The sequence below is a fragment of the Scyliorhinus torazame genome, chromosome 21, assembly GCF_047496885.1.
Source record: "Scyliorhinus torazame isolate Kashiwa2021f chromosome 21, sScyTor2.1, whole genome shotgun sequence".
In the NCBI taxonomy this organism is placed as follows: Eukaryota; Metazoa; Chordata; class Chondrichthyes; order Carcharhiniformes; family Scyliorhinidae; genus Scyliorhinus; species Scyliorhinus torazame.
The window spans coordinates 106,143,622-106,280,893 of NC_092727.1; the positions used below are offsets into that span (position 1 = coordinate 106,143,622).

At 44.6% G+C, this 137,272-nt stretch overlaps 2 protein-coding genes across 2 annotated transcripts; both read left to right on the forward strand.

The window, feature by feature from the left end:
- Positions 1 to 20,677: 20,677 nt before the first annotated feature.
- lsm12b (LSM12 homolog b) lies at positions 20,678 to 83,166 on the forward strand. The gene is made up of 5 exons (XM_072487177.1): positions 20,678 to 20,840; positions 31,627 to 31,760; positions 56,527 to 56,636; positions 59,109 to 59,235; positions 82,091 to 83,166. Exons 1-5 carry the CDS (start codon positions 20,720 to 20,722, stop codon positions 82,184 to 82,186), a joined length of 588 nt encoding a protein of 195 aa, XP_072343278.1. The 5' UTR covers positions 20,678 to 20,719; the 3' UTR covers positions 82,187 to 83,166.
- Positions 83,167 to 118,809: 35,643 nt separating this feature from the next.
- LOC140398468 (uncharacterized) lies at positions 118,810 to 122,596 on the forward strand. Its single transcript, XM_072487178.1, has one exon. The coding sequence runs from the start codon at positions 119,121 to 119,123 to the stop codon at positions 120,306 to 120,308; it is 1,188 nt and encodes a 395-aa protein (XP_072343279.1). The 5' UTR covers positions 118,810 to 119,120; the 3' UTR covers positions 120,309 to 122,596.
- Positions 122,597 to 137,272: the final 14,676 nt, after the last annotated feature.

A 137,272-nucleotide genomic window follows, 5' to 3' on the forward strand; every position in this document is an offset into this window, starting at 1 on the left:
GGGGCAATTTAGCGTGGCCAATCCACCTAGCCTGCACATCTTTGGGTTGTGGGGGCGAAACCCACGCAAACACGGGGAGATTGTGCAAACTCCACACGGTCAGTGACCCAGAGCCGGGATCGAACCTGGGACCTCGGTGCCGTGAGGCATCAGTCAAAACACTGCGCCACCATGCTGCCCTAGGAATTCCATTTTAAGAGCATATAATTCAGCCCATCATTTTGTGTCAAAAGATGCTTGTGTAGTTTGTCTGTACACTAGCTACCTGTGTTCACATTGCGATATTCATCTCTCTTAAATCCATAATCACAGACTTGTGTAAAGGTTTCACTAGCTAACGACAACCTGGTTTATTGCTTCACAAACCTTCTCAACTTCAATTTGTCATTATGCAGTCCGGCTGCCTGGCCAACCATAAGTTATGAATGAGCTTCTCCTAGCAAATCTGAAGCCTTTCTGTGCCATTTCCATGAGTCACTCTAAGATGAATTCCATCCCCCTTCCCAATGTGGCTGGTCAGCATGCAACTTGGTATGCTTTAGATTCTAAACTGAAATTCAAATCTTATTCAATAGCAAGACCACTATTTTCACCACTGTGACATCGCACCTTCAGAAAACAATTTTGTAAGAGAGATATGGAGTGGAGCAATAAAATCAAATAGACTAGTTATAAACAGGTGGGGGAGAACTAAAGTGAAGTTGGGGGTAGCTCAGTCACAAATATCATGGGAAATGGATTAGCATTTTATTTTAAAGTTAAAATGCTTGTAGTGCAATGTATGGAATGTGGAAATACACTGGGGAGCTGGAAGTATCAATTTCATTGGAACATCTAGTCAGAGTTGCATGAACAGAGACCTTTTCAACTTCATAGGAAAATAAACAAATTGCAATACAAGAAGGAATATATTCTATAGAGGGGTGTAGATAAGGGAGGAGTTTAGCCAGAGCCCTATATTTGGACTTTAAAGCTTAAAGGGACTTGTTACATTAATAAGAACGTATTACAAAACTCAAAACTGGAGAGGGGGGAATAGAAGTTGAAGCCTGAAGTCCAATTAGAAAGATGAATAAAATAACAGGTAAAATGCTAATCCCTTTCCCATGATATTTGTGACTGAATAAAATAACAAGATTATTTTTCTGGATGAATCAATGATCAAGATACAGAATACACCTTCCTCAATTAAATAAAGAAAATGACTTTTAGTTTCAGGATGTTATGCATCCTGTAAAATCAGTAAAAAGAGAATCCTATCAACAAAAGAAGAATTGTCGAAAACAAAGTGGGACACTTGAGAGAAACGTATTGTCAAGTTGTAATTGATAATGAAGAGGGGTGTCGGTTATCTCAGTTCGCTGGACGGCTGTTTCGTGATGCAGAGCGATGCTAACAGCGTGGGTTCATTTCCTGTACCGGCGAAGGTTTTTGATGAAGGCCCCGCCTTCTCAACCTTGACCCAAGCCTGAGGTGTGGTGACAAATTACCACCAGTCAGCTCTCAAAGGGGAGAGCAGCTTCTGGGACTGTGACAACATTTTACGATAATGAAGATATGGCAGAGGGAAATACTTCAGAATGGTCTTATTGAAAGGCAACCCTGAAAGTTCAGAGAGCAAGGTTTTTTTTAAAATATTTTATTGAAAATTTTTGGTCAACCATCACAGTACATTGTGTATCCTTTACACAATAATATAACCGTATAAATAACAATGACCTGTTTTATAAACAAAGAATAAATAATATATAACAAAAACGAAAACTAAAACTAAATGGCAACTGCCTTGTCTCAGATAAACACTCTCCAAAAATATGATTTAACAGTCCAATATACAATTATTTATAGCAACGACCTATACATATTATACATATATATTAACAACCCTGAGAGTCCTTCTGGTTCCTCCCCCCCCCCCCCCCTCCCCCCCCGGGCTGCTGCTGCTGCCTTCTTCTTTTCCATTCCCTCTATCTTTCTGTGAGGGGTTCGACGAACGGTTGCCACCGCCTGGTGAACCCTTGAGCCGATCCCCTTAGGACGAACTTAATCCGTTCCAGCTTTATAAACCCTGCCATGTCATTTATCCAGGTCTCCACCCCCGGGGGCTTGGCTTCCTTCCACATCAACAGTATCCTGCGCCGGGCTACTAGGGACGCAAAGGCCAAAACATCGGCCTCTCTCGCCTCCTGCACTCCCGGCTCTTGTGCAACCCCAAATATAGCCAACCCCCAGCTTGGTTCGACCTGGACCCCCACTACTTTCAAAAGCACCTTTGTCACCCCCACCCAGAACCCCTGTAGTGCCGGACATGACCAAAACATGTGGGTGTGATTCGCTGGGCTTCTCGAGCATCTCGCACACCTATCCTCTACCCCCAAAAATTTACTGAGCCGTGCTCCAGTCATATGCGCCTGTGTAACACCTTAAATTGAATCAGGCTTAGCCTGGCACACGAGGACGATGAGTTTACCCTACTTAGAGCATCCGCCCACAGCCCCTCCTCAATCTCCTCCCCCAGCTCTTCTTCCCATTTCCCTTTCAGCTCATCTACCATAATCTCCCCCTCGTCCCTCATTTCCCTATATATATCTGATACCTTACCGTCCCCCACCCATGTCTTTGAGATCACTCTGTCCTGCACCTCATGCGTCGGGAGCTGCGGGAATTCCCTCACCTGTTGCCTCGCAAAAGCCCTCAGTTGCATATACCGGAATGCATTCCCTTGGGGCAACCCATATTTCTCGGTCAGCGCTCCCAGACTTGCGAACTTCCCATCCACAAACAGATCTTTCAGTTGCGTTACTCCTGCTCTTTGCCATATTCCAAATCCCCCATCCATTCTCCCCGGGGCAAACCTATGGTTATTTCTTATCGGGGACCCCACCAAGGCTCCCGTCTTTCCCCTATGCCGTCTCCACTGTCCCCAAATTTTCAAAGTCGCCACCACCACCGGGCTTGTGGTGTATTTCTTCGGTGAGAACGGCAATGGGGCCGTCACCATAGCTTGTAGGCTAGTCTCCCTACAGGACGCCCTCTCCAATCTCTTCCACGCCGCTCCCTCCTCTTCTCCCATCCACTTACTCACCATTGAGATATTGGCGGCCCAGTAGTACTCACTTAGGCTCGGTAGTGCCAGCCCCCCCCTATCCCTACTACGCTGTAAGAATCCCTTCCTCACTCTCGGGGTCTTCCCGGCCCACACAAAACTCATGATACTCTTTTCGATCCTTTTGAAAAAAGCCTTCGTGATCACCACCGGGAAGCACTGAAACACAAAGAGGAATCTCGGGAGGACTACCATTTTAACCGCCTGCACCCTCCCTGCCAGTGACAGGGATAGCATGTCCCATCTCTTGAAGTCCTCCTCCATTTGTTCCACCAATCGCGTTAAATTTAACCTATGCAATGTACCCCAATTCTTGGCTATCTGGATCCCCAAGTAACGAAAGTCCCTTGTTACCTTCCTCAGCGGAAAGTCCTCTATTTCTCTGCTCTGCTCCCCTGGATGCACCACAAACAACTCACTTTTCCCCATGTTCAGTTTATATCCTGAGAATTCTCCAAACTCCCGAAGTGTCCGCATTATCTCTGGCATCCCCTCCGCCGGGTCTGCTACATACAACAACAAATCATCCGCATACAGAGATACCCGGTGTTCTTCTCCTCCTCTAAGTACTCCCCTCCACTTCTTGGAACCCCTCAATGCTATTGCCAGGGGCTCAATCGCCAGTGCAAACAATAATGGGGACAGAGGGCATCCCTGCCTTGTCCCTCTATGGAGCCGAAAGTATGCAGATCCCCGTCCATTCGTGACCACACTCGCCACTGGGGCCCTATACAACAGCTGCACCCATCCAACATACTCATCTCCAAAACCAAATCTCCTCAGCACCTCCCACAGATAATCCCACTCCACTCTATCAAATGCTTTCTCGGCATCCATCGCCACCACTATCTCCGCTTCCCCCTCTGGTGGGGGCATCATCATTACCCCTAGCAGCCTCCGTATATTCGTATCCAGCTGTCTCCCCTTCACAAACCCAGTTTGGTCCTCATGGACCACCCTCGGGACACAATCCTCTATCCTCATTGCCATTACCTTGGCCAGAATCTTAGCGTCTACATTTAGGAGGGAAATAGGTCTATAGGACCCGCATTGCAGCGGGTCCTTTTCCTTCTTTAGGAGAAGCGATATCGTTGCCTCAGACATAGTCGGGGGCAGCTGTCCCCTTTCCTTTGCCTCATTAAAGGTCCTCATCAGTAGCGGGGCGAGCAAGTCCACATATTTCCTGTAAAATTCAACTGGGAATCCATCCGGTCCCGGAGCCTTCCCTGCCTGCATGCTCCTAATTCCTTTCACTACTTCCTCTATTTCAATCTGTGCTCCCAGTCCCACCCTTTCCTGCTCCTCCACCTTGGGAAATTCCAGCCGGTCCAGAAAGCCCATCATTCTCTCCCTCCCATCCGGGGGTTGAGCTTCGTATAATTTTTTATAAAATGCCTTGAACACTCCATTCACTCTCTCCACTCCCCGCTCCATCTCTCCTTCCTCGTCCCTCACTCCCCCTATTTCCCTCGCTGCTCCCCTTTTCCTCAATTGGTGGGCCAGCAACCTGCTCGCCTTCTCCCCATATTCGTACTGTACACCCTGTGCCTTCCTCCACTGTGCCTCTGCAGTACCCGTTGTCAGCAAGTCAAATTCTACGTGTAGCCTTTGCCTTTCCCTGTACAGTCCCTCCTCTGGTGCCTCCGCATATTGCCTGTCCACCCTCAGAAGTTCTTGCAGCAACCGCTCCCGTTCCCTACTCTCCTGCTTTCCTTTATGTGCCCTTATTGATATCAGCTCCCCTCTAACCACTGCCTTCAGTGCCTCCCAGACCACTCCCACCTGGACCTCCCCATTATCATTGAGTTCCAAGTACTTTTCAATGCACCCCCTCACCCTTAGACACCCCCCCTCATCTGCCATTAGTCCCATGTCCATTCTCCAGGGTGGGCGCCCTTCTGTTTCCTCCCCTATCTCCAAGTCCACCCAATGTGGAGCGTGATCCGAAATGGCTACAGCCGTATACTCCGTTCCCCTCACCTTCGGGATCAACGCCCTTCCCAAAACAAAAAAGTCTATTCGCGAATAGACTTTGTGGACATAGGAGAAAAACGAAAACTCCTTACTCCTAGGTCTGCTAAATCTCCACGGGTCTACTCCTCCCATCTGCTCCATAAAATCTTTAAGCACCTTGGCTGCTGCCGGCCTCCTTCCAGTCCTGGACTTCGACCTATCCAGCCCTGGTTCCAACACCGTATTGAAATCTCCCCCCATTACCAACTTTCCCACCTCTAGGTCCGGGATGCGTCCTAGCATACGCCTCATAAAATTGGCATCATCCCAGTTCGGGGCATATACGTTTACCAAAACCACCGTCTCCCCCTGTAGTTTGCCACTCACCATCACGTAGCTGCCCCCGCTATCTGCCACTATAGTCTTTGCCTCAAACATTACCCGCTTCCCCACTAATATAGCCACCCCCCTGTTTTTCGCATCTAGCCCCGAATGGAACACCTGCCCCACCCAACCTTTGCGTAGTCTCACCTGGTCTATCAGTTTCAAGTGCGTTTCCTGTAACATAACTCAGAGAACAAGGTTGATGATGAATAAAAGAAAATTTAGATTTTAGTTACCCTAAAAGAAGACAAGGTGTCAAGGCCCAGTGAGATGCATCCCAATAGGTAAGGTCTTAGAAATGTTATTTCAGGCGAACCGCACACATATGTTTTGGTCGTGTCCGGCACTGGAGGTGGTGAAGGTCCGGGTCAAGCCAAGCTGGGGGTTAGCTATATTTGGGGTAGCGGATGAGCCGGGAGTGCAGGAGGCGAAAGAGGCCGATATTGTGGCCTTTGCGTCCCTAGTAGCCCGGCGTAGGATTTTACTCATGTGGAAGGAAGCGAAACCCCCCCGGCGTGGAGGCCTGGATAAACGATATGGCAGCGTTCATAAAACTGGAGCGGATGAAGTTTGCGCTGAGAGGATCGGCTCAGGGGTTCACCAGGCGGTGGCAACCATTCCTCGACTATCTAGCGGAACGTTAGGGGGAAAATAGATAGCCAGCAGCAGCAGCCCAGAAGGGGGGGGGGGGGGGCGTGAGGGGGGGGGGGGGGTAAATTGTTTGTGTTCTAGATGGGGTGAGGGGGCGGGGGGGGGAGCACTATTTTGTGTTATTTTGTTAGTTCACTATTTTAATTTAACAATGTTTTTAAAAAATATATTTTTATTCTCCTTTTTCACATTTTCTCCCACATTTACACCCATCAACAATAAACAATAATCAGCAAGATATGTCAATCCCCATATTTATTTTAACAATGTTATCTATCAGTTATCATGTTACCGTTTTTGTTGATTTGTAAGGGGGAAAAATTGTGTTCGAAAACTTTAATAAAATATATTTATTTTTTAAAGAAATGTTATTTCAGGGCTATACTGAATGTGGATCAATACAGCTAAAATGTGGCAGATGGAATTGTCATGATAGAGAGATATTAGGAACTTGGGTCAAGAAATTGGGTCCAAGGTGTAGCAGGCAATATAGGGGTTAAAAGGACTACTAGCAGCAGAGTTAGAGGGATACGCCTACAGACTGAGTTATCTTGTCCCATTCAAACGTAACCTCGTTATTTGGAATACACAGAATGCGTCCAGCCAGGATTAATTATCATTTGGGACAACCTTCTTCGACCAGCCATCAGCCCATCACAGAGTCTGATGACCTATTTGTGCATCAATGGAAGGTTAGTTGCATATAAATGGCATGGCTCTGTTTTTTTTATAAATGGGAGTGGGCAATCAACCAGAATAATGAGGATAGATTCAAGTCAGACCACCTCAGGGGAGAATCTTTGTTTGAGGAGCTGGGCAAAACTTAGAGAGAGAGAGAGACAAGAAATGCTGTTTTGGACAGTCACAAGCAGAATGCTGTGGAGGTCACCCAGAGAGGTCATGAAGGAAGCTGCTCTCAATACAGACTTTTGAAAAGGGTTCTGAGGGAACTTGACTTACAGCAGAGAATTGCTTCATAAATACAAGTCTCATCTTTGCTTGTCTATATAAGTGGAATGAGAGCTATATGTTTATTGGACATGTTGTCTTATGGGAACTTGTGTGTTAAGGTTAAGAAACTGCATGTAAAGGGAAGCATGGTGGTGCAGTGGGTAGCACTCCTGCCTCATGGCGCCGAGATCCCACATTCGATCCCGGCTCTGGGTCACTGTCCATGTGGGGTTTGCACATTCTCCCCGTGTTTGCTTGGGTTTCGCCCCCACAACCCAAAAAGGGTAGGTGGATTGGCCACGCTAAATTGCCCCTTAATTGGAAAAATGAATTGGGTATTCTAAATTTATTTAAAAAAAGAAACTGCATGTAATCTGTTAGTGTTAGAATTGAAGTAAAAGTTTAAATATTGTTTACTTTTCTTTTGTTTTAATAGAATTTGTTTATAAAATAACCAAGCCCTATTTCTTATTTTATCACTCCCAGAATGAATTAATCTTTATGCACAGTCTTAAAACTTAAAAACGTTATGCGCCTCGTTCAGTATCTTAGCCTTTGTTGAGGGCTAACCAGGCGTCCGTAACTATTTGGGGGCTTGTGGCCGGAATTCTTACATGTAATTCCTTGTTTGGCTTGGGGTTATTGAACTAAAAGACAGTGAGTGTGTATGGATCGATTGCATTATTTCCGGGTTTGAAATATTGAATAGGAAATGGTCCTTACAGTTGAATAAAATGTCCTGGGAGTGGAGGAAATCACTCGAGAGGATTTATCAGGGGAATCAAAAGCAAAGCTGTTGCATTTGGCAGAGAAACTGCAGTTAGCATTACCAGAAGGGTCAAAGAAGGCAGAGATAATACTCAATATTTAAACTTACCAGTAACACAGTATAACACATGAGAATTAGCTCCAATTCAATTAAAAATAAAAGAATTAGAAATGCAGCAAAACTTTTGAGAGAAATGGAGATGGCAAATTAAGCCAAAGAAAAAGAAAGGGTTTTTCAAAGGGAAATGTAAAGGGAAAAATTAGGAGGAGAAGAGAAAGAGAGATTAACATTGGCAGAAGCAAAGGAAAGAGAGTGAGGATTTGAATTTCGGAAATTGGCCCTGCAAGGAGAGCAACAACTTAAAATGTTGGAGGCAAAGGCAGGAGCTGAGGAAGTTTTAGGGAAAGAAGAAATATCCCCTAGTCAAAGGTTTAGTAGCACATATTTAAATATATGCAAGCCTTGCCAAATATTGCTGAGAGTGGTGTCGAAGTGTACTTCATATCCTTTGAGAATGTAGCAAAACAATTGAATTGGCCAAAGGCCATGTGGGTGGTGTTGGTTCAAACAAAGCTGGTCGGTTCCTAAAGTGTCGGTGATGTGTTGCCTCACTATCAGAGGAGAGATCTGGGGATTATGATGTGCTGAAGAAAGCGATATTAAGTGCCTATGAATTAGTGACAGAAGCTTACAGACAGAAGTTTAGAAATCTATGAAAAGAACCAGGTCAGACCTGTGCAGAATTCAAAAAAATGAAACAAGCTAACTTTAATAGGTGGACTAGGGCACTAAAAATAAACCAAATGTATGAACGTGACTGGTTCAGTATCTTAGCCATTGTTGAGGGCTGACCAGGCATCTGTAACTGAATTCAATGCCAAAATGCGTGAGGCAACAATGCATGTTATAAGGTGATATGCAATTGTGAAATGATGGGGCAGGGGGATAGAACAAATCTATTGAGTGGTCTAGAATGAAGAGTCATACATGCAAGATCAAATGTAAGAAATTCAGGACAGATGTTAAGGGAAACCTCTTTTTACAGAGAGTTGAGGCTGCAGAATTTAAACAGGTGGATGACGTGGGGCTATGGAAATAAGATCATTAAATGTGATTTGGACTGTTTGTTTGCATGGAGGGTAAATGCTACAATGGACTGGCTGGCTTATTAGCCTGTTTTTATGTTTATAAATGTACTTTGCTGTATCATTTGTCCCCATTTCATACCTTACCCATATCATCACTGATGTTCTCAGTCATTTATGCTTTTCTGTTAGGCTCAACATCTGCAAGTTTCCTTGCCAACATTCTTTGCCTCGTCTTGCATAAAAGCCATCTCATTTAAACCTTTTCCACCTACATTCTATTCCATACTAAGTCCTGTTTGTAAATCTTGGTGTCATTGAGCCTCCACTTACTTCTTTCCTCCAATGTAGTGTTTTTAAATAACTTTATCATTTATAATTCCCTCCATGTCCTTGACCGACGCTACCTCTGCTACATATGGACTGAGGCCATATCAGTCAGATCCTCACTCCTGCACTCCACTATTCTCTCTCCATCATCGAAACCTGTCTTTTTAACTATACCTTTGGTTACATCTTCTAATTCTTCTCTTAACTCCTACTTGATGTCCATTCCCACTTTTTCACCCCATCACAGATCAAAATTTCCACCATAAGTTGTGCTTAGTAGAATCTGTGAATTCTTGCTATTTGGGTTATTTTATTATGACACATTTCTGCCAAATGGCTTTAGCAATATTTTAACGTTCACTTTTCATGTAAATACTTCCCTTGATTTTGAAATTATTCATTTTCTTTCAACTGTCATTGGATAGGAGGAGGCTTGTGCAGAGTTAAGTAATGCTTCGACCAGTTGGGTTGAATGGCCTGTATTCATGCTGTACTTTTTTTTGTAATTCTCCTATACCACATAACTGCTCAGCAACTACCTTCCAAGCTTTAGTTGTGGTACGCTCAAGGAATTCCAACAAAAAGTCTCAAACCAGAGCTAGTACCTCACGTTGGGAACTGTGCTGGGGCTGTAATGTGTCAGATGTATTAAGATTTGTTTTTACCTGGAATACCTTTTCCGCAAAAGTTCTGTTCCTCCAACTATGGCTCAATGTTGGACTCTGGCTTTCCTGTCCTGCTTGTGGCTAATGTGCTGCTACATGAGAGGGCCATGGAAAGTCAGAGCTGCACATCTTTGCTCTTTCCTGGGACTGCAGTCTCTCCTACCTTCTTCAGGCCATCTTCAAGTCACTCACAGTCACCTGGTTCTACTTAGCCAGATACCAGAACAAGCACACCCCATCAGGTGAGCAGGCACCCAAATGCCAGGTGAATGCTCAAGTGTCAGAATCCAGTTTCAGAGAACGGGAGACTGCGAGGATCCGCCCCCTATTCCAAGACACCCGAGAGACTGATAAGTTAGTGGAATGTGACTTAATGGCTCCATGCCTGACAAGATGTCTCTTGGTGGAGCATCAGACTGATGAGGTATTATGAGATTCTTGAAAATAATTGCTCAAATTTCTAATCGGAGTTTAACATAGAACATAGATCTGTACAGCACAGTACAGGCCCTTCGGCCCACGATGTTGTGCCGAACTAGTCTGAAACTAAGATCAAATCAACCTACTCCCAATCATTCTAGTGCACTCCATATGCCTATCCAATAACCGCTTGAAAGTTCCTAAAGTGTCCGACTCCACTACCATAGCTGGGAGTGCGTTCCACGCCCCAACCACTCTCTGAGTAAAGAACCTACCTCTGACATCCCTCCTATATCTTCCACCATGAACCTTATAGTTATGCCCCCTTGTAACAGCTACATCCACCCGAAGAAAAAGTCGCTGAACGTCCACTCTATCTATCCCTCTCATCATCTTAAACACCTCAATTAAGTCACCTCTCATCCTCCTTCACTCCAATGAGAAAAGCCCTAGCTTCCTCAACCTTTCCTCATAAGACCTACCCGCCTATCCAGGCAGCATCCTGGTAAATCTCCTTTGCACCCTTTCCAATGCTTCCACATCCTTCCTATAATGAGGTGACCAGAACTGCACACAATACTCCAAATGTGGTCTAACCAAGGTCTTGTACAGTTGCAGCATAACCTCATGGCTCTTAAACTCAATCTCCCTGTTAATAAATGCTAACACACTATAGGCTTTCTTCACGGCTCTATCCACTTGGGTGGCAACTTTCAGAGATCTATGGACATGAACTCCAAGATCTCTCTGCTCCTCCACATTATTCAGAACCTTGCTGGTAACCCTGTAATCCGCATTCAAATTTTTCCTACCAAAATGAATCACCTCACACTTATCAGGGCTAAACTCCATCTGTCACTTTTCAGCCCAGCTCTGCATCCTATCAATGTCTCTTTGCAGCCTACAATAGCCCTCCACATTATCCACTACTCCACCAATCTTGGTGTCATCAGCAAATTTACTAACCCAACCATCAACTCCATCATCCAAGTACGAAGTCTTACAACACCAGGTTAAAGTCCAACAGACTTTAACCTGGTGTTGTAAGACTTCGTACTGTGCTCACCCCAGTCCAACGCCGGCATCTCCACATCATGTCCATCATCCAAGTCATTGATAAAAATTACAAATAGCAGAGGACTGATCCTTGTGGTACACCATTGGTGATTGGGCTCCAGGATGAAAATTTACCAACTACCACCACCCTCTGTCTTCTATGTGATAGCCAGTTACTGATCCAATTGCCCAAATTTCCCTCTATGCCATGCCTCCTTACTTTCTGCATGAGCCGACCATGGGGCACTAACTTATCAAATGCCTTACTAAAATCCAGGTGTACAACATCAACTGCTCTACCTGCATCTACGTACTTAGTTACCTCCTCAAAGAATACAATCAAACTTGTAAGGCAAGACTTATCCCTCACAAATCCGTGCTGACTATCCTGGATTAAGCTGTATCTTTCCAAATGATCATGAATCCTATCCCTCAGGACCCTTTCCAATAATTTATCTATGACCAAAGTGAGACTAACCGGCCTATATTTCCCAGGGTTATACCTATTCCCTTTCTTGAACAAGGGGCCAACATTCGCCTCTCTCCAGTCTTCTGGTACTATTCCTGTAGACAGTGAGGACATAAAGATCAAAGCCAAAGGCTCTGCATTCTCATTCCTCGCCTCCCACAGAATCCTAGGATATATCCCATCAGGCCCAGGGGACTTATCTATCCTCAGGCTTCTCAAAATTTCTAACACATCTTCCTTCCGAATATCTACCTGCTCCAGCCTACGAGCCTGTATCGCACTATCCTCCTCAACAACATGGCCCCTCTCCTTTGTGAACACTGAAGAAAAATATTCATTTAGGGCCTCTCCTATATCTTCAGACTCCATGCACACGTTCCCACTACTGTCCTTGACCAGCCCTAACTTCACCTTGGTCATTCTTTTATTCCTCACATAAGTGTAAAAAGCCTTGGGGTTTTCCTTGATCCTACCCGCCAAGGACTTCTCATGCTCCCTCCTAGCTCTCCTAAGCCCTTTCTTGAGCTCCTTCCTAGGTATCTTATAAGACCATAAGACATAGGAGCGGAAGTAAGGCCATTCGGCCCATCGAGTCCACTCCACCATTCAATCATGGCTGATTTCAACTCCATTTACCCGCTCACTCTCCATAATTCCTCGAGAAATCAAGAATTTATCAACTTCTGTCTTAAAGACACTCAACGCCCGGCCTCCACCGCCCTCTGTGGCAATGAATTCCACAGACCCACCACTCTCTGGCTGAAGAAATTTCTCCTCATCTCTGTTCTAAAGTGACTCCCTTTTATTCTAAGGCTGTGCCCCCGGGTCCTAGTCTCCCCTGCTAATGGAAACAACTTCCCTACATCCACCCTATCTAAGCCATTCATTATCTTGTAATTTCTATTAGATCTCCCCTCAACCTCCTAAACTCCAATGAATATAACCCCAGGATCCTCAGACGTTCATCGTATGTTAGGCCTACCATTCCTGGGATCATCCGTGTGAATCTCCGCTGGACCCGCTCCAGTGCCAGTATGTTCTTCCTGAGGTGTGGGGCCCAAAATTGCTCACAGTATTCTAAATGGGGCCTAACTAATGCTTTAGAAAGCTTCAGAAGTACATCCCTGCTTTTATATTCCAAGCCTCTTGAGATGAATGAAAACATTGCATTTGCTTTCTTAATTACGGACTCGACCTGCAAGTTTACCTTTAGAGAATCCTGGACTAGGACTCCCAAGTCCCTTTGCACTTCAGCATTATGAATTTTGTCACCGTTTAGAAAATAGTCCACTCCTCTATTCTTTTTTCCAAGGTGCAAGACCTCGCACTTGCCCACGTTGAATTTCATCAGCCATTTCTTGGACCACTCTCCTAAACTGTCTAAATCTTTCTGCAGCCCTCTTGTATCCCTCAAGTGCCCTAACTGAACCTTGTTTTCTCATCCTTACATAAGCCCCCTTCTTCCTTTTGACAAGACATTCAACCTCTTTTGTAAACCATGGTTCCCTCACTCGACCATTTCCTCCCTGCCTGACAGGGACATACATATCAAGGACACGCAGTATTTACTCCTTGAACAAACTCCACATCTCAATTGTGCCTATCCCTGACAGTTCCTATTTCCATCTTATGCTCCCCAATTCTTGCCTAATCGCATCGTAATTATCCTTCCGCCAGTTATAAACCTTGCCCTGCCATATGTTCCTATCCCTCTCCATTGCTATAGTGAAAGTCACCGAATTGTGGTCACTATCTCCAAAGTGCTCTCCCACAACCAAATCTAACACTTGGCCCGGTTCATTACCCAGTACCAAATCCAATGTGGCCCCGCCTCTTGTCAGTCTATCCACATATTGTGTGAGGAAACCCTCCTGTACACACTGGATAAAAACAGCCCCATCCAAACTATTCGAATTATAGTGGTTCCAATCAATATTTGGAATGTTAAAGTCACCCATGACAACTACCCTATGACTACCGCACTTATCAAAAATCTGCATTGCAATCTTTTGCTCCACATCTCTGTTACTGTTTGGAGGCCTATGGAAAACTCCTAACAAAGTGACCGTTTTCCTATTTCTAACTTCAGCCCACACTACTGCCTTTCTGCAGCCATTATACTATCCTTGATTAACAATGTTACTCCTCCACCTCTTTTACCACCTTCCCTAATCTTACAGAAACATTTAAACCCCGGAACCTCCAACAACCATTCCTGCCCCTGTTCTATCCACGTCTCCGTAATGGCCACAACATCGTAGTCCCAGGTACCAATCCATGCTTCAAGCTCACCAATCTTATTCCTGATGCTCCTCGCATTGAAGCAGACACACTTCAAACCATCTTCATGCCTGCAGGTCACTCTTGTGACCTTGGTACCTTCCTCAGTACTGCACTACCCTCAACTTCCTGAACTCCAGCAACGCTAGCTCCTGGACTACAAATCAGTTTCCCTTCCCCCTGCCAAATTAGTTTAAATCCCCCCTCCCCCCCGAAGAGCTGTAGCAAATTTCCCTCCCAGGATATTGGTGCCCCTCTGGTTCAGGTGTAACCCGTCCTGTTTGTACAGGTCCCACCTTCCCCAGAATGTGCTCCAATTATCCAAGTAACTGAAGCCCTCCCTCCTACACCATCCCTGTAGCCACGCGTTTAACTGCACTCTCTCCCTGTTCCAATAAACTCTTGTAATTGAAATGTTTCTCCCATTAAGCAAAACTAAGTGTAGTTTAATATTTTCAATCAACATTTGTATTTATTTGTAACAACTTCCACTTAAAAGTTTTGAAAAATGTTTGCAATAAAACACTCTTTGATATTAAGGGAGCTGTGTCTGAGTCTTCTGGTTGTGATATCTAATGTGGCACTCGTTGGATGAAAGCCCTGCCCTGGAAACAGCAGCTCTCTTGTTTCCCACTCCAACAGGGTCTGCTTCCATTGTCTTCTTTACTAGTCTGTTAAGATCCAGCGATTCTGTAATGGATTATGTTTGCAGGACACACCAGTCTATGACAAATCTCAAAATCCACTAAGGGAAATGTTGGAGGATATTCCCAGGTCTAACTAAGCATCTGAAGTGGCTTCTCAGCATCTCAACAGCATTCTGTCAATTGCACCCAGCAGTCTAGGGAAACCAGCCATTCTGGAGACACTTGGTGCGCCTCTGCCTTTGCTCGAATGAGAACATTACAAATTTATTGAAACTCGGATTCATGCCCTATGGAACAGGATGTCAGATACCTGCTAAATGTAAGCGCTTTGTGCCTGCTGACTAATCCTGCGAGGATCTCTCAGGGAATCCTTGAAGGATCCTGACTTCAAATCCTTGAGAGCTGTACTTATGTTTATTTCCACAGTTAGGGCTCTGCTGCATATGGACTGGGGCCATATTAGTCAGTTCCTCAGACATCTCCTGTAATGTCAGTCATATACTTACACATAGGATACTGTCTCTGCTTCTGTTGCTTCGTCATCAGGTGTCTTGTTTCTGGGGGGTTTCTTTCTGTTCCTCCATTATAGTAAGGTAGGATCAGGCTCATGGGCAAAGCCCAGATAAGTTAGGAAAGTGCCAGCAAAGAGCCATTTTTATTTCTAGATTTCAAATATAGAATGGCTATCTGGAGATAAAAATATATAAAAATACTTTCAATGTTTCTTGGATCAGCTGATTTGAATCATAGAATCCCTACAATGCAGAAGGAGGCTATTCAGCCCATCAGGTTAGCACCGCCCCTCCGAAAGAGCATTAAACCTAGGTCCATTGCCCTGCCCTATCCCTGTAACCCCACATAACCTTTGGATACTAAGGGGCAATTTAGCATGGCCAATCCACCTAACTTGCACATTTCCCAGGGTGGAAGATTCAATTACTAGGGGACATAGGTTTAAGGTGTGAGGGGCAAAGTGCGATGAGTGAGGGAAGTTTTTTTACACAGAGGGTAGTGGGTGCGTGGAACCCGCTGCTGGAGGAGGTGGTGGAAGTAGGTACAATAGTGACGTTAAAGGGGCATCTTGACAAATACGTCAATAGGATGGGAATAGAGGGATACGGACCCAGGAAGTTTTTAGGTTAGATGGGCAGCATGGTCAGCACCGGCTTGGAGGGCTGAAGGGACTGTTCCTGTGCTGTACTTTTCTTTGTTCTGTTTTGTTCTTTTTGGACTGTAGAAGGAAACCGGAGAAAACCCATGAAGACACAGGGAGAGTGTGCAAACTCCACGCAGTCACCCAAGGTCAGAATCGAACCCGGGTCCCAGGCACTGTGAGGCAACAATGCTAACCACTGTGCCACCGTGCTGCCCATTCTGCAAGTTTTTTTTCTGTTTTTGAAATTTGGTTAGAATTTTTTGTTTTCTGAATGTATATATTTTACATTCTTCATGAAAAATATTTACTCTGTCATTGAATTATGTCATAAATGAATATTGAAAATTAATAGATCTCCCATGGCAATGCACGTGGGGTGTCAGAACCATATAACATTTGGGTCAAACATAGAATCAGGCACTGGGGTACGATTAAAGTGATGGGTGTTCATCAATAGACAAAGTAAGTGATGGAAGTCATTTGTACACACTTAGTTAAGATCATGATTCCACAATTGTTAAGGCTGCATATTTGATTTGCACCCTGATTGTGCATATCTTTGCATGAGTATGGAGGAAATTGTCTCAACACTTTTACAATAATGCACATAGGAAATCTTTCGGAGTATGCATACTTTTTCATTCCATTTCTTTACTATGTGTAGTAATGTGTTTTAATAATTTATGTTAGACCTACAAAGAGAATTGGTCAGCTAAAAAAACATGTCAGAGACTGATTAACATGATTTCTCTGAGTCAGTAACTGAAAGAATTTAACATCCCATGATATAAACAAGATTACCAGGCATTACTTTGGCTTAATTTCCTCTGCTATTTCTAGGAAATAGAAGACCTTTTGTTCTTGTTACTGAATAAAAATGTATACTGGTGTGGTGAACCTCCAGCTAAAGTAACTGTTTTTGCAATAAATGTAAAGGAGGCTGCCTGGTTAAGTCACAAGAGGATGTTACGGTGTCTGTTAATTCATGTGCTGACATAAGGGAAAATTCGTTAAAAAAACCTACATTTCGTTCATACTTAGACAAAGCTCTTGTTCATATTACCGGAACTATACAGTGTACAACTTAAACTGAACGTTTTAAAATCATATTTGTTGGTTGGATTTCCCACTGTTCACAAAACCTATTCATCCAGAGTTGCTCTAGAATGTATAATATTAATTATGGTGCGTATAGCACTGGATAGCACTGCTGCCTCATGGCGCCGAGATCCCAGGTTTGATCCCGGCTCTGGGTAACTATCCGTGTGGAGTTTGCACATTCTTCCCGTGTTTGCATGGGTTTCGCTCCCACAACCCAAAGATGTGCTAGGTAGGTGGATTGGCCACACTAAATTGCCCCTTGATTGGAAAAATGAATTGGGTACTCTAAATTTAAAAAATAAATAAATAAATATATATATTATATAGATTGTTTGTCAAACATGATAATATATGTGCACTACCCCTATCGCATAATTGTTAAGGTTTGCAAACAACAGGATATTAATTTTTTAAATTTAAAGTACCCAATTCTTTTTTTTCAATTAAGGGGCAATTTAGCTTGGTCCTGCACATCTTTGGCTTGTGGGATTGAGACATGGGGAGAATGTGCAAACTCTACACGGCAGTGACTCGGGGCCAGGATCGAAACTGGGTCCCCAGAGCTGCCCTAAACAACAGCTATTCAACCGAGAAATGACAATATATGATAAATAAATAGTTCTGTTTTTGTTGTACAATATTTTAGGTACCGTAAAAGTGTTTGGATTAAATAACAGCACAATGAAAATTGGAGGGAGGGATCAGCCATGGCTCACTTGGGAACACTCACCTGTGTCTCAAGTTTCTTCAAATTCCATTTGAGATTTGAGCACATATTTTAGGCTGACACTACAATGCAATACTGTGTACTGCTCTATCAGCATGTTGTCTTTAGGAAGCTGTTAAACCAAGGCCCTGTCAGTTGGTAGTTGACGCCCTTTGGCACTATTTTGAAGAAGGGCAACACGGCAGCACAGTGGTTAGCACAGTTGCTTCACAGCTCCAGGGACCCAGGTTCGATTCCGTGCTTGGGTCACTGTCTGTGCAGAGTCTGCAAGTTCTCCCCATGTCTGCGTGGCTTTCCTCCGGGAGCTCCGCTTTCCTCCCTGATGCACGATCAATAACTCCAGAAGCGAGATTGGAGACAATTGAAGGCTTTAATACGCTAGATGTTTCCCCCAGCAGCGCAGGTACAGAAGAAAGCTGCTGGGGCAGCACGGGCTCTTATACCCCGCCTTGCAGGGCAGAACTAACATACAGGCTTAACCAATGGGAACAAGTACATTCTCCACCAATGGTATTCCGGCATTACCAGGTACCATAATCCTTCTAACACAGACTACCACATTCACCCCAGGTTAAAAAAAAAGAGTCCGGCGGGGGTGGTGGCTTCGTATTACAACGTGGTAAAGTGGTAGAAGTTACAGTTATGAAGGTACCGTAATACATCTGTACAGCGTTTTGCCTTATTACAACTTAACTATTTACAACAGTAATGTACATTTCAAAATGAAGCAATTAGTCGATCGGGGGCCCTGGTCGTCCTCTGCGATCATCGTAGCTTTGGTGGTGATGCCAGTGGAGGTTCGGGCGTCTGTGACTCCGGGAGCGTGGTTTTGGCTTCTGTGGCAGCTTCATCACACCTAGACGGGGCCGGTGGAAGAACCGATCCACCTGGGAAGGGGGCGGCTGTGGGGTGCGCTGGTGGGAGGGAGGGTGGGACTGGTGGCGGGGGTGTGTGTGGGGATCCATCCTTTGGGAGACCGTATCCTGTCGGCCGTCGGGGTTAGCGTGGAGAAGATGGAACCTCTCAGCCAATGGGTCCGATTTGTGCGCCCGCACGTGTTTTCGGAGCAGGATGGGTCCGGGAACTGCCAGCCAGGTCGGGAGTGAGGTCCCAGAGGAGAACTTCCATGTCGGGGTGTATGAAGCTCTCCGTGCTGCCAGAGTTGATTAGGCAGGACGTTTCATGCCCATTGATAAGCACCGTCGTTGTAGCAGTAGAGAGTGTTCAGGGCCGAGACTGGTCCAGGGTCACCAAGGCTAATTGTGGCAGCAGTTGAATGTTCTCTTCGGGAGGTGTGTGGTCAGCCGAACTGGGAACCTGGGAGTCCATCCAAAATGGCGGCGCCCACTGGTCGCATATGGCTGGGGGTGCACAAAATGGCGGCGCCCATCCATCGCATGTGGCGTCCGTGGGCCAAGATGGCGGCACCCGGAGGCCACACGTGGCCTTGGAGGAGGAAGATGGCGGCGCCCGCTGGCCGCACGGGGTCCGTGGAGAGGGTTGTGGCGGCGGTTCGTATTCGCCTCCGGAGACTGCAGCGACCGCCCGAGCCTGGCATACTGCCACAAAGTGGCCCTTTTTGCCGCGTCCCTTGCAGATGGATGAACAGGCCGGACAGCTCTGTCGGGGGTGCTTGGCTTGCCGCCAAAAATAGCTAGTAGATGTCGGGCGTAGACCTGGTTTACAGGGTGAATATAATGTCCTTTCAGCAGCTCCATTGCAGCATCGAAATCGTCCGCGACCTCGATGAGGGTGTAGATTTCTGGGCTCACCCTCGAGTGCAGAATTTGTAGTTTCTGTTCTCCCGTGGGTGTGTTTTCGGCTGTCCCGAGATATCCGTTGAAGCATGCCAGACAGTGCTTGAAGGTTGCCGCTGAGTTTGCCGAGTGGGGGCTGAGTTGCAGACACTCCGGCTTGATTTGGAGCTCCATTCTTTAAAACTAGCGTATTAAATTGATGCACGATCAATAACTCCAGAAGCGAGATTGGAAACAATTGAAGGCTTGAATACGCTAGATGTTTCCCCCAGCAGCGCAGGTACAGAAGAAAGCTGCTGGGGCGGCACGGGCTCTTATACCCTGCCTTGCTGGGCGGAGCTAACATACAGGCTTAACCAATGGGAACAAGTACATTCTCCACCAATGGTATTTCGGCATTACCAGGTGCCGTAATCCTTCTAACACAGACTACCGCACTTCCATAGTCCAAAGATTTGGTGGATTGACCATGCTAAATTGCCCTTAGTGTCCATAAAGGTTAGGTGGGGTTATGCGGATAGGGTGGAGGTGTGGGGATAAGGTGGAGGTATGTGCTTAGGTAGGGTTCTCTTTCCAAGGGCCGTTGCTAACTCGATGGGCCGAATGGCCTCCTTCTGCACTGTATATTCTATGAATGGAGTTCTGCCCGGCGTCCTGGCCAAAATTTATCTTACAACCAACATGACTAAAAATAGATGGTCTGGCCCTTTGTACAGTGCTGTGAGTGGGAGCTTGCTGTGTGCAAATACAAACATAGAAATACACAGAAGCAGGCTGGCTGAAAGAGAGCGATCCAGCCTCATTTGCCGCTGTGACAACTAAATTGCAACAGTGCCGACGCTGCAGAAGCACTTCGATACCTGTGGGACATGCTGACGAAAAGTGCTACATGAATGCTTGCAAACCTTTCTCTCCAGCAATGCAGTTGCCATTGTGGAGTTTCAGGCTTAATTCAACTTCGGGTGTTAGGGGAGTGCGCGTGTGGAAGATATCTCCACTGTGTGCGCCTGGCCAAGCATGCTTTCCGACACAGAAATTACTCTGTGACTTATTCTCGCGGTGTTTTTTCTTTCTCTGTCTCTCTTCCCCTTGCAGACCTTCAGCTCCTGGCTGGCCACGCCTCCCCCATATTGATTGACAGCTGTGGCCCGCGCATGCTCAGCTCCGCACCAAGGCTGCTGGGTAAAGTGCTGCTGGCCCGGCAGTAACAAGATGGCTGCTCCGGGAGAATACTTCACTGTCGGCAGCCAGATATCCTGCTTGACGTGCCTGGGCCAGCGGCTGCACGGAGAGGTGGTCGCCTTCGATTACCAATCCAAGATGTTAACTTTAAGTATCCTTTGCGGGGCGGGCGCTGCGCTGGTGGCGACGCGCGCCGGCGGGTGTGTGAAGAAGTCGGTCAAGGCCTAGCTGGGGTCGGGATCAGGCAGCCTTTCGCCGGTGTCCTGCCAGATAGTGGATACGCGCACGCGCACACCGCGCTGGTGCCCCTTTTTGTCAAAAAGTGGTTAAGTGTACAAACTGGGAATAAATTGCTCGGCAGCGCGTCCGTGCAATTCATCCGGTCAATATAAACTTGCAATTGCGGATTACGGTTGATCAGCAGCCGAATCCGGATGCCGGCTTTCATTTTCCAGTCCTTAGTTATATCATTTGGCACAAGGTGAGGCTGAATGAACACTATTTGGCAGTCCGCTGGTTGCATCATGGCCTTGCTGGATGCTCATTGAATGGAGAAAACAAAATCCTTTATGTGACACTGAATTCTAACAACCGATTCTTAACAACCGGGCTGCGTCAAGGGTAACCCTCAAGTTATTAAATATTCGGGTAATTGAGGCGCCTTTAGACAGTGAGGCTGAACCTGAACAAGTGTGGCTCCTAGCTGCTTATGCAGTTACCATGGGTAGGGCAAAAGCTTGAGTCTTCCGTTTGGGTTTCAGTTGGCTATTAAGTTCTGCCAAATGGAGAACACACTGTTGGAGATGCAACAGCATAAACCTTGCTCCCCTGAAGAAAATTGAAACTAGTTGAAGATGAACTGACTTACACTTAATTTGCTTTTTCGGTTGGGGTGGTGGAGATTTTTCAGCAAAATTTACTTTGAAAGTCAGCAAAACTGATTTCTGTTAATATGTGTGCGTCAATTTAATGTCATTGAAAAGGCAGATTTGAAACAATATTAAGATTTAATTAAATTTGATATTTTGCTACACTGAGTTTGTCTTTATATGTATTACTATGCTTGGAATGTAGATATTGAAGTAAGGAGTTTCAAAAAGGCCTTTTTGATTTCTCTAACATTACTGGTATTAACATTTTCAAAATATTTGTATTAATATAGCATCTTTAACATCGCAAAATGTCCCAAGGAACTTATGCTGACCAAAAAATACATCGCGCTCAAGGTGGAGATATTAAGACTGAATGGCTAAAATCTTAGTCAAAAAGGTAGATTTTAATGAGTATCTTAAAAGTGGAGAGAGAGGCAGAGAAGTTATGGAGGGAATTCCAGAGCTTGGCTCCTAGACGGTTGAAAGTATCAAGTGCTGTTGTTGGGATGAAGGAAGTGAGGAGCGCACGAGTGGTCAGAGTTTTTGGAGTACACATTGCTCAGGGCTGAAGGGTGTCAGTTTTGATATAAAGTTTTAGATGTATAAGATTATGGAAGGCAGGCAAGGAGAATGTCAGAATGGTCAAGTCTAGAGGTATCAAATGAGTGGGTGAGTGCTTCTGCACACAATAGGCTGAGGTGAGGTTGTGCACAGGAAATCTTTAGCAGATGGATGTGATCGAGAGGAATGGGGGGGGGGGTGGGGGGGGGGAGGTTGGAAGTGTAGCTCAGGGTCTCATAGGATGTTGAGGTTGTGAATGGTCTGGTTCAGCTTGAGACGGTGACTGGGCAGCGGCTAGAATCAGTAATTAGGAAATGCAGTTTATAACCAATCTAGTAAGATTGGCGGAAGTGACTGTATTCACTTATTCAACTTGCCAGTTAAGTTTTATTACTTTGATTGCAATTAAAGGTGAAGATGATTGCAGCTATCCAAAAGACTATCCTTGGGCTTGCATTTTCAACTGGGACTTTGAGCCATTGCAACTGACCCCATCTTGAATGCTGCGTCCAATCTTGAGCACCTTAGGAAGGATATATTGGCCAATGAAAAGATGCAGCACAGATTCATCAGAATGATACCAGAGCTTAATGGATTATCTGCATTTGAGCAAGGAAGCACTTTTTGCAAAGTTTTGATGTTGTAAAAGGGCTATGTAAATCTTTATTTCTTTATAAATATAATTGTGCTCCCTGGATTTTAAGAACTTGTGGGATGATCTGATTGTGGTTTTTAAAGTGATAATAGGATTCAATAAGATATTTTCAGAGAATCTATTTCATGTGGTGGGAACATCTAGAATAGGGTGCACAAGTTTAAAATTGGAGCTAAACATTTCACGCATTAAATCAGGAAGTTTTTCTTATGGATGCATAATGGAAGCCTGGAGCTCTTCCCCTAAATCAAGTGCATGCGAGGTCAGTGGAAATTTTAATAACTTAAGGGTGTCAGGTATATGGAGAAAAGTTTGCAAAATAGAATTGAGGTATAGATCAACCGTAGGTGAAGAATAGGGGTCGAATGGCCGACTACTGTTCCTATGGCTTGGTTAGCTTTTTCAAAAATTGTATTCCCTTAAACGTCTGTGAAGAAGTTATTTTCCTGTTTATATATACTTAGGCATTGATTGGGCTGTGAGCATATGTTATAATATGGTCAATCAGATTGTAATAGCATTTAATTTTGTTGGAGTAATTATTGCTTTCAAGAAAATTATTGTTGGTGATATGAATAACCTTTCAGTCCTAACTAAGATAATTGGATCCTAAATTTGGAAATTATATATGGTTGCCTTTGGTAAATTGAGTGATTGTATTCTGTACAATATTAGTCCAATATCAACTCCAACGTGTCCGCTGTAATTAAATATAGTTGTATGAAGTGTTGGTACTGCAATAGGAGCTTTTTAAAATTTATATGGGATGGAAGAAATGCTTTTTGAATTACTTGGTCAAGCTAAGTCCACAAATTAGAATTCACCTCTATTCATTCACAGTGCTGTATGACCTTGCAAGGTTAGATTTAATTTTTAAAATAGTTAGCCTTTTTGCATACTAATTTTCAGGTTAAACAACCAGTCAGTTACAAAGAAAAATAGGGGGATGGCTACATTGCTGAAGTCCTGTACACTTGACCAGAGAATTGGGTTTGAATGCCACTTCTGATTAACTGTGAGCTTCTAGTCCAGGTGCGCTTTAACTGCCCTTGTGTGATTAGGTGCTGGGAGTGCTATCTATATCTACTTCAAGGCTGGTTGATATAACAACATAGTTTACCAACTTGTAGGCTGAACACATGCAGCTGTGCATTCCATAGGCTTTTCCAGGGCATGCAATGGGTGTTTAAAGGGTTTCTTGGAGCCTCAGGTTTTTTTCAAACAAATAATGTTGGGAACGTATGGACAATGTTGTCTGGACTACTTATTTTTAGTTGCCGATTTGGAATTTAACTATCAGAATTGTGATAATGCCTTTAATATAAGATATCTGCTGCTGGTTTAGCACAGTGGGCTAAACAGCTGGCTTGTAATGCAGAACAAGGCCAGCAGCGGCCTCCCCGAACAGGCGCCGGAATGTGGCGACTATGGGTTTTTCACAGTAACTTTGTTGAAGCCTACTTGTGACAATAAGCGATTATTTTATCCCAAGGTGTTTCAAAGGGGGCATTGTGAAGCAAATTTGACATTGAGCTGCATAAGGAGATATTTGGGCAAATGACCGGAAGCTTGACCAATGTGAAGGATTAAAGAAGTGACATCGAGGGGTAGCGAGACGGAGATTTAGGGATGGTATTCCAGAGTTTGATACCTTGGTAGATGATGCCTGGCGCCACCAATAGTGGAGCAATTAATAACAGGTATGCAAAAGAGGTAAGAATTAGACAGATGCAGATACCTTGTGTGTTCGTGTCACACTACTGTCCATCTTTTTGTGGGTCAGTGGACTCCATGCAACTTCAATTATTTACAACTTAAGCAACCGAAGAGGCTATAGTTTTAGCAAACTTAAAATATGAATATCTACTCCCTAGTTTTCTGGCTTTGTGCTTGGTTTGATGTTCTTGGTGTATTTATGGTTTGGTCTGTAAAAGATTTTATGGCATACTTTCATGTGCCGAGGCATAGTGTCACAGTGCCAAGCCTCCAGCTGGATGGAAACAGCCTATTTATTTAGGTAATAGGAGGTTGAGCATGTACAAGAGAAATTGCTCTCTATATACTATATCCAGTGAACCAAAATGATTTTGTCTTGAAAAAGAGGTAGGAAATGTCAAGAGCTGGGACAGAGTGACACAGTGAGCTAGTTGTAGAGTGTGCAAAACTGTGCCTGTAAGAGTAATACTGGTGTTGGTGCTCTCATGCCTTTAGCATTTTATCATCTTGGCAATGGCTAGGATATGAATTTGGGCATCCACCTGTGTGTAGACAGATATAAAGGATTTGTAATTCTAGCAGCTTTTTTAGCTAAGCTTATGGCCAAGCTGATGTTCAGTTGAATCCTGCAGTGTTATGCCAAGAATTACATTGTCCTGAATGCTCAGGTTTAAAGACACTGGCTAGAAATTCTCTTTGCTCTTGCACTCCTCCATTGTAACTGTGTTGGAAGATCTATTTGCATGTGGCTGGGCAATATAATTTCAGAAATTGCCATTTTAAATATTTACAGTGCTTGGATAATAAATTACATTTCATATATTCAGTATAAAAGATTACAGGATGTACTGCGCCCCACCACATTTACCTTGGCCATGGGAAGACAATAAGTAGATTCCAGGAACTTCTTGGCAACAATAACATCGGAGTACAGATTGGTCTAGTCGAGCTGTGCTGTCAGAGTCAAATAGATATTGACTTCTGCATTCCGTGGGTGACTCACTAAAAATTCTAGTGAGTAAGGTGAAGAACCTTTTAGCCAGTATGCAGAAAATCCAACCAGTGGTGGGGCGGTTAGGGACTTCATTTTAGGGAATGAGGCTACAAGTGGAAGGTAATAAAATTTTGGTGATAGTGATCATAATTAGTTAGATTTAGCATAGCTGGGGAAAGCTAGATCAAGAGCAAAAATTGTAAATTGGGGAATGGCCAGTTCCACTAAATTGGGACTTGATTTAGCAAAAATGGACTGGAAACAGGTACATGAAGCTAAATCAACATCAGAGCAGTGGGAGGCATTTAAGGAGGCGCTAGAAAGGATTCAGAATAAATATTTCAGAATTATATTTCCAACAAAACAAAGGCGTGAAAGTCCCAATCTGGACCCCTCACCCAGCCCCTGGATATTAAAGAAGTTACAGGGTAGGTTAAAGCAGAAGGAGCAGTTTACGTCCAATAGTGCAGAAAGCCTAGAGAACCTGGAAGTGCAGGGGTGAAGTTAAAAACCAAATTAGAAAAGCAAAGTGAAAGCATGAAGAAATATTGGCAGCACGGTGGCGCAGTGGTAGCACTGCTGCCTCGCCACCGAGGTCCCAGGTTCGGTTCTGGCTCTGGGTCACTGTCCGTGTGGAGTTTGCACATTTTCCCTGTGTTTGCATGAGTTTCGCCCCCACAACCCAAAGATGTGCAGGGTAGGTGAATTGGCCACACTAAATTGCCCCTTAATTGGAAAAAATGAATTGGGTACTCTAAATTTTTTTTTTTTAAAAAGAAAAAATATTGGCAAGTAAAATCAAGGAAATCCAGAAATGTTTTATGAAGATGAAGAGCAAGTGATAACTAATGAAAGAGTAGGGCCTATTAGAAAGGAAAAGAGGAACGTGTATTTGGAAGTGAGTTAAGCATGTTCTGAGTGAATGCCTTGCACCTGTCTCCACAAAAGACGAAGCGATGCACTCATTGTAGTTGATCAGGAATATGCAACAATGGATGGAATAAGCATGGTGAGTGAGGAAATATTCAGGGATTTGTTTAGCCTCTTTGAAAGTAAGTTAATCATGTACAGATAAAATATATCCCAGATAGCTAAGAGATGTAAGGAAGAAATCAGCAGAGGTTCTGACCATTTTCCAATTAACACTGACTGCCAGTTACTGGAGGACTGATGTGCCGTTGTTTAAAAAGAGATAGACAAGTAAATACAGGCCAGTCAGCCACCTTGGTGCTGGGGCAAATAATTGGGAAAAATATCTAAGGGACAGTATTGATCACCATTTAGAAGGGCACCGATTAATCAAAGGCAGTCAATGTGGATTTAAGGGAATGTTGTGCCAGACAAATTTGTTGGAACTTTTTGAGCTAACAAGGATGGTCGATGAGGGTAGGATGTTTGATCTAGTAGTCTACGTTGAATTTAGTGAGGTTATTGATAAGGTACCACATGGCAGATTACAGATTGGTCTGAAAAGTAAGAGCCTTTTCGGATCCAAGGGAAAGTGGATCCAATAATGGCTAAGTAGCAGAAAGCAATGAGTACTTTGATTTGTATGCCATTTCAGTGAGGTGATCAGTACCAGCTCCCTTGCTATTCTAATATGTATCAATGTTTTTTTAAAGAAAATATTTATTGAGGTATTTATTATTTTTCTTGAAGTTGATGAACGGCTGCCACCTCCGGGCAAACCCCTGCAGCACCACCCTCACCTTTAAAACTTCTGACATGACGTCAGCAAACCCCTGCCAGAAACCCCTCTGCCTCGGACATGCCGAAAACATATGGACATGGTTAGCAGGACCCCCTGCACAGCGCCCATACTTATCCTCCACTCTCTCGAAGAACTTGTTCATCCGGGCCACCGTCGTGTGCCCTGTGGACCACCTTAAATTGTATCAGGCTGAGCCTGGCACACGATGAGGATACATTGGACTCGCCTCAGGGCCTCCTCCCATAATCTGGCTTCCAACTCCCCACCCTGCTCGTCTTCCCACTTTCTCTTCACTTCCCCTATCGGGGCTCCCTCCCACTCCCATGAGTTCCCTGTAGATATCTGAAACCTTCCCCTCTTGTACTCCTGTTCTCGACACCACCTTATCCTATAGCCCCTGGTGCGGCAGGTGCGCGAAGGTCGAAACCTGCCTCTGCACAAAATTTCTCGCTTGCGGATACCGGAACCCATTCCTATCTGGCAACTCAAGCTCCTCCTCCAACTCCTCCTAGCTCTGGAAATCCTCATCAATTAAAACATTTCATCTCTCGACCCCTGCCCGCTGCCACTTCCGAAACTCCCCCCATCCAGCCCCTGAGGACCGAACCGGTGATTATCACATAAATCGGTGCCCACATCGATCCTCAAACCCCATATGCTGCCTCCACTGTCCTCGCACCCTCAGGGCTCCCACTACTACTGGTCTTGTGGAGTACCTGGCTGGCGAGAGCGGCAGAGGTGCCGTTAACAGTGCCCCCAAACTCTTGTCCTTACACCTGGCCGCCTCCAGCAGCTCCCACACCGACCCCTTCCCCACTACTCACTTTCTGATCATCGCAATATTTGCCGCCCAATAATAATTGATAAAATTTGGAAGAGCCAGTCCCCCTCCCCGCTCTAGCAGCTCCTTCTTCACGTGCGGGGTTTTACCCACCCAGTCAAATTCCGTGATCACCACATTCACTTTTTTAAAGAACGCCTTGGGGATAAAAATTGAAAGGTTCTGAACAACAAACAAAAACCTTGGGAGGACCGTCATTTTCACTGTCTGTACCCGCCCCGCCAATGACAACAGGAGCACATCTCCCCTCCGAAAGTCCCCCCTCATCTGTTCTACCAACCGACCCAGCTTTAGCTTGTGCAGCTGTACTCATTCCCGCGCCACCTGGATACCCAAATACCAAAAGCTCCCTCTCATCACCTTGAGCGGCATCTCGCCCAATCTCTTCTCCTGCCCCCTCGCTTGAATCACAAAGACCTCACTCTAACCCATATTGAGTTTATACCCTGTAAACACACCAAATTCCTCTAATATCCCCATAATCCCTACAATCCCCCCCAGCGGGTCTGAAATGTATAACAGCAAATCGTCCGCGTAAAGCGAGACAATATGCTCCCCTACCCCGTACTATCCCCTTCCAGACCTTCCACATTCTCAGTGCCATTGCCAACACCTCTATAGCCAGGGCAAATAGCAGTGGGGAAAGTGGGCACCCCTGCCTCGCCCCCTATTGTAACCTAAAATAATGTGATCTGGTTCGTCCGCACACTCGCCACCGGTGCAGACATAACAACCGGAATCAGTCCACAAAACCTTCCCAAACCGCCCCACGACCTCCCATTAGTATTCCCACTCCACTCGATCAAATCCTTCTTTGTGTCCATGGCCACGGGCCTTCTCTGCATCCATGGCCACCACCACCTCTACTTGGGACCCCCCCCCCCCCTTTGTTCTCTTGTAGATCCAACCAGTGCGGGACATGGTCTGATACCACTATTGCCGAATACTCAATAGCCACCACCCCTGCCAACAACGTCTTGTCAAACACAAAAAAGTATATTTGGGAGTCCACCTTGTTCATATGGGAGTAAAATGAAAATTCTTTTGTCCTCAACCTCCAAAATCTCCATGGATCCACCCTGTATCAATGGTTTTGACGTAAATGTAGGGTGCACAATTAAGTTTGCAGGTGATACAAAAGTTGAGCTTATGGTTGATGGTGAGGAAGAAATCTTCCTGCAACCTACAGCAATAAATGGGACTGCTTAAATGGGCAGAAGAGTGCCAAATAATAATCTTTATTATTGTCACAAGTAGGCTTACATTAACACTGCAATGAAGTTACTGTGAAAATCCCCAAGACACCAAATGGAATTAATCCTAGTGAAGAGTGAGGCAATGCATTTGGAGAAGCCAAACAAGGCAAGACAAATACTAAATACTGGTATGTTGAGAAATATAGAGAAGCAGAGGAACCTTGAAATACGTGTCCACCGATCCTTGAAGGTGGCAGGTCAAAGTTGATAAGGTGGCATACGGGATACTTTTTATTTGCTGAGGTGTTGAATTAAAAAAATACTGCTGACTCGGAACTTTGAGTGACCATCTTCAAGTGCTTCTCTCAATTTTTGGGCGTGTCTTAAATGCACCACCAGCAACACAGTCTCTTCCCCAAAGTCTCTTCCTGTGTCCTTTCTCCTCTCTGGCTGCGCCAAGACGAATATGGAATTGTTAGAAGGCTGGATGTTATGTCTCTTTGTCTAGCAACCAGCTTCCTGCGTTTGTTTGTGGTACCTTGCAAAGCCAAGCAGCCTTTTGGCTGAGCAAACAAACCGTTGTGGGTTTGCGATTTATAGGGAAGCCTGTAACCTGATTTCAAAAATAACTGCTTTTTTCAGTGGCAACCTGGAACACATCAACCATTCATCCAGGTTGCTGACTCGGTATTCTTAACTCCAACTCACTTTTAATCTTGGAAGTAACAGCTCAATTGTTTATGACCAAATACCTGCAAAACCTTTGAAACTTTGTGAGCCTTATAGTCTACATTATAAACTCAGCGACTACAACCATTGTCTCCAAAAATCCCCCCCACCTCAGTAAAATAATCTAAACCTTCTTTTCATCTATAACAATCAAACCCAGGCTTACTGTCAAGCTGAACAGGTCACATGACCCCTTCAGTTACCCTAAGTTTAAAGCTACAGTCCCAAAGCATAATCTTTTAAAACTCACAATTGTAACAGCATTTAAGAAAATACTCCATATGTTTTGGTCATGCCCGGCACTGGAGGGGTTCTGGAGAGGAGTGGCGGGAGCAATATCTCAGGTGGTGAAAGTCCGGGTCAAGCCAAGCTGGGGGCTAGCAATATTTGGAGTAGTGGACGAGCCGGGAGTGCAGGAGGCGAAAGAGGCCGGCATTCTGGCCTTTGCGTCCCTAGTAGTCCGGCGAAGGATCTTGCTAATGTGGAAGGAGGCGAAGCCCCCTAGCGTGGAGGCCTGGATAAACGACATGGCTGGGTTCATAAAGCTGGAGAGGATTAAGTTTGCCTTAAGGGGGTCTGCGCAGGGGTTCTACAGGTGGTGGCAGCCGTTCCTAGACTATCTCGCGGAACGTTAGAGGAAGTTCGGTCAGCAGCAGCAGCAACCCTGGGGGAGGGGGGGAATGGGGGATTGCTTGGGGGGGGATGGAGGAGCAGGAGATAACATGAAGGGTGGGGGAAACTGGCACGTGCGGGAGAGAGCCAGTGTATAAAGCTATGTAAATATACCATTTTGCCATGTATATATCTTGCTCAGTGCGATTTCGTGTTATTTTGTTACGGGGGGGGGGGGGGGGGGGGGGGTTATTGTTTGTAAGGGGAAAAAATTGTGTTGGTAAAAAAACTTTAATAAATATATTTAAAAAAAAAAAAGAAAATACTTGGATATGTACGTGAAGTGCTGTAACATGCAGATCTATGGACCAAGAACTTGGATGTGAGATTCAGCTGGATAGTTCTTTCATGCCAGTGCAGCTGCCATTGGACATATTTTCTATCCATGAACCTTTGACTCCTGACATCAATTTATATACCTAACATGTTTGTATCTTATTGAGAGATATTCCAGTGTCACTAATGTACTAAAAATGCATTAAATATTTAAATGTATTCAGAAATGTTAAGTAATACTACTTTAAAATTGTGTTTATTTGAAGATTTAGCAGTTATGAATGATGTATCTGTACATAATGGGTACATCTCATATCATAGATTTGGTGATTAATGTTTAAGGGATGATGCTGCAAAAGCAAATCATGAAAATCTTGAATGCAAAGTTGATCTTGGATGTTTGCAATATGAAATTAACTTATCTAACTGGCAAATCATATAAATGCTGTGTATTATTATTTTTTTGTACAGTAACCAAGCTTTAAGTAGTAGTGAGGCACTAGGTGTGAATTGCAGTTGAAAGATTAATGAATGGGTTTGAAGAATATATGTCTTGTATTACAATGTTGACTACTGCCTCATGGAACTATATATTTCAATTAGTGCCTCTTTTTATAGGCTTTTCAATATTGAAATCTGGCAAGGGAAATGCAATTCATATAATCAGAGGATTTACCTTTCATTCGGTATGTTCCTTAACCATTTTCTTTAAAGAATGTCCCTCATCCAGTGGGAAGCCCAACCACAATGATGTTCTACTGATTAATTTAGCTTATGTTTCGGATGTTAAAACAATTAACGATCGGACAGAAACTCCACCACCCTTAGCTTCACTGAATGTTAACAAGGTAAGAATCTTAACCTGAGAGAAAATATTTCTGCTGAAAGGTTTGAATAAATGTCATTTTTGTTTTGAGGGGAAAAATGGGTGGCGGGGGAGAGGTTGCTAAATGGAAGAATTAGGACTTTGTTCATACTGCACATTTTAAAAAAAAAATACAATTCAAACCCATGACAGTACTTTTTCATATTATATCCTGGAGAGAATATGTCTATGTGGATGGGCTTCAAATTTGACTTTGCAATTTTCTTTAAATTTGATTGTGTAATTTACATGGCTTTTGTTACCTGCAGTTACAGAACATGTTTATAAGCTGACATTTTTTTGATTATACCCTTTAATTTATCTGTCATTCTTGGGTGTATCGTACAAAAACTTGCATTTCAGTCTTGCTTAGTTAGAACTTTATTATCACTTACTTGATAGATTTCTTTAGAACCTATCTGTATGTAACTAAATTTTTATCCGCGTTCCATTTGTAAAGATAATTCAAATATTTACAGTACTTTTCAGGAGTATATGTGTACCTGCAGCAGTGATATTTGCTAAATGGTGATCAGGATAGGGACCCTAGCTAGCTGATTTTCATAATTTCAATGTAGAGCCCCAACTGACATTTTGCTGAATTAGCAATTTTCTATCTCAGATCCTGAACTGAACTGGAGCCATCCTGGTTCAACTACTTGCTGGATATTAAGATCATTTTCAAAAATTGTACTTCTGCAGCTTTGGCCGCAATTTATGCTGATGGAAATTTAAGTAAATCAGGCCTTCATGCTGAAAAATATTTTGGAATATAATTTAATGTGCATGAAAGCTGTCGGTAGAATGTCACATTGGGGGGGAAAAATCTGCCTGCTGGATGATTAGTAAAAACAAGCATCTGTTTTGCAATATTATTTTAGTTTAAATGATTGCCTTATGGCATGGGTGACATCATGGTTTACACCCCAAATAGTGGTACTGATGTTGACATTTAGCTGCGTTTTGTTCTGTGATGTATGCTATTCATTTTCTATCAAGCAAGGAAGATGGCAGTTTTACTGGATGCTAGCAGAGCAAATACATTTAGTATATTTCCTGTGAATTTCTATCATTATCGATTGCAAGGTCAATACAATTCTTAAATTCCAGTAATGCAGCCTTGCTTTCTGTGTTGAATCCAATTATTTTGCTTGAATTTGGTGATTCCGTCCTTCCGTAGATTACTCTTGACAAATTTATTATGTACTACGGCCCTGAGAGTACAGATCAGGAAGATCTTGTAGAAAATTCAGCATTGACGTTCATTTAGCCCATTCTGCCAGCTCTAGGTCCTGCTCTCGATTGAAATTCCATTTCCCCCTGTTTTAAAAAAAAAAAAAAAAAAAAATGTTTTTCAATCATTTAGTCGGGGGTGCGATAGGGTAGGGTAGAGAACTCCAAAGCTTTACGTAAAACAATTTCTCTTTGTCTCAGTCGTGAGACTTATTGTGAGCCTGTGAACCCAATTCTACACTCCCAGATGGGAGAAATGGCATCAACCCATCAAGCCCCCTAAAAACTTTGTCGGGGAAAGTGGTGCTGTGTGGATTCATATGAATTCCTTGGGGGCAGAAGCGGCCTATGCTCGTTCCTCATTGATGCCATTGAAGAGCACCACTTGGCTATTAGCAGTGCGTTGCAAGCAATTTTCTCAATCTATATGTTTCAATGAGATCACATTCTTATAAATTCGAGGAAGTGTAGGCCTTCTCTACTTTTATCTCTCCTCGACAGTCCCATCATCCTAGATATCAGTCTAGTGAACTGTCGCTGCACTCTCTCCAAGGCAATCATTTTTTTCTTTAGGGAAGGAACACAGTTCTCCAGGTGTGATCTGAACAAGCTCTGTACAATTGCATCTCTTCACTCTTGTGCTCCAATCTCTTTGTAATAAAGGCAAATATGCCATTCATTTTCTTAATTGCTTGCTGTACCTGTATGTTAACGGTGATTTGTATATAATGACACCAAGGTCCTTCTGAATACAAACATTTTCCAGTCTCATTATTTAAAAAAAATTGTCTTCTATTTTCTCTTCCAAGTTGGATAACTTATTTATTTCTATATTATATTTCATCTGCCGTGTTCCTGGCCACTCACATAACGTGTCCATATCTCTTTGTGTCCTTCTTGCAACTTGCCTAACTTTTATATCATCAGCAAACTTGGAAACATTATACTTGGTCCCCTCACCTAAGTCATTGATATAGACTTTAACTAGCTGAGGCCACAAGCTCTAATCCATGTGGTACCCCTGAACATGGCCTGTTTATTCCTACTTTTTTGTCTTGTCTGTTAACCAATCCTGAAACCGTGCTAATATATATATGCTGTCAATACTTGACCTCTCCTCATAGGCCAGACCCATCATCTCATATTAAAAAAATCAACTTTGGGAACAAAGTCAAAGATATCAGTGGAAATACAATGCCAGTTATGTATTGAAGAGGGAGAACATTGGACAAAGGGGCCAACCTTCAAATTCTTGCCATTCTGTATGGCAGAGGAGCCATTCATTCGATTTGTGACATTTTAATTAAAAACTGAAAGGGAACCCAAACTGCTTTTATTTCTCACAACATTTTCTCCTATGCCTTCAAGTGTATAATTTTAGATACATGACTAGTGTTTAAGGTGATGTTCCAACAACATTGAATTAACATTAAAATTTTTGATAACAATAAGCATAAGAATTCCTGAGATTGTTTCATTTGTATAGTGGTGTAGCCAACCATTAACTGATTTAAGCTTGCGGTGGTTTTATAAACACTTTTCATCTGTAATTTTTAAAATAAGCTGTGATATTGTTTCCTGTGAATTAACAATGTTTTTGTGGTGGAATGGCCCTTGCTGTGATTTGAATATACTTACCATTTTAGGTGTAAAAGAGTATGTTGTCATAGGCATTGTTTCATCCTCCAGTTCTTCGTGAGTGGGATGTGCAAGAAATCTGGTTGGATTTCCCTAAATTAGCTATTCTATTTCTCTGCAAATGTCTTGACAAAGTCTTAGTAACAGATTCAATGTTTATAAATACAGACTTTGTTTTGTTTTATAAATTTAGAGTACCCAATTATTTTTTTCCAATTAAAGGGCAATTTAGCGTGACCAATCCACCTAACCTGCACATCTTTGGGTTGTGGGGGTGAAACCCACGCAGGCATGGGGAGAATGTGCAAACTCCAAAATACAAACTTTGTTTTGGTTTAAGTTGTATAATTGGTTTTGCCAGCATAATGTACATGATTTGGGCTTGTATACTTGAGTGGTGGCTATAATATCACATTTGTGTTCAGAGTTATATTCATTTTTTTGTACTGCAGGAATATTGGTACCATGTAAAAAGGCACAAATTTGAAACTACTGGAATATATGGGTCAGTATGAACTTGGATAAAACTTGGCTTAAGGGCAAAGAGCGAATTGTGGTACAGGCAATCCTCTGCTTTATGATGTCCCAGTTAGGATGAACGGCCCTTGCGACGTTTGTAAATTGACACCCCATTTTTGACTTTAAAATGTCAGTGATGCCATACCAGCATGTTCATACGTGCACATTGACGTTCTGGGCCGCCTGTCTGTATAACGGAAGAGGCTGAACTGTCTTTATTAAGTTGGAAACCCGTGTTAAATGTTTTTGGCTCAAACATCACAATTGTCACGCATATATACACTTATGTAATTGTCACGCATATATACACTTATGTTCTATTTAATGTGTTCAGACTCTTGGAATTTAAGGCTAAACAGACAGATGACAGTAATTGGTGGCTTCCTTATGTCCCCCACATTAACTGAGGAACTTGTGCTAAGGCGTGCATGTATCAATAGTCGCCTCAGTTGCAAGAGTTGAGATCATTTAACATCGCTGGGCACCCCATGAGTGATCTCCGGCCATGGTTTAGGAATAATTCCCCATTTATAACATTTTTACTAGAGAAAATCCGTTCTGACTTATGGATATAGAGTAAAATTTTAAAATTTGCTGTGGCAAATGGTGAGCCCAATACAGATCAACTGTAATTGGACACGGGTAGCAGAATTGGCAGATGGAATTTATATAGAACAATGTGAGATATTGCATTTTGATACAAGGGAATGGAACTATAAACCTAATGGCATAGTTCTAAAGATTGTGCAGGGACATAAGGATCTGTGGATTCATGGCATACAACTTTAAGGTGGGAGGACATATTTAGAGTGGTTAGCAAAACATATAGGATTTTGGCTTCATAAATTGAGACGTTGAGTACAAAAACAAGGAAGTTAAGCTGAAATTTATAAATCTCTGGTTAGGCCACAACTAGTATCGCATCCAGTTCTGGTCACAACATTTTAGGAAGGGTAAGACCATAAGACATAGGAGTGGAAGTAAGGCCATTCGGCCCATCGAGTCCACTCCACCATTCAATCATGGCTGATTTCAACTCCATTTACCCGCTCTCTCTCCATAGCCCTTAATTCCTCGAGAAATCAAGAATTTATCAACTTCTGTCTTAAAGACACTCAACGTCCCGGCCTCCACCGCCCTCTGTGGCAATGAATTCCACAGACCCACCACTGTCTGGCTGAAGAAATTTCTCCTCCTCTCTGTTCTAAAGTGACTCCCTTTTATTCTAAGGCTGTGCCCCCGGGTCCTAGTCTCCCCTGCTAATGGAAACAACTTCCCTACATCCACCCTATCTAAGCCATTCATTATCTTGTAAGTTTCTATTAGATCTCCCCTCAACCTCCTAAACTCCAATGAATATAATCCCAGGATCCTCAGACGTTCATCGTATGTTAGGCCTACCATTCCTGGGATCATCCGTGTGAATCTCCGCTGGACCCGCTCCAGTGCCAGTATGTCCTTCCAGAGGGGTGGGGCCCAAAATTGCTCACAGTATTCTAAATGGGGCCTAACTAATGCTTTATAAAGCTTCAGAAGTACATCCCTGCTTTTATATTCCAAGCCTCTTGAGATGGATGACAACATTGCATTTGCTTTCTTAATTACGGACTCAACCTGCAAGTTTACCTTTAGAGAATCCTGGACTAGGACTCCCAAGTCCCTTTGCACTTCAGCATTATGAATTTTGTCACCGTTTAGAAAATAGTCCACGCCTCTATTCCTTTTTCCAAAGTGCAAGACCTCGCACTTGCCCACATTGAATTTCATCAGCCATTTCTTGGACCACTCTACTAAACTGTCTAAATCTTTCTGCCGCCTCCCCACCTCCTCCATACTACCTGCCCCTCCACCTATCTTTGTATCACGGCAAACTTAGCCAGAATGCCCTCAGTCCCGTCATCTAGATCGTTAATATATAAAGAGAACAGCTGTGGCCCCAACACTGAACCCTGCGGGACACCACTTGTCACCGGTTGCCATTCCGAAAAAGAAGTTAACCCAACTCTCTGCCTTCTGCCTGACAGCCAATCGTCAATCCATGTTAGTACCTTGCCTCGAATACCATGGGCCCTTATTTTACTCTGCAGTCTCCCGTGAGGCACCTTATCAAAGGCCTTTTGGAAGTCAAGATAGATAACATCCATTGGCTCTCCTTGGTCTAACCTATTTGTTATCTCTTCAAAGAACTCTTAACAGGTTTGTCAGGCACGACCTCCCCTTACTAAATCCATGCTGACTTGTCCTAATCCGACCCTGCACTTTCAAGAATTTAGAAATCTCATCCTTAACAATGGATTCTAGAATCTTGCCAACAACCGAGGGACACCAAAAGCAATAAGAAGATATTTTATAGTTGTATAAAGGGAAAGTGAGGACGGCGCAGTGGTTAGTACTGCTGCCTCAAGGCACCGAGGACCCAGGTTCAGCCTGGCCCCAGGTTACTGTTCGTGTGGAGTTTGCACATTCTCCCCGTGTCTGCATGGGTATCACCCCCACAACCCAAACAAAAAAGATGTACAGGGTAGGTGAATTAGCCATGCTAAATTGCCCCTTAAGTGGGAAAAAAAGAAATGGGTACTTTAAATGTATTTATAAAACGGGAAAGTGGACTGTCAAGAGCAATGTAGCCCACTAAAAGCTAAAAATTGAGATATTGTTAATGATAATGGGAAAATGGCAAACATGTTGAACATGTTTGCCTCAGTATTTACAGAAAAGGAGGATAACTTGCCGGAAGTTCCTCCCAAAACAATTATAGTCGGTAGAAGACAGGGACTTAATTGACGTAAGTACAGCAATACTTTTTAAAAACAATTTAGAGTACCCAATTATTTTTTTATAATTTAGTGTGGCCAATCCACCTACCCTGCACAACATTTTGGGCTGTGGGGGTGAGATCTGTGCAGACACGAGGAGAATGTGCAAACTCCACGAACAATGACCTGGGGCCACAATCAAACCTGGGCCCTCGGTGCTGTGAGGCAGCAGTGCTAACCACTGCACCACGGTCCCGCCCCAGTGTAACACTGTTAACTAGGAAATTAATTTTGATTTAAAAAAAATTAATTTGGATTAAAGAATGACAAATCTCCAGGACCTGCCGGTTTCCAGTCAACGGGTGTTGGAGGAAGTAAATGCCGTAATTCTAAGCTTCCAGAGTTCCTTAGATTCAGGAGTAGTCCCTCTGGTTTGGAAAATTGCCCATGTCACTCCACTGTTTGTTTAAGAAGGGGAAAGCAGGGAATTACAGACCAGTTAGCCTAACATCTCTGATGGGAAAATTGCTGAAGTCTATAATTGGGGATGGGGTAACTAAACAGCTTGAATAATTTTGGTCGATCAGGGAGAACCAGCATAGATTTGTGAAGGGAAGGCCATACCTGACTAATCCTATTGAATTTTTTGAAGAGGTGACTAAGGTAGTGGACAGGGGAATGTCTGATGTTATTTATATGGACTTTCGGAAGGCATTTGATAAAGTCCCACACAAGAGTCTGTTAACTACGTTAACTGAGTTGAGGGAAAAATATTGACATAGTTAGGAAATTGGTTGAGTGGAAGGTGACAGAGTGGGGATAATGGGTAATTACTCCAATTGGCAGGAGGCAACTAGTGGTGTACTACAGGGATCTGTGTTGGGGCCTCAATTATTCACACTATTCATTAATGACTTGGATGATGACATAAAAAGTCATAACATCCAAATTTGCGGATGATACAAAGTTAGATGGCATTATAGACGGCACAGATGATAGCATAAAATTGCTAGGAGATATTGACAGACCAGTTGAATGGGCAAAAGTGTGACAGATGGAATTTAATGTAAACAAGTGTGAGGTTATCCATTTTGGACCAAAAGGATAAGCAGTGTTCTTTCTAAATGGAAGAGGTTGTGTGCAGTGGATATCCAAAGAGGCTTGGAGGTTCAGGTGCATAGGTCCTTAAAATGCCAGTAGCAAGGGGCTGAATGGCTTACTCCTGTTCCAATGTAGGGTTGCCAAAGGGGATGGGGACCCAATGCCTACAGAGTACTTCTCGGGCATGTTTGGCAAGATGGTGGGTGGATTCACATCCTCTCCTGAATTGGACCGAGTTCATTGTACACCTCGACCGAGGCCTCGTCCTGAAGATCCACTGCGTGCGGTGATAGTGAGGTTCTGTGACTTCAAGGAAAAGGAGAGGGCTTTGCGATGAGCAAAGAAGCACCATGATTTCAAGTGGAAAGGCCACTCCCATCAGGTTGAAGACATGGGTGTGGAGCTAGCAAAGAAGAGGGCCATGTTCAATGGAGTCAAGGCCACCCTGTGTAAGAGTGGAGTCCAGTTGGTTTGGGCGACTCAGCTTGGTTACGTTCGAGAGAAAAGACGATTGTTTCCGGACCCTTTTGTTAAAAGACACCAGTTGGGCGCTTGTAATTGGGTTTTCGGTTCTGTTGACTGGCATGTTAAATTGTTACATTGTCGGTGTTTCTTGTTTTTTTTAAAAAAAAAACTTTATTCTCCTTTTTCACATTTTCTTCAGAATTTACACTCTCCAACAATCAACGGTAACAAATACAATGTCAATCCCCTTATCAACAACGACAATCTCATCCTCCTACCAACCCCCAAACAACAACCCACATGTCAACACAAACATCAAGTAAGAAAGGAATCGGGAATCACCCATAGTTGCCATCAACATACACAGCCCCACCCCCCCTTCCCTAATGTTGGATGTCATCCAATTCTTGAAAGTGCATAATGAATAACGCACATGAATTGTAGAACCCCTCCATCCTTCCCCTCCGTTCAAAGTTCACCTTCTCGAGTTAAGAATTCCAACAGGTCCCCCCCGCTACACCAGTGCACAGGGTGGAGAGGTTGACCTCCACCCCAATCGGATCCGCCTTCGGGCGATCAACGAGACAAAGGCTACAATATCTGCCTCCGCACCCGCTTCCAACCCTGGCTGGTCTGGCACCCTGAATATGGCCCCCAGAGGGTCCGGGTCAAGTTTCACGTGCACCACTGTAAGAGATTACCCTAAACCTCCCACTGCAACGTTCACATCTTCTACCCCTTCAAAGAGCTGGCTCATCCTTGCCTTTGTGAGGGTGTGCTCTATATACCACCTTCAGCTGTATCAGCCCCAACCTTGCGCACGAGGTGGAGGTATTCACACTCCGGAGCACCTCACATCAGAACCCCTCCTCCATACCCTCTCCCAACTCTTCCTCCCACTTTGCTTTGATCCCTTCCAGCGGTGCCTTCTCTTCCAAAATAACCCCGTAAACACATTGTTGGGGTTTATGTTTGTTCTGGGTTTTTTAAAATAAATGTTATATTAAAGCTTTTCCAACTAACGTTTTCACATAGCAAAGATAGAAGTACAAATAATAAAAAATAAACAAGAATTATTAAACAAAACAAGGTGGGTGTTGTCTTCCTATAAAATGTACATTATTTCAACAGTTCCCCCCCCCCCCCCCCCCCCCCCCCCACTTGAGCTCCTGCCCTCCCCCCAGGATGCTGCTGCTGCTGCTGACAATTACTGCTCCCCTAGAAAGTCAAGGAAAGGTTGCCACCGCCGGGAGAACCCCATCAAGGACCCTCTCAAGGCGAACTTCTTTCGCTCCAGGCTGAGGAACCCTGCCATATCACTAACCCAGGTCTCCACACTTGGGGGTTTCGAGTCCCTCCACATTAACAAGATCCGTCTCCGGGCTACCAGGAAGGCAAAGGCCAGTACCTCTGCCTCTTTCGCTTCCTGCACTCCCGGATCCTCCGACTCCCTAAATATCGTTACTGTTGGACTCGCCTTCACCCGAGTGCCCAAAATCCTAGACATCACCCTCGCAAACCCCTGCTAGAATTCTTTAAGCGGGAGCATATCCCACCTTTTATACTCTCCCTCCATCTGCTCCACGAGCCAGGTTAAGTTGAGCCTGTGCAGGGCATACCAGTTCCTGGCCACTTGTGTCCCCAGGTACCAAAAGCTCCTCTCCACTATCTTGAGAGGGAGCTCCATCAGTCTCTCCTCCTGGCCCCTAGCGTGGACCATGAACAGCTCACTCTTCCCCACGTTCAATTTATACCCCAAGAAGCTCCCAAAGTCCCTCCGGATCCGCATGACCTCCCCCATCCCCTCTAGCGGGTCCGAAATGTACAACAACAGGTCATCCGCGTAGAGGGAGACCCGGTGTCCCGCCCCCCCCAATCCCTTGAAGTTCTGAGCGCAATGGCCAACGGCTCAATTGCCAAGGCAAACAGCAACGGGGACAGGGGACACCCCTGCCTCGTCCCCCGGTGCAACCTGAAATACTCCGACCGTAGCCGGTTCATGGACACACTCGCTAATGGGGCCTGATACAGCAGCTTGACGCACCCTATGAATCCCTCCCCGAATCCAAACCTGCCTAACGCCTCCCACAAATACTCCCACTCCACCCTGTCAAAGGCTTTCTCCGCGTCCATTGCAGCCACCACTTCTGCATCCCCCCCCCCTCCCGAGTACATCATGATAATATTCAGGAGCCTCCTCACATTCGTGTTCAGCTGCCTGCCCTTAACGAAACCCGTCTGGTCCTCCCCAATCACTCCCGGGACACAGTCCTCTATTCTGGTGGCCAGAATTTTTGCCAACAGTTTGGCGTCTACATTCAGGAGCGATATCGGCCTGAAGGACCCACATTGAAGCGGGTCCTTCTTCTTCAAGATGAGCAAAATCAATGCCTGCCACATCGTCCCTCTCTCCTTTGCCTCATTGAAGGTTCTTAGCAGGAGCGGGCTCAGTAGCTCCGAGAACTTCTTATAAAACTCTACAGAGAAGCCATCCGGACCTGAGGCCTTGCCCGACTGCATGCTTGCCAGCCCCCTGACGACCTCCTACAACTCAATTGGGGCCCCCAATCCCTCCACCCGCTCCACTTCCACTCTGGAACCTCAACCGGTCCATAAACTACCTCATCCCTTCCCCCTCCCCAGGGGGTTCCGACTCGTATAACTTCCCGTAGAACTCCCTGTAGACTTCATTGACCCTCTCTGGGCTCAGCACCATGTTGCCCTCCTTATCCCGCACTCCCCCAATCTCTCTAGCCGCCTCCCTCTCGCCCAGTTGGTGCGCCAGCATCCTACTTGCCTTCTCCCCATACTAGTAGACTTGTTCTGTTTTTTTTATTGGGGTTGCGTTCTTATTGTGTTTAGATTTAGGGTTTTACACTTGTACTTTGTTATGATAATATATAACTTCCTTTCGGTATGCAAGGTATATGAAGTTTTGGTATTTTGCTGTTTACATATCTAGATTTATCTCTAGCCGGGGGCCTCCCTGCTAATTAAAGAGTTAGTTAGCAGGAGCAGTTTTGAAGGGTTTGCTGCAGCTCACTAGTTTTAATATAATAAACTTTGAGTTTTTGTTTTGTTTGCGTTTGTTAGACGTAGACTTTAGTAGTTTTTGTTTGCCTCGCTTCTATTTGTACTTGGGTGTGGTTGTATTCAAGGGGGAGGGGTTGTTTGCTGATGGTGTCTGTAGATTTTTCTTTGTCCAGTTTTTTGACTTGGTTTGGTGGCCATCTTGGGTGAATTTGCTTGCTGTACCTTTTAAATATTCCTTGGGTAATCTCTCTTTTGGAAATGGCTGACTCCGGATTGAGGATGGGTAGGAGGCCTCCAATTTGTATGGTCACCTGGAACGAGCCAGGTTAGAAATAGGAAGATAGCACAGCTCAACACGTAGCTAAACAGCTGGTGTAGGAGGGAGGGTTTCAGATATCTGGACCATTGGGATCTCTTCCGGGGCAGGTGGGACCTGTACGAGAAGGATGGGTTGCATCTAAACTGGGGAGGCCTAAATATTCTGGCCGGGAGGTTTGCTAGTGTCACACAGGAGGATTTAAACTAGTTTGGCAAGGGGACCAAAGCAAAGGTGAATTAACTGAAGTTTCTTTCTACTTTCCTTGCATTCCACGCTTGCTTTGTGTGTTCCGAGCCTCCTAGCCTTGACAAATGCAAATGAAGGGGAACTAGAGAGTAGGGCTCGTAAGATTCAGAGAAAGAGCAAGCAGTGTGTGGTTGCTGATCAAAGACGATCTGGTGGACTGAAGTGAATTTGTTGCAATGCAAGAAGTGTAACTGATGAGGCAGATGAACTTAAAGAGCTTGGATTAGTACTTGGTACTATGATGTTGTTGCCATTGCAGAGACTTGGTTAAGGGACAGACAGATTGACAGCTTAACATTCCAGGATACAGATGTCTCAGGCGGGATAGAGGGCGATGTAAAAGGGGTGGGGGAGAATATCACAGCTATATTATGGGAGGACACTTCGGAGGGCTCATACAGTGAGGCAATATGGGTAGAGCTCAGGAATACGAAGGGTGTAGTCACAATGTTGGAGATTTACTACAGGTCTCCCAACAGCCAGCGGGAAATAGCGGAACAGATATGTAGCCAGATTTTGGCATGGTGTAAAAGTAACAGGGTTGTTGTGGTGGGTGATTTTAACTTCCCCTATATTGACTGGGATTCACTCAGTGCTAGGGGTGTAGCTGGAGCAGAGTTTGTAAGGAGCGTCCAGGAGGGCTTCTTGAAATAGTATGTAGATAGTCCAACTAGGGAAGGGGCTGTACTGGATTGGGGAATGAGCCCGCCAGGTGGTTGATGTTTCAGTTGGGGAGCAGTTCGGGAACAGTGACCACAATTCAGTAAACAGTAAGGTACTGATGTGCAAAGATAAGTGTAGTCAGGTGAAGGTGCTAAATTGGGGGAAAGCTAATTACAACAACATTAGGCAGGAACTGAAGAAAGTAGATTGGGGGCAGATGCTTGAGGGCAAATCAACGTCTGGCATGTGGGAGGCCTTCCAAGTGTAAGTCTGATTCAGGACTGGCACGTTCCTGTAAGGGTGAAGGATAAGTATGGCAAGTTTCGGGAACCTTGGATAACAAGAGGTGTTGTGAGCCTTGTCAAAAAGGAAGCATTGTCAAAGCAAGGAGACTCCGAATACACAAAGCAAGTGTGGAATACAAGGAAAGTAGAAAGAAACTTAAGCAAGGAGTCAGGAGGGCTAAAAGGGGTCACGAAAAGTCATCAAAAGCAGGATGCAGGATTAAGGAAAATCCCAAGGCTTTTTATACATGTATAAAGAGCAAGAAGGTAGACTGGGGAGGGTTGGCCCACTCAAACCAGGGGAGGAAATCTGTGCGTGGAGCCAGAGGAAATGGGTGAGGTATTAATGTGTACTTTAGGTCAGTGTTCACCAAAGAGAAGAACTTGGTGATTGAGTCTGGGGAAGGGAGTATAGATTGTTTGGGTCATGTTGAGATAAAAAAGGAGGATGTATTGGGGGAGTCTTGAAAAACATTTAAGGTAGACCAGTCCCCAGGGCCTGCTGGTGGATATACCCCAGAATACTGAGGCAAGTGAGGAAATTGCTGGGCCTTGAGAGAAAATTTTGTATCCTCACTGGCTACAGGGGAGGTCCCAGAGGATTGGAGAATAGCCAATGTTGTTCCTTTTTATGAAGGGTAGCAAGGATCATCCAGGTAATTACAGGCCAGTGAGCCTTATGTCAGTGGTAGGGAAATTATTGGAGAGGATCCTTCGTGACATGATTTACTCCCACTTGGAAATAAGTGGACGTATTAGCGAGAGGCAACATTGTTTTGTGAAGGGGAGGTTGTGTCTCACTAACTTGATCGAGTATTTTGAGGAAATGACGAAGATGATTGAGGGTAGGGCAGGGGATGTTGTCTATATGGACTTTGGTAAGGCCTTTGACAAGATCCCTCATGGTAGACTGGTACAGAAAGTGAAGTCGTATGGGATCAGAGGTGAGCTTGCAAGATGGATACAGAATTGGCTCGGACATCGAAGACAGAGGGTAACGGGAAGGGAGCGTTTCTGAATAGAGGGCTGAGACTAGTGGCGTTCCTCAGGGATCACTGCTGGGACCGTTGCTGTTTGTAATATATATATATATATATAGGGATTTGGAGGAAAATGTAACTGGTTTGATTAGTAAGTTTACGGACAAACCAAAGGTTGGTGGAATTGCAGATAGCGATGAGGACCGTCAAGAGGATATAGATCTGTTGGAGACTTGGGCGGAGAGATGGTAGATGGAGTTTAATCTGGACAAATGTGAGGTAATGCATTTTGGACGGTCTAATACAGATGGTCTAAATACATAAATAGAGGGATATGGTCCCCGGAAGAGTAGCGGGTTTTAGTTCAGATAGGCAGCATGGTCGGTGAAGGCATGGAGGGCCAAAGAGCCTGTTCCTGTGCTGTAATTTTCTTTGTTCTTTGTTAGGAATTTGAATGGCCCAGTGAAAAACTCCAATGTGGTGTTTTTGCAAGAGACCCATTTGCGGGTCAGAGACCAACTAGGTTGTGCAACGGGTGGGTAGGATAGGTCTTTCATTCTGGTTTTGATGGTAGGGCCAGGGGTGCAGCGATTTTAATTAATAAAATAGTTCAGTTTTTGGCCTCTTAAGATTATAGTCGAGCCAGTGGTCGATACATTATTTTCTGTGGTCTCCTGGTGAGCACCCCGGTGGTCATGATTATCATTTCTGGGCCCAGCACGCTTCCGCTGCGCCACTCTGCTCCCTTATGATTATCATTTAGGCCCGCAACTGGGATGAAGCAAAATTTATTCCCCTGCTGGCCTCACTCCCCAACTTAGATTTGCATCAACTTATTTAAGATGGGGACCTGAAGTATGTCTTGGACTCTAGATTGGACCTTCCCAAGCTTAAATATTTTGCTCCATTGAGGGTGCCCAGGGCTTTGCCATCTCTCATAACACAGATTAGGCGGGTAGATCCTTGGTGCTTCTTGAACCCAAGCGATAAAGATTTTTCCTTTTTTTTTTTTTGCATGTCCATCAAGTATATTCGCGGATTGAATTTTTTTTTGTTCTAGATAGGTGTCTCCTCCCTTCAGTGGTGATGTCTGAGTATTCAGCAATTGTTATTTCGGACCATGCCTCTCAGATTTGTCACTAGAGTCTGGTCCCACCCAATGTCAACCATGGAGGTTCAACACATAATTAGGGGATTAAACAAATTGTGAGCGTATGTCCACTGCTATGGAGGACTATATAAGATTTAACAAAACCAAATCAGTCTCACCTTCCACGCTGTGGGAAGCCCTTAAGGTGATCCATAGGGGTAGGTTATCTCCGACAGAGCGCATTTGGTAAGTACAGTGAGGGTGAAGGAGCAGAGGCTGGTGTACTCCGTTCTTGAGATGGACCACCAGTACTCACATGATCCTACACTGGAGTTGCTGGCGAGTAGGAAAAAAACTACAAACACAGTTTGAACTATTGTCGACTTACAGGCTAACAGGGCGGTAAACTAATTGTGACATTCAAAAGGTACATTTTCTGACTATTGGGGGGAAGCCAATCGTTTTTTGGCTCACCAGCTTAAACGGCAGCCTCCCTAGATAAGCAACTTGAACTGTAACCTAATTTCTGCACATCCTTGTGTTAATGTGACTTTTGGATTTTTTATCGCAATCTATAGATCGGAGCCTCCTGTGGATGGATTGCTCATGTCTGACTTTTTGTGCCTCATGGCGCCGAGGACACGGGTTTGGTCCCGGTCCCGGGTCACTGTCCGTGTGGAGTTTGCATATTCTCCCCGTGTCTGCGTGCGTCTCACTCCCACAACCCAAAGATGTGCAGGATAGGTCAATTGGCCACTCTAAATTGCCCCTTAATTGGGGAAAAAAGAATTGAGTACTCTAAATTTATTTTTTTTAAACACCTGAGTTTTTAGACGGTCTACCCACCCTAACTTGAGGTGAAGAGGTGCGGTGAGTTGGAATTCCCCTTACAACCTGATGAAATTTTAAAATGTATTGGATTGATGCAATCTGGCTTAGACCCTTGTCCGGATTGCTTTCCGATTGAATTCTACAAAAGGTTCTCTGAGCAGTTTGTGCCTTTAATTTGTTACCTGCCGGTCTTGGCCTACAGTTGGGCCTCACTAAATTTAATTATTCCAGTCCGGTTAGTGGTATTGAGGTAGACCTGCAGAGGTGGAACAACCTCTCTGTGTCCTTGGTGGGTAGAGTTCAGACTACTAAAATGAACATGCTCCCGGGATTTTTATTTCTCTTTTCCCCTGTTGTTTTCCCTAAATTCTTTTTTTTTTTTAAGTTAAGTTTGGACAGGGTGAATAGGAAGCAGCTGTTCTTGGTTAAGTGGTCAGTCACCAAGTGGGCATAGTTTCAGGGTGAGGGGCAGGAGATTCTGAGAGGATTTGAGAAAAAAAACAGAGAATGGTGAGAATCTGGAATGCAATATCCTGGGAAGGTAGTGGAGGCTGGAAACCTTATAACCTTTAAAAAGCACTTGAAATACCATCACGCTCAAGGATATGGTACAAGTTCTGCTAAATGGGATTAGCATGCGATTTGGGGTAATTCTTGCCGTAGACTTGATGGACCAAAGGGCCTTTTCTGCATGGTAAGATTCTATGACTCAACAAATTGATATCATTGCTTATTTGGCCGGATAGGACTCCCAGAATCTGTAGGATTCTGCTCCAAAGGGATAGAATGGGGGGCCTAGCCCTTTACAATTTTTTGTTTTATTATTGGCCAGTCAATATCCAGAAAATATTTTTGTGGTTTAGCGATCCTGGATTCATATGGGGTCAAATCCGGCAGTACCTCTAGTTTTCGTGTAGTTACTGCACCGTTGCCTTTTTCTCCTGTTAGATTTTCCTTGAATCCAGTGGTGGTTTCCTCCCTGAGAATTTGGAAGCAGTTTCGGAAGCATTTGAAGCTCCTTTCCCTGTCTTTGCTAGCCCCCTTATTTAATATCACCGTTTCCTACCAGCTCAAGTTGCTTATCGGTGATGGTATTTCAAGTGCTTTTGAAGGTTATGAGGTTTCCAGCCTCCACTACCTTCCCAGGCAGTGCATCTCTAGGGAGGCTGCCGTTTAAGCTGGTGAGCCAAAAAACGACTGGCTTTCCCCCCATATTCATAAAACGCAGGTTTAGACTTGACATTTAAATTTTGGGAAGGGAAGTGTCTGGAGTGGTTTGGAGGGGTGGAGTTCAGCTCCATTGAGCAGTGTGAGGGTGAATTGCATGAGGTGTGGAGTGAGGCCCTTCCCAGGGGCAACTCCACATCTTCATGTGCTCGGCTGAGTCTGAATCTGTTTAAGGTTTTTCATAGGACACACTTGGCCTGGGCTAGGATGAGCGGATTCTTCCCTGAGGTTGAGGATAAGTGTGAGGGCTGTTCCCGTGGGCCAGCTAACCATACACTTGTTCTGGTTCTGTCCCAAATTTATGGGGCTTTTTTTAACACTATGGTTCTGTCCCAAATTGATGGGGCTTTTTTTAACATTATGTCGGAGATACTCTGTATAGATTTGGACCCGTGTCCGCTGGTGGCGGTGTTGGACTCGCCGGTAATGCAGGTTGGGGTGAAGACCGATGTCCTTGCTTTGCCTCATTGATAGCCCGGAGGTGAATTTTGCTTGGGTTGAGATCTCCCACTCTGCCTCATGCCTCTGCTTGGCTGGGTGACCTAATATCTTTTCTGCATTTGGAGAAGGTCAAGTTCACCATTGGGATGGGGGTGGTGGGGTCAGGTTGCTGGAGAGGTTCTACCTAAGATGGCAACCATTTATTTCCTTTCTTAAGGAGTTAGTCACCATCAGCTGTTAGGGGGTTTAGGTTAGCTTTATATTTAAGTTGATTAGGTGTGGGTGTTTTTTGCCTTTAAAAAAAATAATTTTCTGTTCTATTATATTTTTGTGTTTCGATTGTTTGGGGTTGTTCTGATTACATAGAACATACAGTGCAGAAGGAGGCCATTCAGCCCATCGAGTCTGCACCGACCCACTTAAGCCCTCACTTCCACCCTATCCCCGTAACCCAATAACCCCTCCTAACCTTTTTGGACACTAAGGGCAATTTAGCATGGCCAGTCGACCTACCCTGCGCGTCTTTGAACTGTGGGAGAAACAGGAGCACCTGGAGGAAACCCACGCAGACACGGGGAGAACGTGCAGACTCCGCACAGACAGTGACCTAACAGGGAATCGAACCTGGGACCCTGGCGCTGTGAAACCACAGTGCTAGCCACTTGTGCTACCGTGCTGCCCGATTATTATGGGAAAATCTTTAATAAACATATTTTTAAAAAACAAACCAATAAAAAATGCTAGAAACACTCAGGCCATGTAGACCACATGAAAATCTGACATTCAGCGACGTCTCCAGCATTTACTGTTTTTATTTTGGTTTCTGAGCACCCAGAGTATTTTAATTTGCTTTTCTAACCGTGATCATATGTGCTTGTTTCTGGGCAGTCAAAATTGATAGCAGACTAACTAGTAACAATTATGAAGTGGTGATAACTGCAATTCGAAAACAATCCCACATTGATGATATTAACTTGAAATTTGATAGTCATTGGCTGCTGTTTAAGCTGGCGAGCCAAAAAACGACTGGCTTTCCCCCATATTCATAGGCAGGCCGGTTCAACACACATCCCTGGAAAGTTCCAATGGACTCCTCTGTCGCATACAAATTACTTTTTGAAAATGTAGTCTGTTTTCTTTTATTCAAACACTGTTGCCAAACTGTGTATGGCAAGGTCTCAAACTTCAGTGACTTGAATATTTAATCTGTATTTGGTGGCATTGGTTGGCCAAGACCGAGAAAGATCTCCTGTTTTTCCATGAATGTCCAGAGATCGTTATCTCCAGCCAAGTCTGTAAGTGTGCAGACAGGGCCTCACTAATGTCTAAATTATTGGAGAGGATTCTTCGAGACAGGATTTGCTCCCACTTGGAAATCAGTGGACGTATTAGCGAGAGGCAACATGGTTTTGTGAAGGAGAGATCGTGACTTACTAACTTGATCCAGTTTTTTTGAGGAAATGACGAAAATGATTGATGAGGGTAGGGCACTGGATGTTGTCTACATGGACTTCAGTAAGACCTTTGACAAGGTCCCTCATGGCAGACTAGTACAGAAGGTGAAGTTGCACGGGATCAGAGATGAGCTGGCAATATTGGATTCAGAACCGGCTTGGTCATAGAAAACAGAGGGTAGCAGTGGAAGTGTGTATTTCTGGATGGAGGGCTGTGACGAGTGGCGATCAGTGCTGGGACTTCGCTGTTTGTAATATATATATATAAATATAAATATATATAAATATAAATATATATATATATATTTTATATATATATTTTATTTATATATATATATATATATATATATATATATATATATATATATATATATATATAAATAAATAAAAATGATTTGGAAGAAAATGTAACTAGTTTGATTAAGTTTATGGACGACACAAAGGTTGGTGGAATTGCAGATAGCGATGAGGCTCATCAGCGGATACAGCGGGGTATGATCTGTTGGAGACTTGGGTGGAGAGATGGTAGATGGAGTTTAATCCAGACAAATGTGAGGTAATGCATTTTGGACGGTCTAATACAGATGGGAAATATACAGTAAATGACAGAACCCTGAAGAGTATTGATGGGCAGAGAGATCTGGGTGTACAGGTACACGGGTCACTGAAAGTCACAACGCAGGTGGAGAAGGTAGTCAAGAAGGCATATGGCGTGCTTGCCTTCATTGGCTGGGGCATTGAGTATAAGAATTGGCAAGTCATGTTGCAGCTGTATAGAACCTTAGTTAGGCCACACTTGGAGTATAGTGTTCAATTCTGGTCGCCACACTACCAGAAGAATGTGGAGACTTTGGAGAGGGTGCAGAAAAGATTTACCAGGATGTTGCCTGGTATGGAGGGCATTGGCTATGAAGAGAGGTTGGAGAAACCTGGTTTGTTCTCATTGGAACAACCTGATAGAAGTCTACAAGATTATGAAAGGCACAAACAGAGTGGGCAGTCCAAAGCTTTTTCCTAGGGTGGAAGAGTCAATTACACGAGGGACAAAGTTTTAAGGAGATGTACAAGAGACTTTTTTTTTTTTTTTACAGAGAGGGTGGTGGGAGCCTGGAACTCTCTACCGGGGGAGGTAGTGGAAGCAGATATGATAGTGTCTTTTAAGGGATGACTTGAAAAATATATGAATAGGATGGGAATAGAGGGATATGGTCCTTGGAAGGGTAGGGTTTTTTAGTTAAGCCGGGCAGCATGGTTGGTGCAAGCTTGGAGGGCTGAAGGGCCTGTTCCTGTGCTGTAATTTTCTTTGTCTCACCTGAAAAACAGCACCTTTGACATTGCAGCACCCCCACTGTTCCATTGAAGTGTTAACATAGGTCATGCAATGAGTCCTAGAACAGCGGCTTGAACCAACAATCTGCTGACCTGAGACCAGAACGGTCCCACCTTAAGCAGAAGCTGTCACTAAAATAATATATGGCCCCTATTACCTTCTGTGTTTGAGTTGCTTTGTGCCCTGGCATGTAACCTGTTCCCGATCTCTTTAATCTAGCAATATCGGGTGCTCGGCATTAAGGGGAAAGTAGCCATTGGGTTTTTTGGTTTTCTCAGTTTGGAAGGATTTTGATGCTATAGTTCCCATAACATGGCAAACTGCAAGTAATCAAATTATGCATAATAGGTGTGACCTGTATCTGATCTTTTTGTAGGATGTCTATGTAAGTTTAAGTTTAAAATGTCAGAACTATTGGTGTCCAAATGGAAAGAATTGATGCACAGTTACCTGCAAAGGAAAAATGATGTTTCTCCACTCTCCCCTGAAGTTAGTATCATTCTGTGATACAAGGGTACACTGGTACATACTTTGCAGCACCAATGGGCCATTTGGCCCTATCGTGGCTGATCTGATTGTGGTCTCAACTCCACCTTCATGTCTAGCCCCCAATAACCCTTCAGTCCCTTGTCTATCAAAAATCTATTTAACTCAACCTTGAATAAATTCAATGATTTATCCTCCACTATATGTTAGCAACCCTCAAATAATAAATGTTTCCTAATCTCTGTCTTAAAAGCAAGATCTCATATTTTTAAACTGTGTGCCCTAATTCTTGTGACTTCCATAAGAGGAAACATCCGCCCATTATCCACCCTATCGGGTCCCCTCCGGACCCTGTTTGTTTCAATAATATCACCTCTCATTCGTCTAAATTTTGAATCAGCATAAGTGCAACCTGCTCACTTTTCTTAAGGTATCAGGAATGAGTGCAATTATATCCTTTTTCAAATAAGGGGACCAAAATTGTATCTGTATTCCAAATGTGGCCGCACCAAGGCCCTGTTCAGCTGCAGTAAAGCTTCCCTATTTTTCTCTTCCTTTCCCCTTGAAATAAATGGCAACATTCTACTTGCCTTTCTAATCGCTTGCTGTAACTGAATACTAACTTTTGTGTTTCATATTTTCCCAAATTATACTTCATCTGCAAACCTTTTCCCACTCACTTAACCTATCTATATCCCTTTGTGGAAACTTTACCTCCACTTGACAACTTACTGCCCTGCCTATCTTTGTGTCATCGGCAAATTTAGTTACCATATATCCGGTCCCTTCATCCAAATCATTGATCTAGATTGGGTTTGGATTGGATTTTGTTTATTGTCACGTGTACCGAGGTACAGTGAAAAGTATTTTTCGGTGAGCAGCTCAACAGATCATTAAGTACATGAAAAGAAAATACATAATAGGGCAACACAAGGTACACAATGTAACTACATAAACACCGGCATCGGGTGAAGCATACAGGGGTGTAGTGTTAATGAGGTCAGTACATAAGGGGGTAGTTTAGGAGGCTGGTAACAGCGGGGAAGAAGCTGTTTTTGATTGTAAATAGTTGAAGCCCCAACAATAATCCCTGTGGCACTCCTTTAGTGATAGCTTGTCAACCTAAAAAAGACCCATTTTTTCATTCTTTCTGCTTCCTGTTAGTTAATCAATCCTCCATACATGCTAATATGTTGCATCAACAGTGATGTTAGGGAGGGAGTTTTCCAGGATTTTACACAGTGACATTGAAGGAACGGCAATATATTTCCAAAACAGCTTTGTATCTGCTGCCCTTGTCCTTCTAGATAATAGTGCTCCCGGGTTTGGAAGCTGCTGTCTAAGTCAACTTGGTGAGTTCCTGCTTGTAGATGGTACACACTGCTGCTATGTGCATCGATGGTGGAGGGAGTGAATGTGGTGGAGGGAGTGAATGTTTGTGGATGAGATGCCAATCAAATGGGCTGCTTTATCCTGGGTGGTGTGAAGCTTTTTGTATTGTTGGAGCTGCAATTACCCAGGCAGGTGAAGAGTATTCCAACATACTCCTGACTTGTATGTTGCAGGTGATGGACAGGATTTGGGGAGTCAGAAGGTGAGGAATCCTAGCCTCTGACCCGTTCTTGTAGCCACAGTATATGGCTAGTCCAGCTCAAATTCTGGTCAACGGTAACCCCCAGGCTATTTATAGTGAGGGATTAAACAATGGTAATGCCATTAAATGTCAAGAGGCAAGGTTTAAAAAATAAATAAATTTAGAGTCCACAATCCATTTTTTCCAATTAAGGGGCAATTTAGCGTGGTCAATCTACCTACCCTGCACATCTTTGGGTTGTGGGGGCGAAACCCTCGCAAACACGGGAAGAATGTGCAAACCCCACACAGGCAGTGACCCAGAGCTGGGATCGAACCTGGGACCTCGGCGCCGTGAGGCAGCAGTGCTACTCGCTGCGCCACCGTGCTGCCCTGCAAGGGTTGGATTCTCCCTTGTTGGAGATGGTCATTGCTATGCATTGTGTGTGGTGCAAATGTTACTTGCCACTTGTCAGCCCAAACCTGAATATTGCCGCGGTCTCGCTGCATTTTGACATGGATTTACTGAGGTTACTGATTAATCCTGTCCCATTGCATATTACATTGTCTAGACGAGCCTTCTCTCTTGTTGATGCTAGAATGTACTGCCCAAAGAAAATGCCCTGAATACACTCTTATGAACTCATTTTCCAGGCAACTTTGCCGATCTGATGCACACAATCTGTGTAGATTAAAGTCATTCATGGCTATTGCAGTACTCTCACACTCTAATTATTTCCATCTGTCTACTCTGTCTCTTGCAGTACAGCTACTGTTAGGGGGCCTATAAACTATTCTTACCTTTCCCATTTTAATCTTCCCCCCCCCCCCCCCAAAATCTTGCATCTTGCTCTTTCGAGCTACGCTCATCTCCCACTTCTGTACTAGTGTCATCCTTAAGTAACAGAGCTACCCACCATCTTTTCCTAGCTTTCTGGTTTATTTGAAATGCCAAATGCCTTGGTCACCTTGGTATGGGCCAGGGTTTAGAGAACCCCAAAGTGTATCATGGAGTTCACCTGACCCACAACTTTTAATAGATTGTGGTATGGGGAGCACATGGCCCACACCACAGATGTGGTAGAACAGAAACGGAAAAGTATTTTAAAAAACAAAACCATGTTTATTCTATGAACTCAAGTTAACCTTTTTAAAACATACAGTGAACATCTTAGCAACCATCAATTCAAAAACAACCCCCAAAGAATACACCATATAATCCTTAATAACTTCCCAAACAACATCCAGAAGACAAAAGAAACACCTTTTAACCGAAGCACATTAGGTTTACATTCACGACTGAGAACATTTATAATTTTGAATTCACCAAATGACCAAGAGATAGTCTTTTCATGGCAGAGAGATCAACAGTACACCTGCTCTGTCTGGCTTCAGCTCCAACACTGAAAACGAAACTAAAACACACCCTGCAGCAAATAGCTTAACATGAAAGCAAAAAGCTGACAGACAGCCCAGCTCCACCCACACTCTGACATCACTGCAATAATATGAGCAGCCAAACATTTCTTAAAGCGACATTCTGATGACAACCTGCAACCAGGTCTCTAATGGCTGAATGATGTGTGCATTTAGATATCCTGAACTTTTGTTTTACTGATTTTGCAATATGTTGCCTTATCTGCTGGTAAACCCCTAGGATTGTACGTTCTGTCCTTTCCTACCACACTGGTTATCATTACCCAAATCACTACCCTGCTCAATTACCTTGTTGTTTCCCTTAAATTTACTACATCGCCCCTCTCCAGACTATTTATTTTAAAGCCCTCTCCACTGTCCCAGTTATATTATTTGCCAGAACATTGATCCCAATATAGTTCAAGTGAAGACCGACCCAACGGTCCAGTTCCCACTTTCCCCAGTACTTGTGCCAGTGTTCCAAGAATCAAAACCCCTTTTTGTCCCTCACTAGCCTTTGAGCCACCTGCTCCTCCCCAGCCCCTTCCAACAACAAGAAACTCTTCTAATTTCCGAAGTTCCAAAGAGTCATATTCAACCAGAAACATCAACTCTGTTTCTCTCTCCACACATGCTGCCAGATCTGCTGAGCTTTTCCAGCAATTTGTTCTTATTTTAGGTTTTCAGCATCTGCCGAATTTTGCTTTTATTATTGTTAGCTGCCTGTTTTGCTGTGATCTGGCAACCGCATCTATCTTTATCTGGTTAGTTTAGTTGCCTTTCCTCAAAGCTCATTTACAATTGGAAATTCTCAAGACTAATGCTAATCTTTGAGCTGAATCCCACAGTTAAATTAAGTTTAAATGTGTTATGACCGCAGGATACATTGGTTGAGAACTGTCAAGTTTTGCCATCCAAAAGCTCATTCTCTGTATGACTTTATTAAAGTTGCATTATTTAAATTTAATAAAAATAACTTCACCTCCTCTCTTGAAGTTGATAGGTTATACATTCCACAGGTGCCATTTGCCTGCTAATATTTTGTTAAACATGTGTGAGTTTGACAGTCTATGGAAGATGTTGAAACCGAGTCTAGACGTTTTCTCACCTGGCAACCTTTTCTGAATTACATGAAGCTTGACTTCTTCCCACCAGGCCTCCTGACGTTCTTTGAGTCCAGGGACACTAGGGCTAATTGTGGCATGTCTGCTGCCACTTCACTGGATGTTCAGACTTAGTGTTGGTACGTTAAGCTACTGCGGGACATAAAATTCACTTTTATGTAAACTTCATTTTTATAAATCTCAAGCAAGAGTCATATCTGGGGTTCCGTATTAAGAATGTGACGATACCTAAAACGTGGTGCCATTCTAGTTTCACAGACACAGTAAAACAGTAAAAGGAAAGACCCGAGTCAAAAGCCTTTAAAAAATCTTTTTTGATGAGCTTTATACTAATGCTGACCTGAAGAATGATTAAATGTTCTTGATACACTTTACCTGCTTGAGATCTATACTGTTTACCAGCCTTAAATTGTAAAATGAAGTTGGTGGTAACATTTTAGGTTAGCATTGCAACAGTTGGACTGTTCCAGTCAATTATAAAAGCAGCTTTTGGTTGTGACACCAGAAGTGTCTGATATTTAAACTGTCACTTTATTACCAGCTTGCCAACCGAGCACGGACAGAGAAGGAAGAGAAATTAAGCCAAGCATATGCAATTAGTGCTGGAGTCTCTCCAGAAGGGCAGCAGCTTTTTCAGACTATCCATAAGACGTAAGTTAAGTATTTTCTTTCCTGTCTTTTTCAATGCCTTCTTTCATCAAAGACAGATTATCAAAAGTAAATGGCAACTTTTATTAAAACAGAGAATAGAAAAGGTGGTGATACAAGATGACAGTTGATTTAATTTAAAAACATGCAGCCTTCATAATCTGCATCATAATAACGCCAGTAATATTTTCCCTGTGAAGACCAGTGTGAATACAAAACTATTTCAATGATTAAAATTGTGGTTACTATTCATTCTTTAGACCAGTTGTTAATACTTGGGAAAGATGTAAAGGTGTAGCCTGTTCAATTGCTTATATTAATTGACATGATATAGTTTGTATAAATATGTGGATAATTTTAATAAGAAATCCTTTTGTGTGATTCTGATCTTAATTAATAACAAAGCTCTTGAGTTTCATTAATATCAGTAGAAACTGCATGAAAATATATTGCTCGGTATCAACTGTTTGTGATAAATATTCAACAAAAAAAAAATCATAATTTTAAACCCTACTCATGAGATGAATTGAAAATAATAAAGATACATGATTAATACCAATATTGTCATCTTGACTACTGCAGTAATACTATCTCTCTCTCTCTCTCTCTCTCTCTCTCTCTCTCTCTCTCTCTCTCTCTCTCTCTCTCTCTCTCTCTCTCTCTCTCTCCCTCCCTGCCCCCGGATAGGATGTAAGTTGTGCCTTTGCCCAGAATAAATTCCAGTTTTCTTTTTCAGCAATATGTAGCCATTTGCCTTGACTATTTTTTCTCCGCGTTCATTCTCCTTCCTCCCACCAGCCCCCCTAACCCAACCCTATCTCTGGTCTAAAAGGTGTTGAATGTTTATTGGTGTGCATTTTCACAGTTGCCCTTTGGGCACCTTGCCCAAGTGACTTTCATGTGAGAGACTCGACAGTGAGATCCATCACAGCTGAGTTTGAAGCTAATTCTGATGCACCCTTGGGTGGCAACGATATGTGTTGTCAGGCAAGGCTTGCTGGATAGCAATTGTGATTGAAATTCTGTCCATCTCCTTTTATTTTTACCTCCTCCTCCAACAAACCCGAGGGTACTGTTGCCAGTTGCAGCTTTGGAGTGACAAATATTTCTGGTCTATCTGAGTTACTTGCTGCATAAACTGTTAATTAGAAAGCTTTGAACTCCAAATGTGGTTCAACATTTTCAAAAAGTAAGTTTGTGTGGTGATTGGTGTAATTAGAATTGCAATCACTTTACTGTTTATGAAGTTAGATACTGGAATGTATCCAATACCCTCTATTCCCTTTCTATCTGGGCACAGTTAGTGAAGAAGCTGGAATGATGAACACAAAGCCATCTTTTACTCCCACTACATAGTCGATGTAAAACTGGCAACAACTATCACAACAAAACATCTTTTTTACTTTGAATGTTATTAGTAGTCACTCCACTTAGAGAATGTGAATTAAAAAGAAAACTATTTGAAACATATGTTCTTGGGGAAAAAGCTTTGAATTACTTGATTTAAAAATGCTCTTCACTTGCTGAACCCTTCAATTCAGCAGTCTTAAGGTGGCGAAGTTGTTTAGTGATTTATAATTCAGCCAACTTTATTTTTAAAAGCTATTTAAAATTTTAGTTTTGACTTTAAGCAAGTGTTAAGATTTTTGATCTACCTACCAAAAAATTGTGATAGTAGCTTGGAGTGACTTCTGCACTGATTTGCTTCCTCCAGACAACTGTTCAGCATTTGTCAAGAGAATAGAACTTTGGTCCTCATAGCAATGTATATCTGTTGTTTCAAGTTTGCAATTGTACCTCAATTTCTAAAACTAAAATTATAAAGGTCACATTGTGTGGTATTGAACCGACAAACCAGGAAACTTGGATTTGAGCACAAATCTGTGTTAAGTTTGCTGTTGCATTAAGGTGTGGGCGTGAGCACCACAGTAATGACATAGTAACTGCATGTTTAAAAAATGTGAAACCCTTCATAGATATTCGTTTGGACCTGGTACGTGGAACAGTACCCCTTAAAATAATAACTGATGACTTCCTGTCACATTGATAATTTTCACTTGGATTAAATTGCACAGGGCTACTGTGAAATTCTCCTGCTGTGAGCAGAGAAGAATGGAGAGAGCAATGTTCCAATAAAACTGCTGGCTAATCTGTCAGGTTTTTTTCCCCCTCAGTTTTCTTTTACTTTCTTGGGTTAGTGTCTCTGCAACAGTGACAGTGTCTGGGCAAAAGTAACTTTCCTCCTGATTTGGGTAAATATTTTCCCTCCCAAATAGTGCCTATGCATCGTCAATCTGTTTATTTTGTATGTGAATAAACAGGAGTGTAAGTGCTATGTTGCAACAAGTGTTCAATACTAAACCATCACAATGTTTATGATAAATGAAAGTTTCAGTTATAATTTTGATGTAGCTTAATGGATTGGAAATCTGTAATTGCCTCTTATCCAACAAACTCACATAACACCTTTTTTAGCATCAAGGATTGTAAATGGCAAGAGAAGAACATAATCGTCATGGAAGAAGTTGTAATTGTACCACCTTACCAGGTTGAGAACTGTAAAGGCAAAGAGGGAAGCGCATTAAGTCACGTACGCAAAATAGTAAGTAAAATATGCACCTTTTGTAAAACCCATTTAGAACATTTACTCCCTCTCTTTAGGTTCTCCCCCCAGACGTGTTGGGCTGAAGGGCCTTTTCTGTGCTGTAGACCTCTGACATTCATTGGCATACAGGATAGACCGATGACTTATTTTTATACCTCAAACAGAATATCCCATATTTTGTGGCGTAGTACCCCTGTTAAGCCTGCTTCCTCAGATCAGGAGCATGCAGTGTGGAGATTCGTATTGCCAAATAGAGTGGATGATCTGTGCAGGAATACTGTTGGAACTTGAGCATACTCTCGCTTCCCCAAAAAATGCTTGAAGAAACCGTCTTTTTGGTTGAGCACACATCATTTCTTGTATTTCTCCTGTAAAGATTACTTTTGAGCAATTGTGTAGAATTTCAGGACACATGCTTTTTTAATGGTTTGCAAGTTGATTTTTACCACATGGTTTCACCACTCCAGCAAGCAATTAATGGAGTCTTAAGGCAATGGTTAGAATTAGTGAAGTTAAAAGAATGATGCCAAAAATAAATAGTTTGAAGTTCCTGATAGCTATGCAGCTTCATGATATGAAATTTCTGCACTGGGGGTCAGATACTTTCCCCAGGAGAGGTAATTTGAACTATTTTTTGCCCTAGTTATCAACTTAAACTGCCCTATGGATGAGCTTGGCGAAAGATTGGGCAGACGGTAGCTGCCACCTACTTGGACAAAAAGGGCAGGTGGGTGGGGTCAGTACAGATATTAAATTTATATTGGAAATGATTAACCTTCCCTTAAATGTTATTTATGTGCCTTGATATATTCGGTGGTACAGATGGTTTCATTTTTTGGGGGGTTTCTGACATTGAATGTCCTCCCTTGAAGTCATGGTCTTCAGCTGTTGCTTCATTTATATATTGCCAAAGGAGACTTTGGGCCTGAACTTCAAACAACTGCACTACTCGGTGATGGAATATAGACTATCTCAGTTCTTCCCTGCCTTCCAAACATAGTGAACTTCTGATTGTTCAACACCATGGCTTTGCAGTAGACTTTGTTTGGATGTGTAACTGCTTGAGTGGCATTAGTAGCTTGATGGTATTTATGAATCCATGCGGAAATCTGGGGATCCACCTTGTCCTCAGTCAGCATAGGTGCGTGCATGGTCAGGGAGATATTTGGGGAAAATGCTCTTTACAAAAAAGATCCTACAAAAGGTATTCCAAATTTGCTTTTCCCCTCGATCTAGCTTTCCATGTAAATAAATGCAGTATTGTGGATGTGAATTCCATTTAGGTTTTGTAAATCCGGGTGTCATGGTGGTGCAGTGGTTAGCACTGCTTCCTTGGGTGCTGAGACCCGGGTTCGATCCCAGCCCTGGGTCACTGTCTGTGTGGAGTTTCCACATTCTCCCTGTGTTTGCGTGGGTTTCACCCCCACAGTGAAAGATGTGCAGGATGGGCAGATTGGCCATGCTAAATTGCCCCTTATTTGGAATAAAAAGTAATTGGGTACTCTAAATTTATTTTAAAATGTTGTAAATCCATATTTTGGAGATATGCTAAAACGAATTTCTAGAAATGTATTCATTTTTAACATCTATACGTGTAATTATTTGAATTGTTTTGCATGTGGTGGATGGCTGACAAAATCATAGAATGGTTACAGCACATAAGGATACTGTCATGATATGCAAACATGCAACCAATGAACACTCAGAATAGGACACAATCAATGGGCAGTCAGGACACTCAGAGGTGGCGTCACCACAAGGGGGCATGACATAAACACTATAAAAGGGATGAGGCACTCACACCCTGCCTCTTTCCACAGACAGACCTCTAGAGTGTTAGACAGGGTTTATCAGCAGCATCACACCCCAGCACGTGGCTTAGAGCAAGCTGGTACAGTTAGACTGAGTTACTACAGTTAGATTAGCAGAGAGTCTAACTCATTTGAGAACTGTGTTAATAGTTCAATAACCACGTTGAACTCATTTCCGAGTCTGGAGCATCCTTTAGTTAAGACTGCATCAAGTAGCAGCCTGTGTTATCTGAAGCAGCATAACAACATGATACCAGAAGTGACTGTTCAATCTATTTAGTTCAGCTCAGCAAGATCCGTGACAACCAGCTACTGAATACAGGCACAATGGACAAGATTCAGGCTCCTCATCAGCTCAGGACCACCGGCAATCTTAGTGCCAACTGGCGATCATTCAAGCAGAAATTTCAACTATACGTGGAAGCATCCGACCTCAATGGTGCGACCGATGCTCGGAAGATAGCTCTTCTACTCACCACTGCGGGTGACCAGGCGATAGAGATCATCATCTCTTTTTACTTTTCCGAAGGGCAGGACACAAAGTACCAAACCATCCTGGACAAATTCGACAGCCACTGCGAGGTGGACACCAACAAAATCTTCGAGCGCCACATCTTCAAGCAGAGGATGCAAGGTAAAGACGAATCCTTTAACTCCTATCTAACTAACCTTCGACTTCTAGTGCAATCATGCAACTTTGGTGATATCACTGACTGCATGATCCGAGACCAAATCATTTTTGGAGTCCACTCTGATCCTCTGCGAGAGCAATTGTTGAAAATCAAGCACATGACCCTGCCAGTCGCGATTGAAACGTGTACTGTGCATGAGCACTCTAAAAATCGCTATTCACAGTACAAAAGGGCAGAAAGTGAAAAACAAGCCTCCCACGTGGTGGAGTGTGTTCAGGCCATCTACCAGATGCAGCTCCTCCACATTGACGAAAGCGACCATTTTGCACGCTCTTCCCGGGGCCCGACGCATGCGCAATGCGATCAGGAACACAAAGCGGCTGAAAACTGCACTGCGCGGGTGCAGACGTCCGACATGCGCAACGACGCACTGAGCGTCATGACGTCAGCGTCATGACGTGTGCGAACTGCGTGGCACCGCCCATTTAACTGCCCTGCAAGAGGCAAACGCTGTTTAAACTGTGGGAAACCAAACCACTATGTAGCCCTGTGCAGATCTGCACCACCAGTCAGGAGCCAGCGCTCCCAATTCCGACAGCGGCGCATCAGAAGTGTGCAACACCGAATGCATGACTCTGATCCAGGCAGTGCGATGGCTCCAGATGATGAATACCTGGGCAACACTTACCGAATGGGCATTATTACGAAGTGTGAATACGCCTCAGCGGACACATCGCAAGTCCAATCCATCCTGGCCGTGGATTCCGAGGACGAATGGCATGCAGTGATGAAGGTCAACCACTGCCCCATCCAGTTCAAACTGGACACGGGTGCCTCCACCAACCTGATTTCGCAGGTGGACTTCAAGAGAATCAAGAGGCCCCCCACAATCCTTCCAGCTGCCTGCAAACTCCTGGACTACAATGGAAACGCAATCAAGGCACTGGGGTCCTGCCATCTGCAGGTGTCCAGCCGACACACACAAGCAAGCTTGCGCTTCGAGATTGTTAAACCAGACATGGCGTCCCTGCTAGGTGCGCACGCCTGCAAGCAACTGAACCTCATTCAAAGGGTCTACACCACGCGCCGTCCCATTCAGATCTTTAGGCCAGCATCGATGACATCCTAACCCAGTACCCAGATGTATTTAGCGGGATGGGCACGCTGCCGTACGAGTACAAGATTCTACTGCGGCCTGATGCCAAACCAGTGGTCCACGCACCACAACGTGTCCCTGCTCCACTGAGAGAGCGCCTGAAGGCAGAGCTCACGAGTCTGCAACAAAAAGGCATCTCAAAGGTCACTGAACCAACCGACTGGGTCAGTTCGATGGTGTGTGTAAAGAAGCCTCAGGGGACCTGTGCATCTGCATTGACCCCAAGGATCTAAACAAAAACATTATGCGGGAACATTACCTCCTCCCGAAGAGGGAAGAAATACGAGTGAGATGGCACACGTGCACTACTTCACAAAATTGGACGCATCCCAAGGATTTTGGCAAATCCAACTTGAAGAATCTAGCAGAAGGCTCTACCTTCAACATGCCTTTGGCAGATTCTGCTGCAACTGAATGCCATTTGGCATCATCTCTGCATCAGAGATTTTCCATCGCATCATGGAACAGATGATGGAGGGAATAGAACATGTCTACGTTGACGATATCATCATCTGGTCCACAACCCCAGAGGAACATGTGTCGCGACTAAAGAAAGTATTCCGCGCATACATGAACATGGCCTCAAGCTAAACAGGTCATGAACATGGCCTCAAGCTAAACAGGTCCAATTGCTGTTTTGGGACATCCAAGCTGAAGTTACTTGGGCGATCAGATTTCGCAACACGGTGTGCGCCCGGACACAGACAAAATTAAAGCCATCGAGGCAATGAAAGTCCCCGAGGACAAGAAGGCAGTACTGCGCTTCCTGGGAATGGTCAATTTCCTTGGCAAGTTCATCCCGAATTTGGCCACACACCACGGCCCTATGCAACCTGGTGGAAAAAGTGTAACAGGGGAAGGCGGTGCACTGAACATGTGGCTGGAGCTGAAAGCCAAGCTCACCACTGCACCGTCCTTGCATTCTTTGACCCAGATCGAGAGACCAGATATCCATCGATGCGAGTCAGGATGGCATTGGGGCGGTGTTGCTTCAAAGAGACGCCATGTCATCCTGGGTACCAGTAGCATACGTGTCACGGGCAATGACGCCCACTGAGACCAGATATGCGCCAATAGAGAAGGAGTGTTTAGGTCTTTTCACCGGCATCCTCAAATTTCATGATTATGTCTACGGCTTGCCAACATTTACTGCTGAGACGGATCATAGGCCTCTGGTCCACAACATCCAAAAGGATCTGAACGACATGACGCCTCGTTTGCAGAGAATTCTGCTCAAACTCCGGAGGAATGATTTCAATTTGGTGCACACACCTGGCAAGGGGCTCATCATCACCGATGCATTGTCCCGCTCCGTCAACTCACCCAGTGAACCACTGGAGATCATCCAGCACATTGAATTGCAGGTACAACTGTGTGCAAGCACTCTCCCGGCAACAGATGAGAAGATTGTTCTCATCCGAGAAGAGCCGGCCAAAGACCCCCTGTTACAGCGAGTCATCCACAACCTCAGCAATGGCTGGCAGAAAGGGCAATGCCCTCCATTTTACAACGTCAAGGACAACCTGACTCTGATCGGCATCCTGCTCAAGCTGGACAGGATAGTCATCCTGCTACGTCTCCAGAGCATGGTGCTGCAGCAGATTCATGAGGGACACCTGGTTGTAGAAAAGTGCAGACGCAGGGCCCGGCAAGCTGTCTCCTGGCCTGGCATCAACCTGGACATCATGGACATGGTCCTGAACTGCGAAACCTGTCAAGAGGTTCCAACCAGCGCAGAGCAAGGAGACGCTCCAACCACATGACGTAGAGACCGCCCCGTGGTCCACGGTTGGCATTGACCTATTCCACGCGAATGGTTGTGACTATATCTTAATCATCGACTACTGTTCGAACTATCCTGAGGTGCAAAAGCTGCCAGACCTCACCTTTCGGACGGTCATCAAAGCGTGTAAAGAGACATTCTCACGGCAAGGCATCCCGAACACCGTCATGAACGAGACTGACCCATGCTTCCACAGTCGAATGGTCCATGTTTGCCAAGAGCTACAATTTCAGGCATGTCGCTTCCAGTCCGCACTATCCGCAGTCCAACGGTAAAGTCGCAAAAGGGGTACACATTGTTAAGCAGCTCATCCGCAAGGCCGCTGACTCCGCTTCCGACATACACCTTGCACTACTTGTGTACCGGGCGACTCCTTTGTCCACTGGCATGTCGCCAGCTCAACTGCTGATGAACAGGGACCTGCGGACGACGCTTCCAGCCATACACCTGCCCAACCTTGATCACCTCCCGGTGCTGCAGGAGATGCAGCAGCTTCGCGACAGCCAGAAGCAGGGCTATGACGCGCATGCCACCGATCTGGACGTGCTATCCCCGGCAGACACGGTCAGGATCAAGATACCGGATGGTGGGTGATCTGCTCCGGCTGTCGTTGTTCGACAGGCCGCGCCCAGATCCTATATTATACGTATGGCTGATGACTCCATTGTGCGACGGAATCGAAGGGCACTGCGAAAAGTTGCTTGGCCCCAACCACTTTCCCCTCCATTTCCACATGTCAAATTGCCACCTCCAGACACCTCGAACCACGAGGCCACCAGTCGTGCCTCCCACTGGCCTTTCAAGACACCGTCATCCCCTCCACCACCTCTCCGGCGGTCGACCAGGATCAGACGTAAGCCTCGGAGACTGGACTTATGAGCATTTGCTTTGTTTGTTCTGTTCTGTATTCCTGTGAGTCACATTAGACCGACACATTCACATGTATAATAATTTTTCCGACCGAAGCGATAATTTTAAGACCATTGCCTCCGTTATGGAGGATTTGAATTTGCATGGTGAATTTTATGAACCTTTACCTGGTGTACATTTATTTATATGTTATTTAAAACATTTTTTAGAGTACCCAATTACCTTTCTTTTCCAATTAAGGGATAATTTAGCACGGCCAATCCACCTAACCAGCACATCTTTGGGTTGTGGGGGTGAACCCTACGCAGACATGGGAAGAATGTGCAAACTCCACATAGACAGTGACCTAGAGCCGGGATTCGAACCAGAGTCCTCAGCGCCACAGTCCCAGTGCTAACCACTATGACACGTGCCTCCTCTTGTGTACATTTATAAGAAGTCTTACAACACCAGGTTAAAGTCCAACAGGTTTGTTTCAAACACTAGCTTTCGGAGCACTGCTCCTTCTTCAGGTGAATGAAGAGGTATGTTCCAGAAACATAAATATAGATAAATTCAAAGATGTAAGACAATGCTTAGAATGCGAGCATTTGCAGGTAATTAAGTCTTTACAGATCCAGAGATAGGGGTAACCCCAGGTTAAAGAGGCGTGAATTGTCTCAAGCCAGGACAGTTGGTAGGATTTCGCAAGCCCAGGCCAGATGGTGGGGGATGAATGTAATGCAACAAGAATCCCAGGTCCCGGTTGAGGCCGCACTCTTGTGTGCGGAACTTGGCTATAAGTTTCTGCTCGGCGATTCTGCGTTGTTGCGCGTCCTGAAGGCCGCCTTGGAGAACGCTTACCCGGAGATCAGAGGCTGAATGCCCTTGACTGCTGAAGTGTTCCCCGACTGGAAGGGAACATTCCTGCCTGGTGATTGTCGCGCGATGTCCGTTCATTCGTTGTCGCTGCGTCTGCATGGTCTCGCCAATGTACCATGCTTCGGGACATCCTTTCCTGCAGCGCATGAGGTAGACAACGTTGGCCGAGTCGCACAAGTATGTACCGCGTACCTGGTGGGTGGTGTTCTCGCGTGTAATGGTGGTATCCATGTCGATAATCTGGCACGTCTTGCAGAGATTGCCATGGCAGGGTTGTGTGGTCGCTGTTCTGAAGGCTGGGTAGTTTGCTGCAAACAATGGTTTGTTTGAGGTTGCACGGTTGTTGAAGGCAAGTAGTGGGGGTGTGGGGATGACCGTGGCAAGATGTTAACCGCACCGACCTCCTCAGAAGACAAACACAGGACACAACTGACAGAGCACCCTTCGTCGCCCAGTATTTTCCCGGAGCGGAGAATCTACAACATCATCTTCGCAGCCTTCAACACATTATCGATGAAGATGAACATCTTGCCAAGGTCATCCCCACACCACCACTACTTGCCTTCAAACAACCGCGCAACCTCAAACAAACCATTGTTTGCAGCAAACTACCCAGTCTTCAGAACAACGACCACGACACCACACAACCCTGCCATGGCAATCTCTGCAAGACGTGCCAGATCATCAACATGGATACCACCATTACACGTGAGAACACCACCCACCAGGTACGCGGTACATACTAGTGCTACTCGGCCAACGTTGTCTACCTCATACGCTGCAGGAAAGGATGTCCCGAAGCGTGGTACATTGGCGAGACCATGCAGACGCTGCGATAACGAATGAACAGACATCGCGCGACAATCACCAGGTCGCGCGACAATCACCAGGTCGCGCGACAATCACCAGGCAGGAATGTTCCTTTCCAGTCGGGGAACACTTGAGCAGTCAAGGGCATTCAGCCTCTGATCTCCGGGTAAGTGTTCTCCAAGGCGGCCTTCAGGACGCGTGACAACGCAGAATCGCCGAGCAGAAACTTATAGCCAAGTTCCGCACACAAGTGCGGCCTCAACCAGGACCTGGGATTCATGTCGCATTACATTCATCCCCCACCATCTGGCCTGCGAAATCCTACCAACTGTCCTGGCTTGACACAATTCACACCTCTTTAACCTGGGGTTACCCCATCTCTGGATCTGTAAAGATTTAATCACCTGCTAATGCTCGCATTCCATGCATTGGCTGGCATCTTTGAATTTGTCGATATATATGTTTCTGGAACATACCTCTTCATTCATCTGAGGAAGGAGCAGTGCTCCGAAAGCTAGTGTTTGAAACAAACCTGTTGGACGTTAACTTGGTGTTGTAAGACTTCTTACTGTGATATATATATATATATATATATATATATATATATATATATATATATATATATATATATATATATATATATATATATATATATATATATATATATATATATAATATATATATATATACATACAAATATATCCTGACACTTATTAATGTTGCCCATACTTCCAACAGTATGGAGGTCAAGATTTACAAACAGAAGGCTGCTCATCATAAAATAAAACACTGACATTATCCAGTCCGCAATTAATGCATTCACTCAATTAATACATTCACTATGTTGGATGACTTCTAATTGAAGTCATAAAACTTAGAATACTGCTAAATTGGGTCCATTAGTTTCTTGAAATTGTATGAAAACAAACTTTCCTTGTTTTAAAAAAAAAAAAAAAAAAAATTTCTTTCTTCTCCTTTTTCGCATTTTCTCCCAAATTTCCACCCACCAACAATAATCAGTAATAAACAATCAGTAACAAATATGTTGATCCCCATATCGATAACAACGATCCCATCCTCCCACCAAACCCAAAACATTCGCACACATGTTCACATAAACAACTGACAAAAAGGAATCAGGAATCACCCATGGCCACCATTAACACCCTCCCCCCACACACTAATGTTCGATGTATCTAGTCCTTGAAAGTGCATAATGAATAATGCCCATGAATTGTAGAACCCCTCCATCCTTCCCCTCAGTTCAAACTTAACCTTCTCCAGAGTCACGAATTCCAACAGACCCCCCCCCCCCCCCCCCCCCGCCAACCCATCAGGATCCGCCTTCGGGCGATCAACGAGGTGAAGGCTACAACATCTGCCTCCACATCCGTTTCCAACCCTGGCTGGTCCGACACCCCGAATATGGCCTCCCTGGGGCCCGGGTCCAGTTTCACGTGCACCACTTTAGAAATTATCCTTAAAAGCTCCTTCCAGTAATCCTCTAGCTTTGGGCAGGACCAAATCATATGAACGTGGTTAGCAGGATCCCCCCCCCCCCCCCCCCCCCCCCCCGCAACGTTCACACACACCTTCTACTCCTTCAAAGAATCGGCTCATCCTCGCCCTCGTGAGGTGTGCTCTGTATACCACCTTCAGCTGTATCAGCCCCAACCTCGCGCACGAGGTGGAGGCATTCACTCTCCGGAGCACCTCACGCCAGAACCCCCCCTCCATTTCCTCTCCCACCTCTTCCTCCCACTTTGCTTTGATCCCTTCCAGCGGTGCCTTCTCCTCCTCCAAAATAGCTCCGTAGACCGCTGACACTACTCCCTTCTCCAGTGCCCCTGTCATCAGCACCTCCTCCAGCAATGTGGCGGCTGGCTCTTCCGGGAAGTTCTATATCTCCTTTCTGGCAAAATCTCGAACCTGCATGTATCTAAACATTTCCCCCTGCTCCAGCCCATACTTCGCTTCCAGCTCCTTCAATCCTGCAAACCGACCCCCAAGAAATACATCCTTCAGTGTCTTAATCCCCTTCTCCTCCCATTTCCGAAAATTTCCATCCCACCTCCCTGGCTCAAATCTGTGGTTGCCCCGAATTGGCATTTCCCTTGACCTTGCCCCTAACCCGACGTGTTGGTGAAGCTATTATTACCGGACATTGAGAAATTCTCAATGAAGCTATTATTACCGGACTCCGTGTGCTTCCCCGGGGCTATTGGGAGCGGCGCTGTTGCCAGTGCTTTCAATCCCGACCCCCTGCACAAACTCTCCTCCATTCTGACCCACTGGGAATCTACCCCTCTTACCCTGCTCCGCACCTTCTCCACATTCGCCGCCCAGTAGTAATACATCAGGTTTGGAGGACCCAAACCCCCTGCTTACCTTCCCTTCTGTAGTAGCACCTTTCTAACTCTGGCCACCTTCCCTCCCCATATGAATGACTTAATCCTTCCCTCAAAAAGCTGAAAAAAGCATTTGGCAGGAAAATCGGCATGCATTCAAAAATGAACAGAAATTGTGGCAACACGTTCATTTTAATCGCCTGTACCTAACCCGCCAGTGACAGAGGGAGACCATCCCACCTTGCCAGATCAGCTTTCACTCTCTCTACCAAACTAGAAATGTTGTACGTGCGGAGCCCCCCCAACTCCCAGGCAACCTGCACCCCCAGGTACCTAAAGTGAGTCCCTGCCCTACGGAATGGCAGCCCCCCCACCCCCCCCCACTCCTGCCCCCACACCCGGCCGAGATACCACAAAATACTCACTCTTGTCTAGATTTAGCTGGTACCCCGAGAAAGAGCCAAACACTCTAAGCAGCTCCAATATTCCCCCTGTCGACACACTCTGTTCCGACACGTACAACAGCAAGTCATCAGCATATAAGGACACCCTATGCTCTATTCCCCCCCGCACTATTCGTTTCCATACCCCCGAACTTCTTAATGCGATGGCCAACGGCTCAATCGCGAGTGCAAACTGCAGGGGGACATAGGACAGCCCTATCTAGTCCCACGGTGGAGAGAAAAGAATCTCGAGCTGATGTTGTTTGTGCGGACACTCTCCCTCGGCGCCTTGTATAGTAGCTTTTCCCAATTCACAAATCTTGGTCCAATCCCAAACCGCTCCAGAACTGCCATCATGTACCCCCATTCTACCTGGTCGAACGCCTTCTCAGCATCCAATGCCACAACCACTTCGGTTAAACTTTCCTTGTTCTAAGCAACTTCAGGTTTTTATTGCAGCCAATAGTTAATGCCACGTAAGTAAAACTGATTGAATAATTTTAATAATCTGTAAGTGGCAGGACTAAATTCAAGTGGACATTGTATTTCTGGCCTCGAGCCATTCAGTTTCTGTTAACGATTGCTAAAAGATAAACCTTTTAATTATACAAATTAGTAATTATTTTCAATCATTTTAGCTGATAGCTATAAATTGCTCAGACTGTTAACACCCTTTTATCGGGTAATGTCAGTAGGCTACATGCGGTTGATTTAAGATGCATTGGTGAGAAATGGGACTGCTGCTTAAATTTTGTGATTGAAGTATTTTGGGCACTGAACACTTTGTTGCTTTAATAAATCAAAGAAAATAAAGCAGTAAGTTTCTAGTTTTGCATTTCCATTTTCATGGGACTATCCCCTGATGAGGCAGTTTGACTCTCCATACAAATAATGGCTGCTGTTAAAAAACTACTTGGTTTCTCCATGTAGGTGAAAAACTAGATATTGCAGTGTTAATAGTTCACCAGAAAGTTTCCTTCAATATAGCCATTTGTCTTTATTTTTATTGCAAAGTGCATATACCTAAATCAAGTTAGCCACAAATTATACTTCCCCTTTTCTCATGCTGAAGCTTACAAATAATCACTTTCCATTGAAAAATACTTTGGATATACCTTCAAACTCATATCACTTCCATTGCGGTAGAGTTACGAATGGAGATTTTGACATTTTGTGTTTTCAAACACTCAGCCATTTTTCGAATACAATTTTGTGTGTGATTACAATACATACTTGGAATACTAATATGTTTTTGTTATAGCGTGATGATGAGAAGTTCTGGTTTGATTTTCTGAACTGTGATGAAGCTCAAGCTATTTTTATAGATATCCTCCAAACCGAAAATTGCTACTTTAAATCAGGTGTTCAAATTATTTAAAACACACAAAACAAGTGTAGAAGAAAAAGGAACAGAATCAGAAACTAATACCATACAGCCCAAATAAATTGATATCCTTAATAACATTGACGAAAATGATACTGCAATATTTGACTAAGCACTAGAAAATGCTGCTTTTCTGTTATAAGTGAATCTTTGTGTGCATTAAAGTGTTTTGCTTTCACATGTGCCAGCCAGATAGATTAAATTTAACTTGTACAAATATGCAAAAATCCAATTTGTGTTAAGGTAATTTGCAAATTGTAGCCATCCTCCATTAGCTTGATTAATTTCCTGACGTCAAAGAACAATCTTTCAGTTCCTAAGCAGTTCATTATTTCATCTGCACAGGAAAAAATAAACTTTAAAGTGAATATTTTCCACTTGATTACAGAAGGAAAAAGAGGATTTCAGTAAGCAAGGGTGATGAGGCAGTGGAAACACCACGGGTAGAATTAAGGAACAACAACAGATGCAAGACTTTGGACCTGCCTTCAGACCTCCTGACTGATGTTGTGGGAGGATGTATAAATATGCAGATCAGGGAAGCATGTAGCAGAAATAATGTGGTTTTAATGGGATATTTTAATTTTCGCAGTTTGGGAGAAGCAGAGCAGTTCCAGCAGTGAAGGCAATAAATTGCTAGAATGTATTTGTAACAATTTCTGGTACAATATGTTATGGAACTGAAGTGAACAAATAGTACAAAGTTTATTGATGAATAATAAACCAGAATTAATTAACCATCTAATGGGAAGGAAACATCTTCCAAATGGAGACCACAATATGAATGAATTAGACATTAGTTTTGAGAAGGAGAAAGAAGAATCAAAAAACAAGCTTTTAAAATTAGGCGAGGCAAACTTTAAAGGGGTAAGAAAAATTGACCGCGTAAACTGAGTTTAACCTACTGTTGAACCTTGAATTATTCACACATGTTTTTTGTGCAATTAATAAAAACACTAAGACCCTAAAGTGGTAAAAGCTCCACTCAAGCAGTTAAGCAACCAAAGTCAACAGATGAGGTAAGGGACAGTATCAGTGTAAAAGAAAAGATTAATAAATGCAGGAAAATTAGAAATCCAGTGAATAACAATGATATAAATAAAAAAGGATGCAAAGATAACAATGAGATGAACAGAGGAAATTTGGGAGAAAATTGTCAAGACAACTAACAAGTTTTTATAAATTGTTAACGGAAGTGATCAGGAGAAAGTGGCACATTTGAGAGTGATGTAGTTGAGATCATGATAGACAATTAGGAAATGGCAGGCTTAAATGGAATACTTGCTGTACTGTGAGGGTGGACCACTGAAAGCCATCACTCCTCGTCCCCCCCCCCCCCCCCCCACCACCCCCACCGGGTGCGACTCCCATCCTGCTGTAACTCACCTTTTAGTCTGGGGTTCCATGACTTTACTGGGCCCCTGGCTGCAGTGCTGCCACAAAGTTAGTATTTAGGAATGAAATTAGGAAGCAGTTTTTTTTTTTGCACATAAGGGAGTGTATATCTGAACTTTTCTCCTGAAAGACTGGCTGCTGGATCAGTTAAAACTTTCCAAGATTGAGATCAATAGATTTTTGTTGGCTAAGGGTAATAATAATAATTATCACTTATTGTCACAAGTAGGCTTCAATGAAGTTACTGTGAAAAGCCCCTAGTTGCCACATTCCGGACCTGTTCGGGGAGGCCGTTGTGGGAATTGAACCCGCGCTGCTGGTATTGTTCTGCATTGCAAGCCAGCTATTTAGCCCACTGTGCTAAACCAGCCCCTTGGGTATTGAGGGATATATATTTCATTGTGACATAGAACACCGGTGAGTGTATTTAGTTACATTAAAGACAAATCATGAACTAATTGAAAGATTGTGTAGTTGACTAGCCACAAAATTACAAATATAATTTTGCTAGGCATGGGTATCAAGGGATATGGATCAAGGGTGGCTTGAGGCCATGATCGGACTGACTGGCTGAATACGCTCGGGAGGCTGAATGGCCTATTTCTGATATAACAGCTGTTACATTTGAGCAATTATTGCCAACTATTTTCATCTGTCATTGGCTGAAATTTCCAAAAAAAAGATAGCTTTTTTAGTTCAGTTTTTTTTCTTTTGGGCAATGTAGAAAGATTTACATAATGAATACTGTTCTATTTGGGCATTACTGTTACCAAAACAATCTGACTCGACCCATCCCAGGAAGCTACTGGCAAGCCCGACAAGGTTTGCTGGGCAATCTTCAAGGGCGCAGGAAAGTCAAGATTTTGACTTTGTATGTTGGCATATCCAGTTGTTCCATTTGGTTTCATCGATAATAAAACGTCTGGTTATGCAAAACTAACCGCTTCTCCAAAACGTTTACTTTGCGACTAGATCTTTAATCCTTTTATTGCTAATAATACAGAAGAGTGCAGAATGCAGTAGTTTTTGCAAGGAACCTTATTTTTAAGGTTAAAAACTGAAAGATCATTTTGGCTGCAATGTACCACCTAATTCTAGAGTGAAACTGAAAACCCATGATTTATTTCAAATCATTTTGTCTTTGTGCAAAACTGACTTCAGGCTCCAAAAGGAAATGATTGCCTGAAGTTCATCTATCGGTTTTCAGAATTTTCTTTCCAGGATCTATTAAAGGCGAGCTTAATCTCTCTTGCAGTTATATTTTATAATGGTGTAAGGCAGTGGGATGAGGGGGCTTTTTGGAAGGAAGGGAATCTGTTTTCTTATCGAACTTCAGAAGCATGACTTTGTGCCATGGGTTGTTCCGAATTTGATAAACCATGCATTTAAGATTTTACATTTGACATATTTTAATGCATTCAAGACACTTTGTGACCGTCTCACAAATGTTGGTTGAGAAGCATGCAGCAGGTTCAATCTCTGTGGGTTCTTTCCTTTTTAAAAAATTTAGGGTACCCAATTCTTTTTTTTTTTTCCAATTAAGGGGCAATTTAGCATGACCAGTCTACCTACCCTGCACATCTTTGGGTTGTGGGGAGGAGACCCACGCAGACACAAGGAGAATGTGCAAACTCTACATGGACAGTGGCCTGGAGCCAGGATTGAACCTGGTCCTTGGCACTGTGAGGCAGCAATGCTAACCACTGTGCCACCGTGCCGCCCATAATCTCTGAGTTCTTCCCTGTCATAGCGCCTATTTTGCTTTTGTACAGCGCAGTCTGTTGTAGACTTGCGTCTTGCTTTGTTAGTGCTAAATATTTAAGACGTTGTTGAGGTGACAGTTACTCATGTTGCCTGCACCTTTATTTCAGTTGTGTGTTATTGAATGGAATTTGAAACCAGGTCTCCATAGTTTACTTTGTAGTAAATATACAAAGTAAGTATACAAGACTAAATTTTAAATTGAGATTACTTTATTTTGGGTAACTATTAATGCACATTATGCTTGTGTTTTAAAACAAAGACCTTTCAAAACTGCTGAACCTGGCAGGTACACATTTTCAGTCCTGAACTGATTTTATCTTCTGATTGTGTATGAACATTCCCTTCCCTCCCCTTCAGCTTTTTCTGTCATTTACTTAGGTTATATTTGACTTGCAACATTTTTTTAACCACCGTAGCTCCATATCCTTGATATCCTTACGTAATCAAAATGTGTCACTTAGTCTTGAACATTTCAGTTCATAGACTGTTCATAGAATTTACAGTGCAGAATTTTCAGCCCAACGAGTCTGCACTGGCTCTTGGAAGGAGCACACTACCCAAGCCCACACCTCCACCCATAACCCAGTAATCCCACCCAACACTAAGGGCAATTTTGGACACTTAAGGGCAATTTAGCATGGCCAAGCCACCTAACCTGCACATCTTTGGACTGTGGGAGGAAACCGGAGCACACGGAGGAAACCCACGCACACACTGGGAGAATGTGCAGACTACGCACCGACAGTGACCCAAGCCGGGAATCAAACCTGGGACCCTGGAGCTGTGAAGCAATTGTGCTAACCACAATGCTACCGTGCTGCCCCATTTCAATTGACTCAATACCATTTCTTCTTGGCGAGAATACCAGAGTTACGCAATACCCTGATTTCGCTCCTAAATGGCTAAACTCTAATTTTGAGATTGTGGTCCCTCTCTGCTCTGCGGAATCTTTCTTAGAATTTTCAGGAAAGATGGGCAAGGAAGAGGAATAGTAGTATTATTAAAGAAAGCCGTGCAGGAGAGAGAGAGGATGTCCCAGAGGTGTTAAGGACAGAATCTGTTTGGGTAGGGCTAAGGGGGGGAAAATGTGCAGTTACATTGCTTGACTTAGTTTATAGGCAACCAACTAGTGGGAAAGACATAGAACAACAATTTGCTTGGAAATTTCTGAAGTGTAACTATTTTATACAGTAGTTACAACAGGGGACTTTAATTATCCGAATACAGACTGTGATAGCCGTAGGGGTAAAGACCAGAGGGGGGAAAAGAGTTCCTATGGTGTGTTCAGAAGAATTTATTACAGCAGTACGTTTCCAGTTCGAATGAGAAAGGAGGCATTGCTGGACCTGGTACTTGGGAATGCGTTGGCCAAGTGGATAAAATTTCAGGGAAACATTTAGGGGGCAATGATCATTTTTATTGTCACAAGTAGGCTTGCATTAACACTGCAATGATGTTACTGTGTAAAGCCCCTATTCGCCACATTCCGCCGCCTGGGTACACAGAGGGAGAATTCAGAATGTCCAAATTACCTGACAGCACGTCTTTCGGGACTTGTGGGAGGAAACTGGAGCACCTGGAGGAAACCCATGCAGACACACGGAGAATGTGCAGACTCCACACAGGCAGTGACCCAAGCGGGAATCGAACCTCGGACCCTAGAGCTGTAAAGTAATAGTGCTAATCACTGTGCTACCATGCCGCCCAATTGTATCATTAGGTTTAGGTTGGCTATGGGAAAAACATAAGGAACCACCCAAGGTGAGAATAAATAATTGGGGGAAAGGCAACTCCGTGAGGTAAGAATGGATTTGGTCCCCCCAGTAGGCAAAAAAACTGTAACTGGACAATGGGCTGCCTAGAAGAGAGTTTGAGCACAGTTGAGGTATATTCCCATGGACCAAATAGAGGATTTATACACTGAAGCAAGGGGCATGGCTGAGACAAATGATCTATTTGCATCTGTCTTTACTAAGGAAGATGCTGCTGCTCAAGTCCTGGTGAAAAAGGAGGTAGTTCTGATACTGCAAGGGTTTAAAATTGGTAAGGGACCAGGACCAGATGATTTACATTAAAGGATACTGAGGAAGTGAGTGGAAACTGTGGAGGCACTAACCATAATTTTTTAGTCTTACTTGAAGCATTGTGAATTTTCCACTCTTGTGGCATGGAAGCTTTCATAATCAATAATCTGGGCAAAATGAAAAATCTCAGGGACAAATGCAGGTTAATTCAGGAAAGCCGGCACGGAATTGTGAAGGGTAAATCTCGTTCCACTAACTTGCTGAAGTTTTTTCATTGAAAAGCTAACTGAGACAGTTGATCAGGTGAATGCTGTTGACATGGTGTATATAGAATTCCAAGAGGCATTTGATAAGGTGACACAAAATGGACTTGAGCAAAGTTAGAGCCCATGGAATAATAGGGACACTAGCAACATGATGCAAAATTGGCTGGAAGTGGAGTAATGGTGAACAGGCTGTGTTTTGGATCGGTGGAAGAATTATAGTGGAGGTACCCAAGGATTTTGGTTAGGACCCGTTCTCTTCCTGATATATTAATGACCTAGGCTTTGGTGTACAGGGCTCAGTTTCAAAGTTTTCTGATCATGTGTGATTTGAGGGTATTGTGAACTTTGAGGATAGTGTGAACTTCAAAAGGACATTGACAGATGGGTGGACAAGTGGCAGACTAAATTTAATGCAGAGAAGTATGAATTGATTCATTTTGTTTGGAAGAAAGCAGAGAGACAATATAAAATAAAGGGCATAGTTCTAAAGGGTTTGCAGGAGCAGAGCAACCTGTATATTGAAGATGCAGGTTGAAAACATGGTCAATAAAGCATGCTGTATCCTGGGCTTTATGAACAGGTGCAGAGAGCACAATAGCAAGGAAGTTATGGTAAACATGTATAAAACACTATTTCGGCTTCAACTAGAGTAAGTCATATGCAGTTCTAGACACCACGCTTTAAGAGGAATTTGAAGACCTTCAAAAGGGTGCAGAAAAGATTCACAAAAATGGTTTCCGGGATAAAGAACTTCAGCTACGTGGAATGATTGACGAAGTTGAGACTATTCTTCTTGGAGAAGAGAAGGTTGAGAAGTGATTTGATAGAGGTATTCCAGAGACCTGGACGAGTGAATAGAACAAAACTGTTTCCCTTTGCGGAAGCATCAAGAACCAGAGGGCAGAGATTTAACCTAATTGGTTAAAGAAGCAATTTGACACGAGGTAAAACTTTTTCATACAGCATGTGGTTAGGATTTGGAGTACAATGCCTGTGTGTGTGGTGGAGCACACAATCAGTTAAGGCTTTTGAAAGGGGATTGGATCAATACCTGGGAAGGAAAACTTTTCAGGTCTACGGGGTAACGGCAGAGGAGTGACATTAGGTGAATTGCTTCTACAAAGGGCCAGCACAAACCAGACACGTTAAATGGCCGACTGTGCTGTAACTATTCTATGATTTTAAACACTTCTATTAGATCACTGATGTACTTCTAAATTCAAAGAAATATAATCCTATTCTATGCAACCTGCCCTCATGATTTAAATCCTTCAAATCCTGATATTCTGGTGAATACCCCTTTAGAGGCGGATTTTTAACCTTCCTGAAGTGTTGTGCCCAAAGTTGAACCTAGGATCGCAGATGGGGTCTCTTGTAGGCTTTGTGCAACCAAAACATGCCATTCTTCCCTTTTTAATTCCTGTCCCTTTGGGGTGAAGAACAGTGTTTCGTTAACCTTTATGATTACTTTTTGTAGCAGTCCACTAACTTTTCATTGATTTACCTTTATACTCAAATCCCCTTTTCTCCTCCACAGTACCTAGTCTTGCATTTCAAATTTCTTGGTGGATTCAAAGTGGATGACTCCAAGCTTTTCCATTTCCATCTGCCACGGTTTTTATTAGCCTGTCTTCTATATGTATATGCCTTTGTAACTTCTCTACACCTTGGTAGTGCCAGTTGCAAACTTGATTAAAGAAATAGAGGGCTGCATATTTAAATCATGATGCATGTGTTGGCAAGCTGAGGCCCAGTACAGCTCCCTGTGAAACGTCATTTCTCATTTACTGCCAATCTGAGTACATTCCCTTTATCTCAATTCTGGCTCCCATCTACCATCCAATTACAAACTTGTGACATGAGTATTTCTGTGCCTTTTTATTTATTTTTTGTCATTAATCTCTTGTCCAGAAATTTATCGAATACTTTCAGAAGTCTAGGCAGCATCCACAGACACTCTCTGGTCCACCGTGCTATTTACTTCCTCCAAAAGAAAATTGCAAAGATTAGTCAAATGTGACCTGCCCTTCACGAATCAAGAGCTACTCTCTTTGATCATCTAATACTTGTTCAAATGCTCTTTACTGTTTTTATTTTACTGTTACAATTTATCTTGCTTGTCAGTCCTCCTGAGGGCTAGTGGGTTATTTGGTTATAGGGTTCATTGTGCCCAAGTCCGTTCCTCTCGGTGCACTTGCAAAGATTTTCAATTGGAAGCAACAAAAAAAAAAAAAGGACTCCCACAGCCCCCTTGGGATGGCTAGTATGCCTCTATTAAGATTGAATCTGAGACCATCTCCTCTGAAAAGCCCGGTACATGATAAGTTTATTGACTTGCAATTTTATATTTTGTAGTTCCGTTTACCTGAGTATTTGTTCAAAGGTTGATGATCGTTTTTGGGATAATGTTTGACTCATAAAATGGCTATCGTCTTAAAACCCTGCTCTGCAAATTCCTTTAACAATCAACTGATTATAATACGATCCTGGACCCAGCAGGGGTGAACGAGGTGTTTAAGGATTTTTATAGTAAATTGTATGAGTCGCAACCCCCGACTGGAGTGGAGGGGGCGAGGCAATTTCTGGTTCAGTTGAGGTTCCCGAGGGTGGAGGAGGACCTGGTGGAGCGGCTGGGGCCCAAATTGAGATTGACGAAATAATCAAGGGGCTGGAGGGCATGCAGACGGGCAAGGCCCCGGGGCCTGACGGCTACCCGGTGGAATTCTATAAGAAATTTTCAGAGATATTGAGCCCACTGCTGTTGAGGACATTTAACGAAGCAAGAGAGAAGGGAGTCGTCGTCGTCGTCCCCCCCACACCCCCCCCCCCCCCCAAAACAGTGTCGCAGGCCTCTATTTTATTGATCCTAAAACAGGAGAAGGATCCGGAGCAATGCGGGTCATACAGGCCGATTTCTCTACTGAATGTGGATGCCAAACAGCTGGCTAAGATACTGGCCACAAGGATAGCGGACTGTGTCACGGGGGCGATAGGGATTGACCAGACGGGATTGTTAAGGGCAGGCAGCTTAAGGCCAATGTTCAAAGGTTTCTAAGTGTTATTATGGTGCCATCAGAAGGAGGGGAGGCGGAGGTGGTGGTAGCGATGGATGCGGAGAAGGCTTTTGATCGGGTGGAGTGGAATTACATGTGGGAGGCGCTGGGTAGGTTTGGGTTTGGTGAGGGCTTTATCGACTGGGTGCGGTTGCTCTATCAGGCACCAGTAGCGAGTGTACGTACGAACCGGCTGAGGTCGGGGTATTTTAAACTACACGAGGGACGGGGCATTGCTCTGGCCATAGAGCCTTTGCCCATGTCGTCAAGAGCCTCTAGGAACTGGAAAGGGCTGGTTCGGGGGGTGGTGGAGCACCGGGTCTCGCTCTACATAGATGAGCTGTTCTTGTACATTTCGGACCCGTTGGAGGGGATGGGGGAAGTAATGTGTATCTTGGGGGAATTTGGCAGCTTTTCAGGGTATAAATTTAACATGGGGAAGAGCGAGATGTTTGTGATCCAGGCAAGAGGGCAGGAAAAGACTGGGAGAGCTGCCGCTTAGAATGGTAGGAAGAGCTTTCGATCTCTGGGAATCCAGGTGGCCTGGAAATGGGAGGTACTACACAAGTTAAACCTATCCCGGTTGGTAGATCAAATGGAAGGGGACTTTAAGAGATGGGACATGCTCCCGCTATCACTGGCGGGGAGGGTACAGACAGTGAAGATGACGGTTCTCCCCAGATTTTTGTTTGTCTTTCAGTGCCTCCCCATCTTCATCCCTCAGGCCTTTTTCAAGCACGTGAATAAGATTATTTTGGGCTTTGTGAGCGAGTAAAACCCTGTGAGTGAAGAAAGTGTTGCTATAGCGCAGTCGGGGGAGGGTGGGTTGGCGCTGCCGAACTTCTGCAATTACTACTGGGCGGCTAATATAGCCATGATTAGGAAGTGGCTAGTGGGGGAGTGGTCGGCATGGGAGCGGATGGAAGTGGCGTCATGTAAAGACACCAGTCTGGGAGCATTGGTAACGGTACCTCTGCCGTTCTTGCCGGCCCGATACTCCACAAGTCCGTTGGTAGTGGTGGCTCTGAGGATCTGGGGGTAATGGAGGAGATATGAGAGTGGAGGGAGCATTGATTTGGACCCTGATTTATAACAACCACAGGTTTGTACTGGGTAGGCTAGATGGCGGGTTGCGGAGGTGGCAGGGGGCAAGAATCGGAAGGATGGGGGATCTATTTATAGGTGGGAGCTTTCCCAGCTTGAAAGCTTTGGAGGATAAACTTAAATTGCCACCAGGGAATGGTTTTAGGTATTTGCAGGTGTGAGACTTCCTGAGAAAGCAGGTGTCGGCCTTTCCGCTCCTGCTGCCATGTGGGATACAGGATAGAGTAGTTTCCGGTACCTGGGTGGGGGAGGGGAAGGTATCCGATATTTACCAGGTGCTTTCGGAGGCGGAGGAAACTCCAGTGGAGGCGCTTAAGGGCAAGTGGGAGGACGAGCTAGGTGGAGAGATAGAGGCGGGTCTATGGGCGGATGCCCTAAGCAGGGTTAATACCTCCTCATCGTGCGCCAGGCTTAGCCTGATACAATTTAAGGTAGTCCATCGGGCACACATGACAGTGGCTAGGATGAGCAACTTTTTCGAGGTAGAGGATGGGTGTGCAAGGTGCGCGGGAAGCACTGCAAATCATGTCCACATGTTTTGGGCATGCCTGAAGCTTAGAGGGTTTTGGCAGGGATTCGCTAAGACAATGTCCATGGTGCTAAAAACACGGGTGGTGCCGAGTCCGGAGGTAGTGATCTTTGGCGTGTCGGAAGATCCGGGAGTTCAGTGGGCGAAAGAGGCCGACGTTCTGGCCTTTGCCTCCCTGGTAGCCCGGAGACGGATCTTATTAATGTGGAGGGACTCTAAGCCCCCGAGTGTAGAGACCTGGGTTAGTGACATGGCTGGGTTTCTCAGTCTCGAGAAAATAAAGTTCGCCTTAAGAGGGTCAATTGTTAGGGTTCTACTGGAGGTGACAGCCGTTCGTCGACTTTCTCGGGGAAAATTAAAATGTCAGCAGATGCCATATTCCAAGGAGGGGGGGGGGGGGGATTGTTGTTGTTTGGTTGAGGTGTGTGAAGATTGGGCTTGGTGGGGGGGGGGGGGAAGAAATGTTCATTTTGCCATGTGGATGTTAATGTTTTTGTTAATGTTCTAAAATTTTTCAAATACCTCAACAAAAATATTATTAAAAAAACAACAATCAACTGATTATTTGAATGGAAAAATGTCTTGTTTTAAATTTTATTTCTCTCTTCCTTTCTGACAGGTCGAGAAACATTTTAGAGATTTGGAAAATCAGAAGTTAATGCAACAACGTTCACAAGCACAGCAAACACAGAAGGAAACTGCCTTGTCGTCCTGAGTGGCTTGGATAGATCCTTTGCAGAGCTTGATTGGGGGAGGGGGGGATTTTTTTTCCTGGGAGGGGTAGTCCCACATGTTTTCCAGGGAGAATCTACAGTGAGCTGACATTTCCACTTCCAGAAGACAATAGACTTTACGGGAAAAAAAAGTAAAAGACAACACTTATTGTAACTTGACTAACTATAAATTACCTTGTTCCTTTGTTTACTTTTTTAAACAAAGTCTAAAAAAAAAAAGTGAGATATTTTGTTAATTTTATTTTTTACATGTTCATTGTGCTTTTTCATTTTGTCCATTACACTTTTTAGGTAGATCCTAAACTGCTGTTTGTGACCTGCACAACACAACTTTCCAAACATTTGGTAGAGTAACAAACCAGCTGATTGTAGTAATAGCATTCAAAGGAGGAGAAAGAAAAAGCAAAGCAAGAAGGTAATTTAACATGTTAAGTGGTTGTCCCATTTAGGAGAGATTTCCTTTTTTTGAGTCCTTTTTTCCAGATACTTATTCCCAGAAGGAATGAGTCCAATTTTTTTTTAAAAAAAACGTCACAGAAAAGTCTTCCGGTGAAGAATTGAGTATCTGATGATGGAAGATTTGGCTCATTAGCTTATATCCTCTGTGTACAGAATCGGTTTGTCTTGCTAAGACAGTGCTTACGGAGAGTGGCCGTTTTAAAGGATATAACTGTTCATGCAGTTTTGCATGTCATGTACTGTACACTTCATTAAATTGGAGAAAAAGGTTGTCGCCTGGTCTTTGCATAATAAAATTAGACAGTAACAGTCATTTAAAAAGTCCTTTTTATAGGCTGGTGAAGAATCTATGATAATGTATATTTTTATTCGCAGTCCCTGTCAGCACAACACTATAAATATAAATTGGAGGAATTTAAAAAAAAAAGAAAACATTTTAAAGCTGAATCTGTTATTGTCTTATTTTGATTGAGAAAATGAAATTAAAGAGAGTAAGAAGAAATTTGTAACCAGTGTTCTTTATTCTTTACTTCTATTTTCACTTCATGATGTTTTAACACGGGGCAACTGTTTCCCATTGTGCCAAGGAATATAATTTTGAATGTTCAAAAACATTTTGAGACAAGCAAAGAGCGGTATTGAAATTTAGCTAGCGTGGAAATGTATAAAATCAACATCCTCCCCCCCAAATTGCACCTTAGCCGGTATTGTCTGTAACCTTTCTTACTCAAATATTTTAAAACCATGGCCAATGTTCCCTTTAAGCGTGGCAGCACAGCAAACCAAAGGTTGCCATGCACAAATCCTTTGAGTTACTGCATGTGGGCAGCTGCAGGAAAAATTTAAAGGGCCATCACACTTAAAAAAACAAATATCTCCCAGCATTCCAAAACACAAGTGGAGGGCATGTTGATCACGGGCCTGAAAAGTGAATTTAGTTATTATCCAGTTATTAGTGAATCATTGCGATTATTCATAAACCTGAAATTTTCAGTAAAGTTTGTTCGAAAGGTCAGGAGGTGCTTTATTGCAGTATGGCTAAATGCTTCATTCCTTTCATTCCTTTATAATTTGGAGGCCTTTCCCATAAGGAGTTGGAGTTCAACAGAGTTTTAATTTATGTGAATCTTGTTCTTTTGCTTCCTAATGATTGCACAATAGTTTCTTCATGATGCTCTATATTTGGTACAGAATCTGCTTGCTAATTTTTGCACAAACACATCTTTAAAATGGATGATTTATTTATGGTATTAATTTTCTAGTAATTCTGTACTCTTATCTTGGAAATTTTCTTCAGGGAAATTTTGGCTTGATAAATCTTGCAACCTGTGAGTAAATGCAAGAATTAATTTTGCTTCCCTCCCCGTTAGTTTTTCGAAAAGGCCTAAATTGTGAAGTATGCAACCATCTGGATGTTCCATTTTGTATAGTGTCACAAAGTGGTAAGTTGTCTCATTGAGCTGATTTCATCCTGTTAGGCAGTTTGCTGAATGTAGATCATAAGTGTCTCCTTTGAGGGAGGGGTGAAATGAACGGATTGAAAAGAAGTCTGTCTTTGGTAATCTCATGCACCCAGATGCCATCCAAGAACACTGGTGATGTGGCTCAGTGAGAGAAGATTTGGAAAGGGAGTGAGTGATGTTTACTTCCTCGTCTACAATAACCAAGAGGATAGTTTCCGCTGTTGAAGGTATCCAGTGAGCAGCCCAGCAATAATTGTTCCCTTGAGTGTTTTAGCGCAGCATTGTGGCTGCAATATGGAACTTTTCAGTTTATTCGTTCATGGGATGTGGCCAACACTGGCTAGGCCAGCATTTACTGCTCATCCCCATTCGTCATTGAGAAAGTGGTGGTAAGCTGCCTTCTTGAACTGGTGAAATCCTTGTAGTATACGTACACCCACTGTGCTGTTAAGAAAGAAGTTCCAGGATTGACCCAGTAACAGTGAAGGAGCAACAGAAGAGTTCCAAATCACTGTCTGGGAGGGGAACTTGCAACTGGTGGTGTTCCCGTGCTTTTGCTGGATGCATCTTTTTAGGTGGTAGAGTTGTGGGTTTGCATGAAGGTTTCAAAGGAGCCTTGGTGAGTCACTGCTGTGCATCTTGTAGCACTGCTGCCTCACAGCGCCAGGGACCCAGGTTCGATTCCGACCTTGGGTAACTGGAGTTTGCACGTTCTCCCCCTTCTCCGTGGTTATCCTCCGGGTGCACCGGTTTTCTCCCTCAGTCCAAAGATATGCAAATTGGGTGGATTGACTGCTAAATTGCCCCTAGTGGGATTACGGGTATAAGAGTGGGAGTGGGACTAGGGAGGGTGCTCCTTCAGAGGACTGGTGCAGACATGATGGGCCGAATGGCCTCCTGCACTGTAGGGATTTTATGAAAAGAAAGATGGTACAAACTGCTAAAATTGTATGTCAGTGAGGGAAGGAATTAATGTTTAAGGTGGAGGATGGGGTGACAATCATGCGGGCTGCTTTGTCCTGGATGGTGTAAGGGTCCTTCCTGTTTCCCCTTTTGTTTCTGCTGTTGAATTTTGATCCATGGATGATTTATGGAAATGTCTTTAAGGAAAGTGTCCTGTGTCTTTAATTCGAGCAGAAGCCTGTGCTGGTTTGGACTGGAGTTGTGGACTGACCACCAATGACTGAGATTGGCTGAGCCTTGATTTGGTTGATGTGGCTGGTGGCCAATGAATGAGCCCAGAAGGTGTGATCTGCCTGGTAACATGAGGTGATTGGATATTATCCTTCTGGACTGTTTCTCCGAGCCATGGGGTTCCATTTTAGTTTCACCTTTAGTTCTGTAGACTGGGTGGAGGATTTCAACTAATTCCCAAAAAATCCAGCTAAACTCTCTCTACAAGGCCACTCTCGAGGGCTGATTCTCCAGCAAGACTGGGTGTCATTCTCTCCAGGCTGCAAAGGCTTGAAGTCAAACAACGAGCTGTCAGCAGGGTTTGATGTGAGATAGTGTCTCAGGAAAGAAATAGACCTGAATGTGAACCTTTTGATTTGAAGGCCCTGTTTAATAGTTTCTCTCCAGAAGAAAGCCTGTTGCTTGTAAGTACTGAATAAATGATTCTGCAAGGAAGACCATTACCATCTGTGAACCGGAGGCTTTGATCAGCCGGCGTGCTGTGAGGAAAGACTGCTACGTTGGGAAACCAAGACTCTGTTTTGACCTTCACCGTTCTTATTTTCACACCAACCCCCCCTGCGTTTGTCTGACTTGTGTATGTGGGTAGAGGGTAGACCGTTAAAGGAGGTAGTAGGTTAGCCTGTTATTCAGTTGCATTAATTGCATATTTCACCATTGATCTTGTTATAAATGAACAGTAACTGTGCTTCAACTTGCATATCTGGTGACTAATTATTAGGCAGCCAAGGGCCAACGGTTTTGGGGAATTATCGGTTAATTCACTTGTTTTGTGTCTTCGGGGCCTGTGGGGCTGAAATTGACCGTGCACTAGCCCAGGGTGTCATGACAATGGTGTGAAGCTTCTTGAGCGTTGAAACTGCAAATGGAGAGTATTCCACCACACTCCTGACTTGTGCCTGGCAGATGTTGGACATGCTTTGGAGTCAAGAGGCGAGTTGCTCTCTGCAGCATTTCCAGACTCTGGCCTGTTCTTATAGCCATCGTATTTAGCCATCAGTTCAGTTTTTCACCAAATCAGTCCAAAGATGTGCAGGTTAAATGGATTGGCCATGCTAAAATTGCCCTTGAGTATCCAAAAGTTTAGATGAGGTTATTGGGTTACAGGGATAAGGTGGAGGCGTGGGCTTAAGTAGGGTGCTCTTTCAGAGGGCTGGTGCAGACTGAATAGGCTGAATGGCCTCCTGCACTGTAGGGATTTTTAAATTTATGAAATGTTAACCTCCCAGGATGTTAATAGTGGGATTCTGTGATGGTAATGCCATTGAATGCCCAGGGAAGATGGTTGTGTTCGTTCTTGTTGGAAATAGTCATTGCCTGGCACTTGTGTGGTGCGAATGTTACTTACCACTTATTAATGCAAGCCTGAATCTTGTCCTGGTCTTGCTGCATACGGACACTGACTGCAGCAGTATCTCGGATGTTCTGAATGGTGCTGAACATTGTGTAATCAGTGAAAAACCACAATCTGACCGTATGGAGAGACGATTTCTTAGTGACAAAAGTCACTGAGGGTGGCGGGGCCCAGGACACTACCCTGAGGAACTCCTTAAGCGATCTCCCAGGACTGATGATTGATCTTCAACTACCGCAACCATCTCCCTTTTGTGCTCGTGAGCCTCCAACCAGTGGTGAGTTTTCCTGAGCTGAGCAAAATGAAGGGTAGTACATGTGCCATTATTTTGGGCTCCAGTTCTGCATCTGACATGTGTCACAGTCCCATGTACAACCTTGTTTCATGCGAACGTTGGAATTTAGTAGCAGTTTTTTAAATCCCACTGGAAATCTACAAAATAAATATTTGCTGTTTAGATTTTGAGGTAATGACATTGACAAGCAGGTGATTCAGACCTTTCCTTATACGTTACTTATTACAGGTTCTGTGGTAATAAAATGACGAACTGTTCTTGGCATTGATTTAAAATTATTGCTCGTATCTATTCGCACTGAGAATTAGGAGATGTGCGTGTTGAACAGATGGTAAGAGAAACATTTGGCTGGGAATGGACTTAAAAACTAAAAGAATATCTTGTATGGGAGTGCAGAAGTCACTTTTTCAGTAACAAGGAAACTGGCTTACCTTTCATAAAATATTTGAGCAAAGTAATTGCAGTGAAATAGATTTCTATTATTGACATGTTATCTGTTTTTCAATCCAGTAAATGCTACTAAAGCCAAGTTAATCTACCTGACTCCAACTGATTAAAAAAAAACACTAACAAATTTATCAACTCTAACTATATTTTGATTGGGGGACCCCCCCCCCCCCCCCCCCCCCCCCCCAAGCAACTGGTGATTTATTTTGTACCGGTGAGGGTTTGTTGACTTTGTTAAAGATTATCCAATTAAGGGGCAATTTAGTGTGGCCAATCCACCTAACCTGCGCATCTTTGGGTTGTGGGGGTGAAACCCACGCAGACACGGTGAGAATGTGTAACTCCACATGGTCAGTGACCCAGGGTCAGTATTCGAGCCTGGGTCCTCAGCGCTGCAGTGCTGACCACTGTGCCACGTGCTGCCCAATTCAGTCTTTCTTTTGCCAATTGCAGGATTATGGGGAATAAGTAGGAATAATAGGATAGCTTTTTTCAAAGAGCTGTCACAGTTATGGGTTGAATATGCTGAACGATTATATTATTGTATTATACAAATTTTACCAGGTGGGGGGAGTTTTGTGCGATACTCACGGGTGCCCACTAGATGGATGTATTGACTAAGGAGATGAGTTATCCAGTTGCATATACTAGCTGGTTGTATGTTTTCATTGTTCCTGGTCTGGCAAACTAATTCTTCAGTAAATGAAGCACATAATTTTATAAACATATTTTAATTTTTTGTGAGAATTATGACAAATAAGTATCATTTGCTGATTGGATCAAAGAGCTTTTGTATAAGGGCAAGAATACTTTTTAAAACTTGGTCTATTGGTCACCAATCAAAACGATCCAGTCACCTCTAAATCTATGTTGCTGGAATTGTGGCAGTACACGAAGTACAGATAGAAAAGTTTGCATCTTGTTTCCTTATAATTGTTTAAATTGAATTTCTCTTTTTTGATCTTTAATCAGAGTGATTCCTAGTTTCAGGCCTGTGATTATTGTGATCGGAACAGGAGTAAGCTATTTGGCCTCCACCGAATCTACTTTGTTATTCAATTAGATCATGGCTGATCTGCATTTCAGTTCTATTTATTTGCTTTTGCTCCATTATCCTTGATATTTGCACCTTTTTCTGGGGGCAGCAACAGTTCCAAAATCTACAATGCTTCCCAATGGAAGATCCAGCTTTAATGTTATATGTCTGCTTGTTGCTTAACGACCTTGCCCTCCGCCGTCAGAGGAAATAATTTGTCTCTATCCTGTCAAATCCTTTAAATGTTTCTTTTTTTAAATTTAGAGTACCCAATTATTTTTTTTCCAATTAAGCGCCAATCCACCTAACCTGCACATCTTTGGGCTGTGGGGGCGAAACCTACACCGACATGGGGAGAATGTGCAAACTCCACACAGACAGTGACCCAGGGCCGGGATTCAAACGCGGGTCCCCAGCGCGCAGTCCCAGTGCTAACCACTGCGCCACATGCCACCCCTGAATCCTTTAAATATTTTAAACATCTGGATCCGATCAGCTTTCAATCTTTTAAACTCAAAATAATGCAAGCCAAGTTTACGCAACTTGACCGTGTAATTTAACAGTCTTAAACCTTGATAACGTTCTGGTGAATCTGTATTGCATCCAAGATCAATGCGATGTGCTAAAACAGCATGAAGTACACTAAATGGAGTCTGACCAAAGAATCTAACAACTGAAGCATAACCTGCACTTTGTACTCCAGCCCTTCAAGATATAGCCAAACATTCCATTAGCCCTTTTGATTGCTTATAGTGATGTAGGTACATGGACTGCCAAATCTTTTTGCCCCTCTACAACCCCATACCATTTAGAAAATGATCTAACTTGCCTTTTTTTTTTTTTTGCATCCAACACGCACCCTACATTGAACTTTATTTGTCATACTTTTGCCCATGTACTCCTGCAATGCTTGTTCCTGGAGTTGGTTTAGAAGCTAGCCATTTCCCTATTGCAGAAGCATAAACTTTGTTGTGCTGTTTGAAATAGTGAAGACAATCGATTCCATTTGGGTGCAATAAGTTACTTGAGCTGGGAGAGAAGGTTTAGGGCACATCAATGTACAATGTTTTTTTAATATAAATTTAGAGTACCCCATTCTTTTTTCCAATTAGGTGGTAATTTTAGCGTGGCTAATCTACCTGGGGCTGGTTTAGCACACTGAGCTAAATCGCTGGCTTTGAAAGCAGACCAAGGCAGGCCAGCGGCACGGTTCAATTCCCGTACCAGCCTTCCCGAACAGGCGCTGGAATGTGGTGACTAGGGGCTTTTCACCGTAACTTCATTTGAAGCCTACTTGTGACAATAAGTGAGTTTCATTTTTTTCATTTCATACCTACCCTACACATTTTTGGGTTTGTGGGGGTGAGACCCACGTAGACACGGGGAGAATGCGCAAACTCTACACGGACAGTGACCTGGGGCCAGAATCAAACCCGGGTCCTCGGCACCATGATGCAGCAGTGCTAACCACTGCGGCATCGTGCCGCCTTATGTACAATGTTGAACTATTATGTTCCCTATTTTCTTTTGCTCCTTCATGGGCCCCCCTGGCAAGGTCAAGTGCTAGGCCATTTCAGAGGGCAATTGAAGCAATTAGGAGTCAGTCGTGTGTCGAGTTGCATAATGGCCAGACTGAGTACGGGCCAGTTTTGGGTTTGTGGGGGTGAGACCCACGTAGACACTGGGAGAATGCAAAAACACCACCCAGACAGTGACACAGGGCCGGGATTGAACCCGGGTCCTCGGTGCCGTGGGGCCACAGTGCTAACCACTGCGCCACCGTGCTGCCCCCTCGATCTATTAAGTTATTTGAATTTAAAATTTCCAGTAACAATGGCAGGATTTGAGCTAACTCCAGATCATTAATCCAGACCTCTAGATTGAACAAAGTACTGGAAATATTCAGCAGGTCTAGCAGCATCTTTGGAGAGAGCAACAAGTTTAACATTTCAAGCACAGAGCTGCAGTGCTGCCAGTCTTGCTGAGTACTTTCAGCACTTTGTTTTTATCTGGTGGATTACTGATCTGCCATAATTTTTTTAAATAAATAGTGCCCAATTACTTTTTTCCCAATTAAGGAGCAATTTTAGTGTGCATCTAACCTGCACATCTTTGGGTTGTGGGGGTGAAATCCACGCGGGGAGAATGTGCAAACTCCACACTGATTGACCTGATTGAGGTCTACAAAATTATGAGGGGCATGGACAGAGTGGATAGTCAGACTTTTTCCCAGGGTAGAGGGGTCAATTACTAGGGGGCATAGGTTTAAGGTGCGAGAGGCAAGGTTTAGAGGAGATGTACGAGGCAAGGTTTTTTACACAGAGGGTAGTGGGTGCCTGGATCTCGCTCCGGAGGAGGTGGTGGAAGCAGGGACGATAGTGACGTTTAAGGGGCATCTTGACAAATACATGAATAGGTTGGGAATAGAGGGATACGGACCCCGGAAATGTAGAAGATTTTAGTTTAGATGGACAGCATGGTCGGCACAGGCTTGGGGGGGTCGAAGGCCCTGTTACTGTGCTGTACTTTTCTTTGTTCTTTGTGATTTGCCGTAACTACTATGTTAACTTTAAGAGACTGCTGAACTCTTGAAGAGCCATCTACAAAACCGACAGGTGGAGGCTCCTATTTGCAGTTTCTACCCTTGAGGCTTAATGAGAACCTGGTATAATGCTGGTACTGAGAAAGACAGACATGCCAGTGCCACAGTGGTGAAGGAAAAGAATCCTGGATCTGCACCCATACTTAGGTTGACCTATTGCTGGGGATACTGAGCTTGCTAAATGTTTGCAAAGAGAGGCAGGGCAGGTGGGCTCTAGAAATGCACCCAAAGTAGTGATTGCTACAACCAAATGTCCTCCCACTGATCCCACAAACTGTCTGGATTCGGCACTGTCATTGGTAAATCAGATTCTCACACAACCAGTGGGATTGCAGTATATGGAATTCCATGGTTTAGCTTGGATGCCGTGGAGTATTTATTATTGCGGGCAATATCACCTCTGGAATAAAGTGCTTGCAGGTCTTCAAAAGAGGTTGGTGAGTAACTTGAGAGTGGGCAAGTTACCAGAGTTCTGGATTATCCTCCATCAGTTAGAAACTGGTCTCTTGGGAAGTTTTATTTTTCCCCTTCAAGAATTGATTATGAATTTCCAATCCCCACCCTCCATCCCATGGACTCTTAGGAGATCATGTGACTGGAGTTGGGAAAGGCTGGGTGTATTTGATGTAGAGTGCATCGGGGCAGCACGGTAGCATTGTGGATAGCACAATTGCTTCACAGCTCCAGGGTCCCAGGGTTCGATTCCGGCTTGGGTCACTGTCTGGGCGGAGTCTGCACATCCTCCCCGTGTGTGCGTGGGTTTCCTGCGGGTGCTCCGGTTTCCTCCCACAGTCCAAAGATGTGCAAGTTAGGTGGATTGGCCATGATAAATTGCCCTGAGTGTCCAAAATTGCCCTTCGTGTTGGGTGGGGTTACTGGGTTATGGGGATAGGGTGGAGGTGTTGACCTTGGGTAGGGTGCTCTTTCCAAGAGCCAGTGCAGACTCGGTGGGCCGAATGGCCTCCTTCTGCACTGTAAATTCTATGATCTGTGATATCTTTTGTCTTTTCTCATATCTTTGTATTCTGTAATTTCAAATTCTGAAATAATTTTTCCCCTTTATAAATCTGTTTTTGGAAAGTCAATGTGTTTATAAAATGCTTTTCAAGATCATTGGATGTCTCAAAGTGCTTTACAGCAAATTAAGTGCTTTAGTAGTTATTGTTTTAAAGCAGATGACGGCCAATTTTCACCAAAGCAAATTTCTACAAACAACAATGAGATGACTAAATAATCTAAATAAATGTATTTGAAACACAGATCTTGTTAATTATGAGTTGCTCTTTCCTGAAGTGCCAAAAGTAAGTTCAAAGCCAAAATATACAGATAACTTTAAAATACCAGTTTTGGAGATTGGGATAAATTGCCTGAAAACATGAATGATTGTAACGTTTAAAAATGCTGTGGCCTGAATCTATCATTATAGATGTGAGACTATTTACAATCGCAGCTAATTCAAATTTATATTGTATTAAATGTCTAAAAAGTTGTCTTTGCAGGATGATTTATCAAAGCTGTTGAGAAATGAGCAGTGAAATGTGGCATATGCCCTCGAGCATTCATTATAAAGCTTGTCCTAGAAATTTTAAAGACTCAGCAAACGGGGAAAATCAATTGGAATGCAACTATTGTGGCATTTTGCCACGTGATTATTTTCAAATACAATTGCTATAGGATTAGGCCAACTCCGCCTCCAATTTCTTTGAAAAGGATTTGACTTGTAATCTTTAATATGAAGATTCATTATTATCCAAATTGTTTCTTTGAGGGGAACCGAGATTAATAGGGTTTAATTCCGTTGAAGGAAGACCATTTCATTCAAAAGTTTTTGTGTGAAATTATCTATTCGTTTTATTTTCTCTGACTGTTCATTTTAAATGATTCTTAAAACCATTTATCGCCTTTTACCAAGAGGTGAGAAAAGCGACACCTAGCTCAGGACAGCAGAAACTTGGGTATTTGTGACCTATTTAAGAAACTTGTCCTTATCATAAAAGCGAAATACTATGGATACTGAATAAAACAGAAAATGTTGGAAATGAAAACCGGTCTGGCAGCATCCGTAGAGCGAGAAACTGGGCTAATGTTTCGAGGGCTCTCCCTCCGAGCTGTCATTTTTCAAAGTTGCAGTCAGTGTCAGCATCTGCACATGCCTGGCATTGGTTTGATGCTTCGAGGAAACTCTTTTTTTATAACCCGTGTGCTTCCATCCCAGCCTCTGGGTATGCCCTCTCCCTTTCGTGCGAGATTTCCATTTACCGTTTGTTATCTTTGTTGCTTTTCTGTCAGTAAGGTGGTTATTTGGTGCCAATTAATACTCTGTTCTGAATAAGTTTCCACTATAGATCTGCATCCCATAGATTGGAGTGAATGTTTCAATACTTTCATCACTACACGACCACAGCTAAAAGAGCAAATATTTCCTGGACTAGTTTCAAACTGAAGTGGCATGCATATAAGGACAGTGCAGGAACATACTGTCACTAGGTGCCCTTTTAATCATTTAAAAAAAAAAAAAATTGCCATCATGCACATTATATTTCTCCATATTGAACATCTGCTCAATTGCTAAGCCTTTATAGATTATCTTATGAGTATTATCCTCTGCGTATCCTGCTTTTCTGCTGCAGCTTTTGACATTCTGCTAACCATTTAATCAAGTTTATTTGCAAGTAAATGTTTTTTAAAAAAGCCTCAACGCTACCTTTCCATCTCCCTTTCATCCTTAAAGGTCTGAAAATCATACTCCCAGTTAAGCTTTATGCCACCTTCCTATTTCCTTCATTGGCTTTGTGTCTGATTGCGTACCTCTCTGAAGCTTGGGATATTCATCTTCATTGAAGGTGTGATATAAATCTTTTACAAATCTGTGGTTCATGAATAAATTTATTTTTCTATCATTCCTTAATATGAAACACAGTATACAGTACTTGAGGGTGCTTGCAAAAAGCAACTTCACTTCCCAGGACATTGATTTTTTTAAAAATACGGCTAGTCTTTTTTTCCAAAAATATTCTTTTTTAAAAATGTTTTTATTGAGGTTTTTCATCTATGATGGACAAATCTAATAAACTTAGTCAACTGCATTTTTGCCTCAATCTTAACAGACATTATAAATAAATGACACCATTTTTCTATACGTATCTGAGATGCGGTTGAAGTTTGCACTTAAGTTTACAAGACAAAAAAAATCATGTGGTCTATTTACATTGTTGTGAAGATTTCACCTTCTCCTTGCTATCATGTATGTTTCTCTCTCTTCATTCTCTTCCTCCTCCTCTCTTTTCCCCCCCCCCCAAAAACCCCGATGGTGAACTTCATGTTTTCTAGTTTTAGGAACTCTGCTTAGTCGGCTAGCCAGTATGAGACCCTGGGTGCTGCTGCCACCCTCTGTCCGAGCAGGAGTCTGTGCCTGGCAATCAGGGAGGCGAAGGCCAGGGCTTCAACCCCTCTCTCCACAAGGAACTCTTGGGGTATTGGAGCATCTATGGACATAGCTTCAAAAATATACTTGAGTATTACCATACTATATTCCATAACAGTTCAAATTGGACGTTACCGAAAGCACACTACAGTCCTTTCCATACAGGATATGACACTTGGGTGCCTCAATGCAACTGCAGTTACATGTACTATTTGCAATACACATTCCACGTGAGGGGTTTTACACTGTTTCCAGGCTCTCCGTATACTATGGCAGGTGAACCTTAGTGCCTTTTCTGCAATGTGCCTTTGCGACAGTTGCCCCAAGCTTTAGAACATCCCTCGGCATGTAATTCTGACCCTTAGAATTGAAACACTAGGGCCATGGACATCGCTTTGCTCTGGGAGCTCTGGGAGACCAATACTTCGCTGACATTATGGATCATAAATGTCCAAGAGCATCTTTCATCAAGTTGATGGTCCTTCAGCAGCCAATGATGTTTGTCTCTGTGCATCCTTAGGTACAGTCCATAGTGTGAAGTACAGAGCACTATATCACGGGGTCGCTTGGGATTAATCTCAACAAAAAACACTACCTCTCTTTCTCGATCTTTAGGTAGGCAATAGTCTGTTCTCTGAAGTTGAGGGCAGTGTGCAGAGGGAGCTAGACTTCTGGTGTGCAAGAAGGATGTGATGGGGGCCTTTTTCACCACCAGCCAAGTTATGTCCTGGTGCTCTAGCTTTTTACACATTGAATTTCGACAGGATACATGCTTCTAAATGTTAAGCAGCCCATGGTTGTGTTTTGGTGATTGTGTCCAGCTATATCAGCTGCAGTTAAACAAAATGAGAAGAAAGGATTGAATTGACTACCACTGTACCTTTCATCTTGAAAGGATCGCTCAAAGTACTTCACAACCAATACATTATTAGTGAAATTGGTAATTGGATGCTATGTTTCTATATAAAATAATTTGCCTACATTAATGCCCTTATAAGTACCAATGGGAGGGGGGAGGGGAGGTGAGGTGGCAGGGTCGTCCATTTTGGGGAATTAATTGGGACAGCAGAACTTGTACTCTTTAAAGTATCTCCAGATTATTTACATCCTTGTGATTAGGCACAAAATAAACTCTGGTTTGTTGAGGCCCTATCTGGGTAGCTTACCTCAGCATGCCTGCTGGCTTGACATGGGAACTTGGTGATTCCCACCCTCCTGTAATTGGGATGCTCAATTTGTGCCAACAGTTGTCTTTAAATTTTAGGGTACCCAATTCATTTTTTCCAATTAAGGGGCAATTTAGCATGGACAACCCACCTACCCTGCACATCTTTGGGTTGTGGGGGTGAAACCCATGCAAACACGGGGAGAATGTGCAAACTCCACTCAGGCAGTGACCCAGAGCTGGGATAGAACCTGGGACCTCGGTGCCGTGAGGCACTGTGCCACCGTGCTGAATCATTTTGTGCCAACAGTTGATTGGTGGCAATCAAATACCAGCAAGCTAAGATGTCCCTTAATTTTTTCAACTGCAGTTCATGTTCTGGTGTAGGGTTTGGATCGATAATCTGATTCAGATGAGAAAAGCTGAGTAGAATGGGCAACTTTATTATCAAATGCTGAGCCAGCACACAATTCCTAATTACTATTTAATATATTCCTATTTGTGAAATTTTTTTCTTATGCAGTCATTGTTGCTTAGAATGCTTAGCATCCCTACAGCGCAGAAGAAGGCCATTCAGCCCATCGAGTCTGCACCGACTCCAAAAGAGCACTCTACCTAGGCCCAGTCCCCTGCCCAATCACCATAACCCCATCTAACCTACAGATCTTTGGACACTAAGGGGCAATTTAACATGGCCAATCCACCTAACCTGCACATCTTTGGACTGTGGCAGCACGGTAGCATAGTGGTTAGCGCAATTGCTTCACAGCTCCAGGGTCCCAGGTTCAATTCCTGGCTGGGTCACTGTCTGTGCGGAGTCGGCACGTTCTCCCCGTGTGTGCGTGGGTTTCCTCCGGGTGCTCCGGTTTCCTCCCACAGTCCAAAGATGTGCAGGTTAGGTGGATTGGCCATGCTAAATTGCCCATAGTGTCCAAAATTGCCCTTCGTGTTGGTTGAGTGGGGTTACTGGGTTATGGGGATAGGGTGGGGGTGTGGCTTGGCTAGGGTTCTCTTCCCAAGGGCCGTTGCTAACTCGATGGGCCGAATGGCCTTCACTAAATTCTATGAAAACCGAGTGACGAAAGGAAACCCTCGCAGACATGGGGAGAAAGTGCAAACTCCACAGTCAGTCACCCAAGGTTGGAATTGAGCCCGGGGTCCTAGTGCTGTGAGGCAGCAGTGCTAACCACTGTGCCACCCATTCTGCAAGTTTTGTTTTCTATTTCTGAAATTTGATTAGAATTTTTTGTTTTCTGAATGCATTTTACATTGTTCATGAAAAATATTTACACACTAAACTGCAAATTAATAGATCTTCCATGGCAATGCACGTCATAGGGAGTCGGAACCATATAACATTTGCGTCAGACATAGAATCCCTGCAGAGCAGAAGGCGACTCGGCCCATCGAGTCTACACCCACCCACCGAAAGAGCGCTCTACCCATGTCCACTCTGCTGCCTAACCCTGCCCTATCCCCCTAACCTAATCTGCACATCCCTGGACACTGAGGCAATTTAGGATGGCCAATCCACCTAACCTGCACATTTTTGGGATGTGGGAGGAAACCAGAGCACTCGGAGGAACCCTACACAGTCATGGGGAGAAAGTGCAAACTCCATACAGTCACCCAAAGCCGGAATCGAATCCGGATCCCTGACGCTGTGTGGCAGCAATGCTAACCACAGTGCCACCGTACCGTGTCAGAGAGTTACTCACTGCAGTATAACGACTCTGATCTGCTCTGGCAGCCGCAGTATTCTTGTGGTTGGTCTAGGTATGTTTCAGGTCACTGGTAACCCCCCACCCCCCCCTCCCAGTTTGTTGATGGGGGAATTAAAAAACAGTAAAGTCAAAGAGAGATAGCTCTCTCTCACTGAAGATGACCATTCCCTTGTATGGCACGAATGCTACACGTCACTCATTAGCCCAAGCATGAATCTTGTCCAGGTCTTGCTACATGCAAACATGGACTGTTTCAGTATCTGAGGAATTGTGAATGCAACTGAACGCTGCAATCATCAGTGGGATGAGGACTGGGGAAAGATTAAATCAGTACATACATAAATAAGTTCATCCATTTTAAAGTCAAATATTCTGTCCTTTTTTTAATATTTCCTTTTATAATCTAATAGACATTTATTGTGCCAATTTGTCATGCTGTAGTTACATATTCCTGCCAATGGTAGTGCTGTTATTCCCTCCAGTAGGGCAGTGTAATTACAATGTGCTTAACTTTAGTTATCTGCGTGAATGTACAAATGTACAGAGGAAAACACTGATGAGACGTGCACCCGGGGTGTATTTTAATAACAATCTTTATTAGTGTCAGTAGGCTTACATTAACATTGCAATGACGATACTGTGAAAATCCCCTAGTTGCCACACTCCAGCGCTTGTTCGGATACACTGAGGGAGAATTCAATGTCCAATTCACCTAACAAGCACATCTTTCAGGGCTTGTGGGAGGAAACTGGAGCACCACGCAGTCACAGGGAGAACGTGCAGATTCCGCGCAGTGAGCCAAGCCAGAAATTTAACCCGAGTCTCTGGTGTGGTGAAGCAACAGTGCTAACCACTGTGCTACTGTGTTAATTGATGCCTCATTCGCATTAATTTATTCTTTCGTAATGCTGAAGATCCAGTTTGGTTCACAGAGGAATTCACAGAATTGTTACTGTGCAGGAGGAGATCATTCAGCCCATCGTATCTGGACCAGCTCTCCAAATGAGCGTTATGACTTTTGGATTCAGCCAAGTGTTTGAAGTAATGAGGTTTAGCATTGTCGGACATTGCTAATTCTATTCTATTGTGTGTGGCTATGGTTTTGAAGGCTTTGGCCATAGGCATGTAGTGAGTTGGTGTGACAGGCTCCTCTTAATGAACTACCACTGAACACCACTTGTGCGAAGTGATATAGAGTTTTGCTTTCAAGTACCTTCAGCCTGTCCCTTTCCAACCTCTCGGGTTACAGTTTCCACAGTGCCATCTAACCTTATCACTTTCAAAGTCTTGGCTTGAAATCAACCACTTCTAGTCTTTTTGAGCGATGGTTTAACAGCTGACGTAGCGATGCTTTATGATAAAACTGCTACTTTGTAAGGCTGGATGGAAATATATGTTTCTTCATTAGTATTTATTTACTGGGTTGTGCATTCTATCTTGGTGAGTCATGTTCCCCAACTGTATTGTCTAATTTAAATGTACAAGTTACTTGTTTTATATTAAAATAGACTGAACAAGGTAGTATTTGTTTTAATTGCTGTTCATAGAAGTCTGCAGCACAGAAAATGCCCTTTGGCCCATAGCTTGTGTGCTGGCCAAAAGCAATCACCTGACTATTTTCCAGCATTTGGCCCATAACCTTGTATTAGGATACCAGGCCAGACCCCAATTTTTGTTAGGATACAGGACGAGAAACGCCAAACAATTTGCAATTTGTGAGGAAAGGAAACTTCACCCCAGCAGTGATGACTCGGAAACACAGAATTAACCATATTAACATGCCTGCCTCGTTTCCCTTTGGAGCCAAAAGTACTTGGTGCTGGTGGTGTTCGTTCGCACGCTCGCCATGGGAGCGTTATACAGAGGCTTCACCCACTTTGCAAATTTTTTTGTAAATGTCTACCAGGAACCCATCTGGTCCCGGTCCCGGCCTTCCCTGACTGCATGGAATTAATGCACTCCATGATCTCATCAAGCCCTAGTGCTGCTTCCAGCCCCTGTTTCTTGTCTTCCCCCACCACTGGTACATCCAGTCCATCGAGGAACTGTTTCATCCCTGAATCCCATTTCAGGGGCTTGGAGGTGTCTGCCACGGCCTCGTTAACCTCGTTCGGGGCTGCAACCATCCCACGGTTTCTATCCCGGACTTGTACTATTTTGTTCATGGCAACCTGCTTCCTTAGTTGGTCCGCCAGGGTGGAGCTGGCTTTAGCTCCATGTACATAAAATGCCCCAGTGAGTGGTGGAGCTGGTGCACTGTTTATCCTGTGGAGATTAGATCAAATTTAATCTGCAGCTTTTTCCTCTCCGCCAGCAGTTCCATGGTTGGGGCCTCCAGTATGGAGTTGGAGTTGATCAGCCACTGCCTAGCTGCCCTTTCCTCCTTGTCCCTAAAGGCTTTATGAGCTATTATTTCCCCCCTGATCACCACCTTCAGTGCCTCCCAGAACGTACAGGGTGAAACCGCCCCGTTCTGGCTACAGGCTACATAACCATCGATATCTTGGGATTTTGTTTTTTGCAGAATTCCTTGTCGGCAAGGCGGGCTGTGTCCAACCTCCATGGGGGCACTCCTCGGATCTAAACCCCATCATGATAGGGCGGCATGGTGACGCAGTGGTCAGCACTGCTCCTCACGGCGCTGAGATCCTGGGTTCAATCCTGGCCCCGAGTCACTGTCCGTGTGGAGTTCGCACATTCTCCCCATGTCTGCGTGGGTCTCACCCCCACAACCCAAACATGTGCAGGGTAGGTAAATGGCCACGCTAAATTGCCCCTTAATTGTAAAAACAAATTGGGTACTCGTAATTTATAAACAATTAAAAATTAAATAAATAAACTCCATCATTTTTTTTTTTGATTTCAGTAAAGAAAGGATAAATCCCTGCCCCCCCCCCCCCCCCCCCCCCCCCCCCAAAGATGGGAGGGTGATAAAGCCGTAAATGGTATCCTTGGATCAGAAGCAAGTTTTATTGTTCTATGAAAATAATCGGAGTAATGAAACCTGGCAAATGTTTTTCAGGATTCTCATTTAGCTATTTTAAAACGTGTTAAAGAATAAATTTTGGTATGATTTCATAATAAATTGGTCCTAATCCACCGAGAAGGCAACGACAATACTCCAGTAGCAGCCCCATAACATTCTGAAGTAACCCTTTATAACTCATTTACCAGAGTCAATTGACCTCTACTGTGTAACTGAGCCCCTCAATAAATCATTCCATATATTACACAGGAAAACAAATAGCTGGCAATGTGCTTGGGGCAGTAGTCCAGTCTTGTGCTTCTCTTGACAGAAAAAAACTGTTAAAAGTTTCATCTGTGTTTATAAAGTTGCTCGAACAATGTGATCTGAATTCATGCCAATAGTGTTGGCTATTTATTATGCTATGATGGATGTTCCTTCGGTTCCTTGTGGATGCTGCTACTATTTTGAGGAAACTGCAGATCCCCCTTTCTTCTCTGGTACGCTGTGCACTTGGTAGTGACTCAATCAGACAAAAATATGGCTTTGTGAAAACATTTTGATTGAACAACTTCCCTGAGTCCCTTGATGGCACGTCAGATGGACTGGATTCTCTTTGTCACTTTGATGGATGAGTGTTCAGCGAGGAAACCAGTTGTTGACTGTCTGTGTTAGTGTCTCAAATGTGATGTTAAACCAAATCCTAATTTGCAGATCTGATTGTAAATATTATATAAATCACTTGGAGGAATAGATGAAAGCATTGACTTTGTGGCATACCTGCTTGACTTGTAGGCACCTGACTCCGTTCTCCTCAAATGTTGAGATTGTTGATGAGAGAGACCTCTTTGTTTCAATCAGGGTTGCCCTCTTTATCCTTTTTAAATTTAATGGGTCCTTCCTTGACTTTTAATTCTAGTGGTCTGGTTTCCTTTAACTCCCTTGGTGTTTATTTCTAAAGAGGTTCAGAAATGAAGGATGACCTACAATACATTCAGAATTTCTTTTGCACTCTTCAACAGCTCCCAGGAGACCTCTGCTACTTGACAAGGATGGCTTCTTGTCTTCAAGAATCCGTTAATATACTTTGGGCTATGTCCCCACTCTGGGCTATGTCCCCACTCCGGCTTGAGAATGGTGGTTTACGCCAGAAGAAATGTCGCAAAACGGCCACCGATTCCCCATTTTGGTTGGGGGCTAGCAGCAGGGCAGCTTGGAGCAGGGCCGCACATGGCGCAGTGGTTAGCACTGGGACTACGGCGCTGAGGAGCTGGGTTCGAATCCCGGCCCTGGGTCACTGTCCATGTGGAGTTTGCACATTCTCCCCGTGCCTGCGTGGGTCTCACCCCCACAACCCCAAAGATGTGATGGTTAGGTGGATTGGCCACACGCAATTGCCCCTTAATTGGGAAAAAAAAAATTGAGTACTCTAAATGTATTTTTAAAAAGGCAGCGCAGAGCACCCGGCTCTAGCTGTCGATATGCTCCAGAGAATTGCCGGGTCCGTGGCCGCATATGTGCACAGCGGTGGCCTGCAGCTGCCCTGGCCCGTTAAATAGTGCCCCCCTTTGGCTCGCTCCCGCGCCCCACAGTGCCCCAAGCCCCTAATAAAGTCCCCCCCCCGCCCGCGGATCGGCCCTCCACCAACTGGTGGCGCTGGACTGAATCCGCAGCCGCCACGCCGAGTTCCTGACGGATGAGATGATGAGAGACCCACGCCGTCAGGAACTCGGCTGGTCGGGGGCAGAGCATTGTGGGGACGAGGCATTCTCCTGAGGCCATCGATATGTGGCATGGCGTACTCGCAGAGTACGGAGACTGAGCATCGCAAAATCGGCACCACCCAGATTTGGTCGGGAACTTGGATTCTCCGGAATGGTGTTCGGCGACCGGAGAATCCAGCCCTTTTAAGTCTAGGAGATGGCAGTTTACTGTGTCATTCATCCCTTCAAAGCCTACCTACCAAATGGATGCAGGACAGTTACCCAAGATGTCAGGGTGGTCAACGCTCCGACCCCCAAACATCGTCCCCCACCCTGTCCATCACCTTGGCTTGAGGTTACTTTTTTATTTTGTTCATGCTAGAGGTAATTTGCTCAATGAAGAGGTATGCAGGGCGCCAGGCTTCCTGCTATCCATTCAGGAATCTTTGTAGAGCCTAGTAACCTCAATGTGGGGAGCGCAATCTCTACCTTGTCTTGATCCTTCACTCCTCAGAATTACTTTATTCCCCAGAGAGATGGTTAATGCTATGCCAGCGGATTCCATAAGAGTTTGATAAATTTTTGAAGGTCCCTATTTCTGACACCAGGATTGTGTTTTCCTAAATTGTGGGGAAGTGGTGGCACAGTGGTACTGTCGCTGGACTAGAAATCCAGAGACCCAGGATAATGATCTGGGGACCTAAGTTTGAATCCCAACTTGGCAGGTGATGGAATTTAAACTCAATCACATATCTGGAATTAAAAGGCTGATGACCACGAAACCATTGTCCATTGTCGTAAAAACCCATCTGGTTCCCTGTAGGGAAGGAACTCTGTCGTCCTTACCTGGTCTGGCCTACATGTGACTCCAGACCCACAGCAATGTGGTTGACTCTTAAATGTCCTCTGAAATGGCCTAGCAAGTCACTCCGTTGTATTCAACCGCGACGAAAACACAAAGGGAATGAAACCACCCTGGGCCACCTGGCATTGAACCAGGCACCTGAAACGACAACGGCACACCAAGCCCTGTCGACCCTGAAAAATCCTCCTTACTAACATCTGAGGGCTTGTGCCGAAGTTGGGAGAGTTGTCTCAATTGTATTTAAGCAACAGTCTGACATAGTCATATTCACCGAATCATACTTTACAAACAGTGTCCCAGACACAATTATCACCATTCTTGGGTATGTCCTGTCTCACCAGCAGGAATGACCCAGCAGAGGCGGTGGCACAGTGGTATACAGTCAGGAGGGAGTTGCCCTGGGAGTCCTCAACATTGACTCTGGACCCCATGAAGTCTCATGGCTTCAGGTTAAAAATGGGCAAGGAAACCTCCTGCGGATTACCACGTACTGACCACCATCAGCCGATGAATCAGTACTCCCCCTCCCCTATGTTGAACACTACTTGGAGGAAGCACTGAGGGTGGCAAGGGCACGGAATGTACTCTGGGTGGGGGACCTCAATGTCCACTATCAAGAATGGCTAGGTAGCAGCAGCACAGACTGAGCTGGCCGGGTCCTAAAGGACATCGCTGCTAGACTGGGATTGCAGCAGGTGGTGAGGGAACCAACAAGAGGGAAAAACATACTTTACCTCATCCTCACCAATCTGTCTTGTGTAGATACGTCTGTCCATGACAGTATCGGTAGAAGGACCGCATGGTCCTTGTGGAGACAAAAGTCCTGTCTTCACATTGAGGAGTACCCTCCATGTTGTGTGGCACTACCACTGCGCTAAATGGGATAGACTTCAAACAGATCTAGCAACTCAAGACTGGGCATCCAAAAGGCACTGTGGGCCATCAATAGCAGCAGAATTGTATTCAGCCACAATCTGCAACCTCTTGACCCGGCATATCCCCCACTCTCCAATTAACACCAACCATGGATCAATACTGGTTCAATGAAGAGTGCAGGAATGCATGCCAGGAGCAACATCAGGTATACCAAAAAAATGAGGTGTCAACCTGGTGAAGATACAACACCGGGCTACTTGTGTGCCAAACAGCATAAGCAGCAAGTAATAAACAGAGTTAAGTGATTCCACAACTAACTCATCAGATGTAAGCTCTGCAGTGCTGCCACATCCAGCTATGAATGGTGATGGACAATTAAACAACTCACTGAAGGAGGAGGCTCCCCAAATATCACCATTCTCAATGATCGAGGGGCCTAGCACATATGTGCAAAAGACAAGGCTGAAGCATTCACAACAATCTTCAGCCAGAAGTGCCGAGTGGATGATCCATTCCAGTCTCTTCTGGAGGTCCCAGTATCACAGATGTCAGCCTTCAGCCAATACGATTCACTCCATGTGATATCAAGAAATGGCTGAAGGCACAGGATACTGCAAAGCCTATGGGCCCTGACATATCCCGGCAATAGTACTGAAGACTTGTGCTCCAGAACTTGCCGCACCCCTAGCCAAGCTGTTCCAGTACAGCTACAACACCGGCATCTACCTGTGGCAAATTGGTAAATTGCCCAGGTGTGTCCTGTACAAAAGAAACAGGGCAAATACAATCCAGCCAAATTAACGCCCTATCGGTCTACTCTCCATCATCAATAAAGTGATGGAAGGAGTCATCAACAGTGCTATCAAGTGGCACTTACTCAGCAATAACCTGCTCATGGGCACTCAGTTTGGATTCTGCCAGGGTCACTCAGCCCCTGACATCATTACAGCCTTGGTTCAAACATAGACAAAGGAGCTGAATGCCAGAGGTGAGGTGAGAGTGACTGCCCTTGACATCAAGGCAGCATTTGACCGAGTATGGCATCAAGGAGCCCTAGTTAAACTGGAGTCAATGGGAATCAGGGGGAAACCTCCGCTGGTTAGAGTCATACTTGGCACAAAGGAAGATGGTTGTGGTGGTTGGAGGTCAATCATCTCAGCTCCAGGACATCACTGCAGGAGTTCCTCAGGGTAGTGTCCTAGGCCCAACCGTTCTCAGCTACTTCACTAATTATCTCCCTTCCATCATAAGGTCAGAAGTGGGGATGTTTGCAGGTGACTGCGCAGTGTTCAGCACTATTTGCGACTCCTCAGATAATTAAGCACTCCATGTCCAAATGCAGCAAGACTTGAACAATATCCAGGCTTGGGCTGACAAGTGGCAAGTTACATTTGCGCCACACAAAGGCCAGGCAATGACCATCTCCGACAAGAGAGGATGTAACCAACGCCCCTTACGTTCAATGGCATTACCATCACTGAATCCCCCTCAAATCCAGCACCAAGCTCATGGTCCACAGAGCTGCCGTGGTCCCCACTGTCCTGTATGCATCAGAAATATGGACAATGTACACTACAGCACACACCGTTCCATCCCCCGACCACACTTTGGGAAATCAGACCATAAATGGTGCTCCTTCTCCCGGCATACAAGCAGAAACTCAAGCGGGAGAATCCAGCTAAGAAGGTTGTGCAATGCTGGTCCGAGGAGACAAGAGCTCTTACGTGACTGCTTAGAGACAGTGGACTGGTCCATATTTAAGAACTCAGCGACCAACTTAAATGAGTATGCCACCACCCTCACAGACTTCATCAGCAAATGTGTGGACGACTGCGTGCCAAAGAAAGCAGTACGTACATTCCCCAACCGGAAACCATGGCTCAATCGCGAGATTGACTCCCTACTGAAGGACAGATCTGAGGCGTTCAAGTCAGACGACCCTGACCTATACAAGAAATCCAGGTATGACCTCCGCAAAGCCATCCAAGATGCCAAGAGAGAATATCAAACCAAGCTAGAGTCACAGGCAGACTCTCGGCGGTTGTGGCAAGGATTAAACAACGTAACGGGCTACAAAGTGAAGCCGAACAGTATCTCTGGCAGCAGCGCACCCCGCCCCGATGAACTCAATGCATTCTATGCTCGGTTCGAGCAGGTAACCAACAATCTGCTGTCGAGTGCCCCAGCAGCCCATTATTCACCCATACCCACCATCACAGCTTCCGAAGTCAGATCGGCCTTCCTGAAAGTGAACCCTTGGAAGGCGACGGGTCCGGATGGGATCCCTGGTCGTGCACTCCGAGCCTGCGTGGACCAGCTGGCAGAGGTATTCGCGGACATCTTTAACCTGTCCCTACTCCACTCTGAGGTCTCCACCTGCTTCAAGAAGACCACCATCACACACGGTACCAAAGAAGAACCAGGCAGCGTGTCTCAATGACTACCGTCCGGTGGCCCTGACTTCAGTCGTAATGAAGTGCTTCGAGAGGTTGATCATGAAGTGCATCACCTCCATACTCCCAGAACGCCTTGATCCACTGCAATTCGCATACCGCTGCAACCGGTTCACATCAGACGCCATTTCCCTGGCCCGACACTCATCCCTAGAGCATCTCGAAAACAAGGACTCCTACATCAAACTCCTATTTATTGACGACAGCTCCGCCTTCAACACTATAATCCCAGCCAAGCTCATATCAAAGCTCCAAAACCTAGGACTTGGCTCCCCACTCTTCAACTGGATCCTCGATTTTCTGACCAACAGACCACAATCAGTAAGAATGAACAACAACACCTCCTCCACAATAGTCCTCATCACTGGGGCCCCGCAAGGCTGCGTACTTAGCCCCCTACTCTACTCCCTGTACACACACGTCTGCGTGGCAAATCTTAGTTCCAACAACATCTACAAGTTTGCTGACGATACGACCATAGTGGGCCGATCTCGAATAACGAGTCAGAAAACAGATGGGAGATAGAGAACCTAGTGGAGTGGTGTAACGACAACAATATCTCCCTCAATGCCAGCAAAACTAAAGAGCTGGGGCGGGATTCTCTCCTACCCGGCGGGGGGGGGGGGGGTTCCGGCGTAATGGAGTGGCGGGAACCACTCCGGCGTCAGGCTGCCCCAAAGGTGCAGAAGTCTCCACACCTTTAGAGGCCAAACCCTCACCTTGAGGGGCTAGGCCTGCGCCGGAGCGGTTTCCGCTCCACCAGCTGGCGGGAAAGGCCTTTGGTGCCACGCCAGCTGGGGCCGAAAGGTCTTCGCCGGGCGGTGCGGGTTTGCGTATGCGCGGGGGCGTCAGCAGCTGCTGACGTCATCCCCACGCATGCACGGGAGGGGGTCTCTTCCGCCTCCGCCATAGTGAAGACCATGGCGAAGGCGGAAGAAAAAGAATGCCCCCATGGCACAGGCCCGCCCGCGGATCTGTGGGCCACAATCGCGGGAGAGGCCACCGTGGGGGCACCCCCCGGGGCCAGATCGCCCCGCGCCCGCCCCCCCCCCCCCCAGGACCCCGGAGCCCGCCCGCGCCACCTTGTCCCGCCGTTCAAAAGGTGGTTTACTCCACACTGGCGGGACAGGCATTCCAGCAGCGGGACTTCGGCCCATCGCGGGCCTGAGAATCGGTGGGGGTGGGCCCGCCAACCGGCGCAGTGCGATTCCCGCCCCCACCGACCGGTGCGATTCCTGCCCCCGCCGAATCTCTGGTAGCGGAGACTTCGGGACACAGCGGGGGCGGGATTCACGCCAGCCCCTGCCGATTCTCCGAGGCCAAGCTAAACAGTGGAAAGAGAGCGAAGAATCCAGAGTGTACCACCCACCCACCTCATCACACACCACCTTCCAAACCTGTGGCAGAGTCTGTGGATCCAGGATTGAACTATTCAGCGACCACAGAACTCACCTCCCCGGAGTGGAAGCGAGTCATCCTCGACCCCGGGAGACTGTCCAAGAAGAAAAAAACATTTGTTCAACTCATTTCATTCTCCAGCTGTGGAGAGCAATAAAATGTCAGGTGCAGATTTAAAATTTGCGCACTGGATTGTATTAAGGGTCTCCTTTGCTGTCAGAATGCTGAAGTATGCAGCTAACTCAGTGAGTTACTTCAGTGTTGTAGGACTGAATATCCTACCTTTACACATCTGTTGGACTAATTTTTTTCTTCTGTTTTGACTATTTAGCCCATTCGGAGATAAATGTTCAGCTATATTCGTAATAAACAAGGGTGTCATTATTCGGCTGCATCTCAGGCAATGGATAGTCAATCCTTTAAATTAATGTTGCATAGTTTTTGATGGATCATGTGTCCTGAATGAATGAAATAGATACCAATAGATACTTAGACAACATGAAGTAACATAAATAATGGATAATTCTTTCTTGTTCAAGTTTCCTCATAATTGAAAATCTCTCAATCTATTGTTGGTAGCAAGAGCATTAAAGGTTTGCTCGTCTTTACAGGTGTATGTGGTGATAGAGTACAGGATATTCCTGCAGGGTTCAAGACCTGAAGCCAGGACCAAATGGGGGTCCTGATCCTTCGCTTGCTGGGATCCAGACAAGGGAAGTTACTGAGCCAGGTTGGCACAGGAAGGTGTCTCAGAATGGAGGCACCCTTGACAGGTGAAAGGTATGAAAACATTTTTTAGTAGAGCCAAGCCAAGCAGGTCCAACAGGTTTGTGTCAAACAGCAATATTCACTGGATGTAAAGCTATGTTGATTGACATTCAGCAATGCAACATATTTTCTTTCAGAAAATAGTTTTCGACATGGTGTATAAGTGAGAGTCTTTGTACGTATTCTTCCCCTCATTGTTAACTTCTCAAGGACCAATACAGTTCGCAAACACAACGGCAATGCAGTGTTCTCTTCTTGTTTTACATTTCTTTTCGTGTCTCATTTCTACTCTCTTCTAATCCACTCTCTTTATTTCTTTGTGTCTAATTTGACTTTCATCCACTGTTTCCTTCTCAGTCATTCATTCTGTTTCTTTCTTTATCCTTAAATTTAGTTGTCTGAGGACATGGACCATTGGGCATAAAGTTCATGAGATCCCAGATGTGATGTTGACATTGTTAATCTGCATTTCCAGCTATTTACTGCACAGCGCAGACAATATGGGCCAAAGGGCCTCTTCCTGTGCTGTAAAACTCCCCGGGGAGGTGGTGGTGTAGTGGCATTGTCGCAGGATTAGTAATCCCAGAGTCATGCTCTGGGGACCCAGGTTCGAATCCCACCAGACAGGTGGTGGAATCTAAACTCAATAAAATACCTGGAACTAAAACGCTAATGACGGATCGATTGTCGTAAAAATCAATCTGGTCACTAATGCCCCTTTAGGGAAGGAAATTGCCTCCTTTTACCTGGTGTGGCCTACATGTGACTCCAGACCGACAGCAATGTGATTGACTCTTAAATGGCCGAGCAATCCATTCGACAAAAAAGAAATGAACCTGGACGAACCACAGGCATTGACCCGGGCACCAGAAACGATAACGGCAAACCCTGCTGACCCTGCAAAGTCCTTACTAACATCTGGGCTCCTGCCAAAGTTGGGACAGCTGTCTCACAGATTAACCTGACATGGTCATACTCACAGAATCATACCCACAATGTCCAAGACATTACTATCACCTATGTCCTGCTCACCAGCAAGACAGACCCAGCAGAGGTGGTGACACAGTGGATACAGTCGGGAGGGTGTCATCAACATCGACTCTGGACCCTATGACATCTCATAGCTTCAGGTTAAACATGAACAATGAAACCTCCTGCTGATTACCACATACCATCCACCATCAGCAGATGAATCAGTACTCCTCCATATTGAACACCACTTAGGTTGGGGGACTTCAATATCCATCACCAAGAGTGACTTAGTAGTACCACCACAGACCGAGCTGGCCGGGTTCTAAAGGACACAGCTGCTAGACTGGGACTGCGTCAGGTGGTGAGAGAACCAACAAGAAGGAAAACCATACTTGACCTCATCCTCACCAACCTGCCTGCTGCAGATGCATCTGTACATGACAGTATCGGTAGGGGTGACCACCTCACAGTCCTTGTAGAAACAAAGTCCCGCCTTCACATTGAGGATACCCTCCATTGTGTTGTGTGGCACTACCACCGTGCTAAATGGGATAGACTTCGAACAGATATAGCAACTCAAGACTGGGCATCTATGAGCTGCTGTGAGCCATCAGCAACAGCAGAATTATATTCAACCACAATCTGCAACCTCATGGCCTGGCAAATCCCCCACTCTACCATTACTTCCAAGCCAGGGGATCAACCATGATTCACTGACGAGTGCAGGAGAGCATGCCACAGGCAACACCAGTTATAACTAAAAATTAGGTGTCAACCTGGCGAAGCTACAACACAGGACTACTTGTGTGCCAAGCAGCATATGTAGCAAGTAATAGACAGACTAAGCGATTTCACAATGAACGCATCAGGTCTAAACTCTGCAGTGCTGCTACATCCAGCCATGAATGATAGTGGATAATTAAAAAAGTCACTGAAGGAGGAGTGATAGAAATTGACTATTCTAGTCAGTGTAAGAGGTTTAAACGAGAACTCATTCAGTGTAACTATAGCTGGAGACACATTAAGGGTTAATCCAGATCATACTTTAGTTTTCTTTCATTAAAACTAGACTTTAACATTTGCAAACAGCTAGAGAATCCAAGGCCAGTGATGTCAACTCGCCAAAGGGCTTCATTGTATTATAAAATACAGCTGCTTTCCCAAGCCTGGACAGTCCTGTTTCCATAGTAATGCACAGTCTAAGGTCATAATGCACCGAAGGCGATGCAGGTGTCGATAAATCAGAAAATTGGCAAGCGATAGTATGAGAAATTCACACTGACGTATTTAAATACATATCTCTCTCAAAATTGACAGACAGACACTTTGGTCAAATTGAGTGAATTATAAATTAGGTAAAACCAATCAGAGATGAAAAGAAGGCGAGACTTTAAGATAATAATCTCCTTAAAAATCACTTGTCGGGATGGAAAAATCCATTCCGAAATCAATCTAACTTCTTTCTGAAACCTACGTCTTTGCTGCTTGCTTTTGCTAAATCGTCATTTTCCTTTTGTTTAAATCAATCAGTAATTTTGTACTGTGATTCATGATTTGAAGAAATTATCCCGATCTGTAATTGTATTTTAAAATCAACTATTGTATTCACTAAAGACAATCAATCTGACCTAAGTTTGTATTGTAACCAAAGGTTTACCAGTAGACACTAAAGCTGACAAATAAAGTTCAACGAAACTTTGCCAAAAAGCACAGCCTGGAATCTCTGTTATTTGGGAACTAAGAAGGGATAACACATATCCAGGGTTCCGAATAGACACAGAGATCCATCAAGGAGGCTCCACAAATATCCCCATCCTCAATGATGGAGGAGCCTAGCCCAAATATGCAATCGTCAAGGCATTTGCAACATTCTTCAGCCAGAAGTGTCAAGTAGATGATTCATTTTGGTCTCCTCCGGAGATCCCCAGCATCACAGCTGTCAGTCTTCAGCCAATTCGATTCACTCCACGTGATATCAAGAAACGACAGAAGGCACTGGATAATTCCAAGGCTATGGGCCCTGATAATATTCCAGCAAATTACTGAAGACTTGTGCTTCAGATCTTGCCGCACACCTCACCAAGTGTTCCAGTTATAATACTGACATCTACCCAGCAATGTGGAAAATTGCCCAGGTGTGCCCTGTACACAAGAAACTGGACTAATCCAACCCAGCCAATTACCACCCTATCAGTCTACTCTTCAACATCAGCAAAGTAATAGAAGAAGTCATCAACAGTGTTACCAAGCAGCACTTACTCAGTAATAACCTGCTCAAGGACACTCAGTTTAGTTTCCGCCGGAGTCACACAGCTCCTGACCTCATTACAGCATTGGTTCAAACATGAACAAAAGAGCTGAACTCCAGAGGTGAGGTGGGAGTGACTGCCTCTGACAAGGCAGCATTTGACCAATTGTGGCATCAAGGAGCCCTACTCTGCTGCTTGGAGTTGTACCTGGCACATAGGAAGGTGGGTATGGTGGTTGGAGGTCAATCATCTCAACTGGATATCACTGCAGGAGTTCCTCAGGCTCAACCATCTTTAACTACTTCATCAATTACCTCCTTTCCATCATAGGCTCTGAAGTGGGGATGTTTTCAGATGACTGCACAATGTTCAGCACAATTCGCGACTCCTCAGATAACGAAGCAGTCCGTGTTCAAATGCAGTGACCGTGACAATATCCAGGCTTGGGTTGACAAGTGGCAAGTTATATTCACGCCAAACAAGTGCCAGGCAATGACCATTTTCTACAAGAGAGGATCTAACCACCCCTCCCTTGACATTCAATGGCATTACCATCACTGAATCCCCCACAATCAACATCCTGGGGGTTACCATTGACCAGAAACTGGACTAGCCATATTAATACTGTGGCTACCAGAGCAGGTCAAAGTCCCGGAATCCTATGGCGATTAACTCACCTCCTGACCCCCGAACCCTGTCCACCATCTACAAGGCACGAGTCAGGAGTGTAATGGAATACTCTTCACTTGCCTGGATGAGTGCATCTCCAACACCCAAGAAACCCGATACCATCCAGGACAAAGCAGCCCACTTGATTGTTCCTCCTCCCACAAATGTTTAATCCCCCCACCACCGACGAACAGTGACAGCCTGTGCACCATCTACAGGTTGCACTGCAGGAACTCACCAAGGTTCTTTAGGCAGCATCTTCCAAACCCATAACCACTACCGTCTAGAAGGGCAAGAGCAGCAGATACCCGAGAACCCCACCATCTGAATGTTCCCCTCCAAGTCACCACCCTGACTTGGAAATATATCGCCGTTCCTTCACTATCACTGGGCTAAATCCTGGAACTCTCTCCCTAATAGCACAGTGGGTATACCTACACTTCAGGGACTGCAGCAGTTCAAGAAGGCAACTCAAGAAGGCAACTAGGAATGAGCAATAAATGCTGACATAACCAGCAACGTCCACATCCCATAAATGAATTTTTAAAAACTATGACTATGTGTAGTATGATATGAAGTGAGAAACACAGTCCGTATCACTCACCTCGATACACGTAACAATCAATCAAATCCAATTTCAGCAATTTTTGAGATCCATAAATGACAATAAGTTGAGTGTCAAAGTCAGCTTAAGACATGGACAACGATTGTGACATTTCCTTTTATAAATTTAGTGTACCAATTATTTTTTTACAATTAAGGGGCAATTTAGTGTGGACAATTGCCTAACCTGTACATCTTTGGGTTGCGGGGGTGAAACCCACGCAGACATGGGGAGAATGTGCAAACTCCACCCAGAGAGTGACCCTAGGCCAGGATCCAACCCGGGTCCTCAGTGCCATAGGCAGCAGTGCTAACCATTGCACCACCGTGCCGCCCAATGATTGTGACATGACTGGAAATAGATGCTAAAATTGGGTACAGTTGAAACGTTAGCCATTTAATCACAACCTGAAATCAACAACAAAATAAGGCAAAATACAGTAAATTACAAAGTAGAACTTACAACAGTTGAGGGAAACTTCATAACCAATATAGGGTCAAAATTATTGTTATCAATTGTTCATATGAGTACTTAAGACATTGTTTTAAAAGAAACATTGATTGTTTATATCTTAAATGGGTTAATACCCCTGAACAAAACAGAATTTTAGAAAGTGTGAAATGTTCTTATGGCATCACCAACAATAATTTCAACTCTTGTTTATGTTGGAATGGTTCATTAAGCATAATTGGAGTGTTTATTACTTTACTGCTGCTATGCTTTTTAATTGGTACGGTTTGAATTTAGAATTTAATTTCAAATGGAGATCAGTTTCAACTCAGTGCATTACACAACTCCTTTTAATTGTCCAATATCGAGACCTGGAGGACGAATACATTAGTTGGTATTAGCAGGGATGTATCAAGATTATGTTTCAATTTGATGGAAGTAGGAAAACAATCTGTTTATAGCTGTCTGGGGAAACCTTGTGATCATGCATAATACTAAATGGATTCAAATTTCCTGATGTGCCCAGGTTCAATTGGTATTTGGTTTCATGCTGTGCTGAATATAAAAATAGATCTTTAAGAAAGGAATTGGTTTTTGTCATTGACTAAGAGCCAAGGTTAAGAATTTTGCCAAATGTAAATTGTTTATGCTGGATCTTCATTGCCGCCATTTATTTATTGTCCCTACTAAGTTTATCTGTCCTTTCTTAATCCAAACTCTTCTTTCTGGATTCCAACTTGATTATATGACTTCTTTATTTGACAGCTGGAATCTGCTGGCTTTTCTTTTGAACTCAAGATGTTCCATTTACTGTCAATTTTGTGATCTTGTGTCATTTTGAGTGTTGGCAAGCTCATAACCAGTGTGTGCACTGTCCCCCTGAATGTGAAGTGGCTGCAATGTGCAAAACATTTGCTGTTTAATTGATTTGCAATTAAACCTGTTTCTATGAGAAGATATTGGCATGATACATGAAAGCTTGGAAGTGTCAAAACTTGTATAGATTTTGGTTTCTTCAATATTATTTCTGCAAATGTCTCAATAATTTGCAAGTTAGGTTTTCAGGTTTTTTTTCACCCTAATTAAGATGTTCTGTATTGTAACTTTTAGAATACCAGTTAAGTAAAGTCGCCATAGTCCCCAATGACCAGAGGCTGCTTCCCTCTTTTGAGGGGGAGAGCTGACTGGTGGTAATTTAACCTGAGGAACACACCTCCGGCGAGGCCTTCATGAATAACCTCAGCCGGTACAGGAAGTGAACCCACGCTGCTGGCCTCGCTTTGCATCATGAACCAGCTGCCTAGCCAACTGAGTTTAAATGGTAGAAAGTGACAGTTTACTTTTGTTTAAACAGGTAATGAAAGAATTTATGCCCGCCCTTCTCTGTTTTGATTGATATGACAAAACTGGTACCAACAGACAAACATACCGCTGGGCCAAGAGAGCTTTGATAAACAAACTTGACTAAATTAACTTTCCATTCAACTGTACATTAAATTCCAACTGGGAAGAGAAAAGATGACATTTCCAATATCAACCACTGAGAGGAAGTCATGGGAGAAAATTAACATCAGCTGAGGTAAGTTTCATGTGAGAATGGTTTCCTGCATCAGTTTGCTGACGTTTCTGCGACCATTGGATTGTGTGTCAAAACTGGACAAGAATTTCTTGCCTAATTTTTCAGATCTTTCCTGTAACTGTACATTGGTAAATGACGATGCTTCTTAGAGAAGGTTCTTTATTATATGGCTGCAACTTGTTAATATTGTGTAATGGCAGCTGTAAAGTACCTGGCCTTTCAATAATCAATCTCAATTGACGAGAGCAATCTAATACTACCCAAGACGTCAGTGTGAAGATAGAAGTCTCCAGGTATAACATCTTATATGGTCACAAGAGAAGGGCATATTAGCAGAAAGCAGAAGTTCATTGGAAGAAATTTCACATGTGACGGTCTCAGCTTTATAAAGCCATCAGCAGTAAAGCAGAATCTTCATATCAGGAAGAGCCTCCACCCTGCAGAGTGGGTAAGTGATAACCCAGGCTGCCATCGTATCTGTATTGAGATAGCCAGCTCTAGTTACCTTTGTGTAATCCTTTGCAGATGTAATATTGACAAGGTAAAAGCAAAATATTGGACATGTTGTAAATCTGAACTAAATATGAAATGCTGGAAGGACATACTGGGTCAGCCGTCATCTGTGGAGAGAGCAGATAAGTTTGTGTTTCCGACACAAACCTGGAAAAATAAGAAGCAAAGGTTTATTAATGTAGACTCAAAAGGGAGGAGATATATATAATCTGCTGCATTTATTTTTATTGGATCGATGTTTGTTAAATGAAGCATAAGCAAACATTCCTTATTGGTCAGAATTGATCTGAAACAGAATGTTACATGGGGGATCATATATATTTAAATGAGAGGCTGCTGACAATTTGGACGACTTGTTAAGTGTAAAAGAAAAACGTCAATATACATCAAAATCCCAATCCCCAATATCTTCTACCTAGTGCAGTGTTTGCCTGGATAACAGCCACTGGCACTGCAAGAAAAAATTATCGAGGCATCTTAAAGTTTTGTTCAAAAATGTATAAATGCAAAATGTCATTTACAGAGTACATCTGGAGTTTGAAGAGAGAAATGCCTCACCAAAGATTAATGTTTCAACCTGCCCCTTTTCTTTTAAAAGCTATTAATGTTGGCTGCACATGATGGCAAGTCAAAAGTTCACATTGCAGAGGGTTTTGCCTTATCAGTACCATTCTGTTTCTGGAAATTGTCTTGTAATGAAATCAGAGGTTTATCGACAAACAATCTGCAGCACTGTACTGGAATGGAGTTCATTAATTTTCTTGTTAAGTTCTGAAATTCAAAAACATCAAAGTCACCATCAACAATGGCTTCATTTTGCATGATACATTCCTATTACATCTTACTGGTCAAAGATACAGAGCACCCAGACTAGAAGTAAAGTGACGATAATCCCAAATGACCATAGGCTGCTTTCCCCTTTGAGGAAATTTAACCGGAGGATCACCACACCTCAGGCGAGGGGCAAGGTTGAGAAAATAATGAATAACCTCAGCTGGTATGGGAATTGAACCCATGCTGTTGGCCTCACTCTGCATCACAGCCAACTGAGCTAAACTGGCCCCCAATACCCAGACTAGAATCACATAATTGTACAGCACAGAAAGCCATTGGGATCATTGTATCTATGAGACGTTGTGAAAGGGTTATCCACTTAGACAATTCACCTATCCTTCCCCAACCATTTTACATTTCCCTTTTCAAATGTTTATCTAAGTCTCAATTTAATGCTGCTATAGAAGCTGCTATTTCTATTGGAATATCCAATGTCTAATACTCTCTGTGTAAGAAAGAAATCTACTAACCATTTGCTTTGTTCTTTTAATGATCTTAAATTTCTATGTTCTAGTTACTGACTCACTAACTGCTGAAAATAGCTTTTGCTGATTTTAATTTATCTAAACATCCCAGGCGGCACAGTGGTGAGCACTCCTGCCTCTCGGTGCCGAGGACATGGGTTCGATCCCGGGCCCAGGTCACTGTCCATGTGGAGTTTGCACATTCTCCCCGTGTCTGCGTGGGTCTTGCCACGTGGGTCTTGTCTTGTGCAGGGTAGGTGAATTGGCCACGCTACAGTGCCCTTAATTAGAAATTTTTAAAAAAATCAAAGCCTCTTGTTCTATCGAAAAGTGCCTCAGTTTCTTTAGTTGCTTCCCATCCCTGGTAGAAATCTGGGAATCTCCTCCTGGTCCTTAAAATCTGGGCATTCCCAAATAAATGCGACCCAAAACTATACAACATACCGGTAGGGAATAATGATTTGTATAGTGCTTTTTTTTTTAGAAAACATTTTATTGAGGTATTTGTGATTTTATAACAATAACAGAAGAAACAGTGTACATACAAATATAAACATAGTGCAAAGGCGGTCTTCCTCCCTCACAGGTCCCACCTTTCTTACACACTAATCTCAGCTAAACGCCACCCCCTCTCTACTGATAGTTAATTTTCACTAAAGAAGTCGACGAACGGCTGCTACCTCCGGACGAACCCTGACGTTGACCCTCTCAGGGCGAACTTGATTTTCCCCAGACAGAGAAAGCTAGCCATGTCAGTCAGCCAGGTTCGGGGGCTTTGAGTCCCTCCAAGGTAATAGTATCCGTCTCCGGGCTACCAGGGAGGCAAAGGCCGGAACATCTGCCTCTTTCTCCTCCTGGATTCCCGGATCTTCCGACACTACAAAAATCGTCAGCTCTGGACTCGGTGCCACCCTTGTTTTTAACACCTTGGACATGACATCCGCAAACCCCTGCCAGAAACCCTAAGCTTTGGGCATGCCCAGAACATATGAATATGGTTTGCTAGTCCTCCCGCACACCTGTCTTCTATCCCAAAGAACCTGCTCATCCGTGCCACTGTCATGTGTGCCCGGTGGACGACATTAAATTGTATCAGGCTGAGCCTGGCGCATGATATGGACGCGTTGACTCTACTCAACTCATCTGCCCAGAGACCATCCTCTATCTCTCCTCCTAACTCCTCTTCCCATTTGTGTTTCAGCTCCTCGGTCTGCGTTTCCTCTGACCCCATGAGTTCTTTATAGATGTCCAAAACCCTCCCCTCTCTCACCCATACTCTGGAAACTACCCCGTCTGTATCCCCCTTGGTGGTAGGAGCGGGAAGGTTGAGACCTGCCTGCGTAGGAAGTCCCGCACCTGCAGCTACCTAAACTCATTCCCTCCCGTCAATTCAAATTTCTCCTCCAACTCCCTCAGACTGGGAAAGCTCCCCTATGAACAGATCTCCCATCATCTCGATCTCTACTCTTTGCCATCTCCGAAACCCTCCATCCAGCCTCCCCGGGGCAAACCGATGATTATGCAGATTGGAGACCAAATCGATGCTCCCTCGTTTCCTCCATTGCCCCCAGATTCTCAGGGCCGCCACCACCATGGGGCTGGTGGAGGATTTGTATAGTGCTAATATTATCTGTTGCTTTTCTACCCAATTGTGCACATTTTTACTTTTATTACATCCTGGTTGGGAAAATCTAATTTTGAGGAGATGGGGAATGAGGGGTGGTATTTTACCATGAGATGCAGAGATCGCTGGTAAAGCCGGCTGGCATTTGTTGCCCATCCCTAATTGCCCTTGAACTGAATGAGGGGGCAATATTCAGAGTAGTTGAGAGTCAGTGCTGTGGGGTTGTAGTCACACGGGCCAGCCAAGGAGGACATTATTGAGTCAGACTTTTAAAAATATATATATATATACCACATTCATTACTCAGACCAGTTTTCAATTTCAGAGTTATTAATTAATTGAATTTACATTTGAACCTGTGTCTGGGCCTTTGGTTTGAAGTCCATCTAACCCCTTTTAAGAAATGTATTGTTTTACTCGCTGTTACAGTGGCCCTCGGGGACAAAGCAGGGAATGGGCATCCCTCCCCAGTGATGTTGAAGCGGTCAAAAGGGTGACAGAGCCATCCTGTCACCAGTTAAAAGACAGGCAACTGCCATATGAAGAAGACAAAAAGATGAAAGTCACACAAGCTCGAAGATAAAAGCAAATGACTGCGGATGCTGGAATCTGAAATATAAACGGAAAATACTGGGCGATATCTGCAGATCTGACCGCATCTGTGGAGAGAGAAGGGAGTTAACATCTGCATGATCCAACCTCATTGATTCAATCATTTTGCAAGACTTGGTCAAGGTGACTCGATGGAAAAAGCAAGTTGCCATCAATGTATATCCGAGGTGGGCTTTCTAAACCTTTAGCCATCGTGGTTTGGCATTTGACCCCCCACTGGTCTCCTAAAATTGTATTGCCCAGGGCGATTGGTCTGCTGAAAAGTGAGGACAGGATGCACCCAGTGGTTCTTAGTTGCCTCGGGGTCTTGGTCAGCGCGCTGAAGACGGATGGGCTCAAAATGTGTCCCCACCGTTGCTCCTGCTACGATTCCTCCCGCTTCGTGGACTGCAAAGGGCGCTCCTTGGCCCACATCCCCAGGGACGTCCCGCGCGGCACCTGGATGCTGGATTTCAGGCTCAACAACCTGAGCGAGATCCCCGCCGCTGCTTTCGGGGGGCTGTGGTCCATGAGGATCGCCCTGCTGGCCCGCAACCGGGTGCAGCGCATCCACCCGGGGGCTTTCGGCTCCTTGCTCTTCCTGGAGAAGCTGGACCTGGGCGGCAACCGCGTCGGGCAGCTGCCGGCGGATTTCTCGGACGGCCTGCAGCGCTTGCTGGAGCTGAGGCTGTGCGACAACCGCCTGGAGCGCCTGCAGCGCGGCGGCCTGAGGTGCCTGGAGAGCCTGGAGAAACTGGACCTGAGCGCCAACCGGCTCGTCTCCATGGAGACGGGGGTTTTCAAAGGCCTGTACAAACTCCGCCACCTGCTCCTCCAGAACAACCGGCTGCGGGTGGTCGAGGCGGGCTTCTTCCTCATGCTTCAGGGTCTGGAGGCCCTGCACCTGGAAGACAACAACATCACCGCCATCCAGGCCGAGGCCTTCGCCTCCCTGCGCAGCCTGAGCCTGCTGGGCCTGAGCGGCAACCGCCTCGGCCACATCAAGTTCAAGACCTTCCTGAGCATCCAGACGCAGGGCACCCACCTCCTGCTCGCCGACAACCGCTGGACGTGCGACTGTGACCTCCAGAGGGTGTTCGGCAAGATCCTGAGTGTCCGCCACCTGCACGTAGACGATTACGGCAACATCAGCTGCTCGGCCCCCGGGCAGCTGAGCGGCTACCTGCTGGTGGCCGTCGACTCGCAGCTGTGCGTCGCCGAGACCGCCACCGTGCTGGTGATAACCGGCACCGTGCTGGTCACCGTCATCGCGGCCATCGTCATGGCCGAGAGGAACCGAAAGAAGAGCGCCAACAAGAGCTGGAATGACAGCGAGGGGCCCTTCGACTCCCAGGACAAGTGACCTTCAAGAGGGAAGAAACAGACTCTGGTATTGTTTCATTCAGAAGTCAGTTGCCCATCGAGTGCTCCTGCCAAATAGCTGTCACATTGGCTTAATGTATGGCCTCATGAGGGATAAACGTGCGATGAAATGCTCATGACATGTTGGGATCACCACTTTCTGAGGAGTTAACCACCTAGAAATTGTTCACCTGTTTGTGTTTCATCTTTTATGACCTGATGGAATTAAGACAAATATTCATGAACCATTGGGATAAAGGTTGGGCCTGTTTTGTTTAACCTTCTTAAGGGAAACACGGTGGCGCACTGCTGCCTCACGGCGCCGAGGTCTCAGTCTCGATTCCGGCCCTGGGTCACTGTCCGTGTGGAGTTTGCACATTCTCCCCCTGTTTGAGTGGGTTTCGCCCCCACAACCCAAAGATGTGCAGGGTAGGTGGATTGGCGACGATGAATTGCCCTTAATTGGGGTAAAAAATATGAATTGGGTACTCTAAATTTAAAAAAAAAACCTTCTCAAGAGGACAGAATTTACCAGGAATGAAACTAAATTTCATTCTCTTCTCCCCCCCCCCCTCCCCCATCCCAAGCTGTCATAGATTCATACTGAGATATGGCAAAGAAGAAGGCCATTTGGCCCATTGAGTTCATGCAACCCTGTAGAATAATAGTCCGATCAGATCCATTCCCCCATGCTCTGTCCCTGTAGCTCTCAAATGCCCATCCTTATGAGATATTGATCGTCCTCTGCTTCCACCATTCCCATGAGCAATGAGTTCCAGGCCATTATCAATTGATGCGTAAAATGTTCTTCTTCACACCTCAACATCACCTTCCTCCGTCCCTCCATCTCCTGCCTAAAACCTGATACAGGTTTGTTTATTTTATTGGCTAAATGTTACTTTTTCTTATTTTTTGGACCCATTTTCTTCTTGGTGCTCTCCTAAATTTGCATGGACTATGAAAAATAGTTTTTAAAATTCTTTCATGGGATGTGGCTGTCACTGTCGAGGGCAGCACATGTTACCCATCCCTAATTGCCCTTGAAAGGATTAGCTTGCTTAGCTATTTCAGAGGACATTTAACAGTCAACCATGTTGCTGTGGGCCTGGAGTCACATGAAGGCCAGACCAGGTAAGGATAGCAGATTTCCTTCCCTACAGGGTATTATAACCAGATTTGTCTGCTGCCATTGGCTATCTCCAGAGAGTGGGCACTGGAGGTAATTGAGTCCCTTAGCTCGGGTAGTGTAGGGAACTTAAAAGGCAACTGAAATACCAAAAACAAAGTTAATGGGCTATATGTGCAAGGCAAAATTATCTGACCACAGTTCTATCAATTTAAGACTAGTAGCTGCTTAGTCAATGTGGGGGAACAATAGTCTTTGAGTTACATTGGGGAAAACTGAGCTCTTTGCCGCTGTGGGTATGAGCATACTCAGAGCTTTGTTCTATAGTACCAATGTACAAATTCAGTCCAATTCAGGGGCTGTTTAGCACAGGGGCTAAATCTGCTTTGAAAGCACACCAACGCAGGCCAGCAGCACGGTTCAATTCCCGTAACAGCCTCCCCGAACAGGCGCCGGAATGTGGCGACTAGGGGCTTTTCACAGTAACTTCATTTGAAGTCTACTTGTGACAATAAGCAATTTTCATTTTCATTTTATTTCATTTTTCATTTTAGCCACCTCATTGCTAAGAAAAAAATGATTGCTGATAAAATTTAGCAACCTTTTTGTAAAAAGGTTTCAAATTTACCTTTTGCAACAAGTGTGAAGTTCAAAAAGTAGAAACCTTCTCCCTTCAGCTGTGCATACCCATTACTAACATTGGCAGGACTGTCACTTCATATGAAACTGTAATGTGTCACAGAGTTTATGCATTTAGTTGTTATCTGTGATCAAAGTGTTGTAATGTGTGAGGTTACTGTGTTTTCTTAACTTCAGAGGAATTTGCCCCAATGAATTCAGCAGCAAGCTTTTGGAGAATTTCAAAATAAAGATTATTCATTAGTACACACTTGCCCTGAAGGTTTAAACGCAATGCCTTACAGATACTATCTCTCACACACACATACACAAAGATTAGATACAGATGAAGAAAACGACAATATAATCACAATCTGTAATTATTTCAGTCTCTTTTACAGCAGGCCTATAGTTTCTTGGATAAATTGATGCTTAAGCTGGAGTGGAGGTCTTTTAAAATCCTTTTTCAGAGGATTCTTAGTATGCTGTGAGGCTTCTTGCAGTTGAATTGCCAGGATGTCAGCTCTTGCATGGACCTGGAGTTGGGCGGGGGGGGGGGGGGGGGGGCGGCGGCGGCGAGGGGCAAGGTTGAGGGGCAAGGAAAGAGTCCTCCCACTTTCAAGATGCAGCTGGTACATTACCTTGGTTTCACTGTCTTGGAGCTGGTTCATAGGCTTAGATGGTCTTTCTGATGTCTGTCTCAGAAAGGCCCCTGCTGTTATTTTTAAAACCTTGTGACAAAACAAAATTGCCTTGCCCATGTAGCCTGTTACAAGTCCAAAGTCTACTTTTCAAATAAGGTGGGGTACTAAGAAACATCTTGTGTATGTTTTTTCACTCTTCAGTCGTCCGAGTTCTTTGTGTTTAGATGTGTAGCCATTCCAATACGATGAAAGATCAATGAGATAATTTCATATTCGTCTCGCACCTGTTGAGTTTCAATGTCTCCATTATCCATGGTCCTTTCTGTTGATGGTGCCTCCTTAACAAAGGAACGTGTGAATTTCATAAATAGTTGTGATGGACCATGTGTAATTGGGTATTTTCTTGAGTTTCAGAACTGTTTGGAACTGCATACTGCCAAGTCACATGAAATGCTGCCATGTCACATGGTATGCCATAGTCATCTTAAATGGCATTTGGTGTCCACGTTTAAAATTTAGCTTTAATATTAGTAATGCTTTTATGCCTTTACTGGACATGACATGTTTTACTTCAAATCAAAAACTGAAACTGGCCTGCATAATTGCTCTATTCAATGACCATTGTTAAATATATCAGTTAAAAATCTGAGATGTTTTTGTGTGTTATTTCTTGAAACTTTTACCCTCAGTCATTCTTTAAAATCCTAAAATTAGTCTTTTGATGGACATTATTCAAAAGTGAAATCTAACAATTGAGTTTGATATAAAGAAAACAAAATGACATTGTATATTTAGGTGTACTATGTCAATTCCCTAACTAAATATGTACACCTGTCCTTAATTTACAATGTATTCACAAATGTGTAAATGTACACCTACCTGTATGTATAACTGCTTCATCAACATATGCATCAATTTGTACCAGTATTAGTTTTATAAAATATATTGATGATTGTACAGCAGAATTAGGCAATGCTATTTATGCAGTAAATGTGCGATGTATATAAACAAAAGACAAATGATAGACACAGTGCTCAGAGGAAATTTTCCGCCAATTTCCCAAACAATTATTTTAATAATGTTTATGTTATTTGGCCCTTTTTCCTCCTGTTGCGGACCATAATTAGGTAATAGCTATTGCAGATCATCAATTAAATGGAGCTTAACTGTCAGACTGCAACACAAAGGCAGTCAGCATTTAATTAAGGCTGGATGTTCTTTTGATTGAATGTTCGGAATGACCAAGTGCTACATTGAACCATTCCTGTCAAGTGATTTAGCTCAGCTTTAGAAAATCATTTGTGTTGAGCTGATAGTAATTTACTTTTGAGAAGAACATTCAAAATTAATAAACGGAAGGTGACCGAATGAAAAGCCAGGATTATGTGTCACTAAGACAGACCTTTGTACATTATAGAAATCTCAGCTGGACTGCTGAATGGGATGTTGGCTGGTAATGAAACATTCCTTTAAGAACAAGGAAAAAGATATGCATTTTGATGTATGTGTTTTCATTGTGACTTCTGTTTATTAAATATGAAACAAACCGGGATTGTTACTCCCAGGTTACCTTTGCATATCATTTGCAGGCCAGTTAAAAGCAATTCTGTTGAAAGCTGAAAAAAGATTTTCAAAGTTGTCTCCTCGGCCGACATGCAGAGAGACAAAAGAAAAGGGTAAGTCATAAAATAAGCAAGTTAAAAGGTCAAGTAAGTAAAGTCGCCATAGTCCCCCCTTTGACTGGGAAAGCTGACTGCTGGTGATTTAACCTGAGGATCACCACGTCTCAGGCGAGTGGCAAGTTTGAGAGTTCGGGGCCTTCATAAATGACCTCAGCTGGTAGGGGAATTGACCTGCGCTGTTGGCCCCGCTCTGCATCCCAAACCAGCTGTTCTGCCAACTGAGCTAACTTAAGCAAAATGTTGCAAATGCTAAATTCTGAAACAAGAACAGAGGACGCTGGAAAACGCAGCTGGTCTAGCAGTATCGATCAGAAGAGAAAGCAGAGTTAACGTTTCAAGTCCTTTGACTCTTCATCAGATCTGATGGGAAGGAGAACATGTTAGAGCTGTGACAGACTTCAACAAAAGTAGCAACTTTAAGAACAAAAGACAGGTGACATGGTGGGCAGGGGAGGGGGGTAAGGGGAGGTTGCATTGAGGCAATATGTGTATGGGATAGTTTAAAAAAGGGCTCTAAGATGGAGGCGAAAGATCACAATCTAAAGTTGCCAAACTCAACATTGAGTCCCGAGGGCTATAACGTACCCAACTGGGAAAGTTAAAAAGAAAAGTTAATAGGCTATTTGTTGCGGAAAAGTGAACCTTAATTTAAAAGAAAGAACTGAACTGAATCTCTCAGTTAAACTCTTAAGTTGTTTTTGTTTTTAGCTTTTGAATGTTAATTTCTTTCAAAGGACAAGAAGGCACAAGTTTAAAAAAAAAAAAAAGAAGCATATTAATGGAATGAACTGTTATTTTCTAAAGACTGTTCCGATCCCTTGCGCCTAGAATAGGACTTTTAAAAATCTATCGATTATATCCTGCTTGGGTACCTATCCAAAGAGGCACGTCTCCAGTTTTACTGGCTTTCTCATGGTACACAACATGACGTTAGCAAACTGAAAACATGGAAGAGAACCACAGAAAGGGATTTGAGGGTAAGAATGGTCAGAGCTGAAAGAAAACCCAGCTTGAAGTTCAAGTTCCTTTTTTTTAATAAACAATTTTATTGAGGTATTTTTTGGCGTTGTAACAACAATATAAACAGTGTACATGGAACCATAAATATAGTGCAAAAACCAACTCCCTTCCTAAAAGGTCCCGCCTAATTAACCCCCTATTCTACGTTAATCTAACCCCCACCCCCCTCTGCTGACGATTAATTCTCTGCGAAGAAGTCGATGAATGGTTGCCACCTCCGGGCGAACCCCAACAGTGACCCTCTCAGGGCGAACTTAATTTTCTCCAGGCAGAGAAAGCTAGCCATGTCCGATAGCCAGGTCTCCGACTTCGGGGGCTTTGAGTTCCTCCAAGCTAACCGTATCCATCTCCGGGCTACCAGGGAAGCAAAGGCCAGAACGTCTGCCTCTTCTGGATTCCAGGGTCTTCCGACACCCAGAAAATCGCCAACTCTGGACTCGGTGCCACCCTTCTTTTCAATACTTTGGACATGACGTCCGCAATCCTCTGCCAGAATCCCCTAAGGTTCGGGCATGTCCAAAACACGTGAACATGGTTCGCTGGTCCTCCCGCACATTTTATGCACCTGTCCTCCACCCCCAAAGAATCTGCTCATCTGGGCCGCTGTCATGTGGGCCCGGTGAATGACCTTGAATTGGATCAGGCTAAGCCTGGCATATGTTGCGGTCGCGTTGACTCTACTCAACGCGGCCACCCATTGTCCGTCCTCTATCTCTCCTCCCAGCTCCTCCTCCCACTTGTGCTTCAGCTCCTCGGTTTACGTCTCCTCTGACCCCATGAGTCCTTTGTAAATGTCAGAGACGCTCCCCTCTCCAACCCATCCTCTGGAAACTACCATATCCTGGATCCCCCTTAGCGGCAGGAGTGGGAAGGTTGATAACTGTCTACGCAGAAAGTCCCGCACCTGTAGATATCTGAATTCATTTCCCCTCGCCAACCCAAACTTCTCCTCCCAAACATGCTCGGAAAGGTCCCCTTCATAAAAAAGTCTCCCAACCTCTCAATCCCCACTCTCCGCCATATTCGGAACCCCCCCATCCATACTCCCCGGGGCAAACTGGTGATGATCACAAATTGGGGACCAGACCGATGCTCCCGCTGCTCCCACATACCTCCTCCTTTGCCCCCAGACTCTCAGGTCCACCACCACTACGGGGCAGGTGGAGTACCGCGCCGGCGGGAACGGCAGTGGTGCAGTTACCAACGCCCCCAGACTGATGCCCTTGCACAAAGCCGCATCCATACGCTCCCTAGACGACCCCTCCCCCACCACCCACTTCCTAATCATGGCTATGTTAGCCGCCCAGTAATAGTTACTAAAATTTGGCAGCTCCAGCCCGCCATCTCCCCGACTCCACTCGAGCATTACCCTCCTCACTCGCAGGGACTTGCCGCCCATACGAAGCCAGTGATCACTTTGTTGACCCGCTTAAAAAAGGACGCAGATGAAGATGTGGAGACATTGAAATACAAACAGGAATCTCGGGAGAACCATCATTTTCACTGTTTGCACTCTCCCAGCTAGTGACAACGGGAGCGCGTCCCATCTCTGGAAATCATCCTTCATCTGATCTACTAAACGGGACAGATTCAGTTTATGTAGCCGGCCTCAATCCCGCGCCACTTGAATACCTAGGTACCTGAAACTGCCCCCTATTGATCTAAACGGCAGCTCCCCCAGTTGCCTCTCCTGACCCCTCGCCTGGATTACGAACATCTCGCTTTTCCCCATATTTAGTTTGTACCCCGAGAACTGGCCAAATTCTCCTTGTTATCCCATGATTTCTTCCATCCCCTCTATTGGAACTCAAACATACAGGAGCAGGTCGTCCGCATAAAGCGAGACTCTGTGTTCCACCTCCTCCCCAACCCCACCCCCGGACCAGCCCCTTCCAACCCCTTGAGGCTCTCAGAACAATTGCCAGCGGCTCTATAGCCAGCGCGAACAGTGGGGAGAGGGGGCATCCCTGTCTCGTCCCCCGGTGCAGTCTAAAATAGTCCGAATTCGTCCTGTTCGTCCGGACACTTGCCACAGGAGCCTGGTACAGCAGCCTGACCCAGTCAATAAAGCCCCTCCCAAATCCAAACCGTCCCAATACCTCCCATAAATAACCCCATTCAACCCGGTCAAAAGCTTTTTCTGCATCCATTATGACCACCATCTCCACCTCCCTACTTTCCGGGGGCATCATGATCACATTTAACAGCCTTCTTACATTGGCCACCAACTGCCTGCCCTTAACGAACCTCGTCTGGTCTTCCTCAATAACATCCGGAACACAATCCTCAATCCTGGAGGACAAAATTTTGGCCAGCGGTTTGGCATCTACATTCAACAGGGATATCGGCCTATAGGACCCACAAAGCTTTGGGTTCTTGTCCCGTTTCAGAATCAACAAAATCGTGGCCTGTGACATTGTCGGGGGCAGAACCCCTCTATCCCTTGCCTCATTGAACACCTTGATCAACACCAGCCCCAATATCCTGGAGAACTTTTTATAGAACTCCGCTGTGCACCCATCCGGTCCCGGGACTTTACCCGACTGCATGGTCTTCAAGCCCTCCACTATCTCTTCCAGCCCGACCGGGGCACCCAGCCCTTCTACCAGTTCCCCGTCCACCTTTGGGAAAGTCAGCCCCTCCAGGAAGTGCCTCATCCCCTCCGGCCCCGTAGGGGGTTCCGACCTGTACAGCCTGCTGTAGAAATCCCTGAACGCCTTGTTCACCCCTGCCGAATCTCCCACCAAGTTCCCATCCCCATCAATTACTTTCCCTATTTCCCTAGCCAACTCCCTCTTTCTGAGTTGCTGTGTAATCATTCTGCTGGCCTCACCATACTCGTAGATTCCCCCCCTAGCCTAAGCTGTTCTGCTGCCCTCCCTGTGGTTAACAAGCCAAACTCCGCCTGTAGCCTCTGCCGTTCCCTTAAAAGCTCTGCCCCTGGGGTCTCCGCATCCTCCTGTCGACCTGTAAAATCTCTTTTACCAGTCGGTCCATCTCTGCCCTGTCCGTCTTGTCCCTGTGAGCCCGGATCGAGCTCAGCTCCCCTCTCACCACTGCCTTCAGCGCTTCCCAGACCACCGCTGCTGAGACTTCCCCCCGTATCGTTTACTTGCAGGTAATTTTGCATGCATTTCCTCAGCCTCTCGCACACTGCTTCATCCGCCAAAAGCCCTACATCTAACCTCCATTGTGGGCGCTGATTACTTTCTTTACTAACCTGCAGGTCAACCCAATGTAGAGCATGGTCTGAGATAGTAATCGGCGAGTAGCCCACGTCCACCACCCCTGCCAGTAAAGCCCTGCTCAAAATAAAGAAATTGATCCGAGAATATACCTTAAGTACATGGGAGTAGAAGGAGAACTCCTTCACCATCGGTTGCCTAAATGGATCCACCCCCCCCCCCCCCCCCCCCCATCTGCTCCATGAACCTTTTCAGTTCCTTTGCCATTGTTTTCGAGCATGACCGATCCAGACCGGGATCAATAACTGCATTAAAGTCCCCTCCCATGACCAGCTTGTGCGAGTCCAGGTCCGTTATCTTCCCCAACATCCTCTTTATGAATTCCACGTCATCCCAATTTGGCGCATACATATTAACCAAAACTTCCTTCATCCCCTCCAACTTACCACTAACCATAACATATCGACCTCCCACATCCGAAACTATTCTGCCCACCTCAAATATCACCCGCTTATTAACCAAGATCGTGACCCCTCTAGTCTTTGTATCCTGCCCCGAATGAAAGACCTGACTGACCCAGCCTTTCCTCAATCAAACCTGGTCCGCTACTCTAAGGTGTGTCTCCTGTAACATTACCACGTACGCCTTCGGACCCCTCAGGTGCGCGAACACACGTGCCCTCTTAACCGGCCCATTTAACCCTTGAACATTCCAAGTGATCAGCCTAGTTGGGGGGCACAGTGCCCCCCCACCCCCTGCCGATCAGCCATCCCCTTTCTTGGGGCCCCCTCCGGCCCGCCCCCTGGCAGCCCCCACCACCGACCTCCTCTCTGGCCCTCAACCCAAGTCCCTCCCTCATCAGCAGAACAACTACCCCCCCTTCCCCCCCTAGCAACACCACTCTGTAACCTAACCCATACAATAAACTAAACATATACACAACCCCCACTGCGCATCCGTGAACTAGCTCACGCAGCTAGCTTGGTGGCCCCCGGCGCCAGATAGTCTTCCACCTATTGTTCCCTAACTCTCCTTCCCCCCACTCATACAAATAAATTCCCTCATCTAACAATCCCCACACAATCACCCAATTGAAAGAAAAATACCAAAATCTAAACAAGTACGTCTCCATCCCACAATAGTGCAAATCAAATCAAAAGGCACTGCCAACATCCCCCGAAAAGAAAACCCGAAAACGAAAAACTCCCCCCCTCCCCCCCCTTCTTAAACAGAACTCAAAACCAGCAGAAAAACAAGACAAATATAAGCCGAAAAGTTGCATCATAGTTCAAAAGTTCTCAGTCCACCACCAGCCTTTTTCTTTTCGCGAAGTCCAGCGCGTCTTCGGGTGACTCAAAATAATGATGCTGGTCCTCATATGTAACCCAGAGACGAGCCGGATACAGCAGCCCAAACTTCACCTATTTCTTGAAAAAGATTGCCTTAATTTGGTTGAAGCCTGCCCTTTCCTGGCCACCTCCACACTCAGATCCTAGTAAACCCGCAAGATACTGTTGTCCCATTTACAGCTCCGCGTTCGCTTGGCCCACTGAAGAATACATTCCTTGTCCAGGAACCTGTGGAACCTCACCACCATTGCCCTCGGAGGGTCCCCCGTTCGCGGCTTCCTCGCAAGCGCTCTGTAAGCCATGTCCACCTCCAAGGGACGGGAAAAGGCCCCATCCCCCAGCAGCTCCTGAAACATACCCGCGACGTATGCACCAGCATCAGCTCCCTCAGACCCCTCCGGGAGCCCGACAATTCTTAAGTTCTGCCGACGGAACCTAGTCTCTAGGTCCTCCACCTTCTCCAGAGGCCTTTTCTGCTGGTCATGCAGCATCCCCACCTCCAGCTCCACCGCTGTTTGGTGCTCCTCTTGCTCAGCCAGCGCTTTCTCAACCTTCTGGATCGCCCGATCCTGGGCGTCCAGTCTGTGTTCCAGCCGATCAATCGACTCTTTAATCGAGTCCAGGCAGTCCCGCTTCTGCTTGGCAAAGCCGTCCTGGATGACCTGCATCAACTGCTCCATTGATCGCTGGGCCGACACACCAGGGGTCCGGTCCTCGGCCATGCTGTCTCCTGCTGCAGCTTCAGCACAGCCCTTGCCTGTCTTCTTATTTCTGTCTTTTCGTGCACTTCTTGTTCTTTTCCAAGTTCCTTTTTTGTCCTTGATCCTCAGCCACCTTCTCTCAAATGGCTGTTTCCACATTGCAGCTTCTATGCAATTCTAAGTATCAAGCCATAATTGCATTGCTATTTAGAGTATTATGTAATTTACAGAGCCCTCCACTAACTACCTCTGTACGCCTTTTTGGCGCCAATTATTGACATGGAGACTGTTCTTCCCTTTATTTTCTCTCCTTGTGAATTGCAATCCACATTTCATCAACAGATGCTACACTGAAAAGAGAAGACTGTCAAGTTGTAGAAAAGGTTCAACTGATCTGTGGCGTGCTAATTCTGAGCTTCTAATCACACGAGGCCGACATGTTTGGAGTGCAAAATGTGACTTCTTAATTATATGTTGAAAATATGAAATTCATTTTCAAAACCATCACTATATTTTGTTATCAACATTATTCAGTGAATTTTCATTCTGGATTGATGACAATTTTCTTCAGTGATCTTATATTGTGTTCACAAAGCTTTGGAGTTTCAAGCAACAATATAAAACTAACGAACAAGAAACAGACAGAATTGTGGGGGGAAGCACGCAGATCCTGGAGCATGGAATGATAACTAGGAACAGCAAGGGGGGTGACAAAACTGATCGTAAGACCTGCACGAAAGGAATAAAAAAATTAATTTGTTGGTGATATCAAAATCAACATGAAGCTGATCAGGAGCAATGTGGGCACATCTTGAAAACTGATAATGGTGATATTGTCAATGCGACTAAGGAAATGGTGAATATGCTAGCTTTGCACCAGTATCTACATCAAAAGAATAGATCAGTACGCCAGACACTGCAAGGAAAGTAATATTGAATCAGGGAGTGGGAGCCACCAAAATCAATATAACCGTAATGAAGAAAATAATGGCAGCAAGGAGTGACAAATCCTCAGGACCAGGTTTACGACACAAGGTTTTAAAGGAAGGTGAGAATGTCGCAGATGCTCCAACTATAATCTTCCAAACTTCTCCCAATTAATAGGAACTATTCCTGTTGCTCAATTTAAGAATGCCGACATATGGAACCCAAGTCGGGGCATTATAGACCAATCAGCCTAACGTGTTTTTGGTAAATTGCTAGAGTTGATACAAGGAGAAGGCGACTGAACAGCTTGAACTTTTTCAGCTGAGAAAGTCAGCTTGGATTTGTAAAGGGCTGGTCATGCCAGAAAGACCTTTGAAGAGATAACCAGAGTAGGTGACAGATTTTTAAAGGTTTAATTCCTTTTCTAAAGCTGTGGAGAAATTAACTTGATAACAAATAAGAACAAAGAACAAAGAAATGTACAGCACAGGAACAGGCCCTTCGGCCCTCCAAGCCCGTGCCTACCATGCTGCCCCACTAAACTACAATCTTCTACACTCCTGGGTCCGTATCCTTCTATTCCCATCCTATTCATATATTTGTCAAGATGCCCCTTAAATGTCCCTATCATCCCTGCTTCCACTACCTCCTCCGGTAGCGAGTTCCAGGCACCCACTACCCTCTGCGTAAAAAACTTGCCTCGTACATCTACTCTAAACCTTGCCCCTCTCACCTTAAACCTATGCCCCCTTGTAATTGACCCCTCTACCCTGGGGAAAAGCCTCTGACTATCCACTCTGTCTATGCCCCTTATAATTTTATATACCTCTATCAGGTCTCCCCTCAACCTCCTTCGTTCCAGTGAGAACAAACCGAGTTTATTCAATCGCTCCTCATAGCTAATGCCCTCCATACCAGGCAACATTCTGGTAAATCTCTTCTGCACCCTCTCTAAAGCCTCCACATCCTTCTGGTAGTGTGGCGACCAGAATTGAACACTATACTCCAAGTGTGGCCTAACTAAGGTTCTATACAGCTGCAACATGACTTGCCAATTCTTATACTCAATGCCCCGGCCAATGAAGGCAAGCATGCCGTATGCCTTCTTGACTACCTTCTCCACCTGTGTTGCCCCTTTCAATGACCTGTGGACCTGTACTCCTAGATCTCTTTGACTTTCAATACTCTTGAGGGTTCTACCATTCACTGTATATTCCCTACCTGCATTAGACCTTCCAAAATGCATTACCTCACATTTGTCCGGATTAAACTCCATCTGCCATCTCTCCGCCCAAGTCTCCAGACAATCTAAATCCTGCTGTATCTTCCGACAGTCCTCATCGCTATCCGCAATTCCACCAACCTTTGTGTCGTCTGCAAACTTACTAATCAGTTTGCTAATCAAATGTAATGGGGCGTAATTGTGCCAAAATAATAGTGAAGCTAATGGCCCACACGATTGCTTTGGTGAAAATGCTACACAAGGGCAGTTACGAGGTTAAATCCAGAAATCCAAAAGTTGCCATCCAAAATGTGTTGTACTGCTATTACCATCATGAAAATAACATCTCTCTGGCTGGCTTAAAACTGAAATGCATTGGATGGTGTGAGGCTTTTGTATTTGCATAGCAGATATGAGATAAACTCACCACATAAAATCTTGTCCATTAGAGTCTAAGTGCTCTTTAAAGGACATGTTTTAAGTTTTAATACAATCAGTCAACCTCCCTGGCAGTGCACATTAACTATTACAAGTGTGGAGTTTGAGAATGGGGTGGGGGGGGGGAGGGGGGGAGGGATTTTCCGGACATTCTCACCAGCGGCATCTTCCGGTCCCGCCAGGTGTGTGGATTCAATGGGAAATCCCATTGACAGCGGCGGGACCAGAAGATCTTGCCACCGACCAATGGCGGGCTGCCTCTCTCTGCCAAGAAACACTCCGCGGGAGGCGTAGAAAACCCCCCCGTATTCTTTCAGAATTTAATTATCATTGGAAAGCTAAATAAAACGTATTTGAAAACTTTTTGCTGCTGTCTCTCGCTCTGTGTCCTAATCTTTCCCTCTTTAACTTGCATTTTTCATATAATTTACAATGAATGAAATATTCTAATTAATGCCTGATTTAGACTTTGCAGGTCACAATGAAGATTCTTCAATCTGATTGGTTAAAGAGACACAATGTTGTTTTCCTGTCTACACATGCGCTGGATACCTGTAGAGAGCATCATTCTGGAAATTATTTCATAGAATCATAGAATCCCTACAGTGCATAAGGAGGCCATTCTGCCTATCAAATCTGCACCAGCCCTCTGAAAGAGCACCCTACTGAGGCCCAGTCCCCTGTCCTATCACCCCTAACCCTTGGATATTAAGGGGCTAATCCACCTAACCTGCACACCTTTGGACTGTGGGAGGAAACCAGAGCACCACCGGAGGAAACCCTCGCAGACACAGGGAGAACACACAAACTCCACATGGACAGGAACTCTAGGAACTGCATATTGCTGCATAAAATCCTGTGGTGTATCTGCGGACAGCTATAAGCATGATGAACGGCAAGTGCTTCACCGACTGCAAGTCCCAACCTAATTTATCTATTCTAACTTAAATTTCCTTCTCAGTTCTTGTGCCATTAATTTCGTGATATTTTAGTCTAACTGATTAAGGAATTGTGCAGTTGCCTGCCCGATTCACTCCTGTCCCAGATGCCTGGTTCCCTTTATTACAACATTATCAGCTCACGCTTTCAGCAACTTGCCATGTAAAAAATCTAAATGTACAAGCAAACTAACATCAGTCACTGCAAGATGCACTGATACAGAGTAAATTATTGTCCCAATTTGTTAATATTCATAATGTAATTTCAAGATCTAAGCAAGTAATATTTTCCGCGGAAATAAAATTTAAACCTTCAGCAAAGTGTGAACTCTGTTTCTAAATCACGTCTGGCTGTCTTTTGTTTATTACCAAGCTGTACTTTTCCAATTGTTCTACCTCCCACAAGGTGCCTTACAAATTTTGAAGACTAATTGACCTCCAGAATGTTGCACACAGTCTGATTTCTGGTGCAAAGGTGTGGGGCTAGATTCTCCGTTGCGAGTCTGCCCGCGACCACTGAGAGTGAGGATGGAGAATTTAGCCATGCCGTTCGCTGGCGGCGGGATTCTGTACTCCTGCCACTTGTGAATGTGAATTCCCATTGAAGCCACCCCACCCCGCTGGGAAACCCGCCGGCCGGGGTGCGCTGCCAGCGAACGGCCAGAGAATTCCCGCCGAGATGGTCAAATACTTACTTAGCCTGTCCTTTTAACATGAGGATCTCCTTGTATACAAGATGCAGCAATTTGCCCAAGTATCCTTCAGCAGCATCTTCCAAACCTGCAACCATTGCCATCGAGAAAGAAAGGGCAGCAGATGCACTGGAACACCAACATCCGCAAGTCCCCCTAAAGCCACGCGTGATCCTAATTTGGAATTATATCACCGTTCCTTCACTGTCACTGCGTTAAAAGCCTGGAATTCCATTTCTAACAGCACTATGAGTGGACCCACACCAGATGGACAGCGGCAGTTCCAACGGCTCACCACCACCTTGTCAAAAGATGGGCAGTAAATGCTGGCCTAGCTAGTGATACCCACATTCCATGCAAGAATAAAAACAATTGGGAATTAAGCTAAATAAGACCCAAGGTTAATTCAAGTCTGATTATTATTGCATGGTGGCGTGGTAGCACAATGGTTAGCATTCTTGTTTCACAGCGCCAGGGTCCCAGGTGCGATTCCCGGCTTGGGTCACTGGCTGTGTGGAGTCTGCACATTCTCCCAGTGTCTGCGTGGGTTTCCTCCGGGTGCTCCGGTTTCCACCCACAAATCTCGAAAGACTTGCTGTTAGGTAGTTTGGATATTCTAAATTCTCCCCCCCCCCAGTGTACCCAAACAGACGCCAAAATGTGGTGACTATGGGCTTTTCACAATAACTTCATTGCAGTTTTAATGTAAGCCTACTTGTGACAATAAAGATTATTATTAATTATTATTATATGCATGGTGTTTCTGTTCTTCCGAGGGTTGGTCCGTCGCGGATCGGAGGTAGCTCTTGAAACAAGCGAGCCAGTGGTCGAAGGCAGACGCAGTGTTGGCTGCTTGCGGGTGCCGCTGTAGGCGATCAGGTTTGATGCGTAGTTCCATCGCTGTAATATCTCTGCTTAATAATTTGATGCACGATCAATTGCGACGAGAGTAGAGAGTAATCGAGGCTTTATTAAGCAGAGATGTGTTGCCTCCTGCAGCTTCTACCAGAAATGGTAGCAGCTCGGTGTGCACACACATTTATAATCCGCCTACTGGGTGGAAGCAGCAGGCAGGGATCTACCCCCGTAGCTGTAGTATAGGAGCCTTACCGTATTACCTCTAATACAAGTATTATACAAACAGTAGTGCCGCCATCTTCCAGCAGAACACGTGCGGCCCGTGGGCGCCGCCATCTTTCTCCCATCAGACCATGTGCGGCCCGTGGGCACCGCCATCTTTCTCCCATCAGACCACGTGCGCCCCGTGGGCGCTGCCATCTTCGGCACCATTTTGGACGCCATTTTGACCTCAGAACCCCGGCTCGTCGGGCACCTCATCAGGCTGTTCATCGCCTGATACCGCCGCCGACCAGCCCGGGGCCTACCAACACCAGCCGCAGCTCGTCTCCATCACGCTCGACCAGTCCCGACCGCACAACCTCGCAACCGCGACGACGACAGTTAAAGTCGATGGACACAAGACATCCTGCCTTCTTGACTCCGGGAACACGGAAAGCTTCATCCTCCCCTCTACCGTAAGGCGCTGCTCCCTCGCAGTACACCCCGTTACCCAAAGAATCTCCCTGGCCTCCGGATCCCATTCCGTGGAAATCCGGGGGTACTGTAACGCAACCCTCACCGTCCAGGGCGTAGAGTTCAGCAACTTCCGGCTCTACATCCTCCCCAACCTCTGCGCTGCCCGTTACTCGGCCTGGACTTCCAGTGCAACCTCCAAAGCCTAACTCTAAAATTCGGCGGACCCCTACCACCCCTCATCATATGCAGCCTCACGACCCTTAAGGTCGACCCACCTTCCCTGTTTGCAAACCTCACCCCGGATTGCAAACCCGTTGCCACCAGGAGCAGACGGTACAGTGCCCAGGACAGGACCTTCATCAGGTCGGACCTCCAGCGGCTGCTGCGGGAAGGTATCATTGAGGCCAGCAGCAGCCCCTGGAGAGCCCAAGTGGTAGTAGTAAAGACTGGGGAGAAACACAGGATGGTCATTGACTACAGTCAGACCATCAATCGGTACACGCAGCTCGACGCGTACCCCCTCCCACGCATATCTGATATGGTCGATCAGATTGCACAGTACCGGGTCTTTTCGACAGTGGACCTGAAATCTGCCTGCCACCAGCTCCTCATCCGCAAGGCGGACCGCCAATACACTGCGTTCGAGCAGACGGACGCCTTTTTCCACTTCCATAGGGTTTCCTTCGGCGTCACTAATGGGGACTCGGTCTTCCAACATGAGATGGACCGAATCGTTGACCGGTACGGGCTGCGGGCCACCTTCCTGTACCTAGATAACTTCACCATCTGTGGCCACGACCAGCAGGACCATGACGCTAACCTTTTCAAATTTCTCCACACCGCCAAACTCCTGAACCTCACGTATAATAAGGAGAAGTGCGTGTTCC

Excerpts from the sequence above, each read along its gene's own strand:
- lsm12b (XM_072487177.1), top strand. The coding sequence starts at position 20,720 with ATGGCTGCTCCGGGAGAATACTTCACTGTCGGCAGCCAGATATCCTGC. Across the intron at positions 56,637-59,108 it reads TTTCAGACTATCCATAAGAC|CATCAAGGATTGTAAATGGC; the intron begins GTAAGTTAAGTA and ends CACCTTTTTTAG. Across the intron at positions 59,236-82,090 it reads TAAGTCACGTACGCAAAATA|GTCGAGAAACATTTTAGAGA; the intron begins GTAAGTAAAATA and ends CCTTTCTGACAG.
- LOC140398468 (XM_072487178.1), top strand. The coding sequence starts at position 119,121 with ATGTATATCCGAGGTGGGCTTTCTAAACCTTTAGCCATCGTGGTTTGG.